Source organism: Pleurodeles waltl, chromosome 1_2, assembly GCF_031143425.1.
Source record: "Pleurodeles waltl isolate 20211129_DDA chromosome 1_2, aPleWal1.hap1.20221129, whole genome shotgun sequence".
Lineage (NCBI taxonomy): Eukaryota > Metazoa > Chordata > Amphibia > Caudata > Salamandridae > Pleurodeles > Pleurodeles waltl.
Genome location: NC_090437.1, coordinates 1331480432 through 1331624610, shown reverse-complemented (window position 1 = coordinate 1331624610; position 144179 = coordinate 1331480432). Strand labels below are relative to the sequence as shown.

At 48.5% G+C, this 144179-nt stretch overlaps 1 protein-coding gene across 1 annotated transcript; it reads right to left on the bottom strand.

Moving 5' to 3' along the window:
- Positions 1–52360: 52360 nt before the first annotated feature.
- Positions 52361–139523, bottom strand: LOC138251582 (myelin protein P0-like). Its single transcript, XM_069205660.1, has 5 exons — positions 139321–139523; positions 103990–104361; positions 80642–80779; positions 69645–69714; positions 52361–56038 (listed from the first exon to the last, which is right to left on the bottom strand). Exons 1-5 carry the CDS (start codon positions 139439–139441, stop codon positions 55966–55968), a joined length of 774 nt encoding a protein of 257 aa, XP_069061761.1. The 5' UTR covers positions 139442–139523; the 3' UTR covers positions 52361–55965.
- Between the last annotated feature and the right edge of the window lie 4656 nt (positions 139524–144179).

Here is a 144179-nt window from a genome sequence, read left to right as displayed (position 1 = left end):
GGCACCTCAGGGGGAAGGGAAGGGGAGGCACCTCAGCCGGATTACAGCACCATGCCAGATCCACGACGGGGCTCCATGCCCATTGATGTATCCTGGGGAGTGCAAAGCCACAGTCTCTCAAGTCTCTACAGTGGGTGGGTTGCCCACTGTACCATCCTGGGGAGTGCAAAGCCACAGTCTCTCAAGTCTCTACAGTGGGTGGGTTGCCCACTGCATGATCCTGGGGAGTGCAAAGCCACAGTCTCTCAAGTCTCTACAGTGGGTGGGTTGCCCACTGTACCATCCTGGGGAGTGCAAAGCCACAGTCTCTCAAGTGGATAACAGTCTCCACTGGTTCTGGAGGGGGACTGGTGCCCAGACTGCATCAGGCTCCCCGTGACGGTTCCTGTTCCGTCACTGTCCCAGCTGCACATGGGCTAATGATGCTTGATTTGGCGGTCTTTGCCCTGTTCAGCGGTGGTTGACTTTGCAGTTTCTGACCTGTTCAGCGGTGCTTTGCCCTGTTCAGCGGTCTTCACCATGGCGGTCTTTTACCTGTTCAGCGGTGTTTTGCCATGGCAGTCTGTGCCCTGTTCAGCGGTGCTTGACTTTGCAGTTTCTGACCTGTTCAGCGGTGCTTTGCCCTGTTCAGCGGTCTTCACCATGGCCGTCTTTTCCCTGTTCAGCGGTGCTTTGCCATGGCGGTATGTGCCCTGTTCAGCGGTGCTTGACTTTGCAGTTTCTGACCTGTTCAGTGGTGCTTTGCCCTGTTCAGCTGTCTTCAGCATGGCGGTCTCTGACCTGTTCAGCGGTGCTTGCCTTCGCTGTTTGACCTGTGTATTGGTGTGAGGCATGACGGTCCCTCATTGCCCAGCGGGGCTGTGGCTGCCAGGGCACTGACGCTGGCAGTGCTCTCCGGACCAGTGACTACAGTGCTGCCCTCCTGGGCACTGACTCTGGCGGTGGTCTCCTGACCAGTGACGATTGTGTTTCCCTCCTGGGCACTGACTCTGGCGGTGGTCTCCGGACCAGTGACGATTGTGCTGCCCTCCTGGGCACTGACTCTGGCGGTGGTCTCCTGACCAGTGACGATTGTGCTGCCCTCCTGGGCAGTGACTCTGGCGGTGGTCTCCTGACCAGTGATGTTTGTGCTGCCCTCCTGGGCACTGACTCTGACGGTGGTCTCCGGACCAGTGACGATTGTGCTGCCCTCCTGGGCACTGACTCTGGCGGTGGTCTCCGGACCAGTGACAACAGTGCTGGCGGTGGCGTCCCGGCCGCCGGGGAGGATGGTGCCCTTCTCTGCCGTGCTGCTCTTCCCAGACTGTGCAGACTTTTTCTGGCCCTTCACCACCTTTGGAGGAGTCACAGCTGACTCGGCACTCCCCCTGGGACCCTTGTGAGCAGTTTTGCCGCCAGGAGTCTTCAACCTGTCCCGTCGGCCACTTTCCAACTTAAGGTGCTTTACAGGGGGTGGACTGGCAGTGCTTTGGCTCCGTGTCACACTGGCTGCCCTGGTGGCCGGTGCACTCCACACACCTTTAACACGCACCACTGGTACTGGACTTTTTTTGGCTGATGTGCTACTACGGGACCTATGAATTGGAGGGGTGGGGGTGGTGGCAAAGAGGTCAACGTTGCTGAAGAAGAGTTGCTGACAAAGACTGGGATGGGTAGCTGGAGGGGGTCTGGGAGTGGAGGAAGAGGAGGTGATTGTAGGAGGTATCACTTTAGGTGATTTGGGTGCAGGTGCAGGTACTGGAGGCTGTCGTGAGGTGGATGGATGTTGGGTGTGTGGGTGCCCGCGTTTGTGTACTTTGGAGGGGGGCCTCACAGACACACTGGGAGTGGACACAGGGGACATGTAAATGGTAGTGGGGGTGGTGAGTGCAGGTGAGCGGGGTGTGGTGCTGGGTGTTCTGGTGCGAGTCCTAGTGCCTGTAGATGTAGTGCATGCAGGTGAGAGTGTAGACGACACTAGGAGGGAGGAGGGAGATGACGAGGAGGGGGACACAGTGGAGGCAGTGGATGCTGTTGTGTCTGTATGTGGGTGATGCTTGTTTGAGTGCCTATGGGTTGTGTGGTGCTTATGTTTGCCTGAGCTACTTTTGTGTGTTGAGGTGTATGCATGCTTGTCTGATGGTGTGCTTGGGATAGGCTGGGGTACAGGGGACTGGGTCTGGGTCTGGGTGGAGGGAGTTGGAGGGGGGAGGCTAGACACAGGGACAATGGCTGCCATCAGTGCTGAGGCCAGAGATTGCAGGGTTCGATGAAGGGCAGCCTGACCAGAATGAATGCCCTCCAGGAATGCATTACCGTATTGCAACTCCTTTTCTACACCCTGGATGGCATTCTCAATGGTAAACTGCCCAACAGTGAGTGACCTGAGGAGGTCAATGGCCTCCTCACTGAGGGCAGCAGGGGTGACTGGGGCAGGGGCTGAGGTGCCTGGGGCGAAGGTGAGCACAAAAAGGGGGGGGGGACGACAGAAGAAAGACAGGTTGAGTGCATGGCTTACCGCTACCGTTGGCGGACAATACAGACACAGCAGCCCCCTGCACTACGCCGTGCTCTTGGCCTCTAAAGATGCAATTCCTGGGATCTGCCCTACATGGCTATGGTGATCATCTGCACACATAGATGACACAGGGGTATGTATACCTGTACTTGGCAATCTACAGAGGTGGGGTGGAGTGCCACATGGCCTGCATTACGGAGGGCCCTAGCCTACGGAACTCGCCCTGGCCTAGGGAAACCCACAGCCCTCCTCCCCACCCAGACCCCTCCACTGCGCGCAAAGTCCGCAGAATGAGAGTGTACTCACCCCCTTGTGTCTGCTGTGATGCCCTCAAGCGCCCATCCAACTCAGGGTAGGCCACCGCCAGGATCCGGAACATCAGGGGGGTCATGGTTCGACGGGCACCCCTCCCACGTTGGGAGGCCATCCCCAGCTGAGCCTCCGCCGTCTTCTTGCTCCAGCGGCGAATGTCCTCCCATCTTTTCCGGCAGTGGGTGCCCCATCTCTGGTGGACCCCCAGGGTCCGGACGTCCTTGCGATGGCACGCCAAATGTCCTTCTTCTGGTGGGCGCTGACCTACATGACATGTACAGGGGAAGAAGAGAAGTCATTAACAACAGCACCGTCGAAGTGGGTGGCCCCCATCCCTACCCTTGCCATGTGGCACATGCATTCACAGTCCTTCATGTTCCCTGACCTCTGCCCCCTTCCTACTGACATCCAGCCCTCTCCACCCAGGCATAGCCCATACAACATGCTACCTGTGTACTTACCTGTTGGTCTGGAGGACCGTAGAGTAGCGTGTACTGGGGGAGGACCCCATCCACGAGCTTCTCCAACTCCTGAGCAGTGAAGGCAGGGGCCCTTTCCCCAGACGCAGCAGCCATTGTCTCTTCCAGACCGAGGTCACAGCAGCACTTGCAGTGTAGGTCCTCTCCTGTCGAAGATCAGGTATCGAGTGATTGAACAGATAGAAAATGGGGGTCGCGTCCGTGGCGGTGACGTCCGCGCCGGTGCGTCTCATCAACACCGGCGCACTTCATCATTGGCTCCTGGGACCCATAGGGTCCAATGTTAACCAATGCAGCATTGTGCCGCGGTCTACGACCGCCTACCGCGACGGTGTACAACGCCAGCGCAGATACCTCACATCCCATTGTCCCACTTTAGAGGTCAGGCAGCCGCCATTTCAGGGGCCCACATGGCTTCATTTAGTACTGCGTCACACATACCTAGGCCTACACTCAACACACATACAGGAAGAGTTTTGTATTTGGTGTCGTGTTCTGTGTAGCTGTGGGTACATACCTGGGAATTTGTTGACTCTGTGGTCGCTGTTGTCCTTCCTAGGCACCGTCAGCTGGGACATGTGAGGAGATGGCGGAATCCTCCGGTGTACCGACCGCTGGTGGACCTGTTGACAATGGAGGAGCGACATTTAATCATCACCTACAGGTTTGACCGTACCACAATCCAGGAACTGTGTGCCCAGTTGGAGCCAGACCTGATCTCACCAATCCGCCATCCCACAGGAATCCCCCCTCAAGTGCAGGTGCTATCAGTGCTCCATTTCCTTGCAAGTGAGTCTTTTCAGACAACAGTGGCTATGGCATCAGGGATGTCCCGGCCTATGTTTTCCAACGTGTTGTCCAGAGTGTTGTCTGCCCTGCTGAAACACGTAAGGAGCTACATTGTTTTCCCTCAGGTGGAGGATTTGGCTACTGTTAAAGGTGACTTCTATGCCCTGGGACATATCCCCAACATCATAGGTGCTATTGATGGGACCCATGTAGCTCTGGTCCCCCCCGCAGGAGTAAACAGGTGTACAGACACCGGAAGAGTTATCATTCGATGAATGTACAGATGGTATGTTTGGCAGACCAGTACATTTCCCAGGTAAATGCTATGTTCCCTGGCTCAGTGCATGACGCCTACATCCTGCGGAATAGCAATATCCTGTATGTGATGGGTCGACTCCAGAGGCACCGAGTGTGGCTATTAGGGGATTCTGGTTACCCCAACTTGTCATGGCTATTGACCCCAGTGAGGAATCCCAGGACCAGGGCAGAGGAACGCTACAATGAGGCCCATGGGCGGACTAGGAGGGTGATCGAACGCACCTTCGGCCTCCTGAAGGCCAGGTTCAGGTGCCTCCATATGACAGGTGGCTCCCTATTCTACTCACCAAAGAAAGTGTGCCAGATCATCATCGCCTACTCGATGCTTCACAATCTTGCTTTGCAACGCCAGGTGCCTTTTCTGCAGGAGGATGGTCCAGATGGCGGTGTTCTGGCAGCTGTGGAGCCTGTGGAGCCTGTGGACAGTGATGAGGAGGAATCTGAGGAAGAAGACATAGACAACAGGGAGTCAGTCATATAGCAATATTTCCAGTGACACACAGGTGAGAACATTTTTTTTTACTATTACATTCACTTTCACACTTCTACCTCTATCCTGTCTGTCATTTAGTAGCAGTATTTGGTAACTGAGTTGTACCTTTCCATTACGGTTTCACAGGTGTGGTTACCATCGTGTGTCATCTGCTTGCATCCTTCATGGACTTGTGATGTGTGACATAGGTATGTTGGCATTACAATAGAAAACGCATTGTGACACTGTCATTGATAATACAAATTTACCAAATCACAGACTGACTCCAGATTGTTTTGTGCTTCAAGGGTGTTTATTTAAGTGCTCAAAAATGGAGGGGGGTTGTCAAATGGTGATGGGGGATGGTGGAGGAATGTCCATGGCAGAGTCCATTCTATTTGTCTCACAGGTGCTTTGCCCATATGGGCATAGGAAGTGGAGCTGGGGCAGTTCCAATCTGGACAGGGTAACAAAGTGGGACAGTGGGAGGACAATCATGGTGGTCTCATTTCCTAGAGGGGGTCTTGCCATCTTGCTCTGTCCTGTTCATGGATCTCAGGGACCGCTTGCGGGGTGGTTCTCCGTCTGCAGGGGGTGGGGTGCTGGTGTGGTGGTCCTGTGGTGGGGCGTCCTGTCCACTAGTGCCGGCGGAGGTGGTGGGCAGTTCATCGTCCATGCTAGTGCCAGGGGCCCCTTGGAGTGCCACGGTGTCCCTCATGGTCTTTTGTATGTCCTTCAGCACCCCTACGATGGTGCCCAGGGCGGAGCTGATGGTTCTGAGCTCCTCCCTGAACCCCAAATACTGCTCCTCCTGCAGGTGCTGGGTCTCCTGAAACTTGGCCAGGACCGTCGCCATCGTCTCCTGGGAGTGGTGGTATGCTTCCATGATGGAGGAGAGGGCCTCGTGGAGAGTGGGTTCCCTTGGCCTGTCCGCCCCCTGTCGCACAGCAGCCCTCCCAGTTCCCCTGTGTTCCTGGGCCTCCGTCCCCTGGACCGTGTGCCCACTACCACTGCCCCCAGGTCCCTGTTGTGGTTGGGGTGGTGGGTTATCCTGGGTTCCCTGTAGTGGTGGACACACCGCTGATTGACGTGTCCTGGGGACGGAGGTATGGGCCCGCTGGGTGGGTGCTGTGGTGGTGTTACCAGAGGGTGGAAGGTCAGTGTTGGGCTGTGCCTGTTCGAGGGGAACCGACTGTCCCGAGGCCCACGATGGTCCGGAATGGTCATCTGGATCCAGTTGGCCAGAGCTGCTGTCGTCACTGTGGGCCTCTTCTGTGGGTGGAGTGGAGATATCTGGACCCTCCTGTGTGGTGACGTTCTGTAGTGGTCCTGCAGGGGTATAAGAGCATGATTATTGCATGTGTGTGTGTCATGGTGTGCAATGGGTGGGTGTGCGTGTACCCCAGTGCAAGCATTCCTGTGTGGGGGTTTGTGTGTTGATGGTTAGGGGGTTGTTATGGGTATGTGCAGTGAGCATGCTTTAGTGAGGGGTGACCATGCTTAGTTGTGTCATGCAGGGCTTGGTGTTGGGATGGGTGGTTTGTGTTATTAGTACATTAGGGAGGAGTTGGAGTGATAGGGGAGGGGGTGAGGGTGGGGGTGTGTGATAGCATGCAGGTAGGGTGGGGGATATGATAGTTAAGATTTGACTTACCAGTGTCCATTCCTCCACCGACTCCTCCGAGGCCCTCTGGATGCATGATGGTCAAGACTTGCTCCTCCCATGTTGTTAGTTGTGGGGGAGGAGATGGGGGTCCGCCGCCAGTCCGCTGTACCGCGATGTTGTGCCTGGAGACCACGGAACGCACCTTCCCCCGAAGGTCGTTCCACCTCTTCCTGATGTCCTCCCGATTTCTTGGATGCTGTCCCACAGCGTTGACCCTGCCCACGATTCTGCGCCATTGCTCCATCTTCCTGGCTATGGAGGTGTGCTGCACCTGTGAGCCAAATAGCTGTGGCTCTACCCGGAGGATTTCCTCCACCATGACCATGAGCTCCTCCTCGGAAAACCTGGGGTGTCTTTGGCGTGACATGGGGTGGTGTGGGTGATGTGTGGGGTGGTGTATGTGTTGATGTGTGTGGTGATGTGTAGTGGTGTGTGGTGTTTTGTGCGTGGAATGTTGTATGGGTGATGGTGTTGTGTGCCTCTGTGTGGTGGGGTTCTCAATTGCTGTGCTCTCTGTCTCTCGGCTTCCTCATGATTTCTGGTTGTAGGGGTTTGTGGGTGATGTGGGTGTGTGTTTTATATAGTGTTGGGTGTGTGGGAGTGGTGTTTGTATGTGTATCAGGTGTGTGTATTTTGAATTGTCCAATGTGGCGGTGTTTTGGAGATGTGTGTGTATTTTGAGCGTGCGGTGTGTACTGCCAATGGAATACCGCGGTTGAAAGACCACCGCGTGGATTCGTGGGTCTTGATAGCATGGGCGTGTTTCTGTTGGCGTGACGGTTGAGGAATTGTTTTCGCCAGTTTATCACTGACCATTGGTGTGGTGGACTTGTGTGGGTGTCTGAATTTCGGCGGATTCCGAGATGTGGGTCATAATAGCTGTGGCGGAATTCCGCGGCGGTGTATTGGCGGTCTTCTGCACGGCAGTAAGCGGCTTTTACAGCCAATGATGTAATGACCCCCATTGTTCTTACTGTATTCATAGGTCATTTGTATATTAAACATGTTGATATTAATATAATCATAAAATTCCACTAATAGTTGTTCTGATCCAGCCCAAATCATTAGTACATCATCAATGTATCTTCCCCAAAAGAAGATGTTTTCAGTCAGGACAGGAGGGCCCTCCTTCCAAAATGTATTGCCTCAAAAAAAAACATGTACAAATTTGCGTAGGATGGAGAGAACCGTGAACCCATGGCTACTCCTTGTGCTTGTTTAAACCATTGCCCTTCATGTACGAAGACATTGTTCTCCAATATGAATTCAATCATACACAAAAGCATCTCAGTGTGCTCCATATGGGATGCCGATCTCCCAGACAAAAAGTGACTCACTGCCTGTAAACCCTTATCTCTGGGGATAAATGTATATAGAGAGGATACGTCCAATGTGACCAAAGTCATGTCTGATGTCCAAATCACATCCTCTAACTTTAGGAGAACATCCTTCTTCTCTTGTAAATATGAAGGAATATTCTTCACAACAGGCTGCAAATAGCTGTCAATAAACTCAGATAGCCTTTCAGTGGGCGCTCCTATCCCCGATATTATGGGTCTGCCTGGCGGCGAGGTCGTGCTTTTATGCAATTTGGGTAAAGTGTATATACACAGTCACGTAGGATAAGGATTTAAAATATATCTGAACTCCAGATACGAAATTAGGCCCTTATTGCACCATAATGACAACATTTTCTCTAGCTTGTCAACGATCATTTTGATTGGATTACATTGTAAACTCAGATATGCAACACTGTCAGATAGTTGTCTATCAATTTCTTGAATGTAATCAGCTCTATCCAGGATTACAATATTTTCCCCTTTGTCTGCTTCCTTGATCACTATGTTGTAGTTATCACCTAGTTCCTTTAAGGCCAATCTCTGTTTCTTAGTTATATATTGTGATTTTTGAAAATGACCCAATTTGATCTGTTTCTGTAATTTTTGAAGATCTTCTTTGACCAATCTCCCAAAAACATCTATGGCATTGTTACTTGGTAATTTAGGAATGAAGATGGACTTAGGTTTAAGGCCACTGTCCAGAGTTAGATCTTGGACAATCTTGAAATCATCCAATAAATAAATGTAATCTGTCCATATTGTTATAATCCATATCCTCCAAAGTAAGCAGAAGTTCGATATCCATAATATCTCTTATTGTGTATGCACTTACTATAGCACTAGGTGTTGTTACAGTATGTGCATCAGTTTTTTCTGCAAAGTATTTTTTGAGTTACAATTGTCGAAGAAATTTGAATAAATCTATATGTACCTGTGTTATGTTACAAAGATTGGACACACAAAAACCCAATCCCTTACTTAACACCTTTATTTGTTCTTCAGTGAGTGCATATTTAGCCAGATTCACAATAGAGATACTGTTACTGCCTTGTGAGGTATCTGTTATGTTTTCATTTGGTGTAAATGTCAATTGCTCTTGGTTTTGTTCTTTGCTGCCCTGGTCTGTACCCCCATAGTTGACTGGTCTTTGACCTCCCCCTCTCCTTTTCCCTCTACATATCTTTGTCTTGTGTTTGGGAAAGCCTGATTGTACACATTTCTTTTGTTCCCTAGTCTGTATCTTTTTGCCTCTTGTAAAAAACTGGTGGAAGCCATTTGATCTTTGTTAGTGGCTGAGTTGGTATTATCACTAGATACACTAGCTAACGTAATCGATTAATCTGATTCGTTTGTCATGGTTTCCATAGCTCCTTTGACATTGGTGATCTGTCCCTTGTGGATTAGATTATCAAATCTCCTTGAAAAAGTGTATACCCGACCATTTTCATAGTCTCTATCATCTCTTTGTAGTTTCGACATTTTCTTGTTTTTCATATACAATTGATGTTTATCAAACGTTTCTTTTAAAACTTTGTCATTTTTTATTTTAACCTAGTGCAGATTCAGGGCTGCGATCTCATTTTCTAGTTCTTGCATTTCTTTTAATAATTTTTCCCTCTTTTCCTCTGCATGTTGTATTAAAATTGTCATCATGCCCTTAGAGGCTTCAAAAAGCAACTGTTCCCAGTCCAACATGTGCTTAGGTGACAAATCATCAAAACTAGGGAATACGACCACTCTGAGGCCCTGAGGGACCTTTTTCTCTGTAATGTATTTTTTTAGAACTGTTGCATCCCACCACCGGGACAGTTCCTGTTTCCTAAGTTTTTCTAGACGTGAATATTAAGATTTCATGCCCTCTGGTTGATTACCTATTCCTTGGGATTTACTTCTAGTGCTTGGAGTGTATGAACACATTTCATGAAAAAGTTTGTCTCTCTCATCTTTAAACATTGCCATTTTACTCTAAATATCTATTGAACAACAACTGAAATATTATAATTTGTTACACAGGAAGTGCAAATAATCAATACAATCATATACAACAAGAAAAATATTTGGCAACACAATTATTGAAATAAACGCACATTCAAATAGTATATTCAAAACCAACAGGGGTGCTCATACACTAAAACACATCGTTGCCATGATGTGTAATGCTGGATTGCCAAAAAGCAGACCAGTAGCATGAACTAAACAAACATAAGATTAGTGGAGCACACCAGAAAAATCAATATGTCCACGAGTTGAAGACAAATGTTGTCTGGTAAATCAAGTTTGAGAAGAAACCATAAATTACATCAATAGAATATTTCTTATAATGGTGTTGATATTACTATCATATAGAAAAGAAAACATAAACAAACATACAAAACAAAGTATGTGAAAGAGTTCTTGCCTCCTTTGGTGAAACATGTTAAGTTGAACATGGACTTTCCTGATGTTGATGTTCCTGACACTTCTGGCTCACTTTTGCGCCAATTACAGAGTTCTGTGCCTGTGGATGTCCCTATTCATCCTTGTATTCAGGAGGTGATTAAGTGGGAGTGGAAGGACCCTGGCAAGATTATTCTTCCCCGTTTTATGGCCAAGTTGTACCCTTTGCAAGATAAGGCCCAGGTGTTGCCAGACTCAGTCCCTATTGACTCTTTTGTCACTGGTTTGGTTGGCCGCACGTCCTTGGCTGTGGATGCTGGGATTCGGTAGACAAAAAGGTGGATGTGTCCCTGAAGAAACCTTATGCTGGGAGTCACTTGGCATTGCGAGCTGACATTTTTGGGACTTATGTTGCTCAATCTCTAATGTCAGGTCTCAAAGCTCGGAATAATGTGCTGGATGGGTCCTCGGACTGCTCTGGGCTTATGTCCATTATTGAACGTCAGGTGGAATTTCTGTCTGATATTTCCTTTGATGTGGTGCGGGCATCAGCCCTGGTGGAAGGGGCTTGTGTGTCGGCTCAACGGAATCTTGTTCTGCGGGATTGGAAGACAGATGCTGCACAGTGTGCCTCTGCTTCGTGGCTTCCTTTCCAAGGGAATGTGTTGTTTGGGGCAGAACTGGAGGAGAAATTGCATAAACTTTTTAAGGAGAAGCATTCTTCTTCTTTCCGGTCCACCTTGGGAGATCGTTGTTTGTTTCGTAGGATGTCTCCAGTTCCGGCTCCCTCCAGGTGTCAGTTTGTGAGGTCACAAGGCTGATTTCCACTGGGTAGGGGTAGGGACAAGAAGCACAAATACCCCCTCCTCCTCCTAAGTCTTGTTCCTGACTATATGACTGTTCTGGATCCCCGAGGTCGGGGACCGTTTGCAACATTTTCTTCCAGCATGGGCTCTCACCTCCTCGGATCTATGGGTTCTGGATGTTGTTCGCCATGGTTATCGGATCCGGTTTCTGACTGTTCCACTTCCATCGCGGGGTCGTCCTACTCCTTGGCCCACAGTCCCAGGCAAGGGGGAGGCCCTTCGACTGGGCATCAGTTTCTTGCAGCAGAAGAAGGCGGTAGTGCCAATCCCGACATCGGAGCAGGGTCATGGTTTTTATTCCATAATCTCCTTGGTTCCAAAACATACAGGGGGCTTCAGGCTGGGATTTGAAAGCCCTGAACCAGTTTCTCCGCCATGTCCCCTTCTCAATTGATTTGACCAACTTCATTTTAGGTTTTATACCTTCATGTGTCAGAGTGTGAGCTAAGTACTCTACTTCATCTGCTTCAAATTTGCACTTCTCCAATGCAATAGTTAGTGCTGCTTGTTCTAACCTATCTAACACATCCTTTAAGTGCATGTCATGCTGAGTCTTTATTGCAACCATTAAAGATGGCGCCTTGAGGGTTTTCATCCTCCATAGTGAGTTCTGGACATTCCGGCTATGATCCCCAACAGGCATCAGCAGACACTAACTCCACAAACCTCCTTGAAAGAATGGACAATGCCAGTCTCAAACAACTGGTCACAGACCACACGCACAAGGCAGGGCGCACACTGGACCCCATCTTCGCGTCCAGGAACAGAATCATCTACAGCCACACAACAGAGCTCAATGGTCCGACCTCTCCATCCTGCAATTCACCATCACTGTACCTCACCGCACAACCTCAACCAACTACAGTGCCCCATCTTGCGGCTAGACCAAGGTCACTCAACACCAATGGAAACACGCCCTCAACACCACCCAACCCAACGCACAAACCTGAAACAAGCAGAACAGAATTTTAACGCCTGGATCACTGGCGCCGCTGAACCTATTCACTCTCACTCAACCTGCCAGACCACTCAGATCCAAAAGACAAACCAGCTGGTACACCCCTGAACTCAACGCAGCAAAGCGCGAATGCAAGCAACTCGAAAGAAAGTGACAGACCAGCAGAAACAGCAGTGACAGCGCCACCTTCAAAACGGCCCTCAACAACTACCACCACTAGCTTAAAGCCTCAAAGAAGGATCCCCTGACACAAATTGACTACAGCGCTAACCAAACCAAGGAACTCTTTACCATCATCAATGAGTTCACCTGCCTGAGAGCCACTGAAAACTCAATCCCCTCCTCACAGGGACTCTGTGACCCCCTCGCTGACCACTGCCACAAGATAGAAACCATCGACTGAAACCTTGTCCCCCAATCAACAGACTGCCCCTTCAACCTGCCTACCTTGGCCACCAACCACCCTCTCGCCACATGGATACAGCTCACCACATCAAACATAAAGACGCCCATGAGCTCCATCCACTCGGAGCTCCCACCAACCCTTGCCCCCACAGACTCCTCAACCTAGCAAGAGACGAGATCAGCCTCCAGCTCCCACTATCCTCAACATGTCCATCACCTCAAACATTTTTCCAGATGCCTGTAAACACGCAGACATAAGACCCCCTCCTCAAGAAATCAACGGCCAGCTCCAGCGAACTCCAAGACTACCTTTTTATCACTCTACTCCCATTCCCCTCCAAAGTTCTGGAAAAGGGCATCAACCTTCAGCTCACAGAACACCTGGAAAGAAACAACCTTCTGGATCACTCACAATCAGGTTTCAGAGCCCACAACAGTGCCTAGACAGCACCCATCGCTGCATCTGAAGACTTTCACACCCTGCTTGACAGTGGAGAATCTGCCGCCCCGATCCTCCTTGATCTCTCTGTAGCCTTCGACACCATCTCCACCGCACACTCATCCACTGTCTGAGACAGATCAGAATCACAGACAATGCACCCCAATAGATAGTAGCCTTTGTCTCTGGACAGACCCAGAGAATCCGGCTCCCTCCATTCACTTTTCAACCCAAGAATACAATCTGTGGCATCCCTCAAAGTCCCTCAAGGTTCCTCCCTCAGTCCCACTCTCTTCAATATCTACATGACTACACTCACAGATATCATCAGAGCCCACAACATCAACATAGTCTCCTATGAACGGACATGAACCACTGCCTGAGATTCTCTCTGCCTCCGAGGAGCATTGGCTCCACCCACCTAGCCCTCGCTCAGCTACCACGCATCTGCACTGGAGGTTTCTCCTTCTCCTACCTCGCCACCAGGTCCTGGAACAACCTTCCCCGCCACCTTCGCACGCCACCATCGATGACTCACTTCAGGAAGGGGCTCAAAATCTGTCTCTTTGACTGATGCAGAACACAGTGCCTGAATACCCACTCGGGTGACAAGCAGCGCTTTAAAAAGGCACTTTGATTGAACCAAATGTTTGAAGTGAGAGCTACTGTCCCATGGTTCTGAAACTGCTTTGTCTTCTTGTCTTTTGCATCCTATTGGTGCCTTATTTTGGATGGCATAAGCTGGCTTTCTAGTGGAATTTGAATCTGCAGTGGGCCCATCCTCAGGATTTGTCTTCAGACAGGATCTATATTCTGGGCGAGGCAGGTCACAACCCTAGGTAGTAGATGACTAGTGTCAATACATTATGCGGATTACCATTTTCCTTTGCCCTTTCTGGGGTCACACTGGGAGCAGATGCATATTCTCACAGTAGGGATTGTCATTTGGAGTAAATGGAGAGCAGATGTCTCTGGTCTATGATGGAGCAGCACCATCAATCAATCAATCAATCAGGATTTATAAAGCGCAGCTAATCACTCAATAGGGCATCCAGGCACTTGCAAGTTCTGGAGACTTTTTCGAACATCCAGGTCTTGAGGGCCAGTTTGAATTCCAGAGGGGAGGTGATGGTCCAGAGGTGCATAGGGAGGCTGTTCTAGGTTTTTGCTCTGATGTGAGAAAAGGAGTGTCCTCCACATCTGCTTCGGTAGATGCAGGGAGTATGGGCAAGTGAAAGGGAGGCATAGCATAGTCTTCTCAATGGTTGGTTAATGTATACAGGTCCTTGGTTGTGTAGAGCCTTGTGTGCGTGGGTCAGCAGCTTGAGTTAGCATCTCTTCTGTATGGGGAGCCAGTGGAGTTGCCTGAGGTGGGGTGTGATGTGGGTTTGTTAGGGAAGGTCGAGGAAGAGACTGGCTGCGGGATTCTGCGTGGTCTGAAGTCTCTATCGGAGATGTGTGGTGATTCCTATGTAGAGGGTGTTGCTGTAGTCCAGTCGGGTGGGGATGGGGGCCTGCTCACGGTGTGCCTCGTGTAGGGGTAGCCAATTGAAGATCTTACGTAGCATGCACAAAGTGAGGAAGCAGGTGGAGGAGATGGCGTTAATCTGTGATTTCATGGTGAACTTATTGTCAATGATGATTCAGAGGTTTCTGGCATGGTCGGGGGGAGTGGGTGCGGTCCTAGGTCTGACGACCAGCAGGAGTCATTCCATGCGCTGCTGCTATTGCCAAAGATCAGTACTTCCATCTTGTCTTTGTTCAGATGCAGACAGCTGTTCTTCATCCAGTCAGCGATGCTTGTCATGCATCTGTGGAAGTTGGCTCTGGAGGTGGAGGGGTCGTCAGTGAGAGAGAGCATGAGTTGGGTGTCGTCTGCATAGGAAATTATGTTGCAACTGTGGGATCTGAAGATGTTAGGCAGCATATATGCATTGGAGAGCGTGGGGTTGAGGGATAAGCCCTGGGGGACAATGCAAGTGATCTCCTTTGGTTCAGTGGTGAAAGGTGGGAGATGGATCCTCTGGGTCCTTCCAGTGAGGAAGGAGGTGATCCATCTGAGCACATTTCCTTGGATGCCGATGTGGTGGAGTCTTTCGATCAGCATGTGGTGTCAAAGACTGCCGAGAGGTTGAAAAAAATCAAAGCTGCTGTTTGTCCTCAGTAATGGAGGGTTCCAATGTCATCAGTGGATATGATCATGGCAGTTCCGGTGCTGTGATTGCTGCAGAAGCTGGACTGGGAGGCGTTGAGTAGCTGGTTCTGATCCAGGTATATCATTAGTTCCTTGTTGATGACCTTTTCCAGTAGCTTCGCTGGGAATGAGAGAAGGGAGATTGGACAGTAGCTTTGGGGTTTGCAGAGGTCGGCGGAGGGTTTTTTGAGTAGTGGTCTGACTTTGGTGTGTTTCCAGGTGTCAGGAAATTAGAGGTTTTGAGTAGGGTGGTGCCTGGCTGATCCTTTGGTTTCTAAGGTAGAAGATATGGTGTGGGCATGAGTCTCTTGGAGCTCCTGAGTGTATGGATTTCATGGTGGAAGTGATGTCCTGGGGGGAGAGGATGTTCCAGGTGGTCAGTATGTGTTTTGTGTTAGTTATGGTGGTGGAGCATCTAGCAAGGAGGTCCGTAGGTGTGGGTTGGGGTTCACAGTTACTGTATATGGATGAGATCTTGTTGTGAAAGCAGTGGGCGAGGTTGTCGCGCACCTCCTGTGAGGGTATGATGTTGTTTTCGCTGGCAGCCGGTTCGGAGAATTCCTTAACAATGTTTAGAAGTTCCTTGGGGTTCTTGGTGCTGATTTCAATGATTGCGGCAAGGGAGGTCTTCTTTGTTGCCCTCAGCAGGCAGTGGTAGAGGCTGAGGGAGGTCTTTAAGGCTGCTCTATCAGAGACATCCTTGCTGGCACACCACCCCCTCTCTAGCTGTTTGCTGTCTCGTTTCTCTGTTCTGAGTTCTTGAGTGTACCAGCTGGCCTTTTTGGAGGATTTTCTCTGGTTGTTAGTCTTGATGGGGATGTTGCTGTTGGCACAATTGGTGATCCAGGCATTGACGCTTTTCACTCCCTGTTCGAGGTTTGTGGCGGTAGAAGGGTTAGAGGTGCTGAGGGCGTTTGCCCAGCTGGACTTTGAGATTTTGTTCCACCTCTAGTGGGGGGCTCTGGTCAATTTGGGGGTGGAGGTGCGGGACTGGAGATGCTGAAGTGGACAATGGAGTGATCAGTCCATGTGAGTTTTGTGACATTGCTGTATTTGATGCAGTTGCTGGAGGTAAAACAAAGGGTCCAGCATGTGTCCTGTGGTTTTTCTAGGGCCGAGGGCAATCTGGGTCAATCCAAGGCTGATTATACTGTTGAGAAGATGTGTAATGTTGTTGGGGTCATCTATGTGGAAATTTAGGATGCAGTCCAAGGAGTCTAAGGCTAGGGGTGCAATTAAGTCTGCGATGGTGTTGCGGAAGTTGAAGTGCAGGCTTGGAGTCAGTATGTAAAGGTGCCTCTAATGGTTATTTAGTCATCCGTGTGGAGCTTGAAGTTGAGATGTTCCATGGGGCTGGTGGTGTTGTCGGTGGTGGTGGTGCACTATATGGTCTCTTTTGGATGATGGCTGTTCCTCCTCCCGGCTTGTTAGTGCGGTCCTGGTGAATGAATTTATATCCTTCGGGGATCTCTGTGGCAATGTCAGGGGCAGATGTGGGATTGAGCCAGGTATCGGTGAGGAAGACAATGTCAAGTGAGATGGTGGCAATGAGATCCCATACTTCTGTGGAATGCTTGCATTGTGAGTGTGTGTTTAGAAGGGCAGATGGGAGTTGGTGTTTTTGTTCAGGTGGTGTCTGGGGCATGTTTGGGGTGGGGCTGGTTGGTGGACTGGGGTGTGTTTGTTGTGACAGATGAAGTGGCCGTGGCTGCTTGTGAAAGGTCCTACTGTGGAGGGTGGGTCACTGCGGTGGCACTGTTTGTTGCGGCATCTGTGGTTCAGGGTGCAGAACTTGGTAATGGTGTATATTTGGGGGAGGGAGGACCAGCGGTTAAAGCACTGGGCCCAGTCCATGCGTGGACGGGTGCTGATGGGCTTTTCTTTAGCTCACCTTTGGTGCACCAGGTGAGTGGGAAAACCCAGTCAGGAAAACCCCAGTGGGAAAACCCGGGCAGCTGCAGTGTCACTGGATCAGTGTGGAACAAGTAGGAAGTGGAAGCCACAGGCAAGTGGCGGGGTAGGTGTGAAGGTGCCTACTGATGTGGCCTGCATTAAGAAGGTCCTGGGATGGGCAATGCTTCTGTTGGCTGGAAGAGTGGTGTGTGGGACAACCCAGATGGGAAAAAAACAGTGGAAAAACCCAGGCAGCTGCGATGTCACTGGTACAGTCTAGAACAAGCAGGAACTGGAAGCCCCAGGCAAGTGGCAGGCTAGGTTTACAGGTGCCTTCTCTCATACTAGCCTACTATTATATAAATCTTCTGGCGTTATGTGCCATTCCACTGTCTCTCATGGCCTTTCCGGCTTCCATCGAGGGCAGGTCGATGCAGTTGCTAATGGACAACTTGCCCACCCTTTGGTACTGCAGCATGCAGAGTGACGTGGTGGCAATTCACCGGGTTTCCATGACAGCTAATTTGTGGAAATGCATATCCCTGTCTCCATAAACATACAGAAGATAGATTGATGAACAAAGTTGAGGTTATTAAAGACAGCTTACACTCTCCATGTTACAGAACCAAGGCCCATATTTATACTCTGTTTGCACTGAATTTGAGTAAAAAAATTTGATGCAAATTCGGCGCAAGGTAGGCGTTCCCGTCCCGAAAATGACTTTAAGGCATGTGCACCTTATTTATACTCCCGCGTCATTTTGACGCACAGGAGGGGGCGGGCCTTAAAAAATGGCGCACAGCCTGATGTGCGCTGTTTTTTAACGTCTGGGTAAGGCAGGTGTTAAGGGACCTGTGGGCTCATTTCCAGGGTCCCTGACCATTGAAGCAGTCCTTAGGTGCCCTTCCCTGCCCCCAGGGACACCCCGTGCCACCCTTGCCTACCCCTGGAGGACACCCATGGATGGGGGGACCCATCCCAGGTAAGTACAGGTAAGTAGAGGTAAGTATTTATTTTTTTAAGCGGCATAGGGGGGCCTAACTTGGCCCCCCCTACATGCCACTATGCCCAATGACCATGCCCAGGGGACTTGTGGCCAGTGGGCAGGGGGGCATGACTCCTGTCTTTCCTAAGACAGGAGTCATTTCAATGGGGGTTGTGCATCAAAAAATGGCGCAAGTCTGGTTAGAGCCATGAGTTTTTACTCTACCCTGACTTGCACCATTTTTTGACGCTCACACACATGAAAGTCAATACTTTGTGTTACAAAAATAAGGGTACTTTATTTTAGTCACACAATGCCAAAAATACTTTGTAGGCTACACTCCTGTAGGAAGTAAGTAAATCACACAATATATATACTAGTAACCAGAAACAGGTAAGTACACATTAGGAAAATAGTGCAAATAGTGAAAAAAAACATAGGTTGCAATGGGCCTAGGGGAAACACAAACCATATACTAAAATAGAGGAATGCAAAAGTTGGTTTCCCATCTAGGAAAGTGTAGTGTGTCGAGGGGCACTGGGAGTGTAAGAGAACACCAAAGGTAAGTAAACTACCACACCCCAGAGCCCAGGAAAGAAGGAGTAAAACACAGCAAGTTTCCCAAAACACACTGGAAGTCATGATAGAAGACAATGCAAGAACCAGAAGAGACTGCAAGACACCAACAACGGATTCTTGGACCTGTGGAAGAAGGGGACCAAGTCCAAGAAGCACTGAAGAGTCCAGGGAGAATAGGAGCCCCTGCTAACCTAGATCAAGATGCAAATAGTGAACCACCGGTGAAAAGACAAAGTCAGAATTGCACCAAAGAAGACAGATGCGGGTTCCTGGTTGGTGCAGAAGATGTTACACGCCGGAAGGATGAATGCAGTCTGGTTTGCGTCACTAGATTCCGCCAACAAGCCTTGGTACATGAAAAGCTCGCGGTTAGCAGAAAATGGCGCTGCCCGGGACCAGGAGGGACCTGGTGGCCTCTACCCAGGAGGGGCAGGTAGAGGGGGCTCTCAGCAACTGAGAGAGCCCTCAGAAGACCAGGCAGTGCCCACAGGAGTCCCACAGCGCAGGGACAAAAAAGGTGCAAACAGAGGCCAACGCAGTACGAAACAAAGGATTCCCACTCCGCTGGAGAACCACTCAGGAAGCTGTGCGTCACAGGATGGAGTGCTGGGGGCCTAAGCTGGGCTGTGCATGAAGAACTTCTGGGAAGATCGCACCCAAGCCTTTGCAACTGCAAGTCACGTGGTGCACGGGGGTACTGTCTTGCGTGGGGAGGCAAGCTCTTCCCTCCACCAAATTTGGACAGCTGAACGTTAGGACTGCTGGAGTGACTTTCGTCCACCACACATGTCACTGGATCCACGCCTGTCGTCTGGAGAGGGGACCCAAGCCACTCGTCGTTGCTGAAGAGAGGTGCCTGCTGAAGCAGGGAAGTGACTCAGTCGCTCCACAGGAGATTCCTTTGGTTCTTCTGGTGCAGGCTGAAGACAGGCAGTCCTCGGAGGAGTTGCTGGCAGGAGCTGAAGTTACAAGGTTGCAGAAGTTGTCTTAGCTTCTTTGTTGCAGTTTTGTAGAGTTCCTGGAGCAGTCAGCGATTGATCCATTGGTAGAAGATGAAGTAAAGGATGCAGAGGATTCCTGTTGGAGTCTTGCAATCCAAATCTCAAGAAAGACCCAGAGGAGAGATCCTAAATAGCCCTGAGAGGGGGATTGGTCACCTAACCAGGTAAGCACCTATCAGGAGGGGTCTCTGATGTCACCTGCTGGCAGTGGCCACTCAGATGCTCCCAGAGTTCCCTGACTATCCTGAAAACAAGATGGCAGAACCCAGGAACACTCTGGAGGAGCTCTGGGCACCACCCCTGGGATGGTGATGGACAGGGGAGTTGTCACTCCCCTTTCCTTTGTCCAGTTTCATGCCAGAGCAGGGACCCGTGGTCTCTGACCTGGTGTAGACTGGATTATGCAAGGAGGGAACCATCTGTGCCCTTCAAAGCATTTCCAGAGGCTCTGGGAGGATAACCCTCCCATGCCTGTAATACCTATTTCCAAAGGGAGAGGGTGTAATACCCCTCACCTAAAGGAAATGCATTGTAATCTCTTCCAGGGATTGAGCTGGTCAATCAATCAATCAATCAAAATTTTTTATAGAGAGCGCTACTCACCCGTGAGGATCTCAAGGTGCTGGGGGGGAGGAGTGGGGCTAGTGGGTTAAGGAGGGTCACTGTTCGAACAGCCATGTCTTGAGGTTCTTTCTGAAGAGCAGGAGGTCTTGGGTCTTGCGTGGTGGGGAGGGAGTTCCAGGCCTTGGCGGCGAGGTAGGAGAAGGTCTGCCTCCTGTGGTGGCGCGTTGGATGCGGGAGACTGTGGAGAGTGCGAGGTCGGCGGATCGGAGGTGGCGATTGGGAGTGTGGAAGTTCACTCTTTCGTTGAGGTAGTTTGGGCCAGTGTTGTGGAGGGATTTGTGTGCGTGGATGAGGATTTTGAAGGTGAGCCTCTTGTCGATGGGGAGCCAGTGAAGGGATTTGAGGTGTGATGAGATGTGTTCATGGTGAGGGAGGTCCAGGATGAGGCGGGCGGCTGTGTTCTGGATTCTCTGGAGTTTGCGTTTGAGTTTGAGTGTGGTGCCGGCGTAGAGGGCGTTTCCGTAGTCTAGCCTGCTGCTGATGACTGCGTGGGTGACGGTCTTTCTGGTCTCTATGGGAATCCATTTGAAGGTTTTTCGCAGCATGCGGAGTGTGTTGAAACAGGAGGAGATGACAGCGTTGATTTGCTGGGTCATGGAGAGGGAAGGGCCCAGGATGATGCCAAGGTTGCGTGCGTGGTTTGCGGGGGTAGGTGCGGGCCTAGGGCAGTGGGCCACCAGGAGTCGTCCCATATGGTTTTGTTGGGGCCGAAAATGATTATTTTGGTTTTGTTGGAGTTGAGCTTGAGGTGGTTAGCTGTCATCCATGCGGCGGTGTCAAGGAGTGCAGCGTGGAGGTTGGTTTTGGCGGTAGTAGGGTTGCTGGTGAGGGAGATGTTGAGTTGGGTGTCGTCTGAGTAGGATAAGATGGTGATTCCGTGTGGTCGGAAGATGTTGGCGAGCGGGGTCATGTAAATGTTGAAAAGGGTGGGGCTGAGGGAGGACCCTTGGGGGACTCCGCAGATGATTTTGGTGGCAGTTGAGTGGAAGGGCGGGAGGCAGACTTTTTGGGTTCTATCGGTGAGGAAGGAGGTGAGCCAGTATAGGGCTTTGTGTCGAATCCCTGTGTCGTGGAGGCGTGTGCAGAGTGTATGGTGGCAGAAAGTGTCAAAGGCACCGGAGAGGTCCAGGAGGATGAGTGCGACGGTCTCGCCCTTGTCGACTCTGGTCCTGATGTCGTCAGTACATGCGATGGGGGCGGTCTCCGTGCTGTGGTTCTTGCGGAACCCAGACTGGGAGGGGACGAGGGTGTTGTTTTCCTCAAGGAAGTGGGACAGGCGGGTGTTTACTAGTTTCTCAGCTACCTTGGCGGGGAAAGGGAGGAGAGAGATGGGGCGGTAGTTGGAGAGGTCGTCAGGGTCAGCTTTGGGCTTTTTTAGGAGTGTGGTGACTTATGCATGCTTCCAGGGGTCTGGGAAGGTGGCGGTGTCGAATGAGCTGCTGATTATGTCGCAAAGCTTGGGGGCGATGGCTGGGCTGGTGTGGAGTTGTCTTATGAAGCAGGCTGTGGGGTGGAATGTCCAGGGTCTATGATGTAATAGGTGGAATGTAGGGAGGTGAGCAGATGATGGGAAAAAGAAGAGGAAGGTAGCTTGAAGAAGGAGCTGGGCTGGAGGTGTCGTGTACAAGACTCATAAAAATAAAGATAAACCAGAAATCATCTTGGCTGGCGTACCATCTTTACACTGGCGACGAAGGACATTCTGCTCGGGGGCAGATTGAACATATGAGACACCTTCACCCCTGGAAATAGTGTCTTTCAGACAGCTGATCTAGAGGATCACAGGCAAGTTTTTTCTTCATTATTAGAACTATCAGCGTGCTATGGACAAACTAGTCTAACGGCTTATAAAACTTCGACTGTAATAGCTACAAGAATTTGTATGTGGAACCTAAAGCTCGTCCAGCTTCATTTTAACTGTAAATGCTGAACTTTGAGACATAATATATAAAGTGATTACTATACGCTTAAACACTTGTACACATATTACAAAGCGTTTAAATTAAAGTCAAACCTTCATTGAGAAACATTGAAGCCTTTTCTGCTAGAACGCGTTTTTTAAATTGAAGAGCTAACAGCTTTCTGCGTGCTGCTAGAAACACTACCAGCACGTACTGTTTTCATTTCGACAACATGCGGCTTTCCGCGCGGTGGCACGACCACGATAGCAGTAGCAGCGCACTGTTAATATTTATAAGGCACGCGCATAGACGCGCGGGACGGGGACAGGAATTGATATAAGGAGTAACGCTGACAGTATTGTTTGCAACAACACACTGTTGATCATTTCAAAAGCACGCGGCACGACCACGATAGCAGTAGCAGCGCACTGTTTATATCTCAAAGGCACGCGCATATACGTGCGGAGACACAAATTAACATAAGAAGAAACACAGATAATATTGTTTGCGGTAACACACCGTTCAGTTTTTAAAACCACGCGTTAATCATTCTAAGTTGAGCGACAGAAGGAGACATTAAAGGAATTTGTAATTACCTGAAATGAGAACAACTATTGAACTGCATCTGCCAGGAATTGTGATAAGAAAGTTAAAATAAAGGAAGGACTAACTAGAGAATAGACATGAACATAAAGAAAAGACTAATGGTAGTTTTCAAATAACAAGACATACACATACTAAGGAGTCTAAAAGGAGTTTATTGTGTTAGTTAATTTTTTTTAGTTTATTATAATAGTTTGTTATATTAATTCATTATTTTATTTAATTGTATTAGTTTGTTGCTCTTGAACTTTTACTACAGAAAACAGATTTAGAGTACATAGAAAACAATGGGAGATCAAAGCATGGCATCACCACCACCTTTCCTATCAACACCGGGGGAACCAACACTACCGTGGAACCAATGGAAAAATATGTTTTTGACTTACATTTTGGCAATTGGGGGTGATCGTTATAGCCCTGTGAGAAAACAAGCTATTCTCTTACACCATTTGGGAGTTGAAGGGAGGAGAATTTATGAAGACTTACCTGAGGTTTCTTTGGGGATGGGTGAGGGCCAACCAATGAATGTTTTTGACATGTCATTACAAATGCGAGATGTCCAATTTATCCCTAAAACAAATTTAGTTCTAGAGTGCCACAAATTCTTCACAAGGATACAGAAAGCGGATGAAGACATGGCATCGTTTGTGGCGACGTTAAGAGGACTAGCATTGTCATGCCGTTTTGAACAACTTACTGACTCCTTAATAAGAGACCAAATTGTGAGATGCTCGTATGATAGAAAGATAAGAGAAAAGTTGTTGATGAAAGATCCATCCCTGGAAGAAGCCATACAAATTGCAAAAAGGATGGAGCATACAGCCGTGTGGCTAAAGGAATTGGACAAGCCATCCCATGAAACGTATTGTACCGTAGATGAGATAAAATATAAGTCTGGGTTGAGTAGTGGTGCGAAGGACAAGAGAAATGAACTATGTGTAGAGGGTGGAAAAATGAAAAGTGAAGGATTTGAAAGTCAAAGGAAAACAGATTGGAGGGAGTGTAAATGTTACCGGTGCGGAGCTCCAGGGCATATCGCCTCTAGTAAAATGTGTGCAGCAAAAAATGCTTTGTACAGAAGCTGTGGAAAAAGGGGGCATTTTGCCAAGGTGTGTAGATTCAAATCGGAAGTGAGCAGCAGCAGGAAAATTCATGTAGTTGATCAGGAAATTAAAGACAGAGGGGAAAGAGTTGACGAGATAATTTTGACTGTTGACGAAGAAGATCAAGACGATTTGTCGAATGTGCAATACGTGGATAGTTCGATAAAGGAAATAAGGAAAGAGAGTGTTGATATCTTTAAAAAAAACATGCCCAAGTAAACTTTAATAATGTATCTATTAGTGTGTTAGTAGATTCAGGGAGCTTGTTCACACTTATCTCTAAAGCAACATGTCAATTAAAGTGGAAAAGTACTCAGGAACTTCAACTTGATGAATCAGATATAAAGGCAGTGGGATACGCTGGAAAACGTATAGCCATACTAGGGATGAAATAGATGACGATAGCTTTCAGGGGCAGGGATGTCTATGGAAGAGTGTATATTACTGATTATGGAACAGACTTGTTGGGGTGGCGGCACCAAAAGGACTTAGGGATAATTTTAATCCTGAATGGTCAGGAACCCGTGATGTTAACTGAAACGAACGAAGAGGTTAGTGTGATACTTCAAAGAGAGTTGTTCAAAAGATACCCGAGAGTATTTTCAGATAAATTAGGCTTACTGAAAGGGTTTTCACACATAATTATATTGAAGGACAGAGCTAAACGGGTGGTTCATAAAGTCTGCAATGTCCCCTACATGATGAGGGACCCGTTGAAACAGGAGTTAGATAAATTACTAGGTGAAGGCATCATTGAACCAATTGAAGCGTCAGAGTGGTTGGCGCCAATTGTGGTAGCGCCAAAGGATAGAGGAAAAATTTGCTTATGCATTGACCTTCGAGATCTGAATAAAAACAAATGGGTTGTCAGACAGCCACTGCCCAATATTTCAGAAATGTTAACAATGGAAGGTAAGGGTGAAGTATTTAGGGGGTCATTTTGACCTCGGCGGTCTTTTGTCAAGACCGCCGAGGGACCGCCGTGCTGAAGACCGCCAGTGGTGGCGGTTTTCGGCTCGGCGTATTATGACTGTTGGCAGCTCTCCGTCCTTTTTCGGACAGAGAGCCGCCAACAGCCATACTGGCGGTCGGCGGGGAAGTGGAGGTTACTCCACCTCCACCGCCACATCAACAGAACGCCGCCCACCGAATCACATCCTGTGATTCGGCGTGGCGGTGTTCTGTTGACGGTGTGGTGGCGGCGGAGCAGCCCCCATGGATCCCGTCCCCTCCCGGAGGATCTATGGACCAGGTAAGTCGATCGTCCGTTAGGGGAGGGGTGGGGGGGTGTTGTGTGTTGTGTGCGTGCATGGGGGTGTGCGTGTGTGTATATATAGGGGGTGTGTAAGTGTGTGTATGCTTGAGGGGGTGTTGTGTGTTTGGGAATGAGTGCGTGTATGTCTGTAGGTATGTCTGTATCGATGTGTGCGTGTATGTTTGAATATGGGTGTGCGTGCCTGACTGTGTGTGTGGATGTTGGCATGTATGTCGGTGGGTGTGCGTGTATGTGTGTCGTGTGTGAATGAGTGATGTGATGTTGGGTGTCGGGGTGGGGAGGGGGGTCCTGCCACCTTTGGGGGGTGGCAGAGGTGGTGGGGGGTGTAGGGGAGGGAGTCGGGGTGGGGGGTGCGGGAGACCCCTATCAGTGCCAGGGAAGGAATTCCCTGGCACTGATAGTGCTTACCGCCATGGATTTCATGGCGGTTCCAAACCGCATGAAATCCATGGCGGTCAGCCGGGTCCAAATACCGCCGGCGGTATAGTGACGACCGCCGGGCTGGAGTCCCAGGTCTCCAGCCCAGCAGTCGTCTCCACCCTGGCGGGCGGAACGGAGAAGCGGCGGATGACCATGGCGGTAACCGCCATGGTCATAATTGCACAAATTTGACCGCCAGCCTGTTGGCGGTCTTACCGCCGCTTCTCCGCCGTCCGCCAGGGTCGTAATGACCCCCTTAGTGTCCTAGATATGTCATCTGCTTATCATCAGGTGGAACTCCACGAGCAGTCCAGACACCTAACATCTTTTGTGACACCATTATGGGCATTCCGATATAGAAGGATGCCTTTCGGTTTAGCTTCGGCATCCTCTGTTTTCCAGAGAGTAATGACGAACATTTTCGGTGACATGAAATGCGTGTTGTGTTTTCAAGACAACATAATGATCGTGGGGAGGGATGAACAGGACCATGACTCATTATTTGAAGAGGTGATGAAGAGACTCTAAGAATATGGTTTAACCATAAAAAAAGAAAAGTGTCAAATTAAACAACGGGAAGTGACGTATTTGGGACATGTGGTAAGTGGGGAAGGAATCAAACCAAAAAAGAGTATTGTAGATGCAGTACCTAGTAATAAGGATGAACTAAAGTAATTTCTTGGTTTAGCGGAATATTGTTCAAAATTTGTGAAAAATTTCTCGGAGGTAGTGGAGCCTTTGAGAAAACTGATGAAAAGAAATGTAGAATATGTATGGAACGAGCAATGTGAGTGTACATTCGATGAAGTCAAGAGGTGCATTGCACATGCTCCAACATTGGGACACTTTGATATCACGGCAAAAACTTATATTACCACTGATGCGAGTGAAGGGGGCATAGGTGCAGTTCTAACCCAAGTCAAGGATGATGTGGAATATATAGTAGGCTTCGCTTCTAGGAGGTTGCAAGATTCCGAGTTGTCATATTAAGTTACTGAAAGAGAAGCACTAGCGTGTTGCTGGGGGATTAATCATTTTAAGTTCTATGTGTGGGGTATACCCTTTAAGCTAAGAACGGATCATAAGCCATTGACCTACATCTTCAAAGGTGGAAAGGGGTTAGAAGGAAATGTCACCTCACGAATCTCAAGATGGCTATTAACAATCATGGGCTACAATTTCCAAATTGAATTTTTGCGTGGAAACAAGAATGTAGTAGCTGATTGTTTGTCAAGATTGCCAGTGGATGTGGGAGAGAGAGAGGATGAAGGTGTGGTTGTGCAGGAAGTTGGTGAACTCTTGTGGAGCATGGCAGTTGGTAGAGAGGAATGGGAGCTTGCTAGAAAGGAAGATGTAATCATGGATGAGGTAGAAAAGAGAGTACTACATGGTTGGGAGGATGATGATGAGTTGAAGGGAGAATTATCTAGTTACTGTAAGGTAAAAGATCAATTGAGTGTACAGGAGGGTAGACTGATGAGAAGGGAACAGTTTGTTCCACCAATTGGAGTTCGTAAGCACATAATTAAGATCGTTCATGAAGGTCATTTAGGTAAAGGAATGATGAAGAGGAAAGTGAGGCAATTCTTTTGGTGGCCAGGAATGGATAGAGAGGTGGAGGAAATGGTAAGTAATTGTATGGCGTGTGCAAACAGTGACAAAACTAAGGTTGTGTGGCAGCCTAAACCTTGGGAAATGTTAGCTATAGATTTTATAGGTCCAATCGCTAAACTTGGAGAGAGGAGCAAGTACAATATAGTTTTGGTGGATTATCATTCAAAGTGGTTTGTAATCAAGGATGTTGTGCAAGTAACCACATCTGTGGATATACAGTTTTTTGAAGAGGTCTTTGTCGAAGAAGGTATACCTAAGACGATTGTATCGGACAATGGGGTACAATTTGTTTCTAAGGAGATGACTGATTACTTGACTAGGATGGGGATAATTCATGGAAAGGTTGCCTTGTTCCGTCCACAAGCTAACGGACTGGTGGAAAGAGTAAATCGCGTTATAATGGATAATATTAAATTGTTACTTGCCAATCATCTTCCATGGAGGCGTGAATTAAGGAAAATGATGTGGGCACATAGGACGACTCCTCACTCAACAACTGGTGTATCACCGTTTGTGTCCTTGAAGGGTAGAGAACCAGGAGTAAAAGAATGTCCTGTGTGGCTAAAGGAGAAAGGAAAGGTGAAGGTGGATTGTTTGCTTGTGAAAAAGAGAGTGGAAGATACACAAAGAAAAGCTTCTTTGTATTACAATAAAAGAGTGGGAGCCAAGCAGTGCCACGTATGCACGGGGGATTGGGTTGTTGTAAAGAAAGGGAAGATGGACAAAAAAGGGGAGAGTAATTATTCGACCCCGTATAGAGTAACAGGAGTCAGACGTAATGTTGTAATTCTTGACAATGGGTCGGTATGGAGTTTGGGGAATGTATGTAAAGTTCAGAACAAGTAAATTTCCATTGTGTGTGATTCATGTAATAGGTACAAATATAAGTAATTAGTTTTGCATTTCCAATTAATTTGTTTTTTATTTCCAATTATTGGCACTGTTATTATTTATTAATTTACTTTTATTCAACATTGTAAAGGGGAAGATGTGTGGAGTTGTCTTATGAAGCAGGCTGTGGGGTGGAATGTCCAGGGTCTATGATGTAATAGATGGAATGTAGGGAGGTGAGCAGATGATGGGAAAAAGAAGAGTAAGGTAGCTTGAAGAAGGAGCTGTGCTGGAGGTGGCGTGTACAAGACTCATAAAAATAAAGATAAACCAGAAATCATCTTGGTTGGTGTACCATCTTTACAGCTGGCTTTGTTGTAAATGCAATGGGGCAGGGGTCGGAGGGGGATCCAGAGTGGATGGAATTCATTGTTTTTTCAGTTTCTTTGCGGTGGTTGGGGCCCAGGTGATTAGTAGGTTGGGGGTGTGTGTGGGGGGTCTGTGTTGGACGAGTCGGAGGTGTGTGTGGTGGGTGTGTGTGGTTTGAAACTGTTGTGTATGTCTAGGATTTTGTGGTGGAAATGGTTTGAGAGGGAGTCGCAGAGGAGTTGTGAGTGCGTGGGGTCTATGTTGCTGGCTTTGGGTTTGGAGAACTCTTTGATGATGGTAAAGAGTTCTTTGCTGTTGTGGAAGTTACTGTCTATGCGTTCCTTGTAGTATGCCCTTTTGGTGGTACATATGAGTTGGTGGTGATTGCGAATGGAGGTTTTGAGGGTGGAGAAGTTGGTGGTTGAGGATTCCTGTCACCAGGCTTTCTCTGCTTTGCGGCATTTACGCTTGGAGTCTTGAAGTTCAGTGGTGTACCAAGAGGCGTTCTTGATGTTGCGGGTGATGATGTTTTTTCTGAGGGGGGGGCGAGTGAGTCTGAGCAGGTAGTGATCCATTTTGGGAGGTTGAGAGCGGCAGTGTTGGGGTCGTTGGTGTGGGGGAGGTTCTGTACAAGTTGGGAGTTCAGGTGTTCTGTGGGGATCTTGTGGGGGTGTGGTGTGTTGGTGGTGGTGTGTGGGGGCTTTAGAGAAGGAGAAGTGGACGCAGTGGTGGTCAGTCCAGTGGAGTTCGGTGGTGTGAGTGTAGGTTATGTGTTGGCTCGAAGTGAAAATTGTATCTAGTGTGTGTCCTGCTGAGTGGGTGGGTGCTGTGACCAGTTGTTTGAGTCCGAGGTGGAGAGGTTGTCTAGGAGGGATGAGGAGTTGTGGTCTTGTGGGTTCTCCAGGTGAAAGTTGAAATCACTGAGGAGGATGTAGTCTGTGGAAGTGAGGGCGTGAGGGCTGATGGTGTCGGCGATGGTGTCACAGAAGGGGGGGCATAGCCCTGGGGGTCTGTACATGAGTGTACCTCTGAGGGTGGTGTATTTATTTATGTGGATTAGGAAGTGCATGTGTTCTGTGCTGTCTAGGGTGTTGTGTGTGTTGGTGGTGACCTTAATGGTGTCTTTGTGCAGGATGGCGATGCCACCTCCTGGTTTGTTTAGGCAGTCTTTGCGTTGGAGTTTGTACCCGTCAGGGGTGGCTGTGGCTATGTCAGGCTCAGATGAGTGGTTCATCCAGGTTTCCGTGAGGAAGACGATGTCAGGTGAGTGTGATGTGATGAGATCCCAGAGTTCTATGGCATGCTTGTGTAAGGAGCGGGTGTTTAGGAGTAAGCAGTTGAGATGGTTTTGGGGGGTGTTGTTGCGGTGCGCGATGGTGTTGGTGTGGGGGGTTGTGGTGTTGCTGTGGGTTGTGGTGGTGTTGTCGTGGAGTGTGTTCGGGTTGCTGGTTTTTTTGTGGTGGGGTCTGTTGGGGTGGGCGGGGGCTGTGCAGGAGTCTGCTGCGTTGAGATTGTTGTGTTTGATGTGGGAAGCGCTGGTGTTGGTGTGGGGCGTGTAGGTGTCTGTGGTGTAAAAGTTGTAGCAGGAGAATCGGCCGGTGTAGCAGGTGAAAGATCTGTGTGTGTGTGTGGGGTTGGTTTGGGTGCAGGTGGGGTGTGGTCCTGGGTTGATGGAGTGGAGTGTGTTTGTAGAGTAGGGTTGTCTGGGGGGTCTGGGCTGGGGAGTCCAGGGGGACTGGTGCTGGGCGCAGTCCAGGCGCGGACGGGCTTGCTGTCCAGTGGCCGAAAAGGAGTTTGCGCCAGGTGCATTCTGGGAGTTGTAGTCCACCCCCAAGGATCATCTCAGAGCTTCTGGACCCTTGGGGTGAGATGTGGACCCCAAAAGAACCTTAAAAGCACATTTGGGAGAAGACCCAGAAGTCTGTAGAAGTTTGGAGAACTTTTGAAAAAAAGCTCCATAGAGGGACCGACCTGCCGCAGCAACTCTAGCCGGCTTGCCTCAACCGAGACCTGGCCTGATTTGCGGGTTCGTCCAGGTGAAGAAAATCTCCAAAAAAGAGACTAAGGTGGTCATTACGACCCTGGCGGACGGTGTTAAAGCGCCGGTAAAACCGCCAACAGGCCGGCGGTAACAAAAATTGGAATTATGACCGTGGCGGAAACCGCCAACAAAGACAGCCACTTTAAAACTCCAACCGCCACGGCGGTACAGACAAACAGCGCGGCGGTCACCACCAACAGACAGGCGGAGGACAATGTACCGCCCACAGTATCACAACCTACCAATCCGCCACCTTTTCCTGGGCGGATTCACCGCGGATAAAAACACGGCGGAAACAGCCATTTCAAAGGGAAAGCGCTCACCTCTACACACTCCACGAGGAACGATGACACCATGGAGCCAGAACTCCATATTCTGCCAGTGATAGTCTTCCTGCTCCTATACGAGGATCATCAACGCCGGCGGCGAAGACCACGGTGAGTACTGCACCTACGACATAGGGGAGGCAAAAACACAGGGACACACACAAACAACATCCCAACCCCCACCCCCACCCTCACCCACTACAACACACACACCAATGCATTTCTATACATTACAGTAACACCCCCCCAAACCCCCTGAAGAATGCAAAGACAAAAGGAAATGAGTTGAACCATTGTAATATATCAAAATACAGGAATTAAATATATACATATATATATACACATTAAACAAAATATACACCACGATTAGTAGTGCAGGTAATGCACCATTCATTGTCCGTGGACCACTGGGCCCAAAATGCATGGGCGAGGCCCACACAAGATACCTGATCAAAACGGAGAGAACACTGCAGGGGCATCAGATAGAAATACAACAAGCACCTCAGGGGCAAGGGAAGGGGGGGCACCTCAGCCGGATGAGTGCACCACGCCAGATCCACGAGGGGGCTCCATGCCCATTGATGTATCCTGGGGAGTGCAAAGCCACAGTCTCTCAAGTCTCTGCAGTGGGTGGGTTGCCCACTGTTCAATCCTGGGGAGTGCAAAGCCACAGTCTCTCAAGTCTCTGCAGTGGGTGGGTTGCCCACTGTTCAATCCTGGGGAGTGCAAAGCCACAGTCTCTCAAGTCTCTGCAGTGGGTGGGTTGCCCACTGTACCATCCTGGGGAGTGCAAAGCCACAGTCTCTCAAGTCTCTGCAGTGGGTGGGTTGCCCACTGTTCAATCCTGGGGAGTGAAAAGCCACAGTCTCTAAAGTCTCTGCAGTGGGTGGGTTGTCAACTGTTCAATCCTGGGGAGTGCAAAGCCACAGTCTCTCAAGTCTCTGCAGTGGTTGGGTTGCCCACTGTACCATCCTGGGTATTGCAAAGCCACAGTCTCTCAAGTCTCTGCAGTGGGTGGGTTGCCCACTGTTCAATCCTGGGGAGTGCAAAGCCACAGTCTCTCAAGTCTCTGCAGTGGGTGGGTTGCCCACTGTACCATCCTGGGGAGTGCAAAGCCACAGTCTCTCAAGTTGATAACAGTCTCCACTGGTTCTGGAGGGGGACTGGTGCCCAGAGTGCAGCACACACCCTGTGACGGTCCCAGTTGCATCACTGCCCCTGCCGCAAATGGGCTAGCGGTGCATTCCATGGCGGTCTTTGCCCTGTTCAGCAGTCCCTGGCCTGTTCAGCGGTGCTTGCGTTGCCAGTGTCAGACCTGTTCAGCAGTGCATTCCATGGCGTTCTTTGCCCTGTTCAGCGGTCCCTGGCCTGTTCAGCGGTGCTTGCGTTGCCAGTGTCAGACCTGTTCAGCGGTGCATTCCATGGCGGTCTTTGCCCTGTTCAGCGGTCCCTGGCCTGTTCAGCAGTGCTTGTCAAGGCGGTCCTTCATTGCCCAGCAGGGCTGTGGCTGGCGGTCCTTCATGGGTCAGCTGGGCTGTGGCTTGCGGGGCCCTCCTGGCCAGCTGGGCTGTGGCTGGCGGTGGCCTCCTGGCCAGTGACTCTGGGGCTGGCGGTAGCCTCCTGGGTAGTGACGATGGGGCTGGCCTCCTGGGCAGTGACTCTGGCGTTGGCCTCCTGGCCAGTGACGATGGGGCTGGCCTCCTGGCCAGTGACTCTGGCGGTGGCCTCCTGGCCAGTGACGATGGGGCTGGCCTCCTGGCCAGTGACTCTGGGGCTGGCGTTGGCCTCCTGGGCAGTGACGATGGGGCTGGACTCCTGGGCAGTGACTCTGGCGGTGGCCTCCTGGCCAGTGACAATGGGGCTGGCAGTGGCCTCCTGGGCAGCGGGGATGATGGCGGTCCTCTCCGCCGTGGTGCTCCTCCCAGACTTTGGAGATTTCTTCTGCCCCTTCCCCACCTTGGGAGGAGTCACAGCTGAGTCGACACTCCCCCCGTGCACTCCACATACCTGTAACAACAGGCACCACTGGTCCCGGAGATTTTTTGGCTGAGGTGCTAGTACAGGACCTATGAGTTGGACGGGGGGGGGGAATAGGTTAAGGGGGGCCAGGAAAAGTTTTTGGGAGACACTGGGACGGGTAGATGGAGGGGGTTTGGGAGTGGAGGAAGAGGTGGTGGTTGTAGGAAGTGTAAGTTTTGTGGATTTGGGTGCAGGTGCATGGGCTGGAGGCTGTCGTGAGGTGGATGGCTGTTGGGTGGGTGTGTGCCTGCGTTTGTGTATCTTCGGAGGGGGCGTCACAGACACACTGGGAGAGGACACAGGGGAAGTGTAAATGGGAGTGGGGGTGGTGAGTGCACGTGAGTGGGGTGTGGTGGTGGGTGTGCTGGTGCGGGACGTAGTGGCTGTAGGGGTAGTGCATGCAGGTGTGAGTGTAGACGAGACTGGGAGGGAGGAGGGAGACGACGAGGAGGGGGACACAGTGGAGGCAGTGGATGTTGGTGTGTCTGTATGTGTGTGATGCTTGCGTGAGTGCCTGTGGGATGTGTGGTGCTTATGTTTGCCTGAGCTTCCCCTGTGTGTTGACGTGTGTGCATGCTGGTCTGTAGGTGTGCTTGGGATAGGCTGAGGTACAGGGGATTGGGTCGGGGTGGAGGAAGTTGGAGGGGGAGGCTAGACACAGGGACAATGGCGCCATTAGTGCTGAGGCCAGAGTTTGCAGGGTTCGATGAAGGGCAGCCTGACCAGAATGAATGCCCTCCAGGAATGCATTTGTGTGTTGCAATTCCCTTTCTACACCCTGGATGGCATTCAAAATGGTAGACTGCCCAACAGTGAGGGACCTGAGGAGGTCAATGGCCTCCTCACTGAGGGCAGCAGAGGTGACAGGGGCAGGGGCTGAGGTGCCTGGGGCGAAGGTGATGCCCACCCTCCTGGGTGATCGGGCACGGGGCGAAGGCTGAGGGGCTGGTGGGAGGGCGGTGCTGGTAGGGGGGGTGGCGGCTGTACCTGTAGAAGTGGGGGGCACAGATTTTGCCGCCACCACAAGGGAGCTCCCATCGGCGCACACGTCTGTGTCGCTAGTTGCAGATCCTGTGACCGCCGTGGTGCTCCCCTCGCCCTCCGTCCCACTGGTGTATTCTGAGTCCGTGGTGTGGGCCTCCATGGCCATGTGGGATGCAGCTCCCTCGTGCTCCGGTGCCACTGAACCTCCGCCTGATGATGCTGATGCACACAAGAACAGGGAGACCACAAAAAGGGGGGGGGGCGACAGAAGAAAGACAGGTTGAGTGCATGGCTTACCGCTACCGTTGGCGGACAATACAGACACAGCAGACCCCTGCACTACGTCACGCTGTTGGGCTCTACAGATGCAATTCCTGGGTTATGGCCTACATGGCTATGGTCGACATCTGCACATATAGATGGCACAGGGGCATGAATACCTGTACTTGGCACTCTACAGAGGTGGGGTGGGGTGCCACATGGCCTGCATTACGGAGGGGCCTAGCCTACGGCACTCGCCCTGGCCTAGGGAAACCCACAGCCCTCCTCCCCCACCCAGACACCTTCACTGCACGCAAAGTCCGCTGAATGATGTTGTACTAACCCCCTTGTGTCTGCTGTGATGCTCTCAAGCGCCCATCCAACTCAGGGTAGGCCACTGCCAGGATCCGGAACATCAGGGGGGTCATAGTTCGACAGGCACCCCTCCCACATTGGGAGGCCATCCCCAGCTGAGCCTCCGCCGTCTTCTTGTTCCAGCGGCGAATGTCCTCCCATCTATTCCGGCAGTGGGTGCTCTGTCTGTGGTGGACCCCCAGGGTCCAGACGTCCTTGGCGATGGCACGCCAAATATCCTTCTTCTGGTGGGCGCTGACCTACATGACATGTACAGGGGAAGAAGAGAAGTCATTAACAACTGCACCGTCTAAGTGAGTGGCCCACATCCCTACCCTTGCCATGTGGCACATGCATTCACAGTCCTTCATGCACGCACAACTGTGCCCCCTTTATTCTTACAACCAGCCCTCTCCACACAGGCATAGCCCATACAACATGCTCCCTGTGTACTTACCTGTTGATCTGGAGGACCGTAGAGTAGCGTGTACTGGGGGAGGACCCCGTCCACAAGCTTCTCCAACTCCTCTGCAGTGAAGGCAGGGGCCCTTTCCCTAGACGCACGAGCCATTGTCTTTTCCGGACCGAGGTCACAGCAGCACTTGCAGTGTAGGTCCTCTCCTGTCGAAGATCAGGTATCGAGTGATTGAACAGATAGAAAATGGCGGTCACGTCCGCGGCGGTCACGTCCGCGGCGGTGCGTACCATCACTGCCGGCGTACATCGTCATTGGCTCCTGGGACCCATAGGGTCCAATGTTAACCAATGCAGCATTGCGCCGCAGTCTTCGACCGCCTACTGCGAGGGTGTACAGCGCCAGCGCAGTTACCTCACATCCCATTGTCCCACTTTAGAGGTCAGGCAGCCACCATTTCAGGGGCCCACATGCCCTAATTACCAACTGCGTCACACAGACCTAGGCCTTGTCGCACAACACAAATACAGGCCACATTTTGTGTATGAATGGTGTTCTGTGTAGACTGTGGGTACATACCTTTGAGTTGTTTGACTCTGTGGTCGCTGTTGTCATTCCTAGGCACCGTCTGCTGGGACATGTGAGGAGATGGCGGAATCCTCTGGTGTACCGACCGCTGGTGCATCTGTCGACAATGGAGAAAAGACATTTGATCATCACCTACAGGTTTGACCGTGCCACAATCCAGGAACTGTGTGCCCAGTTGGAGCCTGACCTGATGTCAGCAATCCGGCATCCCACAGGGATCCCCCTCAAGTGCAGGTGCTATCAGTGCTCCATTTCCTTGCAAGTGGGTCATTTAAAAAAACAATTGCCATGGCATCAGGGATGTCCCAGCCTATGTTTTCCAACGTGTTGTCCAGAGTGTTGTCTGCCCTGCTGAAACACATGCGGAGCTACATCGTTTTCCCTCAGGTGGAGGATTTGCCTACAGTTAAAGGTGACTTCTATGCCCTTGGACATATCCCCAACATCAAAGGTGCCATTGATGGGACCCATGTAGCTCTGGTCCCCCCCACAGGAGTGAACAGGTGTACAGGAACCGGAAGAGTTATAATTCGATGAGTGTATAGATGGTATGTTTGGCAGACCAGTACATCTCCCAGGTAAATGTTATGCTCACCTGGCTCTGTGCATGACGCCTACATCCTGCGGAATAGCAGCATCCCTTATGTGATGGGTCAACTCCAGAGGCACCGTGTGTGGCTATTAGGGGACTCTGGTTACCCCAACCTGTCATGGCTACTGACCCCAGTGAGGAATCCCAGGACCAGGGCAGAGGAACGCTACAATGAGGCCCATGGGCGGACTAGTAGGGTGATCGAACGCACCTTCGGCTTCCTGAAGGCCAGCTTCAGGTGCCTCCATATGACAGGTGGATCCCTATTCTACTCACCAAAGAAGGTGTGCCAGATCATCGTGGCCTGCTGTATGCTTCACAACTTGGCTTTGCGACGACAGGTGCCTTTTCTGCAGGAGGATGGTCCAGATGACGGTGTTGTGGCAGCTGTGGAGCCTGTGGACAGTGATGAGGAGGAAGCAGAGGAAGAAGACATTGACAACAGGGACTCAGTTATCCAGCAATATTTCCAGTGACACACAGGTGAGAACACATTCCTGCCTACTACAAGTACTTTCACACTTCTACCTCTATCCTGTCTGTCGATTTCAACCAGTATATGGTAACTGAGTTGTACATTTCCCTTACGGTTTCACAGGTGTGGTTTCCAACGTGTGTCATCTGCTTAGATTCCTCATGGACTTGAGATGTGTGACATAGGTATGTTGACATTACAGTTGAAAACGCATTTTGTCACTGTCATTGCTAATACACATTTTCGAAATCACAGACTGACTCCAGATTGTTTTGTGCTTCAAGGGTGTTTATTGAAGTGCTAAATATTGGAGGGGGGTTGTAACATGGTGAGGGGTGATGGTGGAGGAATGTCCATGGCAGAGTCCAGTCTATTAGTCTCACATGTGCATTGCCCATATGGGCATAGGAAGTGGAGCTGGGGCAGTTTAAATATGGACAGGGTGACAAAGTGGGACAGTGGGATGACAATCAGGGTGGTCTCATTTCTTGGCTGGGGTCTTGGCATTTTGCTCTGTCTTGTTCCTGGATCTCAGGGACCGCTTGCGTGGTGGTTCTCCGTCTGCAGGGGGTGAGGTGCTGGTGTGGTGGTCCTGTGGCGTGCCTCCTGTCCACTAGCGCCGGCGGAGGTGGTGGGCAGTTCATCGTCCAGGCTAGTGTCAGGGGCCCCTTGTAGTGCCACAGTGTCCCTCCTGGTGTTGAGTATTTCCTTCAGCACCCCTACGATGGTGCCCAGGTTGGAGCTGATGGTTCTGAGTTCCTCCCTGAACCCCAAATACTGTTACTCCTGCATGCGCTGGGTCTCCTGAAACTTGGCCAGTACCGTTGCCATCGTCTCCTGGGAGTGGTGGTATGCTCCCATGATGGAGGAAAGGGCCTCGTGGAGAGTGGGTTCCCTAGGCCTGTCCGCCCCCTGTTGCACAGCAGCCCTCCCAGTTCCCCTGTGTTCCTGTGCCTCCGTCGCCTGGACCGTGTGCCCACTACCACTGCCCCCAGGTCCCTGTTGTTGTTGGGGTGGTGGGTTATCCTGGGTTCCCTGTAGTGGTGGACACACAGCTGATTGACGTGTCCTGGGGACGGAGGTATGGGCCCGCTGGGTGGGTGCTGTGCTGGTGTTACCAGAGGGTGGAAGCTCTGTAGTGGCCTGTGACTGGGTGTGGGGAACCGACTGTCCCGTGGCCCACGATGGTCCGGGCTGGTCATCTGGATCCAGTTGGACAGAGCTGCTGTCATCACTGTGGGCCTCTTCTGTGGGTGGGGTGGAGATGTCTGGACCCTCCTGTCTGGTGACATTGGGTAGGGGTCCTGCAGGGGTGTAAAAGCATGATTATTGCATCTGTGTGTGTCATGGTGTGCAATGGGTGGGTGACCGTATACCCCAGTGCTAGAATTCCTGTGTGGGGGCTTGTGTGATGATGGTTGAGGGGGGTGTTATGGGTATGTGCAGTGGGCATGCTTTAGTGATGGGTGTCCATGCTTTGTTGTGTCATGCAGGTCTTGGTGTTGGGATGTGTGGTTTGTGTTATTAGTATATTTGTGAGGAGTTGGAGTGATAGGGGAGGGGGCGAGGGTGGGGGTCTGTGATGGCATGCAGGTAGGGTGGGGGATATGATAGTTAAGATTTGACTTACCAGAGTCCATTCCTCCACCTACTCCTGCAAGGCCCTCAGGATGCAGAATCGCCAAGACCTGCTCCTCCCATGTTGTTAGTTGTGGGTGAGGAGGTGGGGGTCCGCCGCCAGTCCGCTGCACCGCGATGTGGTGTCTGGAGACCACGGAACGCACCTTCCCCCGTAGGTCGTTCCAACTCTTCCTGATGTCGTCCCGATTTCTTGGGTGCTGTCCCACTGCGTTGACCCTGTCGACTATTCTTCGCCATAGCTCCATCTTCCTTGCAATTGAGGTGTGCTGCACCTGTGCTCCAAATAGCTGTGGCTCTACCCGGACGATTTCCTCCACCATGACCCTGAGCTCCTCCTCCGAGAACCTGGGGTGTCTTTGCCGTGCCATGGGGTGGTGTTGGTGATGTGTGGGGTGGTGTATGTGGTGATAAGTGTGGTGATATGTAGTGGTGTGTGGTGTTTTGTGCATGGAAGTAGTGTGGGTGATGGTCTGGTGTGCCTGTGGATGCTTGGTAGTAGTTTGTAGTGTCTCTCTATGGCCTTCTTTCTGTGTTTTTGTCGTAGGGGTTTGTGGTTGATGTGGGTGGGTGTTTTATATAGTATTGGGTGTGTGGGAGTGGTGTGTGTATATGTATCAGGTGTGTGGATTTCGAATTGTCCAATGTGGTTGTGTTTTGTAAATGTGTGTGTATTTTAAGAGCGGCGGTGTGTACCGCCAATGGAATACCGCGGTTGAAAGACCGCTGCGTGGATTCGTGGGTCGTGATAGTGTGGGCGTATTTCTGTTGGCGTGGCGGTGGAGGTTTTGTTTTCGCCAGTTTATCACTGACCTTTGGTGTGGCGGACTTGTGTGGGTGTCTGGATTGTGTCGGATTTCGAGATGTGGGTCGTAATAGCTGTGGCGGAATTCCGCAGCCGCGGCAGTGTGTTGGCGGTCTTCTGCTCTGCGGTAAGCGGCTTTTACCGCCAATGTTGTAATGAGGGCCTAAGTCTGAACGTACAAAGTTGACCGGGACCTCCCAGCCAGCGTATCCGAGGAGGGCTCCAAGGACGTCGGATCAAGATCCAGGTTTACCCCAGTCGAAGGATTTTCACCTCAAAAAACCGAATAACTGAAGGTAAAAATGTCCACTGAGGATTCCCGCGACGCGTATCCGGAGAAGGGTTCCAGAAGGTCGGATTGGACTGGGAGGTTCGTCCCGCTGAAGAAAATCTTCAGAAAAACGACCAAGTGCGAAGGTAAACTTTTGACCGAGGCCTCCCGCGGCCTGTAGCCGAGCCGGGCTCCATCGCGGTCGGCCTTAAACTTTGACTTTGCCCCGGTTGAGGTGCAACCAGATGACCCGATTGGCACTATGGGTTTTGGATTTTTAAACAGTTTCCTGTGTTTTATTTAATTACTGTTTTGTGATATTTGAATGCTTTACACTCTGTCTCTTAAGTTAAGCCTTGTCGCTCGTTGCCAAGCTACCAAGTGTTGAGCTGGGTTTAATTTACTGAGACCTGACTGGACCTAAGTGGAGGTTAGTGGCATATTGCTAAGTGTAGGTACCTACCTGCCCTTACCAATAACCCATTTTCCAACACAGACCCATTACTTGTGCAGGCCAAAGAACTAATAACCCACTTTCCAGCAAAGAGCCTGTATGAGATTAGCCTTCAAGGACCCCCTTTCTGCAGCATCTGCTCCTTTTTAATGGATATAACACAAGCTTTCAGCCTAGCAACTTACTCATTGAAAACCTGCAAACTCATCAGCTGAATGCCTCAAGGTTCATCGCTCAGCCCCACCCTCTTCAACACATACATGGTCTCTCTGGTCAACATCATACATGCAAACAACACCAGCATTTTCTCATATGATGACTTGCAACTCATTCTCTCCACCAACACAAGAAACAAGTTCACCGCCTGCATGACCGAAGTTATTAACTGGATGAGCACCAACTGTCTTAAGCTCAGCACTGACAAGACAGAAGCAGTGATCTTCAGCAAGAAAACTGCACCATGGGACTTCAACTGGTGGCCAGCCGAACTCAGACCCACAACCAGAACCCAGGCCACGATCCTCAAAACTGCAAACTGGACATGACTGCACAAATTGGTGCTGTCACTGCGTCCTGCTTCTGCGCCATGAAATGCTACGAAAGATCTACAAATGGCTTCTAAGCAACACTAGAAAACTGTCACTCATGTCTTAATCACCAGCAGATTTGAATATGGGAACACCCGCTACACCAGTAAAAGAAAGCAACTCACTAGAGGATTACAAATCATTCACAAATTGGTAGTCAGGCTTATCTGTAAACTCTCAAACATCAACTCACATCACAACATGCCTCTGGGAACTCCCTGGCCTCCTGATACACGGCACTACACCTCAGGCTCTACTTACCTAAACAGTCACATCTCCTTCTACCAACCACACTGACACCTCTGCTCTCTATGACTCCTCCTCGCCAACATCCCCTGCATGTACTGAACCAGATCAGGAGGATGGGTTCCCACTCCTAAAGGTTGGAACAACCTCCCACTCCACATGAGAGCCTCTTCCTCGCTTGTTGAATTCCGCAAGAAGCTGATGACCTGGCTTTTCAATCAACCAACCTACCGTAGGCAGTGCTAGGCACACACCTGCTCAGCATCAGGATACTCTAGCGGGTGACAGTGCACTTTACAAATACACTTAACCTAAGAGTAACAGCTGACACCACCTCCAACCAACCAGAATCCAATTGCCGCTGAACAGTGAAGGGATGAGGGTGAAACCTTCCATCCATCCCTAAAGACATTCTGGTCTCTGGCAGCTGGTGACTGTCAGGAGACGGGATAATAAAGGTGCAGTGTTCCCCTATTCTTTACTAGTAGTACAGAAGTATCACTTCCGCTATCAGTCAGGCCCCTTTAAAAAACAAGTACCCTGCTCCTGTGTATATAAACAAAGCCTTAAGCACACACACCTGCTATACCAATGCAAATCACCCTCTGTGATTCTGCAGCAAATGAAGGGTGAATGGAGGCAACGAGATGGCTTTACAGACACACAGGCAGGGTAGTTCTTTAATTCAGCCACTTGTACTGAACCCTGAGAGCAGGCGTTAAAGGGAGGCACACCATTGTTTACAATGGGCCTCAATGGTCTTTGCAGGGTTAACGTCAGAAATGTTTATGCTAATACTGCAAAGCTCCAAACTAGTGTCAACATTTTTGACACTAGTTCCCTAACTACCGCTGTGGTGCACCATATCTTTAATACCTCGCACACATGGTGGTGTTAGGGAGGTGCTAAGGGGCACAACAAAAGGGGCGCTGCACTAGGTGCAGTGCCACTTTTATGAAATCAGGCCCTATGTTTTCTCTCACTCACTGCCCCAGCCCCTCCGCATTCCTCTCCCTTTCCACTGCCCCTTAGGCCCTCTCATGCACTCTGCCTGTCCAGTAATTTGAAGTAAGGGGTGGGGGAGTAACAGCATCATCACAAACCAGGCCTCTGTCACCCCTAGGGCACCCCTTTTGTTTTATCATGCCACATACATCCATTTATAGCACAGGGAAGGAGGCGGATGCCATCCATTTACAACTCAGAGCTTATTAACTGGGCACGGAGGTGGCAGTAATAACAAAGGGTGCATAAACCACGCACATAAATGCAATTTCATATAGCGCAAAGATGCCCAATGTTATAAGAGCACCAGACTACATTATACAGGGTCTTTTTGCACAGTGAGGTCAAGTGATTTTCCCATATTTGTTCAGTTGGAATAAGGTGGGCTTTGAAGAAGACCGTTCTGGTTGAAACGCGTTGCCCGGAGCCTTTGGATTTGTTTCAGTTTCGTATTTTCGGTATGGAATAAATTAATCATTGTGCAGCAGTACAGGGTGCCGGCGCTCTCTTTCATGATTATGGACTGAAAGGAAATTCTTGTATATATATATCTATATATAGATATATATATACACCCACACACACACCAGAATTGAACATGGCTTTTGAACCCAGGTGATTTGTTGCATGAGGCTTGGACAAGCACATAGATCAGGGCATGCACCAGGAACCCAGAGGGCATTGATACCCCAAAATAGTGGGTTTGGGCGTATTGTTCGGGCATATACAACATAGCGAACATGGACCACACATATATGTCGCATTTATAATGCAGGGCATGAGGACCAGACCACCAAGAGGGCATTCATAGCAGAGAGCATGTGGACCAGAGCAAATAGAGACATGTATAACAGAGGGCATGTGGACCAGGCACACAGAGGGCATTTAAAACAGAGGACATGTGGACCGGGACATAGAGGGCATGTATAACAAAGGGCATGTGAATCAGCCACACAGCGGCATTTATATCAGAGGGCATGTGGGCCAGGGCACATAGAGGGCATTTATAACAGAGGGCATAAGGACAACAGCACACTGAGGGCATTTATATCAGAGGGCATGTTGTTCAGGGACATAAAGGGCATTTATATCAGAGGGAGTGTGGTTCAGGCACATAGAGGGCATTGATAACGGAGGACATGTGGACCAGAGCACATAGAGGGCATGTATAACAGAGGGTACATTGGCCAGAGCACACTGAGGGCATTTACAACAGAGGGCATGTGGACAAGAGCACATAGAGGGTATTTATATCAGAGGGCATGTGGTTCAGGCACATAGAGGACATTTGTGACAGAGGGATGTGGATCACCGCACATAGAGGGCATTTAGAACGGAGGACATGTGGTTCAGGCACATAGAGGACATTTATGACAGAGGTATGTGGAACACAGGACATTGAGGGCATTTATAACTGGGGGCATGTAGACTCAGCCATACAGAGAGCATTTGTACTACAAGGCATTTCGTTCAAACTTGTAGCAAATATGCATCATCCATCCCTCAACACCGTTAATGGATTAAAAAACCCTCTGTGCATCCTCCACACATCCCACCACGCCAATGTGCACCTTCACTCAGCCAAACAGCCTCACACACTGCAAGGGGAGCTTGCACTGATGCTGTCTGTGCTCTTCTCTGTGTGTAAAGTACAAGACTGTACAACAGTGCTCATTCTGGGTGTGAGGCGGCCTGCACCAGTACCTAATGTGCCAGAACTGTTCTCTGTCAGAGACACTTCTGCATGATTTGCAGCTGGGGAGAGCTGTGTGTGTTTGTGTGTGTGTGTGTGCGCGCACGTCTGTGTGTGCATGCATGTGTGTGTGTACCTACACTACCACTCGTGCATGAACACTCTTCCTTTATTAAGCTCTTGACGTCACTCACACCTGGCACTACAGGTGCATTGTTAACTTTGTTCATAGCAATCGGTCTGGGTTCTTAAAAGGGAAGCATTGCTGAGACAAATGTAAAAAGAATAGCCATTTGCTCCTCCCAGCTCCTCTTTGTGTTATGGAACCTTGTACTGAGGCTGTGGCAACAAACCGGAGGAGCAGGGTGAGGGGGGAGAGAGCAATGAGTGACAGCGACGTGGAGCAGGAGGGTGGGAAGCATACCGTAGGAGGAGAAATACATGAGGCCGAGTGCAACATTGGGGCCAGAGCAGCACAGGATGTTGGAGGGGGTGGAAGGAAGAGCAGTGCTTAATTTGAGCCTGTGGTTTCTGGTGCTTGGCACCGGCACGTAATTCTTAGCACCGGCGCTTGTGACAATCTGCCACATGGTGGTGCTGTCTGCCAAATTTGAGCACAACAGCTGTTTATTGGTTTAACATACATTACCAATCACTAATACTGGGCACCCAAGCCATTCTTATAGCTTTGGGAGCCTTGAATAGTATGAATTGTCACACTTGTAGCAGTGAGGTGGTCAGTAGTCACGTTTGTGTTGCTTCTGTAAGTGGCAGTGCTGGCAGGAGCAATGGATCGTGCAAGCTGCTCTGTCCACCTGACGAGGGCTCTGGCACTTATTGTTTTACAAATTAACCACTGGCGGGGAGAAGTACTGGAGGGAGACAGCTGGAAAACACATGCTCTCTTACCCAGTCCTTAATCCAAAAGAATAAAAGTAGTGTTTGAAAAGCAAGCAGTGGAGCCATATGTAGTTTTTCTTATAGGTTGGATGGGCTATTTCGTCATGTAAATCATAACCCATTCATCTATCCATGCATGCTCTTACTCAAACACATAGGCAGCCATTCACCAAGCATCTGTCCTTGCTCTCACTCACCCATTCAACCATCTGTAACCTCACTAACCTATAGTTCATTCATTCGCACACTCATCCATGCATTCCTTCATTGATTGCTGCATTTGGTTCCACCAGTCCACCATTCGCGTATTCAAATTCATTAAGCCACTGGCCCATTCTCCAATTCGCCCACTTGCCGATCTCCACGACTACATTCAAATTCACCATCATTGACGAAGCAGTTATAATTCTAAAAAAGACCTCTTGGCTTTGTAAATTCTTGTTAGAAGTAGGTGGAAGAGTTGTAATGTCCGAGTGACAGCTGTGATATGCACGAGAGTTATGGCCTCAGTTAACAGGAACCAGAAGAAAGGGAGCACATTGCACATTTTTGTTACCAACCTGTAAGTGCTTAGAAGCCCTTCTGGGAGCAGACGGGGCGAGCAGTGCATTCCTGATCACTAGGTGCACTGTGTCCTGCTCACAGAGAGCTCTTTAGTCACAGACAGCCAGACACAAAATAACATCTTCGCAAATGGACTCACCTCACCAGCTAATCTTTATTTTGATATAAAGTGGTTTGCATTAATCAACAAATAAGTGTATTCTGTCTGTATATGGTATTTCCACTAGGCTGACCACCTGGAATTGAGGCGAATTCTGGACAGGACTGTAAAAAATTTAGGACAAAGGGTCAAAATTCAGAACAAAAATTCAGGGTATGGGTCCAAATTCAGGACAAAAATTCAAGACAAAGGGTCAAAATTCAGGACACAAATTCAAGAACAAACGCCAGTTTTATAGACACACCCAAGAGAGGCCGTGCCTCTCTATGATGTCAGTGCATTTATTTACTTTTTTTAATCATAGCACTATTTATTCACTGTGGTCTTTTTGTGATTGCCTCCTGGTATGCTACATTCAGGTGTCACATTACGTCCTTTTTCAGTAGTAAATTAATACCCTTCAGCACTGTGTCAAGGCCATCACCCCAACCCAAATCTACCCAATCTTTCTTAAAGAGAAAGTAACAGCAAATTTTTTATTACGTTTCTGAACATTTTAAAACCCCTGGCAAACAAATGTCTATGTCAATGATGTCCACTCTTTGTGTCCTTAGAAGAATGCTCGTCATTGTGAGAGGGGGCCCAGCGCACCAGTCGTCGCCTTGGAAGGTGCCTGCTTGGAGCAGGGGAGTGACTCCATCACTCCATGGGAGCTTTATTCGGTTCTTCTGGTGCAGGATGAAGACAGGGAGTCCCCAGAGCGTGAAGACTGTGGAAACTGTTGCAGTTGCTGACTTGGAGCTGAGGTTGCTGAAGAAAAGTGTCTCTTGTACACAGTTTGTTGCAGTTACAGCATTTCTTGGAGCAGGCTGCGGTTGATCTGAGGTCAGAAGAGTCTGAAGATGTTGCAGAGGATTCCTGAAGGAAACTTGCAAGCAGAATCTGAAGAGAACCCACAGGAAAGACCCTAAATAGCCCTGAGAGGGGGATTGGCTCCTTATCAGGTATGGACCTATCAGGAGGGGTCTCTGACGTCACCTGCTGGCACTGGCCACTCACAGCCCTCCAGAGTGCCCCCACACCTTGCAAACAAGATGGCTGAAGTCTGGGGCACACTGGAGGAGCTCTAGGCACCACCTGGGTGGTGATGGACAGGGGAGTGGTCACTCCCCTTTCATTTGTCCAGTTTCCCACCAGAGCAGGGGAGAAGGGGTCCCTGAACCGGTATAGACTGGTTTATGCAAGGAGGGCACCATCTGTGCCCTTCAAAGCATTTCCAGAGGCTGGGGGAGGCTACCCCTCCCCAGCCTGTAATACCTATTCCCAATGGTAGAGGGTGTAACACCCTGCCCTCAGAGGAAATGCTTTGTTCTGCCACCCTGGGACTGGGCTGCCCAAACCCCAGGAGGGCAGAACCCTGTCTAAGGTGGCAGCAGCTGTAGCTGCAGTGCAAGCTTCAGAGAGCTGGTTTGGCAGTACTGGGGGTCCATACTGGAGCCCACAGGATGTCTGGAATTGGCTCCCCAATACCAGATTTGGAATCGGGGGACAATTCCATGATCTTAGGCATGTTACATGGCCATATTCGGAGTTACCATTGTGAAGCTACATATAGGTAGTGACGCATATGTAGTGCATGCGTGTAATGGAGTCCCCGCACCCACAAAGTCCGGGGAAATGGCCCTGAACTATGTGGGAGCAACTTTGCTAGTGCAAGGGTGCCCTCACACTTAGTACCTTTGCACCTAATCTTCAGCAAGTGAAAGTTAGACATGTAGGTGACTTATGTTACTTAAGTGAAGTCAAAATGGCTGTGAAATAACGTGTGCGTTATTTCACGTAGGCTGCAATGACGGGCCTGTGCAAGGGTTTGTCAGAGCTCCCTATGAGTGGCAAAAGAAATTCTGCAGCCCATAGGGATCTCCTGAAACCCCAACGCCCTGGGTACCTAGATACCATATACTAGGGACTTATAAGAGGGGTCGAGTGTGCCAGTTGAAATTGGTAAATTCAATCACTGACCTGCAGTGACAAATTTAAAAGCAGAGAGAGCATAAGCACTGAGGTTCTGATCAGCAGAGCCTCAGTGACACAGTTAGGCACTACACAGGCATACAAATTAGGCCACAAACTATGAGCACTGGGGTCCTGGCTAGCAGGATCCCAGTGACACATATCAAACACACTGATAACATAGGGTTTTCACTATGAGCACGGAGGTCCTGGCTAGCAGGATCCCAGTGACACAGTAAAAATACACTGACATATACTCACAAACAGGCCAAAAGTGGGGGTAACCATGCTAGAAAGAGGCTACCTTCCTACACATGGCACTGTACACCACTTTACTCTATGCCACTCTGCACCTCTCCACTCTAAGCCACTTCACTCTACTGTGAAACAATCTACTTTACGCCACTGCACTCTGTGCCACTGCATTCTATGCCACTGCACTCTACCCTGAACCTCTCCACTCTATGCAACTGCACTCTACTCTGAAACAATCTATTCTACGCCACTGCAATCTACGCCACTCTGACCACTGCACTCTAGTTCAATGCACTCTACACCACTGCATGCTGACACTCCACTCTGCAACACTGCACTGGCCGCCACTATGCTCTACATCACTCTACTCTGTACTACTACATTCTGCACCAATACAATCTATTCCACAGCACTCTATGCCACTTTACTCTGCCCCATGCCACTCTATGTCACTGCACTCTACGCCAATGCACTGTAAACTGCACTGTATGTCACTGCTATTTACTCTGCACCACTGTACGCTATGCCACTATTCTCTGTACCACTCTACACCACTGCACTGACACTCTACTATGTAACACTGCACTCTGTACTACTGCATTCTATGCTACTGCACTGTATGCCACTGCAGTTTACATCACTGCACTCTAGGCACTAAACTCTACTCTGCACTGCACCACTCTACAATACTCCACTGTGCACCACTCTACGCCACTGCTCTCCTTGCCACATGAGTCTACTCTGCACTCTGACACTGCACCACTCTGCCTTACTGCACGGTCTGCCACTCTATTGTATGCCACTCTACTCCACTGCACTCTATGCTACTCTATCCAATGCCACTCTATGCCACTGCACTATGCACCAATGCACTCTAAACAACTGCACTGTACGCCACTGTCCTCTACTCTGCACCACTGTACTCTACGCCACTGCTCTCTGTGCCACTCTACTCCGCTCTAGACCACTGCACTGTCACCCTACTCTGCAGCATTGCACTTTCCGCCACTGTACTGTACACCAATCTACTCTGTACTATTGCACTCTATGCCACTGCACTCTATGCCACTGTACTCTACAGCACTATACTCTAGTCTGCACTGCACCACTGTACACTACTGCACTCTATTGTATGCCACTCTACTCCACTGCACTGTATGCCATTGTACTCTGTCCCACGCTACTCCATGCCACTGCACTCTATGTCAATGCTCCCTAAACAATTGCACTGTACCCCACTGCACTGAACCTCTCTAAAAGAAAATATCTTTGCCATCAGAAAGCTTCAAGTGACTCCTTTGATTAAAGCCAATGCAGGTTTCCAAGCCCCTGTGCATTACAAGTTGCCCACATTTGCATTTCTTTAGGGAAGGAGACCCCCTGGCAAGAAGGCCTTTTCTTATCTCTCTGCCCCTCCCTCGGAGCACAGGAGACCCCCGCCCTTCAGTCTAGCAGCAGAAACTGATCTGTCCTAATTACTAGTCCTTTAGGTGAAAGGCTAGAATTAGGGCCCTCTGTTAAGCCTTGCATCAGGGACATGGAATGGCAGGCGAAATTAGGGGCAGTCCATGAAATTTACTGAAGGGGGGGTCACCCTAATTTCCACAGCTCGAGCCTAGCCAAGAGAGGGGCTGGGGGTGCATGTGGTGAAAGACGAGCAGAAGCTCAACCTGTGCGCTGCGGGTGCGCCGAGATCCGCCGGATATGGGGAGCTCTCTGCAAGATATGCACGGGTGCTGGTCGTGGCGTCTTTCTAAATCAAAGAAAAAGAACCGAAAGCATGAGACAAACCATAAAGCGTCAGTAAACGAGATTTTCAGTAAAACAGGTTTGTCTTTGCTCAGCACAAACACAAGGACGTTGCTTCAGGCCGGAGCCTGATGGGCCGGTGGGCGGGAATACGGAGATAAATCAGTGAAGCGGCGCCCTCCAGTGGTCGCAAGCGGCATAGGTGATAAGCCCATGACAATAAATAGGTCAGTGACTGAAGGCCTCGCTGCAGAAGCACATGAGCAACTTTAAGGTACAGAATTAAGCCAGCGTGGGTGACATCGCTTTAAGCGCCTCATGTGAATAAAATGAGCACCATTCAGTTGGCTAACAGTTTCAACCATTATTATTGGGCTTAGAAGCAGGAGCACTGAAAATAAAGCGCTACATGCCAAATGCTATTGTTTTCTAGTGTAGAGGCGCATGAAGGCAGCTCAAACAGTAGGAGGGAACTTTTTTTTAAATTAATGTGAGGTCACAAATTGTGTGGAGAGGTGACCTAATCTTGATTGACATATTACTGGGCGAATGAAGCATAAATGGATTAATGAAAGTTACCTGTATGTAATCAGTGCATATTGTGTGACAAAACACCAGTGGTTACATTACATGTGTGGTTCTCAACAATGTTACATACCATGGAGTATACAATCCAAACTTTGCACAGGCTGGCCGCCTGTCTGGGATTTTGTCCATTTTTTATGGGCGAGCGCAAAGCACTCCATCCCTGTTGTAATCTCTCTTTGGGCTTCAAACCACGTGCATGTCACGTCAGTTTCTTTCATTGGTTCGTGGGCTTGCCTGTTAAAATCTGCTTGCTTTCATTAGTGGAAGGCATGCATACGTCATGCCTTTTCCGGTGTTGAGCCCTCCTCGAGTGCATCGAACAAGTACTGAAAACATACGAGGCTCCATGTTTTCCGTCCGGTTTCTGGACTACTTTTTCTCTTTTTTTCGCAGCACAATCTCGCTGGGCAGAAGTCGAGCGCTTTGCATGACATCGACCCTGTTACATAGTTAATTGCACTTTTTCTGGTTACGTAGATAATTGCACTTTTGCCGGTTACATGGATAATTGCACCTTTGCCGATAGGTTTCATTACTTTTATTTCCCTATGTGTGTCTGCTTTGCACTGATGGCAGCCGTCCGCTCGCTTATGTGAAACTTTTACTTTTCAGTTTATATGGCAAGAAAAGTCCAGTTAGTTATGTGAACCTGTCTTATTTTCATTTTCAATGTATGTGGCAGGAAAAGTCCAGTTAGGAGTTTACAATGCTAATTGCTCGAGCTCAAGCAAACGCGAGACTGGTTGCATTGCAAATGCTTGCTTAGCCTGAAATCACGTGTCTGTTATCGTTTCATGTACGATGCCCTCTGTCGGTAACTGGAGTAATCACAGCCTGTGTTAGGGGCACAGAGCCAGGCCAGTGTGGAGGGGTGATGAGCACCCCCAAAAAAACACGACGTAGTTCAGACAGTAACTGAGCAATAAAGAGGATTTTAACTGTTGGTTTTATCTTGACACATCTGCTGTGAGTTCAAAGACAGAGGTCAAATGTCAGGTTACGTCATTTGACCAGTTGTCATTATTTCTTTACCATGGAATGGGATTTTCATTTTATGACTGCAAAGTCAAAGGATTCAACTTTAGAGGATTTGTAAGGTGAACTGACAATCATTGCTGAGGTACAGGGAGTGTGAAGGGAAAGGCTGTAAGTGTTTTCTGACACACAGCAACATTTAAATACACGTAAATGAACTGGATAAATATTTCGAAATACATCAGCAGTTAGGAAGGCACAAATGAAACACTTTGTAATTCTGAGATGTGATGGAAGCAAACATTTTATTAGGCTGAAAACAAATCAAGGCACTTTATTTGATGAGGGTCAAATGTATTCGCTGAACCCCAATTTCCACACATTATTTGCATTATCTGCATGTTTGAGCCAGTTTGTGCAGAATGTGGCTGCTTGCCTTTTGTTAAATACCCCCAAGAGGCTTTCAGTCAGAGATGGGATCTGCTCTGTTCACTGGGCTTCCGGTTAGGAAGCGAATTTACTTCAAGGCTCTGTGTACGGTCTTTTTGGCTTTGTACAAGAAGAGTCCTAGCCAATTGAATGCACTATTCCACTGGTACACACCTATTAGGTCTCTCAGATCGTCACACCACAAAAAAGATATGATTCCTAGATTCTGGAAGGATAGATGGGGAGGGCGTTCCTTTTCTGTTGCGGCTGTCACTCATATTTCTGAAGCAGACCCCGTTATGTCTTTTAAGAAACACCTGAAAACCTGCCTTATTTCACTATAATTTCCCTAGTTTCTTGGTTGTTCTGCTTTGTTGACTAGTCCGTCTTGCTTCAGCACTTTGTTACCTATGGGTTTTAGTGCGCCCCATACATTTTAAATATTCAATCATTCATTCATTCATGCATTCAATTTTGTATCCATTTCAAAGGAAAATTAGCTCTCTGTAAATGACCCCCTACCACGCTTATGATATATTTGCGTCAATATGCTCCAAAGTGTCCCGCTAGTTACATACCGTACCCTTGCCACCAGTGCTTAATTTGTGCTTGTTGTTTCCGGTGCTAAGCACCGGCACTTATTTTTGAGGGCCAGGGCTTATTCTTCTGCCTCAAGCAGTTGCTGCGAGCAAAAGACACATATGGGACAGACGCAGGAATGGAACAACGAAAAAGAGTCACAAAGGGAGAAAGTAGAAAGCTGCTAGAGTGAGCTGAAGGGGCAGGGAGTGGCTTTATATGCTTTGAAGAGGCCCGAGAATGCTTAAAGATTACGCTGGCCCAGTATTCTTTGTTCACACATTTAATTGCAGCAGCCGCATGTTTAAGAAGAGGGCTTTGGGCACCGACACCTTTTTATTTACAAATTAAGCACTGCTTGCCACTCTTTTGCCGAATGGGCGTGACTCGTTGGCGTCAGTTGTTCTTTGAGGGACGCTTGTTTTTTTCCACAATCCCTTTGACTTCAGTGATGTCTTGATGGCCCCTCTCTCTGCTCTCAATGGGTTCCCCGGGAGTAGGGAAAGGATCACACTTCTAGTGGGGACCAGAGGGAGATAATACCCCTGAATTCTTGCTATGCTTGCTTTAGCAGAGTTCACGAGAGCAGCTGTTTACACCAAAACATTAACACAGCAACAATTCTTCGGGTGTCTCCTGCGTGCACAGAAGCTCCCACTTGGTACGTCTATGGCCTGCTCTCCCCTTCTGTCTCTGTTTCCCACACGCTCTCTCTGCTCGTCGCTCACCACTTCGTGCACAAACTACCTGTCCCCATCTATCTTCCTTTCTATCTATTCTGTGCAGCTCCCACCCCTATCTATTCACCATGCCACATAATTCCACTACACATACACTCTACACACCACATAATTCCACCACACACAATTCCTCAACTAACAATTCCTGTTCAACTCACATAATTCGACTCCACACCACATACGTCCACTCCAAAAAAAAAACACATGGGTAAAAGACATTGGGGGTCATTCCGACCTTGGCGGGCGGCGGTAACCGCCATGCGGCCGCCAATGCGGCCGCACTCACGCGGCCCCCATTCCGACATTCCCGCTGGGCCGGCGGGCGCAAACCAAGTTTGCGCCCGCCGGCCCAGCGTGAATGAGGCCGCAACACAGGAGCCAGCTCCGAATGTAGCCGGCGGTGTTGCGGCCGTGCGACGGGAGCAGTTGCACCCGTCGCGCTTTTCACTGTCTGCTATGCAATGGCATGGGCAGTGCAGGGGCCCCCAGGGGCCCCAGGACACCCCTTACTGCCAGCCTCTTCCTGGCGGTGAAAACCGCCAGAAACAGGCTGGCGGTAAGGGGGTCATAATACCCAGGGCAGCGCTGCTTGCAGCGCTGCCCTGGCGGATTATCACCGCCGGGGCAGAAACGGCGGAAAACCGCCAGCCCCGGCGGTGCGACCGCGGATTTACCGCCGCGGTCAGAATAGGGAAGAAAGCACCGCCAGCCTGTTGGCGGTGCTTTCAGTCATTATGGCCCTGGCGGTCTCGGACCGCCAGGGTCAGAATGACCCCCATTGTCATTTACAGCGCCAACAGTTCAAACTCTCGCAAATGTGAGACCTATTGCATTGCAAATGCTTGTTAAATCTTTTACATTTACAGTTTGTATTAACAGCATGAATAGCTAATTGCACACAGCCAGGAAAAATAATAATAACAAAAGGTGAGCTTGTTAGCATGAGAGAGGCAATCAAGAACACGAGGCAAGAGAGAGTTGCCAGGAAAGGGGGGTGAATAAGAAGTGAGTAAACAACAGAAGAAACAGGACAATATGGAAGAAAACGTGGAAAGACAAATAGGCAAAGAGACAGACACTAGTAAGGAAAAAGCTGGAGAGAAAATGGCCAGAAGGTGGAAGGAAAAGTGATGATTACCAAAAAATCACATGAAATTAAGATATCTCGATGGAAAAAAAGAAAAAAAGGGGAAAGTAAAGGAGATAGCATAAGACAAAGTTAGGGTGGGGGGAAAGAAAATAAAGAAGACTACAGTAAGGAAAATGGAAGGTTAGGCAAGTAAAAAGAAAATATATTAGCTACTAGATGGGATAAAATAAACCACGAGGCATAACAGGGGAGACAAACAATTGAGAGAAAGAAAATAAAAGAAAAACTGATAGAGCAGAATGAATATGTGAAAGTACAAGAAGCTAAGGAGCATATTTACAAGCCCCTAGCGCCACGGAGCATCACTTTCTGTGATGCTGCAGCGGCGCTGTGCACTGCACCATATTTACAAGGCGGTGTTACGCCACTTTTTGTGGCTTAACGTCACCTTGTAAATACGGCCCTTCCCACGCAGCACCCATTGCATTTTGAAGCTGCCACAGATTTATCGAATTTGTGGTCGGCACGCGTCGTATCCCTCAATGTTGAGTTTCTAAACAATGAGCACATTGTTTAGAAACAGGGACATTGAGGGATAGGACGAGTGCAGATGCGTGCAGACCGCAAGACGCATTCTTTGTGGGCAATCTACCACTGATGTCTACTAAGTAAATGGGTGGAGACCCTTGAAGTATTCGGACAGGACACAAGCTAAGAAATGAAAACATCGAAGACAAACATTTGGGAGCCCTGAAGAAGTCCTTAAACAGGACGAAACGTCTTGGCTACTTGTTGAAGGCATCTTTGTGTAACAAATGTGAATGATGACTAAAGAATTTTCATGAAAAAGTGGAAACTCTTTTGAAGACTTTTCTTGAATATCCTAATGTTGCGGAATTTGTCTGAATGTATATGGGTGTTTGAAACTGGAGGATTTTCCCATGGATATTTCATGTGAATCTCTAAAAATAATCAGTTGCGTGTGAGATTGGTGCTTGGGTCTTTGTTAAGTTTTATATCGGGGCTGATGCCCGAACCAAGGGGTGAGAAGGACTGACCCCTTTTCCCAGTGCAGCCACAATGACTGTGGTTTCCTACAGTGACAGGTGCGGTTTGATTTATGCCTCAGTCCTTTGTAAATCATTTGTCATTTACCTTTGAATTTAGTGCTTGGATCCACGTTCAGTAGCTCCAGCACCTAGGGCACGTGGGCCACCAGGCTTCCACTCTGGTGACACAGGTGAAGGTCTGGTTAAACCAAGATTGCTAAAAACCACAGTATGATGCCACCACCATGCTGGACGCATGGACCTGTGACAGGGACTGTACCCCTTCACCACAATGGAGGGCACATTTGGTCAGCCCTCCAGGTCCTGGACAGGTCCACGTCCGGACAGTTTATCAAAGGGTAGGCCTAAACCTTGGCGCTCAGACAAGATTAGCGTGAGGCTGGGGCCAAAATCCAAAAATGGGACAGGATACTAGATACTCCCAAATGTGGATGAAGGGCACAGTATACAACTGTATGCCACGCAGGGCACCTTACCATCCCAACAGAGAGCCTTTTATACCAATACTAAACATTGTGATGTTCTTTACAGATGTTTATTTGGAGGGCAAATACAACTCCTTTGTAAGGAAACCATTAAGCCCTCCTTGGTAATGAATTTTGACTTTTGCTTGTTACTATTTACTTAATTGTATATGATTGTTTGACCTATAATGATATGTCCATAATATTGATCTGTTTTCCAGAATTTTGTCCTAAATTTTGACCATTTCTCCTGAATTGTTAAAGTCACTGTCCAGAATTCGCTCACATGCCTGGTGGGCACACAAGGTTTGCAGGCATTATTGCTTTGTTTCTCCTTATGGTCACTCTCACAAAATATTTTGTACAAACATGAAATAAACATCAATACCATTTTGCCCCATTTCTTGTATGGAATTTCACTACTTGTCCCTTTGGATTTGCAGTGGTTCGTCCTTGGGGAGAGGGCACTGTGGTGCAGGAGTGTATGTTTCTGTTATGAAGGTGCATGAGCTGTGTGCAAGCTCCTTTATAGCGCCTATAGCTGACAATCGCTGCCTGATGGGGTGGGGGTAATAGGTTCTCACGCAACAGGAGTGTCAGCCGATGGGCTTCGTGGGTGGGGCCTTGGCGCCAGTGAGCTCAGGGTATGCGTGATGGGCCCAGGGGACAGGTGGGCATGCTCCAGTGGTCTACAAGATGAGTGAGCTTCAACAGATGGAAGTCTTATCAGGTGCTGGTGTTTGTTTGGGAGCCCTTTTTCCCTTCCTTGGAAGGATCTCTCTGCAGCAAGGGCAGAAGTTGGTTGGCAGTTAAAGAGCTGGGCAAGTGGACCCTAAGTCTGCCCCGAGGTGCAAGTGGTGCTCCTGTGGCCCTCCTTTGTGTCGCAGCCCTGTGTGTTGGTGAAACCCTACATGAGATTCCAAGTTTCCAGACCCTCTCCCATCTCCCATCTTGAGATTGAAGCATGCTTGTGTGTTGTCCTCAGCAACCAGCTTTCTCACGCTTTGAGTGTCTGTGGACATTTAACGCAGTTCCTGGACTGCCAACGCCCATTGGTAGCACAGATGGCAAACAAAGTTATGGGACCTGAGAAGGACATGTCACATATCTATGGCTCAAGCACCACAAGGTGGCCTCATCTTGGACTCTGCTCATGTTTCCTGGTACCCAACCCTGTGGTCCTTCTAACTCTTTGGTGGGACAAGGAGGTACTCGGTGCCACATATCCAATATCATATGGTAGTTTTGTACATGATGCTGCAACATCATGATATATTCAGATAAAGTCCTCATCCACAGAACAGTTACAAAGGATGTTGGTATTCCTGGTTCCTCTGAGAGATTCCAAAATCAGGCCTGAGACTCACTCCTCAGCAGCTCTCAGGTTACACCGATGATTTCTTTGGGCGGGGGTTCGTTCCACGAGGGATATTTTCATAGATGGGAACTGCACTTGGCCTAAGAGGAAAACATGGATGTTAAAAATGTGTCAATGAATATCTAAAATATAACAATGTTCAAGTTTGTCTACAAGCATGATTGTGGGTAAAAGCAAATTATGTTTCCCACTCCAAGGCAATGTCAGTCCAGAAATCTGAAGAAACATCTGCAAGGATGGGGTAGACACAGGGCACAAGCCCTAAAAAAAAGAAGTGGGCAGACTAACCAAGTTAGGCAGTATGGAAGTGACATAATGGCGCGTGACCTCACAGTGCGTCACAACGCACGTGGCATCACACCCCATTACCTCACAGGAAGTGACATCACAAGAAGTGACATTAGATCACAAGACCTCACACATATGTTTAGCAGATCTATCATGAATTCATTTGAGCGCATTACAATATTTAACAAATGAGATTTTGCGTCTGAACCCCAATGCAAAATCTGGGCCTCAACTGATACATTTACTTTTTGAAACCCTGCCACAAAGAAATTGGCAACAAGGAGAAACATGGAGGTAAATCTAGTCTGATTATTTGGTTGCAATGTCTGTGTTTTAAAATAAATATCATAGGGGGTTAAGGCATCTGCTGCAGAGATATTAGTGTGCTAAATCTCAGGAAATAATTATAATGGTACGCAAACTCTGGAGTTTCACATATTTGCTGGAGAGATCGGTGCTTTGTCTTGTCCCAGTTTTGAATCAAAGTAGCATAAAGGGTTAATGTGTCCTGGTAAGCATATCCCCTAACATGCAGATGACACATATGTTTTTTATGTAAAGGGGTGAAGTGGGTTATTGCTTTCAACACAGCAATCCTTTTGTTACTTGCAGTTCACAAACTGTCACTGTCTCATGTAACACACCCTGAGCATTGATTTACTCAATTGTCAATGTATCATGTGTACCAATGATCGCCTGATGTAAAGCGCCCTGACACTGTATTGGGATGAGTGGCACTACAGCGCTATAAAATAAATAAAATAAAATAGTGGTATTTAAAGTGTTATTTTTGTAAAACACTGGGACAGACCAACACATCTGACATTCCCACAGAACATGCATATCTCTTATATAAAAGGACAGAACAAAGTCGAAAGCTGCCTCTCTGAAGCACCTGTGAAGAGATAAGCCATGTGCCTTAGTTTCGCCTCCGTTGCACCTAAGTCTGAGGATTCCAATAGCTCCTAGCCATGATACTCCAACAAAAGTGGGCCTGATGGCCCTTAACTTCAGCCTTTGTTATGGGCCCGGCTGGTGTTTGATAAGCCTCCTCCTGCCTGCACCTTGCTGCTCAGAGGGAACGAATACAACGTGCACGTGCTGCTGAATGTGTCCTGCTGTCTGAAAATTACACTGGGGCAAGTTTAGCAGAATTCTGTGGGGCCGAGCCTCTGGGCAGGGTAGATGCACTTTGTTAAAAGAGTGGGTAGACTCCGTCTACACGCGTGTACCCTCAACTTGTGCCCCAGGCAGCCATTCATTCTCCTCTCTGCAGACCTCACCTGTGCTAGTAATGAGTTATAAACACTTTGCCCCGATTTATAGTAAAGTGGGGCAGCTCGGCGCTGCCCCAGAAATAGCAGCGCCGCACCACTTTTGAAACGCAGGGGTGCTCCGTATTTAGAGAAATACGGCGCACCCCTGCTTTTCCCCCTGCGCTGGCACTGAATTAAGCTACCTAGCACCAACGCAGGCATCCTTGCACCATAGTTCAAGGGTGTCTGCATCAAGGGGATAGATTGTTTCTGTGCAGGAAGGTATACCTTCCTGCACATAAACAATCTATAATGGCGATTTGGCACTTGCATGTGTGCTGCAAAATGCAGCAGACATAGAAGTACCAAAGTGTCATTTTGAATGATTGTTTATGTGCAGGAAGGTGTTCCTAACTGCACGTAAACATCCTCCATGGCATTTCGCTTCTTCTATGTGTGCTTCAGAATGCAACACACTTAGAAAAATCCGAAAACGAGGAGGAATAACGACAACTCATAAATCTGGCGCAGCGTCAAAAGCAATAGGTGTTGCACTGGACCCACCCGCAGCAACACCCATTGCACGCCCCTCTGACGCAGAAAACTGTGTTGGATTGGCCCATATTTGCTAGGTGGCGAACACCACCAAAAAGTGGCGTTACATCTCCTTGTAAATATGGAGCAGTGCTTATCGCCAATAAAGAATCACAAAAAGTGATGCTCCAGTGGCCCTGGGGGCTCTTAAATATGCCCTTTTATTACATCTGTGAGAGGTAAGGTAGTTTCTACAACAGTGTTTTGTTGGCGGTATCTGAATACCTAGAATTGACTCCATCACGTTAATAGATTGGCGTCTGCAGAATTCAAATTGGTGGTAAAATCTGTCAGAAGAATTTGAATTGTTAGCAGGCCTGTGTTTGTTGCTATTACCTTTATTTTGCAACACATGATGTGTTTTTCCTGGTTCCAGTGGTATTTTAAGAAATATCAAGTTGCTGGACACATTTCAGTACTTCCTATAGATTTTCCCACTGACAATTCCAAATATACCCTCCATAAATAATGCTTCCAAATGCTGCCACCACAAACTGTCCGCACAACTGTCCCAGGCTGTGTGGCTGCAGAGACTGCCATGGTCCAGTCGGCTGCTGTGGCTTCAGTCATGTGATCTGCAGCTGCAGCGCTCCCGTGCCTCCGGCTGTGGCTCCCGTGCCTCCGGCTGTGGCTTCAGTCATGTGATCTGCAGCTGCAGCGCTCCCGTGCCTCCGGCTGTGGCTCCCGTGCCTCCGGCTGTGGCTTCAGTCATTTGATCTGCAGCTGCAGCGCTCCTGTGTCTCCGGCTGTGCCTCCGGCTGTGGCTTCAGTCATGTGATCTGCAGCTGCAGCGCTCCCATGCCTCCGGCTGTGGTACTCCTGTGCCTCCGGCTGTGGCTTCAGTCATGTGATATGAAGCTGCAGCGCTCCCGTGCCTCCGGCTGTGGCTTCAGTCATGTGATCTGCAGCGCTCCCGTGCCTCCGGCTGTGGCTCCCGTGCCTCCGGCTGTGGCTTCAGTCATGTGATCTGAAGCTGCAGCGCTCCCGTGCCTCCGGCTGTGGCTTCAGTCATGTGATCTGCAGCGCTCCGGTGCCTCCGGCTGTGGCTTCAGTCCTGTGATCTGCAGCTGCAGCGCTCCCGTGCCTCTGGCTGTGGTACTCCCGTGCCTCCGGCTGTGGCTTCAGTCATGTGATCTGCAGCTGCAGCGCTCCCGTGCCTCTGGCTGTGGTTCTCCTGTGCCTCCGGCTGTGGCTTCAGTCATGTGATATGAAGCTGCAGCGCTCCCGTGCCTCCGGCTGTTGCTTCAGTCATGTGATCTGCAGTGCTCCCGTGCCTCCGGCTGTGGCTTCAGTCATGTGATCTGAAGCTGCAGCGTTCCCGTGCCTCCGGCTGTGGCTTCAGTCATGTGATCTGAAGCTGCAGCGCTCCCGTGCCTCCGGCTGTGGCTCCCGTGCCTCCGGCTGTGGCTTCAGTCATGTGATCTGAAGCTGCAGCGCTCCCGTGCCTCCGGCTGTGGTACTCCTGTGCCTCCGGCTGTGGCTTCAGTCATGTGATCTGCAGCTGCAGCGCTCCTGTGTCTCCGGCTGTGCCTCCGGCTGTGGCTTCAGTCATGTGATCTGCAGCTGCAGCGCTCCCGTGCCTCCGGCTGTGGTACTCCTGTGCCTCCGGCTGTGGCTTCAGTCATGTGATATGAAGCTGCAGCGCTCCCGTGCCTCCGGCTGTTGCTTCAGTCATGTGATCTGCAGCGCTCCCGTGCCTCCGGCTGTGGCTTCAGTCATGTGATCTGAAGCTGCAGCACTCCCGTGCCTCCGGCTGTGGCTTCAGTCATGTGATCTGAAGCTGCAGCGCTCCCGTGCCTCCGGCTGTGGCTCCCGTGCCTCCAGCTGTGGCTTCAGTCATGTGATCTGAAGCTGCAGGGCTCCCGTGCCTCCGGCTGTGGTACTCCTGTGCCTCCGGCTGTGGCTTCAGTCATGTGATCTGCAGCTGCAGCGCTCCTGTGTCTCCGGCTGTGCCTCCGGCTGTGGCTTCAGTCATGTGATCTGCAGCTGCAGCGCTCCCGTGCCTCCGGCTGTGGCTTCAGTCATGTGATCTGAAGCTGCAGCGCTCCCGTGCCTCCGGCTGTGGCTTCAGTCATGTGATCTGAAGCTGCAGCGCTCCCGTGCCTCCGGCTGTGGCTTCAGTCACGTGATCTGAAGCTGCAGCGCTCCTGTGCCTCCGGCTGTGGCTTCAGTCATGTGATCTGCAGTACTCCTGTGCCTCCGGCTGTGGCTTCAGTCATGTGATCTGCAGTACTCCTGTGCCTCCGGCTGTGGCTTCAGTCATGTGATCTGAAGCTGCAGCGCTCCCGTGCCTCCGGCTGTGGCTTCAGTCATGTGATCTGCAGCGCTCCCGTGCCTCCGGCTGTGGCTTCAGTCATATGATCTGCAGCTGCATCGCTCCGGTGCCTCCGGCTGTGGCTTCAGTCATGTGATCTGCAGCTGCAGCGCTCCGGTGCCTCCGGCTGTGGCTTCAGTCATGTGATCTGCAGCTGCAGCGCTCCCATGCCTCCGGCTGTGGTACTCCTGTGCCTCCGGCTGTGGCTTCAGTCATGTGATATGAAGCTGCAGCGCTCCCGTGCCTCCGGCTGTGGCTTCAGTCATGTGATCTGCAGCGCTCCCGTGCCTCCGGCTGTGGCTCCCGTGCCTCCGGCTGTGGCTTCAGTCATGTGATCTGAAGCTGCAGCGCTCCCGTGCCTCCGGCTGTGGCTTCAGTCATGTGATCTGAAGCTGCAGCGCTCCCGTGCCTCCGGCTGTGGCTTCAGTCATGTGATCTGCAGCGCTCCGGTGCCTCCGGCTGTGGCTTCAGTCCTGTGATCTGCAGCTGCAGCGCTCCCGTGCCTCTGGCTGTGGTACTCCCGTGCCTCCGGCTGTGGCTTCAGTCATGTGATCTGCAGCTGCAGCGCTCCCGTGCCTCCGGCTGTGGTTCTCCTGTGCCTCCGGCTGTGGCTTCAGTCATGTGATATGAAGCTGCAGCGCTCCCGTGCCTCCGGCTGTTGCTTCAGTCATGTGATCTGCAGTGCTCCCGTGCCTCCGGCTGTGGCTTCAGTCATGTGATCTGAAGCTGCAGCGTTCCCGTGCCTCCGGCTGTGGCTTCAGTCATGTGATCTGAAGCTGCAGCGCTCCCGTGCCTCCGGCTGTGGCTCCCGTGCCTCCGGCTGTGGCTTCAGTCATGTGATCTGAAGCTGCAGCGCTCCCGTGCCTCCGGCTGTGGTACTCCTGTGCCTCCGGCTGTGGCTTCAGTCATGTGATCTGCAGCTGCAGCGCTCCTGTGTCTCCGGCTGTGCCTCCGGCTGTGGCTTCAGTCATGTGATCTGCAGCTGCAGCGCTCCCGTGCCTCCGGCTGTGGTACTCCTGTGCCTCCGGCTGTGGCTTCAGTCATGTGATATGAAGCTGCAGCGCTCCCGTGCCTCCGGCTGTTGCTTCAGTCATGTGATCTGCAGCGCTCCCGTGCCTCCGGCTGTGGCTTCAGTCATGTGATCTGAAGCTGCAGCACTCCCGTGCCTCCGGCTGTGGCTTCAGTCATGTGATCTGAAGCTGCAGCGCTCCCGTGCCTCCGGCTGTGGCTCCCGTGCCTCCAGCTGTGGCTTCAGTCATGTGATCTGAAGCTGCAGGGCTCCCGTGCCTCCGGCTGTGGTACTCCTGTGCCTCCGGCTGTGGCTTCAGTCATGTGATCTGCAGCTGCAGCGCTCCTGTGTCTCCGGCTGTGCCTCCGGCTGTGGCTTCAGTCATGTGATCTGCAGCTGCAGCGCTCCCGTGCCTCCGGCTGTGGCTTCAGTCATGTGATCTGAAGCTGCAGCGCTCCCGTGCCTCCGGCTGTGGCTTCAGTCATGTGATCTGAAGCTGCAGCGCTCCCGTGCCTCCGGCTGTGGCTTCAGTCACGTGATCTGAAGCTGCAGCGCTCCTGTGCCTCCGGCTGTGGCTTCAGTCATGTGATCTGCAGTACTCCTGTGCCTCCGGCTGTGGCTTCAGTCATGTGATCTGCAGTACTCCTGTGCCTCCGGCTGTGGCTTCAGTCATGTGATCTGAAGCTGCAGCGCTCCCGTGCCTCCGGCTGTGGCTTCAGTCATGTGATCTGCAGCGCTCCCGTGCCTCCGGCTGTGGCTTCAGTCATATGATCTGCAGCTGCATCGCTCCGGTGCCTCCGGCTGTGGCTTCAGTCATGTGATCTGCAGCTGCAGCGCTCCGGTGCCTCCGGCTGTGGCTTCAGTCATGTGATCTGCAGCTGCATCTCTCCCGTGCCTCCGGCTGTGGCTTCAGTCATATGATCTGCAGCTGCATCGCTCCCGTGCCTCCGGCTGTGGCTTCAGTCATGTGATCTGCAGCTGCAGCGCTCCCGTGCCTCCGGCTGTGGTTCTCCTGTGCCTCCGGCTGTGGCTTCAGTCATGTGATATGAAGCTGCAGCGCTCCCGTGCCTCCGGCTGTTGCTTCAGTCATGTGATCTGCAGTGCTCCCGTGCCTCCGGCTGTGGCTTCAGTCATGTGATCTGAAGCTGCAGCGTTCCCGTGCCTCCGGCTGTGGCTTCAGTCATGTGATCTGAAGCTGCAGCGCTCCCGTGCCTCCGGCTGTGGCTCCCGTGCCTCCGGCTGTGGCTTCAGTCATGTGATCTGAAGCTGCAGCGCTCCCGTGCCTCCGGCTGTGGTACTCCTGTGCCTCCGGCTGTGGCTTCAGTCATGTGATCTGCAGCTGCAGCGCTCCTGTGTCTCCGGCTGTGCCTCCGGCTGTGGCTTCAGTCATGTGATCTGCAGCGCTCCCGTGCCTCCGGCTGTGGTACTCCTGTGCCTCCGGCTGTGGCTTCAGTCATGTGATATGAAGCTGCAGCGCTCCCGTGCCTCCGGCTGTTGCTTCAGTCATGTGATCTGCAGCGCTCCCGTGCCTCCGGCTGTGGCTTCAGTCATGTGATCTGAAGCTGCAGCACTCCCGTGCCTCCGGCTGTGGCTTCAGTCATGTGATCTGAAGCTGCAGCACTCCCGTGCCTCCGGCTGTGGCTCCCGTGCCTCCAGCTGTGGCTTCAGTCATGTGATCTGAAGCTGCAGGGCTCCCGTGCCTCCGGCTGTGGTACTCCTGTGCCTCCGGCTGTGGCTTCAGTCATGTGATCTGCAGCTGCAGCGCTCCTGTGTCTCCGGCTGTGCCTCCGGCTGTGGCTTCAGTCATGTGATCTGCAGCTGCAGCGCTCCCGTGCCTCCGGCTGTGGCTTCAGTCATGTGATCTGAAGCTGCAGCGCTCCCGTGCCTCCGGCTGTGGCTTCAGTCATGTGATCTGAAGCTGCAGCGCTCCCGTGCCTCCGGCTGTGGCTTCAGTCACGTGATCTGAAGCTGCAGCGCTCCTGTGCCTCCGGGTGTGGCTTCAGTCATGTGATCTGCAGTACTCCTGTGCCTCCGGCTGTGGCTTCAGTCATGTGATCTGCAGTACTCCTGTGCCTCCGGCTGTGGCTTCAGTCATGTGATCTGAAGCTGCAGCGCTCCCGTGCCTCCGGCTGTGGCTTCAGTCATGTGATCTGCAGCGCTCCCGTGCCTCCGGCTGTGGCTTCAGTCATATGATCTGCAGCTGCATCGCTCCGGTGCCTCCGGCTGTGGCTTCAGTCATGTGATCTGCAGCTGCAGCGCTCCGGTGCCTCCGGCTGTGGCTTCAGTCATGTGATCTGCAGCTGCATCGCTCCCGTGCCTCCGGCTGTGGCTTCAGTCATATGATCTGCAGCTGCATCGCTCCCGTGCCTCCGGCTGTGGCTTCAGTCATGTGATCTGAAGCTGCAGCGCTCCGGTGCCTCCGGCTGTGGCTTCTGTCATGTGATCTGCAGCGCTCCGGTGCCTCCGGCTGGAGTTTCTGGAGACCGCAGGAGCAGTGGTTAATTTGTGCTGGTGCTTGCTAGTGGGACCACCACAAAAATAACAAGGTGATGGGAGGGATGCTTGAATTAATCTCAGCCACTGGCGATCACTCAGGGACGCATTCTGGACCTGGTCCTGCTCCTCAGATGGTAACAAAAGTAACTCCAGACCTATTTATACTGATAGACTCGTCAGTGAGGTACAGCTTGAGTCCAGTGGCCCAGTGAGCACCAGTCTCAGTTCAGATGGGATCTGTCCTGGCCCTTGTGCCTGAACACCTCCTATCGTGGCAGGACCAAGACTGAGTTGCACATGGCTGATTCATGTTTAGAGGAGGCAACAAAAACCAGAATGGATTGTGGGCCAGAGTAGTTCCCAGGCCAGACAATAGCATTGCCCGCAGGGGTCATTTTAACTTTCCCGCTGGGCCGGCGGGCGATCTCCAGAAGATCGCTCGCCGGCCCAGCGGGAAAGCCCCTGCAAAGAGGAATCCGGCTCTGAATGGAGCCGGCGGATTTGCAGGGGTGCGACGGGTGCAGTAGCACCCGTCGCGATTTTCACTGTCTGCTAAGCAGACAGTGAAAATCTTTGTGGGGCCCTGTTAGGGGGCCCCTGCACTGCCCATGCCAGTGGCATGGGCAGTGCAGGGGCCCCCAGGGGCCCCACGACACCCGTTCCCGCCCAGGAACAGGCTGGCGGGAAGGGGGTCGGAATCCCCATGGCGGCGCTGTGGAGGATTCCCTGGACCAGGGGAAACCCGGCGGGAAACCGCCGGTTCCCCTTTTACCGCCGCGGTCAGAATAGCCCAGGAAGCACCACCAGCCTGTTGGCGGTGCTTCCGTTGCCCTCCACCCTGGCGGTTTGAAACCGCCAGGGTCGGAATGAGGGCCTATGTGACGTCACTAGGGGTATGCAGGACTTCAGGCCCAATGCTGTTCAGGCTGACAGCAGTGACATGACAGCCGCAAGGTACATCATCGTCGGATGAAACTGATGATATATGCATCTGGTGGGCCACAGCATCGCCGCTGCTATGGAACATCTGTCTGGACTGCTCTGACTGACTGCTGGGCTCAGCCGGGGCGGGGTCAGTGATTGTATGACATTAGCACGCGTCCCTCCACAGTTTACAGTGCCTACCACTATCACACATTTACATTCACTCACACGTGAAATACGTTCACCACGAAGTCCACTACCACGCATACTTTCACCACGCTTAGTTACAGAAAAATCCAGTCACAGTCTAACACTGCCATCTGCTGTCAAAAATTGAACATATAAATATATTTTAAAAAAAACATTTATGTTCATTACAGGTTTGCTACTAACCTAACCCAGAACCTCCCTTTTTTAATTACCCTTTAAAATATATAATCTACTTACCACATACTCACAAATACAAACATATATGCGTTGTAAAGACTTGTGTGGGAAAGGCTTGCGTGGTAGGAGTAATTATGATGTTAATAATGTGTTGTAACTGCATTTCGTGGCAAAAACTTTGTGGTGAAGGCCGTTCCCCTGTGCCGGCGTGGCTCAGTCCTGGTGTGCACCACTCTAACCGTGTCTGCTGTGTCTGGCCTCGGCCCTGCAGTTCTTGGGCCCCTGTGGACTGTCCGGTGGGATGGTCCCTCCTTTGTCCCTCTCCGTGCCACCAAGTGCCCCGCCTGTACTATGTGAGTGTGATCCCACAGCAGTGACCCTACCTGTGCCAGCCTGCAGCCCAAATACCCGTCGTTGTGTACCTGTGTCGAGAGAGGAACAGTGGACCCATTCCATTTGCAACCTCGCAATGGTGGATTGTTCATGAAAGCCAAAAAACGATCACCAATTAAGTCGCTGTGACATAGCGGCCCATCTGGCGATCATGTGATGAAAGTAATGTTGGGGGCCCTGGGCCCGCATGCTGGCACGGACACTGGTATGTGGTATATACAACTGGCTTCTAGCACATTTGGGCTGGCTCTTTTATTGGCAGGGTCACCTGGCTGGTGACGCCGGTGATGGTTGTGGGGTGAGGGTGAAGGCCAGCCCTCAAAAGAGTGGCCGGTAAAACATAACTTTGTAAACTCTAGCATGAGTCCAGCAGGACTCTACAGGTGGTAGCCCTTCTGTCACAGATATACACACAGAGTTTAACAGGTAGGGATGCCAAATAGGTACTCGGTCTGCCCCAGGTGTATTCAGCATAATGTTCACCAGGGTCTAAATGCCCCTCCCCCTACTAGAAAGAGAAACACAGTCCTAGTGCAAGCACCGTCTCGGAAAGTGACCAAAGTTGCCACAACTCACGGCGTCCACTTTAGGATGGTGTACTAGGTGCAAACTACATTTCAACCGGTATAACAATGTGAAGGAAGGGGGTGGTGGGAAGAGAGAAGCACGTGACCCGGAAGCTCTTGAAAGAGGAGTGGAGGTGGGAGAGAACGGATATGTGAGCTGAGACTGGAGGAGACACAACTTCCCTCCACTGGACTGTCCTAATTAACACTCAAGTGAACCCCACAGCTGAAGGGCTTGAAGGGGAAGTTGTAGGGGTGTAAAGTGCTGGCATCGTAGGGTACATAAGGCCTCATTTACAAGAATCTGACGCATCGGCTGCAATGCCACCCCGGAACGATGTCATGGATGCGCTGTATTTACAATACAGAGATACATGGCACACGTTTTCACAGATGTGTCAGAAATCCTGACGCATCTGTGGTGCTAAACTCACGCATTGCTGCGAAAGTGTTAACAAAATGATGCCACAACAGCAAATCCAGGAGGCCCCAGTTGAGAAAAGCCCTGCTTTAGTTTTACGCTTGCTCCGAGCAGGCAGTAAAATTCTTACGCAGTGAAGTCTCAGAGTGACGCAGTGAAATGTTGTAAATTTAACTGCGTCAGTTCTGCGTTTATGTTCCCATGGGAACGCCAACCTTGCATACATTATACCTGCCACAGATATAATGTGGCGCAAGGCTTTACAAACTGATGCATTGGGCCCAAAGCGTCAGTTTGGAAATGTGGAGCAGTGTAGTGCACTGCTTGCTCCACCGTTGTGTCCAAAAAATGATGCAACGATGGCGCAAAAGGCCTATAGTGTGCGAGCAGGTCCCACCGCAGATACAAACTGAGCGCTGCAGGTAAGCCATGAGTCTGAGGGTTGTGCTTCTGTGTGGATTGTCAATGGATGCCAGTTTTCAGGACCTGTTAGGGTCTTTCTTCAGAGCTGGATACTGGGCGCCTCCTAGTTTTACGATAAGAGGTATCAAAAACTCCCTCCACCGAGGGGTGGTGCCAACAGATATAGTTGCAGCAGGTGCACACACAGGTGCTTCACCATACATGCAAACATTTTAGAACAGAAAAGTGGAAGATTTTAGGAAAATAATCTGGAGGATGCTTTTCTCCTCTTGCTTTCTATAGAGGTCTCAATTGGGTTTGTTGTCATGTAGGGACTTGTAAGTCTGCTGCTGCAGGATTGGATATCAGAAATGCAAGTATGTGTTTTTTGTGTGCCTGTGAGGAGCACGGATAAAGAGCTGTGGCAGGCAGAGACAGCGTGACAAAGGTGCTGTGCAACGGCCTGCAGGAGCAGGTTCCTGGCCGTGCGTACTCCGAGTCACACAAGACCAGTATTAAATAAACAGAATGCAGCAAGCCCACAAATAACGCACCAATCCCTATTAGTGTCCAATAAATCACAATACGTACAATGATAGCTTGTAAAGACTGATGCGGTGTGCAACTCCACCGAGGCCCCTGCTGCACATAAGAGCCTAAGGGGTAAAGAAAACCCCAATAATCAAACACAATACGAGGGTGCACCACTCCAATTAATCAAATCAAATAGATCAAGTGGAAGCAGTCCAATATAATCGAACAAGTAATGATGTGAGGTATCCCTTGGTTTCTTCCACAAGACTGTAATTGGTACAAAAAGGTTGTCACACCAAATAATTCATGCGAACAAGCAGCCAACGTGTTTCGCCCTATAACCTTGGGCTTCTTCAGGGCAGAGGTAGTATTTCAATCAAGCAAATGTTACTGTTCACAGTGTGCATACGTGCACAAATGTAAAAAGGTTCTTCCAAACCAAAATATACAAATATCTCAGGTGAAATCAATCAATTCTCATAGGTGGTGTGTCCAAATTCCACAGCTTGTTAGGATTACCACTACTTGTAGTGCTCAGTCATCTCAAAGTTTCCTCAAAAGTTATTACAGCAAAATCCCAGAATGGCACACATCCAATTTTATTGTTTCCATAGCGGAGTCTCCAAGGTTGGAAGCAATGTACAGTGAACAGTAACATTTGCTCGATTGAAATACTACCTCTGCCCTGAAGAAGCCCAAGGTTATAGGGCGAAATGCGTTGGCTGCTTGTTCGCATGAATTATTTGGTGTGACAACCTTTTTGTACCAATTACAGTCTTGTGGAAGAAACCAAGGGATACCTCACATCATTACTTGTTCGATTATATTGGACTGCTTCCACTTGATCTATTTGATTTGATTAATCGGAGTGGTGCACCCTCGTATTGTGTTTCACACAAGACCAGTCCCTGTCGCAGAATCAAGCTTTTGCACGCTGGAATCAGGAGGCGGAAGACTGGCCATGAAATCGCTAGTTTCCCGCCTGAATCGGGAGGGTTGGCATATATGCGCGTACATGGCAACATCTCGGACCAGGAAAGTGGGAGAATTAGAAAAAATAATTCAGGGGAATGCATTTTCCCCATTGACATCTATTGTAGCAGAGGACATTCCAGGGGGAGACTCTAAAACAAGGGCCGTTTTTGGCTTAAAAAATCATGAGTCTCCCACCTGAATGGGACTGTGGGCCTGTATGGATGTGGTAAGAGTGCAGTGCCACCACACTGCGGCAAGAGCAAAGCATCACAGGTGCAGGGGGTCATGTGATGTGAGTGCAAGATAGGAGCACATGTAGGGGCATATTTACAAGCCCTTAGTGCCACGGAGTGCCACTTTTTGTGACGATCCATTGGTGCTGTGCACTGCGCAATTCTTACAGGGCCGCACTAAGCTACTTTTGTGGCTTAACGCTGCCTTGCACATATGGGTCCCTCCGTGCAGTGTTCTGTGGCAGAGGTGGGGTGCAGTGGGTGCTGCTGTGGGCATTCCACATAAACAATCAATCAATAATGACGATTTGTTACTTCTGCATTCTGCAAACACACATAGAAGTAACAAATTGCCATTGTAGATTGTTTATGTGCAGGAAAGGACACGTACCTGCACATAAACAATCATTCCCTTCCACACAGACGCCCTTCCACAGGCAGCACTACCCTAAAGCCAGCCCTGTGTGTTACCACTCAACTCTAAATCAGACCCTCACTCATGCATACGTGATGCTTGTTGCCAATTGTACAATAATATTACACGTACAATAACATTACACCTGTGATAACAAACACCTGTAATAATATGATACCAGCAATAATATTCCATCTACAAGAATAAAAATGATAATGATAAAAAAAGATAATATTACACTTATGATAAATACGATATAATACACACACACACACACACACATATATATATATATATATATATATATATATATATATATATCTATATATATATATATATATAGATATATATATATATATATATATATATATATATATATATTCCGATATAATACCGTACCTACGATATTACATCTACAATAACAGACACTATAATATTACACCTTTGATAATACACAAACACAATAATGTTCCACTTACGTCTCAAGCGGGATTGAGGGGGGTCCCTGAGGGACCTTCTTGTTTCCTGAGGGTTTCGGGGACTTTTTACCTAAAAAGAGAAGGAAAGGAGAGGAGTGAGTACTGACTGAAGTCCATAGAAGTCAGTGAAGACATCACAAGGGCAGCGAGAGAGGAGGTGGAGTGTCTGTGAGAGACTGTGGTGTCTGGTGTGATGTTCCAACCTTCAGGGATGGGTTAGTGAGGGCTTTACAGGTGCAACCTAAGGAAGGGATGGAAGGAGGGAGTGTTACAGGCTGGGATCTCCACCTCCACAGACTGTGCCACTGAATACTTACAGGTGCAACCTAAGGGAGGGATGGAAGGAAGGAGTGTTACAGGCTGTGATCTTCACAGGCTGCGTCGGTGAATACAGGTGCAATCTAAGGGAAGGATGGAAGAAGGGAGTGATACAGGCTGGGATCTCCACCTCCACAGGCTGTGCCACTGAATACAGGTGCATCCAAAGGGAAGTGTGGAAGGAGGGAGTGTTACAGGCTGGGATCTCCACCTCCACAGGCTGTGCCACTGAACACAGATGCAACCTAAGGGAAGGATGGAAGGAGGGAGTGTTACAGGCTGGGATCTCCACCTCCACAGGCTGTGCCACTGAATACTTACAGGTGAAACCTAAGGGAAGGATTGAAGGAGGGAGTGTTACAGGCTGGGATCTCCACCTCCACAGGCTGTGCCACTGAATACTTGCAGGTGCAACCTAAGGGATAGATGGAAGGAGGGAGTGTTACAGGCTGGGATGTCCCACCCTTCAGGGTTGGGCTAGTGAGGGCTTTACATGTGCAACCTAAGGGATGGATGGAAGGAGGGAGTGTTACAGGCTGTAATGTCCACCTTCACAGGCTGTGCCTCTGCTGGTGCAACCACAGGGAGGGATGGAATGAGGAAGTGTTACAGGCTGGGATGTCCACATTCACAGGCTGAGCCTCTGCTGGTGCAACCACTGGGAAGGATGGAAGGAGGGAGTGTTACAGGCTGGGATCTCCACCTCCACAGGCTGTGCCACTGAATACAGGTGCAACCTAAGGGAAGGATGGAAGGAGGGAGTGTTACAAGCTGGGATGTCCACCTCCACAGGCTGTGTCACTGAATACAGGTGCAACCTAAGGGAAAGATGGAAGGAGGGACTGTTAGAGGCTGGGATCTCCACCTCCACAGGCTGTGCCACTGAATACTTACAGGTGCAACCTAAGGGATGGATGGAAGGAGGGAGTGTTACAGGCTGGGATGTCCCACCCTTCAGGGTTGGGCTAGTGAGGGCTTTACAAGTGCAACCTAAGGGATGGATGGAAGCAGGGAGTGTTACAGGCTGTAATGTCCACCTTCACAGGCTGTGCCTTTGCTGGTGCAACCACAGGGAGGGATGGAAGGAGGGAGTGTTACAGGCTGGGATGTCCACCTTCACAGGCTGAGCCTCTGCTGGTGCAACCACAGGGAAGGGTGGAAGGAGGGAGTGTTACAGGCTGGGATTTCCACCTCCACAGGCTGTGCCGCTGAACACAGTTGCATCCAAAGGGAAGGATGGAAGGAGGGAGTGTTACAGGCTGGGATGTCCACCTCCACAGGCTGTGGCACTGGATACTTTACAGGTGCAACCACAGGGAAGGATAGAAGGAGGGAGTGTTACAGACTGTGATCTCCACCTCCACAGACAGTGTCACTGAATACAGGTGCATCCAAAGGGAAGGGTGGAAGGAGGGAATGTTACAGGCTGGGATTTCCACCTCCACAGGCTGTGACGCTGAATACAGGTGCATCCAAAGGGAAGGGTGGAAGGAGGGAATGTTACAGGCTGGGATCTCCACCTCCACAGGCTGTGCCGCTGAATACAGCTGCATCCAAAGGGAATGGTGGAAGGAGGGAGTGTTACAGGCTGGGATCTCCACCTCCACAGGCTGTGCCGCTGAATACAGGTGCATCCAAAGGGAAGGGTGGAAGGAGGGAGTGTTACAGGCTGGGATCTCCACCTCCACAGGCTGTGCCACTGGACACTTTACAGGTGCAACCACAGGGAAGGATGGAAGGAGGGAATGTTACAGGCTGGGATCTCCACCTCCACAGGCTGTGCTGCTGAATACAGGTGCATCCAAAGGGAAGGATGGAAGGAGTTAGTGTTACAGGCTGTGACGTCCGACCTCCACAGGCTGTCAGTAAATACCTCACAAGTGCCACCAAAGGGATGGGGAGGGAGTGACTGTGAGAAGTGGGTCACACGTGCTGGAAAAAGCAGCACTTGTCTTACAATGATCATAGTGCAATAGGGAGGCCCAGGGGAGTTGCCGAAGTATCACCTGGATTACGTCTATCTCTGAGTGGTTCCTCTAGTGTAGAGTTCCAGATGCCGTACCTGGAGTATTGTGTTCAGTTACGGTACATGCACAGGGGACTGTATCACTACCTGCAGCATCACCTGTATTGGTATGTCTATCTCTGGCTGGTTCTTGTAGGGTACTGTGTCTAGTTCTAGATGCCGTACCTGGAGTATTGTGTTCAGTTACGGTACACGCACAGGGGATTGTATCACTACCTGCAGCATCACCTGGATTGGTATGTCTTTCTCTGGCTGGTTCTTGTAGGTTACTGTGTCCAGTTCTAAATGCCGTACCTAGAGTATTGTGTTCAGTTATGGTACACGCACAGGGGATTGTGTGTCTGCTGGAAGCATCCCCTGGATTGTTGTGTCTATCTCTGGCTGGTTCTTATAGGTTACTGTGTCTAGTTCTAGATGCCTTGTCTGGAATACTGTGACCAGTTCTAGATGAGATTCCTTACATGGAGTATTGTGTTCAGTTCTAGAAGAGATGCCTTACATGGAGTATTGTGCTCAGTTGTAGATAAGGTGCCTTACATGGAGTACTGTGTTTAGTTCTAGATGAGATGCCTTACATGGAGTATTGTGTTTAGTTCTAGATGAGATGCCTTACATGGAGTATTGTGCTTAGTTCTAGATGCGATGTCTTGCGTCTAGTATTGTGTTCAGTTGTAGATGAGGTGCCTTACATGGAGTATTGTGTTCATTTTGTCGATGAGATGCCTTACATGAAGTATTGTGTTCACTTGTAGACGAGGTGCCTTACATGGAGTATTGTGTTCAGTTCTAGATGAGATGCTTTACATGGAGTATTGTGTTCACTTGTAGATGAGATGCCTTACATGGAGTATTGTGTTCACTTGTAGATGAGATGCCTTAAATTGAGTATTGTGTTTAGTTCTAGATGAGGAGCCTCACATGGAGTATTGTGTTCAGTTGTAGAAGACACAGAAGGTCTTCTACAACTGAACTGTGTTGCTGCTAGAAGCATCACCTGTATTGTTCTGTCTATCTCTAGGTGGCTCGTCTAGACTAGTGCAAGCCTTGGTCCAGTTCCCTCTCTTCTTGTGATGCGCTGATGATAGTGGCACTCCCCCTCCAAGCTGTTTTGCTTGGAGTGAGACGAGAAGGGTGAGTGGAGCTTATTTGCCAGCCAGTGATTGGTCAGAGGAGTGTGCACATTTTAACCAGTCCCAGGAGTGTTGATACTAGAGCACCTGGAGATCGTGCTCAGCTTTCCCTGTGCTATAGAGGAATTAATGTCATGTTTAAACTAACCTATATGGCTCAGACTATGAATAAAAGTTAAAAGGTGAAGACCTAGGGAGAAACTCTACCGTGCCAGGGGAGGTTGGTTTCTCAGTAATGGCTTATTTCCGAAACACAAGGCACCTGAAATATTCCTGAAACACAAAGGGGCAGATTTACTCCTAGCACCATCCTAACGACACATTAACTTCACTTTTGTGACACTAATGTGGTGTTAGATGACCAAGAACGCTGCGCCATATTTACAAATTGGCGCAATGCATGCACTGCTCCACACTGTAACCCTTTGGGCTACTCCTGCAGAGCACATCAATGGCGTAAGGAATTCTGACACTATTGCCACCCTCCCTGCGCCATGGTGCACCACATTTTAAACACGGCAACACATGGTGGAGGTAGAGGGGCGCCTAGGGGGCCAAGGAAGGTGGCGCTGCACTGGCTGCATTGCCACTTTCCTTAAATCAGGCCCAAAGGTCCAGATTTTGCAAATGTTTTGAGCTGGGGTTTGTTGGACCCGACCCTTTTTGCAGGGCCATTCCCAAACTTTTTGCATCCTTCCTCCTATTTATTTCTGACCTCTTTTTGTTGGCTTTAGGACTCTGGTCACTTTACCACTGTTAACCAGTGCTAAAGTGCATGTGCTCTTTGTGTAAATTGTATTGGTGATTGGTTTATCCATGATTGACATATTTGATTTACTACTAAGTCCCTAGTAAAGTGCACTAGAGGTGCCCAGGGCCTATAAATCAAATGCTACTAGTGGGCTTGCAGCACTGATTGTGCCACCCACATGAGTAGCCCTATAAACATATCTCAGACCTGGCACTGCAGTGTCGGTATGTGCAGTTTGGTGCTGCCAATTCAAACTAGCAAGTGTACACACTTGTCCAGGCCCCAACCTTCCCTTTACCACATGTACATCACCCCTAGGGTAGGCCCTAGGTGGCCCCTTGGGTGGGGTGCAGTGTATGTAAAAGGTAGGACATGTACTAGTGTGTTTATACATGTCCTGGTAGTGAAATACTCCTAAATTTGTTTTTCACTATTGTAAGGCACTATTGCAAGGCCTATCTCTCCCATAGGTTGACACAGGAGTGCCTTTAAATTTCTTTTAAGTGCAGGTTCCCATTGGAGCAGATAGAGATGTGGGGTTTGGGATCCCTGAACTCACAATTTAAGAATACATCTTTTGCTAAAGTTGGTTTTTAAATTGTCTGTTTGAAAATGTCACTTTTATGAAGCGGGCAATTTCTTACTGAACCATTCTGGACCTCTGCTTGGCTGCTGAAAACACATCTGGGTAAGACTGACAATTGGGCTGTTTGTGAATTCACTCTAGACAGTGACACAAAGGGAGCTGAGGTGTGTCCTGCAATTCCTGATGGGTCATCCTGGGCTGGAGTGGAAGGAGGAACTGACACACCTGAATAGGTCTATGCCTGTCCTTATACAATGCGGTCTCCAACCCCCTGGAGTTTGTCTTGGGCCGGGCAAGGAAGAGGAAAGGTCTTGTTCTCTACACAGACTTTCCTTGAACCTCTGCCAAGGAGAAGAGCTGAAGAGCTGGAGGAGGAGTGTTGCCCCTTTGCTGTGTGTGGTTTACTGGGTTGGCCTGCAGTTGCTGCTTCTGCCTTAAAGAAGACATAGACTGGTCTTTGCTGCTTGTGAAGTTTCTCCAATGACTTGGACTGAGCTTGCCTCCTGTCAAGAAGTCTCAGAGACATCAAAGACTTCACCTAGCAGCCTCTGGGTTCGCTTGCTGTGGACCCAACCCACCAGGCGGTGCTTATTCCAATTTCTGGGCCCTGGAGAGGGAAAGATGGCCTAAAAACAAGAACCAGGTACACCAACTATAGACAACTCCAGGATCAACGCCGCTGCCTGACTCTGTGACGCCACCTGCGCCCGAAGCCATGGTCCCTGTTGGAGTGTGACAAGCCGGCTCAGTGCCGTCCCACGACTTTGGGAGTACCGAGTGCTGTGTCACCGATGTTCTTGACACCCTACTCCGCCGCTCCAGTGATCCAGCAGCACCTCACCCCCCTGACTCCGAGCCCTGGCTTGTTTCCTCAGTTAGCAAAGTTACTGTACCAGGGGATCTGTGCAACTCAGTGACCAGTGCCAGCAGCGTCAGGTTGTTGGGAATGAGTCCGGCACGACTCTGTGATAACATCAAAATGAAACTTTTGTGATTCTAAGCGCTATATTGAAGTTTCATCTTTGAAAATGTGTATCTTTTCTTGTGTATGTTGGATTTTTGTTGTTCTGATCTTGTTTTAACCAGATAAATACTGGCTATTTTTCTAAACTGGCATTGAGTGCTTTTGTGGTGTTTTTTTCTATGTTACCGTGTGTGTTTGTACAAATATTTTATACGTTACTTCTGAGATAAGCCTGATTGCTTGGGCCAAGATACCAAGGGGGTGAAAAGGGGTTATCCTGGGTGTGTAACTCCTTTACCCTGACAAGAGTAAAGGTCCCTGCTTGAAAAGTGTGCAAACTGACTGCCAACCAGAGACTCCATTTCTAACAGGGTTATGTCACCTTTTTGATGCAGGCCTAACACAAATGTGCTTTTGGTCTTTACAAAGCCAGGCAAATTTTGATTAGCGTGACTTTGCAAGAACAAATGAACACAACACAGCACATTGTGTTGCCGTGCGCTACTTTGCTAAAGGTAGCTATTCAGTGGGTGGGAAGCGGGCAGACTCATGCATCCACCCATGGATGTTGTCACAAACTCATATTTACAAAGCGACGTAGGCAAGGGTTTGCACCCAAAGGGTGCACCTGCCTGAGGCTGCCGTAGTGAGAAGAAATATCTTCATTCCCCCTCTTATTTCCTCTTTGCATGTGTGTTGCTTCCTGTGGATGTATGAAGCGGACATAGCCTGATAGGATACTTCTTGTGCAGGAAGGTACCCCTGACCACAAAGCACACAGCCTTGCACTATGGCACAAGGGTGCCTGCTTTGGCAGTAGGCAGCCCAGAGACTGCCAGTGCATGGAGAGCAGAACTGTGCCCTATCTTTAAAGACATAGAGCAGTTGCCGTGCTGCAACTTCGCATCCTGTGCTGCAACTTCACATCCTGTGCTGCATTCTGCAACTCCTTTGTAAATGTGCCCTAAATTATTGATGATGGATCAGTGGCTGTAAAATGTTTTACAAATGGACTAGTGCATTCTTTGGACAAGTGCATTCTCTCTCTTGATCTACAAAGGTGTTGCTTTTCATCAGAGAGCTGGAAAGCTGCTGAGATATGGCACTAGTTTGCTCTCTCTCAAACGCTGGCACACAGTAAGTCTATGTAGCGCCACACACACATCTTTGCACTGTAATGCAACGGTGTCTGTGCCATGGGCAGCACAGGTTTTGTCCTGGAAGGTTACTCTTCTGGTACAAAATACTATGCTTACTCTAGCTTTAAAACATTTTCCGCTTTGGAAGTGTGCTGTACACTGCAGCACACATGCAAAGTGGGAAATGTTGGGAGAAAAAATGCATTTCCCTTTTTATGTATGCTTCAAAGTGGAGTGATTTTTGGAGTGGAAACCCTGGCAGAGATGCTGCGCTTTGTGGCGTGACAGGGAGAGAGCAGGGAAGAGCCATATCTACTAAGACATGGCACAATTCTGCCCTCTGCTTAGCGCTGGCGCACAATCAGGTGGCCTAGCGACACACAAACACCTTTGAACCACAGTGCAAGAGTGTCCGTGTGAGTCTAGCATAGGTTTGGTACTCGAAGGGTACTATGCTTAGACTGACTTTAAAAGGTTTCCTGCATTGGGTGATGTAGGAAAGTACCATCTTGCCTGGCATGTTACCCCCAGATTTCACTGTATATATGTTGTTTTAGTCTATGTGTCACTGGGACCCTGCAAGGCAGGGCCCCAGTGCTCATAAGTATGTGCCCTGTATGTGTCCCCTGTGTGATGCCTAACTGTCTCACTGAGGCTCTGCTAACCATAACCTCAGTGGTTATGCTCTCTCTGCTTTCCACATTTGTCACTAACAGGCTAGTGACTAAATTTACCAATTCATATTGGCATACTGGTACACCCATATACTCCCCTAGTATATGGTACTGAGGTCCCCAGGGTATTGGGTTTCCAGGAGATGCCGATGGGCTGCAGCATTTCTTTTCCCACCCATAGGGAGCTCTGACAATTCTTACACAGGCCTGCCACTGCAGCCTGAGTGAAATAACGTCCACGTTATTTCACAGCCATTTATCACTGCACTTAAGTAACTTATAAGTCACCTATATGTCTAACCTTCACCTGGTGAAGGTTGGGTGCAAAGTTACTTAGCGTGTGGGCACCCTGGCACTAGCCAAGGTGCCCCCACATCGTTCAGGGCAAATTCCCCAGACTTTGTGAGTGCGGGGACACCATTACACGCGTGCACTGTACATAGGTCACTACCTATGTACAGCGTCACAATGGTAGCTCCGAACATGGCCATGTAACATTTCTAAGATCATGGAGTTGTCACCCCAATGCCATTCTGGCATTGGGGGGAGAATTCCATGATCCCCCGGGTCTCTAGCATAGTACCCGGGTACTGCCAAACTGCCTTTACGGGGTCTCCACTGCAGCTGCTGCCAACCCCTCAGACAGGTTTCTGCCCTCCTGGGGTCCAGGCAGCCCTGGCCCAGGAAGGCAGAACAAAGGATTTCCTCTGAGAGAGGGTGTCACACCCTCTCCGTTTGGAAATAGGTGTGAAGGCTGGGGAGGAGTAGCCTCCCCCAGCCTCTGGAAATGCTTTGAAGGGCACAGATGGTGCCCATCTCTGCATAAGCCAGTCTACACCGGTTTAGGGATCCCCCAGCCCTGCTCTGGCGCGAAACTGGACAAAGGAAAGGGGCATGACCACTCCACTGACCTGCACCCAGAGCTCCTCCAGTGTGTCCCAGACCTCTGCCATCTTTTGTGGCACACGGGACTGCTCTGAGTGGCCAGTGCCAGCAGGTGACGTCAAAGGCTCCTTCTGATAGTCTCTTACCTCTCTTGGTAGCCAATCCTCCTTCCTTGGTGGCCAAACCTCCTTTTCTGGCTATTTAGGGTCTCTGCTTTGGGGAATTCTTCAGATAACGAATGCAGGAGCTCACCAGCGTTCCTCTGTATCTCCCTCTTCACCTTCTGCCAAAGGATCGACCGCTGACTACTCAGGATGCCTGCAAAAGCGCAACAAAGTAGCAAGATGACTACTAGCAACCTTGTATCGCTTCATCCTGCCAGCTTTCTCGACTGTTTCCAGGTGGTGCATGCTCTGGGGGTAGCCTGCCTCCTCTCTGCAGCAGGAGCTCTGAAGAAATCTCCCGTGGGTCGACGGAATCTTCCCCCTGCAACCGCAGGCACCAAAAAACTGCATCACTGGTCCTCTGGGTCCCCTCTCAGCACAACGATCGTGGTCCCTGGAACTCAGCAACTCTGTCTAAGTGACTCCCACAGTCCAGTGACTCTTCAGTCCAAGTTTGGTGGAGGTAAGTCCTTGCCTCTCCACGCTAGACTGCATTGCTGGGTACCGCATGATTTGCAGGTGCTCCGGCTCCTGTGCACTCTTCCAGGATTTCCTTTGTGCACAGCCAAGCCTGGGTCCCTGACACTCCTTCCTACAGTGCACAACCTTCTGAGTTGTCCTCCGGCACCGTGGGACTCCCTTTTGTGACTTCGGGTGGGCTCCGGTTCACTTTTCTTTCAAGTGCCTGTTCAGGTACTTCTGCGGGTGCTGCCTGCTTTTGTGAGGGATCCCTGAGTTGCTGGGCACCCCCTCTGTCTCTTCCTCCAAGTTGCGACATCCTGGTCCCTCCTGGACCACAGCAGCACCCAAAAACCTCTACCGCGACCCTTGCAGCTAGCAAGGCTTGTTGTGGTCTTTCTGCATGGGAATACCTCTGCAAGCTTCATCGCGACGTGGGACATCCATCCTCCAAAGGAGAAGTTCCTAGCTCTCTTGTTTCTTGCAGAACTCCAAGCTTCTTCCAACCGGTGGCAGCTTCCTTGCACCCTCAGCTGGCATTTCCTGGGCTCCTGCCCAGTCTCAACACTGTTGCAACTATTGGACTTGGTCCCCTTGTCTTACAGGTACTCAGGTCACCAATCCACTGTTGTTACATTTCTGGTGTTTGTTCTTCCTGCAGAATCCCCCTATCACGACTTCTGTGCTCTCTGGGGGTAGTAGATGCACTTTACACCTACCTTTCAGGGTCTTGGGGTGGGCTATTTTTCTAACCCTCACTGTTTTCTTACAGTCCTAGCGACCCTCTAGAAGCTCACATAGGTTTGGGGTCCATTTGTGGTTTGCATTCCACTTTTGGAGTATATGGTTTGTGTTGCCCCTATACCTATGTGCTCCTATTGCAATCTACTGTAACTTTTCACTGCTTGCATTACTTTTCTTGCTATTACCTGCATAATTTTGGTTTGTGTAGATATATCTTGTGTATATATCTTATCCTCATACTGAGGGTACTCACTGAGATACTTTTGGCATATTGTCATAAAAATAAAGTACTTTTATTTTTAGTACTTCTGTGTATTGTGTTTTCTTATGATATTGTGCATATGACACCAGTGGTATAGTAGGAGCTTTGCATGTCTCCTAGTTCAGCCTAAGCTGCTTTGTCATAGCTACCTTCTATCAGCTTAAGCTGCTAGAAACACCTCTTCTACACTAATCAGGGATAACTGGACCTGGCACAAGGTGTAAGTACCTCTGGTACCCACTACAATAAAGGCCAGCCTTTTACAGGTGAGTGCTGTACAGTGAAGCACACATGGAAAGTTTGGAGTGATTTTTTGGGTGCAAAGCCCTGTCTAGTATTGTTAGTAGATAGGGTTTTGCACCAAAAACTGTTAGCGGTTGCATGGGAACGCCCATGTGCCACCTAGGGACTGCCCTTTGAAGCAGATTGAGGCAAAGCTGTACTTTATACTGGTTTGTGTTACTTTGAGGTAACTTCCCAGCATAAAACAAGTTTTGTATTGGGAAGTAAATCCAAACAAAACATTCTGCACAGATTTGTGTAATTTTTGTGATGCAAACCCAGTGCAAATTGTTGGTAAATCTGGGCCTCAGTTCCTTAATAAAACACACAGAATATAAGCGAGCCTATCAAGCGTGGCAGGCAAAATCGATAAGAAAAGGAAACAGACCATAGATGGAGGCCAGAAATAAAATAAGTAAAGTATGTACTAGTACCTAGACATTAAAGGCTGGGCCTATAGAGAGTCAGAAGTCCCTTTCTGTGACAGCACCATGCACTCCATAGGGGGTGTACCTAGGAGCCATCATGGCTCACCGGTCACATGGCCAAGGTTGGTTGAAGTTCACCGGGCCAGGATCAGCCTTACCCTGGGCTACTGATGGCAGCCACCTACCTCTGCGACTCCAGAGCACGTAGCCCACCACGCCGAGTAGGGCGACCAACAGGAGACCGCTCAGCACGCCCAAGCCAATGGGGAGGTCCAGGGATGAGGTGAAGGATGGGCATTGACATGGCTCCTCCTCCTCCTCTTCTGTGGAGATGAGATGGACAGAGACTCAGCACACTCAAAGTCAAAGTCAAAAAAGTCAACAGTTTTATTATAGTAAAGAGCTCCAAAGGAGGTCCACATAACAAATAACACAGTTTAAAAAGGAGAAAAAAATACGTATACATTATAGCTCAACATTAAAAAATAAAGGGCCTCCAACATTTACATACATTACAATTCAAGTAGACAAAAAATGAAGAGGTAATTAGAAGACTGATAAATCTTACTACAAAACACTTCATTCAGTGGAGACATTGCAGACTTACAAATGAAATGAACAAATAAAACATATTTTAAATCCAGAACTAACGGGGAAAGCAAGCCCCAACATGGATCAAGGGTTAGGGGTACGTGCATTGTTCAATATATAATGCTGACCCTAGGGATGGATGTCAACAGGGTAAGACAAGGATGTGCAAATGTGCAGTTCACAGTCTGGTTGATACATTATTAAATCATCACCGCACTTAACTAACACCCACCAGCCAGACCTGAAGGCCATGGGTTTGAACAACTCAAACCAGTAAAGATAAGCCCAGTGTCACTAATAAACAAGCATTTACAATGAAATAGGTCTCGCATTTGGGAGAGTTACACGTATCGTTATTGTAAATGACAATGGGGGTCATTCCGACCCCGGCAGGCGGCGGGCGCCGCCCGCCGGGCAGAAACCGCCCAAACACCGCACCGCGGTCAAATGACCGCGGCGGTGATTCCAACTTTCCCGCTGGGCCGGCGGACGATCTCAAGAAGATCGCCCGCCGGCCCAGTGGGAAAGCCCCTGTGAAGAGGAAGCCGGCTCCGAATGGAGCCGGCGGATTTGCAGGAGTGTGACGGGTGCAGTTGCACCCGTCGCGATTTTCAGTGTCTGCAAAACAGACACTGAAAATCATTATGGGGCCCTGTTAGGGGGCCCCTGCACTGCCCATTCCAGTGGCATGGGCAGTGCAGGGGCCCCCAGGGGCCCCACGACACCCGTTCCCGCCAGCCTCTTCCTGGCGGTGTAAACCGCCAGGAACAGGCTGGCGGGAAGGGGGTCGGAATCCTCATGGCGGCGCTCCTTGGGCAGGGGGGTTGCCCTTTTCTGACCGCGGCGATAATTGCCCATGAAGCACCACCAGCCTGTTGGCGGTGCTTTCGCGGCCCTCTGACCCGGCGGTTTCAAACCGCCAGGGTCAGAATGAGGGCCAATGTCTTTTATTTATGTGTTTTGATATGAAGTGTAGTGGATGTATGTGTTGTGGAGTGAAAATATGTGATTTGTATTTTAATTGTTACTTGTGGAATTGTGCAGTGCGAAATTGTGTGGTACCGAGTGTATTTGTGTTGTGGAATTATGTGGCATGGAGAATATATATGCGTGAGAGCTGCATAGAATAGATGGAAAGGATGATAGAGAGGGATAGGTAGTTTATTTAGGCAGTGGCGTAGCGTGGGGGGTGCCGGGGGGGCCGGCCGCACCGGGCGTAACATCTTGGAAGAGACTCGAGTGCTAAAATCCACGGGTTAGGGGGCGCAAATTACTTGTCTTGCCCCGGGTGCTGACAACCCACGCTACGCCACTGTATTTAGGAACTGGTGCAAGCTTCCCTCTCACAGAAGGTACAATGCAAGCTTCCCTCACATAGGAGGTAAAATGCAAGGTTCGCTCACAGGGAAGGCACAATGCAAACTTCCCTCACAGAGAAGGTACAATGCAAGCTTCCCTAACAGAGAAGGTACAATGCAAGCTTCCCTCACAGAGAAGGTACAATACAAGGTTCCCTCACAGAGAAGGTACAATGCAAGGTTCCCTCACAGAGAAGGTACAATGCAAGGTTCCCTCACAGAGAAGGCACAATGCAAGCTTCTCTCACACGAAAGGTACAATGCAAGCTTCCATCACTGAGAAGGAACAATGAAGTTTCCCTGGCACAAAAGGTACAATGGAAGCTTCCCTCACAGAGAATATACAATGCAAGCTTCCCTCACATGTATAAGCTATTAAAAAAAAAGAAATTGTGAAGGACTCAACACTGTGTGTGTACTGCGGGGCTGGGGCTGAGAGTGAGCAGATGCTTTACCCACACTGCCATGAGGCTGCAGCATTATGACACTGTGGCTCTCTCGGTCAACCCCACTCCTGCAGAGAATCCACTATAGCTTTATTATTCTCATTGGTAATATGCTTGTGCAGCATATTAATGACAACGTGCTTGTGACTTTGTTGCTTTGTATTTATAGTGCAAATGTTTCATTCTGTTGAGATGGTTAGATATATGTCCAAAAGTTGCCTATGTGTGATTGTGTATGCAATTTGTTTCTATTATAAATCCTTTTTTGAAGTTGGAAAGTGATTGTCCAGGCACATTGGTCGGGAGGAGAGAAGGCTGACAGCATGCCTGGCTGTTTGGTAAGCGCTGACACATTAGTGTATTGGTAGTGAAAGGATGCGACAAGGAGGGAGGGCTGGTGGAGGAGAGCTGAATGGTTTCTGATTCAGTCGTGAAAGCAGACACATAGCTATAAAGGTGACTATCGCTCTCTGCAGACAGGTTTTATTTGGGAATGTAAACCTTTACTGGATTGTCTGTAATTACAGGATGCGAAACTTCCCACTGAGCTAAGTTTGGTGAAGCTAATAAACCACATCTGGTGTGTTTTAAGTATATTTTAGTCTTTGTAAAGTAAACAGTTAAGTGTTTCTTGGAGGGAAACCTCCTTTAAGAGTATGTATAAAACTGCTTCTGTTTTCGTTATTTTATTTTTTTTGCAAATTTGAAGGAAAAAATAGGCTATCTTTTAGAAGCCCCTAAAGCATTTTACCTTACAAACATTTGGAAAAGAGACACACAACCTTTTAAATCGCATAAATGCACTCACAATTGTGTTAAAATTAATAAATATGCACAAACTTTGTACTAAAGCATAAACACAATGTTGAATGAAAATACTGCAGCAGTTTAGCAAACGAGGCAAAGAGACGCTTCCTTTCTATTTGGACACACTTTGTGAATTAAAAGTCAGGGTGTCTCTCGTGTTTGCTAAACTGCAACCATATTTTAATATTATGTAGTGTTTGCATTTAATAAAACACTTTTTTTGGTGCATTTGTGCAAATTGAAATGAAGGCAGAAGCAGTGCAGGGATGTTTAAAAACACAACTGAATGTCAGAGCTAGAATACTTTATCCAAAACTGAGCCAATGAAGAAAGAAAATGAGGGATAAGCAGATAGAGTTAATGTGCATTAGGAGCATGTGAGAGGCAATGTGTCTTTCTGTTTTTATCTATGCTTTTAATTTGCAAGTGTTACATACATAGGCAAGCACATCATTTAAAGAGTATGCCTACATATGCAATGTTTCAATATAAAAACATCACTTTGAAGGAAAACACGTTTCTCAAATATTGGAGTGAAAATGCTTTTGCTGATTAAAAAAAAGTAAAAAAAGCAGGAAAGTAATTAAACAGAAAATTAGCTCTGTCAGGGAAAGAAAACAGTCAGCTTGGAAGCGGCGTGCTGAAAATGAAAATTCAAGTAAAAGCGACACACTGCCATTTTGAAAACAGACACAAAGCCATTTATCATTACCTTTGAGAGATTGGAAAGGGGAAGGAAGCCAGATACAGTTCAGGCCTGTTTCAAAATCCAGTGTAAATGTCAGAGCGAGAATGCTCAGTAAAAGAAAAGTGACACGCTGAAAGAGTCCCAATTACTCCGAATTGTGTTTATCAGTCAATGGGACTTTTATCCCTTCAGCCACCCAATCATCAAAACAATAGTTTAGGAGAGAAAGGATAAGGTAAGTTCTCATTCGTAAAAGAGTGAAGGAGTCTCTCTCAGCTGTTAGGATGTCTTGATCCTCTGAACTGTATAACCATTGGTACACATCTGCAAATGCTTTCACTATTTCCTCTTGGTGTGTGACCGGTGTCTGTCAGTCATGTAGTGCTTTCTGATTATGTGATCAGTGTCTGTGAGTCATGAAGTATCTCCTTAGTGTGTGACCAGTGTCTGTGAGTCTTGAAGTATCTCCTTAGTGTGTGACCGGTGTATGTGAGTCATGTAGCATGTTCTTGGTGTGTGATCAGTGTATGTAAGTGATGTATCTCTTTAGTGTGTAACCAGTGTCTGTGAGTCTTGTAGTATCTCCTTAGTGTGTGACCGGTGTATGTGAGTCATGTAGTGCTTTCTGGTTATGTGACCAGTGCATGTGAGTCATGTAGTATCTTCTTCACGTGTGACCAGTGTGTGTGAGTCATGTAGTATGTTCTTGGTTTGTAATCAGTGTATGTAAGTCGTGTATCTCCTTGGTCTGTGACCCCTGTATGTGAGTCATGTAGTATCTTCTTGGTGTGTGATCAGTGTATGTGAGTCATGTAGTATCTTCTTGGTGTGTGATCAGTGTATGTGAGTCATGTAGTATCTTCTTGGTGTGTGATCAGTGCATGTGAATCATATAGTATCTTCTTCATGTGAGACCAGTGTATTAGAGTCATGTAGTATCGTCTTGGCATTTGACCACTGTATATGAGTCATGTAGTATCTCCTTAGCATGTGACTAGTGTTTGTGAGTCATGCAGTATCTTCTTGACATGTGACCAGTGTATGTGAGTCATGTAGTATGTTCTTGGTGTGTGATCAGTGTATGTAAGTCATGTATCTCCTTAGTGTTTGACCAGTGTCTGTGAGTCAAGTAGTATCTCCTTAATGTGTGACCGGTGTATGTGAGTTATGTAGTTTCTTCTTGGTGTGTGATCAGTAAATGTGAATCATATAGTATCTTCGTGACGAAGGCCAGTGTATGTTACTAATGTAGTATATTCTTTGCATGTGACCAGTGTACATGAGTCATGTAGTACATCCTTAGTGTGTGACCAGTGTATGTGAGTCATGTAGTGCTTTCTGGTTGTGTGACCAGTGCATGTGAGTCATGTAGTATCTTCCTAATGTGTGACCAGTGTATGTGAGTCATGTAGTATGTTTTTAGTGTGTGATCAGTGTATGAACGTCATGTATCGTCTTGATGTGTGACCAGTGTCTGTGAGTCTTGTAGTATCTCCTTGGTGTGTGATCGTTGTATGTGAGTCAGGTAGTGTCTTCTTGGCATGTGACCAGTGTATGTGAGTCATGTAGTGTCTTCTTGGCATGTGATCAGTGTATGTGAGTCATGTAGTATGTTCTTGGTGTGTAATCAGTGTATGTGACTCATGAAGTATCTTCTTGGTGTGTGACCAGTGTCTGTGAGTCATGTAGTATCTTCTTGGTGTGTGATCAGTGTATGTGGGTCATGTAGTATCTTGTTAGTGTGTGACCAGTGTCTGTGAGTCTTGTAGTATCTCCCTAGTGTGTAATCGGTGTATGTGAGTCATGTAGCATCTTCTTGGCATGTGACCAGTGTATGTGAGTTGTTAGAAATGGGGTCTTTGGTTGGCAGTCAGGTTACCCTCTGTCCAAGCAAGGACCCTCACTCTAGTCAGGGTAAGTCACACACAATCCAAATTATCCTGTGCCCACCCTCTGGTAGCTTGGCACTGAGCAGTCAGGCTTAACTTAGAAGGCAGCTCTCATCGCTAAGGCGGAAGTATCTGGAGAGACCATCAGCATTGGCGTGGTCAACCCTTGGGCGATGCTCCACCGTAAAGTCCATCCCCTGTAGGGAAATGGACCACCTCAAGAGTTTTGGATTCTCACCCCTCATCTGCATGAGCCATCTGAGGGGCCTGTGGTCTGTCTGAACTCGGAAGTGAGTCCCAAACAGGTAGGGTCTTAGCTTCTTCAGTGCCCAGACTAAAGCAAATGCTTCTCTCTCAATAGCACTCCACCTCTGTTCCCGTGGTAATAGTCTTCTGCTAATAAAGACTACTGGTTGGTCTGAGCCGTCCTCATTTAGCTGTGCTAGAACAGCCCCTATGCCATGCTCTGAAGCGTCTGTCTGTACAATAAATTCGGGGAGTAGTAAGAGGCCTTGAGAACGGGGGCCGTGCACATGGCTTCCTTCAGAGAATCAAAGGCTTTCTCACAAGCCTCTGTCCAATTCACCAACCTAGGTTGTTTCTTGGAAGTGAGTTCTGTCAAGGGTGACACAATGGTACCATAGCCGTTGACGAATCTGTGGTAGTATCCTTTGAGGCCTAAAAAGGCTCTCACCTCAGTCTGTGTTCTAGGTGTTTGCCAGGTCTTGATAGTTTCAATCTTGGCCTGGAGTGGCTGCACCTTGCCACCACCTACTAGGTGTCCCAAGTACACCACGGAACCCTGCCCAATCTGGCGCTTACTAGCCTTGATAGTCAGGCCTGCCTGTTGAAGAGCCTGAAGCACCTCCTTGAGGTGGAGCAGGTGTTCCTCCCAGCTGGAACTGTAGACAGCTATGTCGTCCAGGTAAGATGCACAATAGGCATCTTTACCAACTAGGACCCCGTTAACCAACCGTTGGAAGGTAGTAGGGGCATTTTTCAATCCAAATGGCATCACCCGGAATTGGTAATGGCCATCAGGGGTGGAAAATGCTGATCTTTCTTTAGCCCCCTCAGTCAGGGTGATCTGCCAGTACCCTGAAGTAAGATCAAACGTACTCAGGAACTTGGCAGCGCCTAGTCTGTCAACGAGCTCATCAGCTCGGGGGATGGGGTGAGCATCAGTTCAGGTGACTGAGTTGAGACCCCGGTAGTCCACACTGAACCTGAGTTCTGGCTTCGCACCTGGGGCAGTAGCCTTAGGAACCAATACCACAGGGCTGGCCCAGGGACTACTGGATTTCTCAATAACCCCTAAAGTCAACATCTTGGAGACCTCCTCTTTGATGCTGGCCTTCACCTTATCCGATAACCTGTAAATTTTGTTCTTCACAGGGGGACTGTCACCTGTGTCAATGTCATGAACACAGAGGTGGGTCAGTCCAGGAGTAAGGGAGAAGAGGGGGGAGAACTGTTCTAACAGCTCATAGCAGTCTCCTCTCTGGGTTAGAGTCAGGGAGTCAGAGAGAATGATGCCCTCCACTGACCCATCCCCTTCTTTGGCAGAGAGGAGGTCGGGGAGAGGTTCACTCTCCTCTTCCATGCCCTCATCTGTGACCAGGAGCATACTGACCTCAGACCTCTCAAAGTGAGGTTTGAGCCGGTTGTGATGGAGGACCCTTAGGGGGTGCCTAGGGGTCTTGAGGTCCACTAGATAAGTGGGCTCCCCTTTATGCTCCTTGATCTCAAAAGGGCCAGTCCAGCAGTCCTGGAGAGCCCTGGGCTCTACTGGCTCCATCACCCAAACTTTGTCTCCAGGTGAGAACTCAAAAAAGAGTGGTCTTCCGGTCATACCACTCCTTCATCACCTCTTGACTGGCCTCGAGGTTACTCTTGGCCCGCTTCCAGAAGCGTTGGGTTTGGTTGCGGAGGGCCAGCATGTAGCTGACCACATCCTGAGGAGCTGACTTGGAAGCTTTCTCCCAGCCGTCCTTAACAATGCTTAGGGGTCCCCTGACAGGGTGACCATAGAGAAGTTCAAAGGGGCTGAACCCCACCCCTTTCTGGGGCACCTCTCTGTAAGCAAACAACAGGCATGGTAAGAGGACGTCCCACTTATGCCTCATGGCATCAGTCAGGCCACTAATCATGCCCTTCAGGGTCTTGTTGAATCTCTCAACAAGCCCATTGGATTGAGGATGATAAGGGGTGGTAAACCGATAGGTCACCCCACACTCATCCCACATGGACTTCATGTATGCAGACATGAAGTTTGTGCCCCTGTCAGACACAACCTCCTTAGGGAATCCCACACGGGTAAATATTCCCAACAGGGCTCTGGTCACCACCGGTGCAGTCACCGTTCTCAGAGAGATTGCCTCTGGATAGCGGGTGGCATGGTCCACCAAAACCAGAAGAAACCTGTTGCCCAAGGCAGTTTTGGGGTCCAAGGGACCAACAATGTCAATGCCCACCCTTTCAAAGGGGGTGCCAACGACTGGGAGTGGGAGCAGGGGAGCCTAAAGCTATTTCCCTATTTTCCCACTAGCCTGGCAGGTGGGGCAAGCTCTGCAGAAGTTATCTGAGGCTGTCCTCATTCTGGGCCAATGGAAGTGGGTGACAAGCCTGTTAAAGGTCTTGTCTTGGCCCAGGTGTCCTGCCAGGGGGATTTCGTGAGCCAGACCCAGTAGGAAGGTCCGGTAACACTGGGGGACCACCAGCACATGGGCTGCCCCAGGACCTGGAACCTTAGGCTCACTGTAAAGGAGATCATTCTCCCAGTAAATATGGTGATTGCCAGAGGCGTCACCTGCTGCTTGGGCTGTGGCCTGTTGCCTCAGACCCTTAAGGGCGGGGCATTCCTTCTGCGCCTTGCAGAATTCTGCCCTGGTTGGGCCCCCCTCTACTTGCCAGCCAGCAAGTTCAGGTAGGTTACCCAGGTCAGCTATGTCCTCCCCAGCTGGCTCAGGGGCCTCCTCCTCCTCAGGGGCCCCATCCTCCACCGTGGGAACATTTGAGGCGGGTTTCCCACGCCTCTTGCCCGTCCTCTTTGCAGCTGTCTGGGCCATTTTTCCAGGCTCCAGACGCCCTTAACTCCCTTCCCGGGCAGCCATGGACCGTGTGGTCATGCAGACCCACTCAGGCAACCCTAACATCTCCAGGTGGGATCTGAGCTCTACGTCTTTCCAAGCAGTATGCTCAAGATCATTGCCTAACAGACAATCTACAGGCATGGCAGGACTCACAGCTACTTTCAGAGTACCAGAGACCCCCCCCCCACTCAAAGGGAACCAGAGCCACCGGTAGGTGACTCTCACGATTGTCAGCGATTATGACCTGATGGAATGTATTAGGGACTATCTGCTCTGTTGACACCAGCTGACTCTTGACAGTAGTCATACTGGCTCCTGTTTCACGCAGAGCCTCCACCTTTTGCCCATCAATGGTGACCCACTGCCTATACTTGGAAGTATTTTGGGGCATGTGGGCTTTGGGCACCATTTCTCTTTCTCCCAGGGACACTAGGGAAACCTCTGCCTGCTCCCCAAAGCTATCTGGGTCTGTCTCCCCCCCGAGCTCTACACTAGTCAACCCAGGTGTCTGTCCGGTGGTGGACGGTGCTCTCTTGGAACACTGGGAGTTGCCCTTATAGTGACCATACTGGTAGCACTCTAAGCATTTGGGAGTGAATTTCCCTGATTTATCATAAGTCCCTGGCTTTTTCCCAAATCTGGAAGAGGAATGGTTGCCACCCCCTCCCTGGGACTTCTTTTGGGGGGCTTTTGAGAGTTCCATATCTGTAAGTTTATCTTCCTCCTCTTTCTTCTGTTGGGAACCCTGACCACCTTTGTGGGTGTCCCCCCCAGATACCTTTTTGGACACTCTGGTGCTAACCCAGAGGTCCGCCTCCTCAGCAAGCTTCCTGGGATCAGTCAGCTTACTATCTACCAAGTGCTGGCGCAACTCTGTAAAAGTAGTATTGAGCATATGCTCTCTCAGAATCAAGTCATAAAACCCTTTATAATCACCTACTTTGTTGCCCCACACCCATCCATTCAGTGCCTTACTGGAAAAGCCAAAGAAATCTACCCATGTTTGTGTGGTTTGTTTGGTGCTGTCCCTGAACCTCTGACGGTATCCCTCAGGGGTCAGCCCAAACTTGGCAAGTAAAATGGCTTTCTGAAGTGGGTATGTGTTTCTATCCTTAGGATCCAGTGTGAGAAGTGTGTCCCTCCCCAGTACTGGTACATAACTCCACATAGCTGTACCCCATTGCCCTTCAGGAACCTTATAGCCCTCTAGTGTAACTTCAAAAGCAGCTAGCCACTTATCTATGTCATCTCCCACCACAAAACTGGGCATTACATTTTTGGGTATACAAGCCTTCTTCTCTCCAACAGGTCCTGCATGTGTGCTGCCACCATTACTGCTGGATTCAGACTGTCTTGCCTTGATCTCCAGCTCCTTGAGACTCAGTTCATGAGCCAACAATAGTTTCTTTTCAGCCAAAGCTCTCTCAGCTGCAGCTTCAGCTCTTTCAGCTTCCATCTGTTTGGCTGCTCTTTCAGCCTCCTTGGCCTCTCTCTCTGCCCTTCTTTCCTCCTGTTGAGCCTCAATTTTCTGTTTTGCCATTTGCAATTGGAACTCTCTTTCTTCTCTCCTTTCCTCTGCGGTCAGGCTTTGCTCAGAGACACTGCTCCCTGGTCTGGAAGGGGGCACAATCGCAGTGGTAACATCACCCACTGATGGCAACAAATCCTCTGAGGGGCCATTTTCTGGCTCCTATTCCTCATCATCCTCCTCTAAATGGGCTTTTGCCCAGGCCCTCAGCACCACTTGAAAGTCCTCCTTTCTGGAGGCCCCTTGGGCGGGTACTCTCATCACCCTGCAGAACCCTTTTAGCTGCTTGACAGTATATGTCTCCAACAGGGCTAGGTCCAAATCTCCTGCTTGAGAACCAGCCAGAGACATGTTGCGCGAGGATTTAGTTTTTGAAAATTGTAAAGAAGAACGAATTTGCAAAAAGAGATAAAAATCAAGTAGACCTTCAACTGTGGGTAGGTCGTGAAATACTTAGCTACTGTATGTCACTGCACAAATACAAGTCCTATCCTCACCGCTGATCACCAATGTTAGAAATGGGGTCTTTGGTTGGCAGTCAGGTTACCCCCTGTCCAAGCAAGAACCCTCACTCTAGTCAGGGTAAGTCACACACAATCCAAATTATCCTGTGCCCACCCTCTGGTAGCTTGGCACTGAGCAGTCAGGCTTAACTTAGAAGGCAATGTGTAACGTATTTGTGCAATAAATCATACAATAACACAATATAGCACCACAAAAATACATCACACAGTGTTTAGAAAAATATATAATATTTATCTGGGTATTTGTAGGTCAAAACGATAAAAAAAATGCAATAAGAAATTGTAGGGATATCACTGAAAAGTGATATAAAGTGTCTTAAGTCTTTAAAAAGCAAACAAAGTCTCTTTCAAGCACAAAGTACCGGGATTGGAGTGGAAAATCTCCGCAAAGGGCCGCAGAGGAGGAGATGCATGAAAAATGGTGTGTGGGTTGGTTTCGCCACTTCACACACGGACTTGCGTCGTTATTTTTCACGCGGAGAAGACGTGTGTTGTTTTCCGGCGTGGACAGTCTCCTTCTGTGGGTCGCGGGATTACCAGATGTCCCGGGGTCTGTGCGTGGAATCCTGGGCTTGTTATCCGGCTGCGCGTTGTTCCGGTGGGCTGTGCGTGGAATTTCCTCCCTCACTGCAGGCGTTGCGTCGATTTCCTCTCTGGAAGTCAGGCAGCATTGTCCAGGCAGGCCGTGCGTCGATGTTCCGGTCGCACCGCAGGCGTCGCGTCAATCTTTTCCTTGCGGGGTCGAGCGGTGTCTTTCCGGATCGGCGTGCAGTGAATTTTTCACCGCGGAGCAAGCTGTGCGTCTAATTTTTCGGCGCACAAGGCGTCCAGTTGAAAGAAAGATGTTTTTTTGGTCCTGAGACTTCAGGAAAAAGAAGGCAAGCTCTATCCAAGCCCTTGGAGAGCACTTCTGCAGCAAGACAAGAGTTCAGCAAAGCAGCAGGGCAATCCTTTGTAGAAAGCAGTCAGGTGAGTCCTTTGAGCAGCCAGGCAGTTCTTCTTGGCAAGATGCAGGTTCTGGTTCAGGTTTCTTCTCCAGCAAGTGTCTGAGGTGGTAGGGCAGAGGCCCTGTTTTATACCCAAATATGCCTTTGAAGTGGGGGAGACTTCAAAGAGGGGCTTAGAAGTGCATCAGGTCCCTTTCAGTTCAATCCTGTCTGCCAGGGTCCCAGTAGGGGGTGTGGCAGTCCTTTGTGTCAGAGCAGGCCCTCCACCCTCCCAGCCCAGGAAGACCCATTCAAAATGCAGATGAATGCAAGGGAGGCTGAGTACCCTGTGTTTGGGGTGTGTCTGAGACAATGCACAAGGAGCTGTCAACTAAACCCAGCCAGACATGGATTGTAAGGCACAGAAAGATTTAAGTGCAGAGAAATGCTCACTTTCTAAAAGTGGCATTTCTACAATAGTAATATTAAATCCAACTTCACCAGTCAGCAGGATTTTGTATTACCATTCTGGCCATACTAAATATGACCTTCCTGCTCCTTTCAGATCAGCAGCTACCACTTCAATAATGTATGAGGGCAGCCCCAATGTTAGCCTATGAAGGGAGCAGACCTCACAGTAGTGTAAAAACGAATTCAGGAGTTTTACACTACCAGGACATGTAAACTACACAGGTGCATGTCCTGCCTTTTACCCACACAGCACCCTGCTCTAGGGGTTACCTAGGGCACACATTAGAGGTGACTTATGTGTAGAAAAAGGGTAGTTTTAGGCTTGGCAAGTACTTTTAAAAGCCAAGTCGAATTGGCAGTGAAACTGCACACACAGGCCTTGCAATGGCAGGCCTGTGACAAGGTAAAGGGGCTACTTAAGTGGGTGGCACAACCAGTGCTGCAGGACCACTAGTAGCATTTAATCTACAGGCCCTAGGCACATACAGTGCACATTACTAGGGACTTATAAGTAGATTAAATAGTCCAATCAGGTATGATCCAAAGTTACCATGTTTAAAGGGAGAGTGCATATGCACTTTAGCACTGGTTAGCAGTGGTAAAGTGCGCAGAGTCTAAAAGCCAGCAAAAACTGAGTCCAAAAGTGGACCCTAAGGCATGTCAGGTCTAACATGAGTCATGTAGTAAGTTCTTGGTGTGTGATCATTGTATGTGAGTGATGTATCTCCTTAGTGTGTGACCAGTGTCTGAGTCTTGTAGTATCTCCTTAGTGTGTGATTGGTGTATGTGAGTCATGTAGCATCTTCTTGGCATATGACCAGTGTATGTGGGTCATGTAGTATGTTCTTGGTGTGTGATCAGTGTACGTAAGTGATGTATCTCCTTAGTGTGTGATCGGTGAATGTGAGTCATGTAATATCTTCTTGGCATGTGACCACTGTATGTGAGTCATGTAGTATGTTCGTGGTGTGTGATCAGTGTATGTAAGTCATGTATCTCCTAAGTGTGTGACCAGTGTATGTGAGCCATGTAGTAGCTTCTTGGCATGTGACCAGTGTATGTGAGTCATGTAGTATCTTCTTGTCATAAGACCAGTGCATCTGAGTCATGTAGTATCTCCATAGTGTGTGACCAGTGTATGTGATTCATGTAGTATCTTCTTGATATGTGACGAGTTATGTGAGTCATGTAGGATGTTCTTGGTGTGTGATCAGTGTATGTACGTCATGTACCTCCTTAGTGTGTGACCAGTGTCTGTGAGTTAAGCAGTATCTCCTTAGTGTGTGACCGGTGTATGTAAGTCATGTAGTACCTTTTTGGCATATGACCAGTGTATGTGAGTCATGTAGTATGTCCTTGGTGTGTGATCAGTGTATGTGAGTCATGTATCTTCTTAGTGTGTGACCAGTGTCTGTGAGTCTTGTAGTATCTCCTTAGTGTGTGATCAGTGTATGTGAGTCATGTAGTGCTTTCTGCTTACGTGACCAGTGCATATGAGTCATGTAGTATCTTCTTGGCATGTGACCAGTGTATGTGAGTCATGTAGTATGTTCTTGGTGTGTGATCAGTGTATGTAAGTCATGTATCTCCTTAGTGTGTGACCAGTGTATGTGAGTCATGTAGTATCTTATTGGCATGTGACCAGTGAATGTGAGTCATGTAGTATCTTCTTGGTGTGTGACTGGTGTATGTGAGTCATGTAGTATCTTCTTGGTGTAAGACCAGTGTATGTGACTCATGCAGTATCTTCTTGATATGTAACCAGTATCTTCTTGGCATTTGACCAGTGTATGTGAATCATGTAGTATGTTCTTGGTGTGTGATCAGTGTATGTAAGTCATGTATCTCCTTAGTGTGTGACCAGTGTATGTGAGTCATGTAGTATCTTCTTGGCATGTGACCAGTGAATGTGAGTCATGTAAAATGTTCTTGGCATGTGACCAGTGTATGTGAGTCATGTCGTATCTTCTTGGCATAAGACCAGTGCATGTGTGTCATGTAGTATCTCCTTAGTGTGTGACCTGTGTATGTGACTCATGTAGTATCTTCTTGATAAGTGACGAGTTATGTGAGTCATGTAGTATGCTCTTGGTGTGTGATCAGTGTATGTACGTCATGTACCTCCTTAGTGTGTGACCAGTGTCTGTGAGTTAAGCAGTATCACCTCCTGTGTGTGTACGGTGTATGTGAGTCATGTAGTACCTTCTTGGCACATGACCAGTGTATGTGAGTCATGTAGTATGTCCTTGGTGTGTGATCAGTGTATGTGAGTCATGTATCTCCTTAGTGTGTGACCAGTGTCTGTGAGTCAAGTAGTATCTCCTTAGTGTGTGATCAGTGTAAGTAAGTCATGTATCTCCTTAGTGTGTGACCAGTGTCTGTGAGTCAAGTAGTATCTCCTTAGTGTGTGATCAGTGTAAGTAAGTCATGTATCTCCTAAGTGTGTGACCAGTGTATGTGAGTCATGTAGAATCTTCTTGACATGTGACTAGTGTATGTGAGTCATGTAGTATCTTCTTGGTGTGTGATCAGTGTATGTGAGTCATGTAGTATCTTCTTGGTGTGTGATCAGTGTATGTGAGTCATGTAGTATCTTCTTGGTGTGTGGTCAGTGTATGTGAGTCATGAGTCATGTAGTATCTTCTTGGTGTATGATGAGTGTATGTGAGTCATGTAGTATCGTCTTGGTGTGTGATCAGTGTATGTAAGTCATGTATCTCCTTAGTGTGTGACCTGTGTCTGTGAGTCAAGTTTCATCTCCTTAGTGTGTGACAAGTGTATGTGAGTCATGTAGAATCTTCTTGACATGTGACTACTGTATGTGAGTCTTGCAGTATCTGCTTGACATGTGACCAGTGTATGTGAGTCATGTAGTATGTTCTTGGTGTGTGATCAGTGTATGTGAGTCATGAGTCATGTAGTATCTTCTTGGTGTGTGATCAGTGTATATGAGTCATGTAGTATCTTCGTGGTGTGTGATCAGTGTATGTAAGTCCTGTATCTCCTTAGTGTGTGACCAGTGTCTGTGAGTCAAGTTGTATCTCCTTAGTATGTGACCAGTGTCTGTGAGTCAAGTTGTATCTCCTAAGTGTGTGACCAGTGTATGTGAGTCATGTGGAATCTTCTTGACATGTGACTAGTGTATGTGAGTCATGCAGTATCTTCTTGACATGTGACCAGTGTATGTGAGTCATGTAGTATGTTCTTGGTGTGTGATCAGTGTATGTAAGTCATGGATTTCCATAGTGTGTGACCAGTGTATGTGAGTCAAGTTGTATCTCCTTAGTGTGTGACCAGTGTATATGAGTCATGTAAAGTCTTCTTGACATGTGACAAGGATAGTGGGTCATGTAGTATCTTCTTGGTGTGTGATCAGTGTATGTGAGTCATGTAGTATCTTCTTGGTGTGTGATCAGTGTATGTGAGTCATGTAGTATCTTCTTGGTGTGTGATCAGTGTATGTGAGTCATGTAGTATCTTCTTGATGTGTGATCAGTGTATGTGGGTCATGTAGTATCTTCTTGGTGTGTGATCAGTGTATGTGAGTCATGTAGTATCTTCTTGGCGTGTGATCAGTGTATGTGGGTCATGTAGTATCTTCTTGGTGTGTGATCAGTGTATGTGAGTCATGTAGTATCTTCTTGGTGTGTGACCAGTGTATGTGAGTCATGTAGTATGTTCTTGGTGTGTGATCAGTGTATGTGAGTCATGTAGTATCTTCTTGGTGTGTGATCAATGTATGTTGGTCATGTAGTATCTTCTTGGTGTGTGATCAGTGTATGTGAGTCATGTAGTATTGCTGGTATTGCCAGCTGGACTTCCCCTTGCTTAAGTACTGCTGCTGGGAGGCGCCTGCCTTCTCCCCTGTTCATAATGACACCATTATAGTTTGCCTACCACGTGCTCTGCTTCAGTTTTAAGAATTCTGTTGTGATCATATGTTTTCACACTGTACTCTACGTATCTTCTCTAGCTCCTGTAGTATGTTGTATTACACAGTAAGATCCCTAATTTCTGTCTCCAATGAAACTTGGAGTTCCCTTGTTTTGGTTCATGTGAGGTCAAGTCCCTCTTCATACAGTCTTGTAGAACTGTTTTCTAGCTGCCCATAATATCTGTGCTGGTGGTACTGGAAGTCTCTTGGTAGATAAATATGTATTTAAGTGCTCTCATTGGCTTGAATTTTCAGTGGACAGGTTGTATCTGGATACACTTCTCCTTGAATGTTTGAACGTTGGTGCATATAGATTTGTACCGAAGAATGATCAGCCATTTCCCCTTTAATTCCCCTTTAAGTATTGGGCAGATAGACATCCACCTAATGGATGCATTAGATATAAGAACAAGAGCATGTCCCATTGATACATGACATAAAGGTGTATTCCTTTCCATCAGGTTGTGTCAGTCGCCATGGTTCTACTAGGCCATGACCATCTATAATGTCATTCAGAACTGCTCTGACCTTGCCTTTGTGCCTATCTGTGGGGCCAGTGCTGTCAATCATATGGTCTTGTGCTAGGTTTCCTTCTCCCAGTGCTTAATTTGAGCCAGTGGTTTCCAGTGCTGGTCACCAGCACTTAATTGTCAACACTGGCACTTATAACATAGTGGCGCCTTTGTTTAATTTAGTGTTGAACACAAGAGAAGTTAATAAATCAACCTACATTTAAAATGAGTGATACGTGTTACCCAAGCCATTCTTATAGCCTTGGTGGCATGGAATAGTCACACTTGTAGGAGTGTGTTGGTTAGTAGTTGTGTTGGTAATATCATTGTCAACACTTGCAGGGGTTTAGCGTGGTGCAAGCTGCACTGCCCTCCTGACGCGGGCCATGGCACTTATTTTGTTTTCCAAGTTAACCACTTCATCCTCCGCATGATCAATTGTGTGCATCCTCTCTCAGTGAGGACACTACAAAACCTAGAAGGGAAGATTGTTTTGTCAGTGTTTGGGACTTACATGATTAAAAATCAAATCTTAGCAAAAAAATACTTCCCTTGTGGGTCGACCCATGTTTACAAAATTGTGTTTCGTCGTGATGTTGCACAAACACTCACCATCTCTGGTGTTTCTTGACACACTCGCAGCCAAGACATCATCAGACTGCAGACTAAGAAGTGCATGCACCACATTTCCATGTCCATCAAGACCACCCCATCCCTGCTCCAATTTAGTTGAATTCTCACCTCTTTAAAGAACACTACATCATAATGTATTAACAGTTCACAGTCGAACTACCTCTGCCATCACTCTTTGACTTTATGCTTGTCTTAAACCCTGCACAGCGCTCTGCTGCCTCTTGGCTAGGTTTGCACTATAGAAGTACCATATACTTACATTTGGATGACCACCATGCATCATTAGGAGGGCATCTCTTCAGATGTGTCACCTAGGGGCTCATTATGGAGGTTCATTCTATTACTGCTTATCACTTGTCTTTCCCATTCCCTTTTAAGTTTCCCATAATTCCGCGGGGGTGGATATGTGTCTCTCGTATAAGTACGATATTGTATTTTTTGATAGCCAACTCTCATAGGACTTTTTTTACTGTTGATGTAATTCATCATCCCATTCACTTTAACATATTATTTTGAAGGGCTTTTCTCTGTCCATCTTGCAAAAATGATGTGTGCTATTGTCAGTTCACATGTTTAAGAATAACTTCTTGGGCTTGCATTTGGTTAAAACAAATATGGCAGATAAATGGCGTTTGTGGTGGAGGAATTAAATGGAAGGAGAAATAATAATGAGAAGGAGAGGTCAAAGACATATTATGAGACTAGAAAAGACAGTGAATAAAGGATCTGGTGCCCACTGGTAATGTGCTGTGAATAGAATGAATTCTAGTGACTAATTTTTCAAACTCTGAAGACTAAAAAAACTTCAGACATATAAGCCAAGCCCAACAAGCCTCTCCTGTCCACATGGCCTTTCTAAATATAGGTTTAAAGCCTTAGCTAGAGAGAGGAGATCCTCCCCTGCGATCCAGATTACCAGCATCTTCAGAATCAGCATTCACAGAAGGAGGAATGGATGGTCTGTCTGCTTAAGGGAAGGTGATGTTATGTTGTCAGAGAAAACTGCAGGCAGTTACACCGAGCCTTATCCTTAATCAAGTGTTCTCACCACTTCTTTTTTCATTTTTTTCCCTTTATAATTTATCCTTTGTGAAATGTTCAGGCTTTTAATGTAGATTTTCACGTGTCTGTTTACCTGGAAGCAGCTCCTGTTGGTTTCTTGTCCATGAAAGCCCGTTGTTTTGCAATATCTCCTATGCAGTGTCACTCTGATTTTTGAGAATGTTGTGCTGAGTTCTCCTCAGTGTCCGGATTTATGTTTGTCAGTAGTTCAATATTGTGTGAGTTTGTGGGGATTAACTTCCATGGTTCCAATTCCTTGTGCTTGCATTTATACTCAGTAACATCCTTGCAGGTTCTAAAAGTCTGTACTGAATGTCCCATTTGTGAAGAAATGTTTTCACGTTTCTTGTTGTTTCATGTGAAAAGTCTGCTGCCACAAATATCAAGTGTTCTTTTTCCTTGCAGCCTCTATTACTAGTCGGGCCTGATGGTGCTGTAAGAAGGATGCTATTATTGGCATCTGGCGAGTGTTTATGTCATGCTGTCTCCTCTGATTGATCTGTGTACCCTTTGGAGTTGTGGTGGAAGGTAAAATGGCTGCTTGATCATGGTTGGTATGAAGAAGGTATGAATGGTATGCCTGTCATTTGGTCCTATGCCTTCTGGGATACCTGAAGAATCGGTGTTATTTCTTCAACTCCTGTCTTCTAGGTCAATGTTTTTTGTCCCAAATACCATACTTCCTGGGTGATAACAGGGCTGTTGTCTACAGGGTTGATGTAGATTGCAGTATCTAATAGTTAACCTGCTGGGAGATCCATGATGGCCTGGAAGGAAGCCAAGTCTGCTCTTAGTTACTCCGCATGGAGTCCACAGAGACTTTGATTGTGTTTAGTTCATTTAGTAGGATTCCCATGTTAATGTCTGACATTTTTTCAACAATCAATCATTCAGGTGCTTGTTGAGCGCAACTACTCACCCGCAAGGACCGGCTCCCTTTTCGGAGTATAACTCGCTGACATTGATTTACTGGTGGTCCTTGTAACTGATATAATTATTGCAGGTGTAAGACACATTGCCCGTTGGAGGTAATAATTAATGGGGTTTAGTGTGGCAGGTAGTTATTTTTGGTCTCTACACATAGCTTGGAAGTAAACTGGTCATTTATTACACATACTAACACAAATATGTTTTTACTACTTTGATATTGGTTATTATATCTTTGGCACTATTGGTGACATATGATTTTGGCTGGATAGGACTCACAATGGGTGTCTCTTTATACTAATAGTTTATCACCTCAAGTTATGATCAGCTTTAAGGGTAATGGCTCATGAAGTGGGGTCCTTTCTTCCAATCCTCTTGTCTCAGACTGAATGGACTTTAATAGGATTTATTAATCTATGTTGATGACTTTATTTTTTCCATGACTTTTGACATCCAGGAAGGTTTATATGCTATAAAGCAACTAAATCTCAGCCCTGAAGAAGTCAAGTGACGAAACACGTGTTGGCTGTGAGGTCGTTATAAGAATGATGGACGTCTCAATAAGGAGTAATCTATAAAAAGGATGGATGTTTAATCAATAATTAATAATAATGAAATAGGAAAGTAACATGGAACTATTCTTCGGTTTATTTGGTATAAGAAATGGATTTATAATCTGAATACTGAGGAATGTGGAAATTAAAGTATTGGAATTTCATATTTATTTTGATCCTAAAGATTTTTGTTGTGAGAGGGCACGTAAAAATAACTCGGACAGAAACAAAATCACATATGAGCATTCTGAGGTTTGGAATGTTTTTGCTATTGCCTCTCTTTGATTCTACTAATGTTGAACTATTGTACAGAATTTAATATTGCAGGAACTGTTGTAAATATTGTTGTTAATTGATACTAGATCAACGAGTGCCTCAGTATTGTTGTACTCACCCGCAAGGGTCTCAAGGCGCTGAGTGGGGGCAAGTAGCGTCTATCAGTGAGGTGGTTCTTTGAAAAGCCTTCAAGCTCCTTCGTGAAGTTAAGGAGGGGGTAGCTCGTCTGAGGTGGAGTGGAAGGGCGTTCCAAGCTGTGGCTGCGAGGTGGGAGAATGAGTGACCCCCTGTTCTTGTTTTCCTGATGCGGGGTACTTCTGCGAGAGAGAGCTGGGCTGAGAAAAGGGTCCTGTGGGGTACGTGGAAGCTGAGTTGCCTGTTCAGGTAGGCTGGTCCGGTGTCGTGGAGAGCTTTGTGTGCGTGGGTAAGGATCTTGAAGGTAATTATTTTCTCTATGGGAAGCCAGTGTAGTGTGTGCAGGTGTTGAGAGATGTGGCCGTGCCGGGGCAGGTCGAGTATCAGTCTGTCGGTGGTGTTCTGTATGGTCTGTAGTTTGCAGATGAGTTTAATGTTGATCCTGGTGTAGAGCACATTGCTGTAGTCCAGTCTGCTGGAAATGAGGGCGTGAGTGACGGTCTTTCTGTGTTCCACTTGAAGGTCTTGCGTAGGAGGCGGAGGGTGTGGAAGCAGGTGGATGTGACTGAGTTGATTTGGCCGTTCATGTTAAGTTTGGAGTCCAGGATGATCCCGAGTTTGCGGGCGTGGTTCGTGAGATGGGCGGGCGGGCTTCCAAGGGTGGGTGGCCCCCAGGAGTCGTTCCACGCATCGGGTTGAGGGCCTATGATGAGTACTTCCGTCTTGTTTGCGTTGAGTTGAAGGCAGCTGTTTTTCGTCCAGTTGGACTTTGCCTTTCCTGCAAGTGCCTCTGAAAAGAGCAGTAGTCATGATGATTTGTGTTCTGACATGCTGTGACCCTGGGCTTATAGTCTGGGCTATTTTGCCTTGCATTCGTCATCTCCTCACCTCTTGTGTCGCGTCAGTCCATTGGAAGTTTTTTGATTTATTCCCTGATCAGATTGGCAAATTTCTTACAGTTTTTAGGCACATATGAGCTGCCTGCGCTGCCACGCCCTGAATGCAGATCTCATGCACATGCTGTGGTCTTGCCTGGCCCTGCAGAGTTACTGGCAGTTAGTACTCATCACCCGGTGGACAATGACTGAATTGCCAGATATCCACACATAGGAGGCGTGCTCCTTGGTTATTTTCAAGTGGAGGAAGCAACTAAAGGTACACAATCCTTTTGCAGCCTTGGCGTTACTCTTCAATGGTGATCCTCCACGGCTCCGCCAGTAGTGGCATAGCATGGAGCAGTACGCAAATGGAGCAAAGCTGAGGAGGATGCTCTTTGTTACAAGGAGATTCATCATTTACACATGTCGGATACCCTCACCTCCTCACACACTGTGGGAAATGATGACCTTCCCCCGTTGATCTGTGCGAACCCTACATGTGCTCCACCTACTCCCCCCATACTGGGGGTCCCCACACTTGTGTCTACCCACTTCTCACTCACCCCAAATTAGTTTACACGATTCCATACAGCTGCCTCTCTGTGCACACTCATCTCTTCTTGGACCACAGTGGCCTGCCACCACCACCTCGATACAGTGCTAGATATGGGTAGAATGAGAACTTGGAAGAGGATTGAATGCTGGGTAAGTATGGACATAGAGTATACTGAGAGGGGGAATGCTGGTTAAGTATGGACATGGATTATACTGACAGATGGAATGTTGGGTAAGTATGGACATAGAGTATACTGAGGGATAGAATGTTGGGTAAGTATGGACATAGAGTATGCTGAGAGATGGACTGTTGGGTAAGTATGGACATAGAGTATACTGAGAGATGAAATGTTGGGTAAGTATGGACATAGAACATACTGAGAGATGGAATGTTGGGTAAGTATTGACATAGAACATACTGAGAGATGGAATGTTGGGTAAGTATGGACATAGAATATGCTGAGAGATGGAATGTTGGGTAAGTATGGACATAGAGTATACTGAGAGAGGGAATGCAGGGTAAGTATGGACATAGAGTATACTGAGAGAGGGAATGCTGGGTAAGTATGGACATAGAGTATACTGAGAGATAGAATGTTCGGTAAGTATGGACATAGAGTATACTGAGAGAAGGAATGCTGGGTAAGTATGGACATAGAGTATACTGTGAGATGGCATTTTGGGTAAGTATGGACATAGAGTATACTGAGAGATGGAATGTTGGGTAAGTATGGACATAGAGTATACTGAGAGAGGGAATGCTGGGTAAGTATGGACATAGAATATGCTGAGAGATGGAATGCTGGGTAAGTATGGACATAGAGTATACCGAGAGAGGGAATGCAGGGTAAGTATGGACATAGAGTAAACTGAGAGAGGGAATGCTGGGTTAGTATGGACATAGAGTATACTGAGAGACAGAATGTTCGGTAAGTATGGACATAGAGTATATTGAGAGAGGGAATGCTGGGTAAGCATGGACATAGAGTATACTAAGAGATGGAATGTTGGGTTAGTATGGACATAGAGTATACTGAGAGAGGGAATGCTGGGTAAGTATGTACATAGAATATGCTAAGAGATGGAATGTTGGGTAAGTATGGACATAGAGTATACCGAGAGAGGGAATGCTGGGTAAGTATGGACATAGAGTATACTGAGAGAGGGAATGCTGGGTAAGTATGGACATACAGTATACTGAGAGATGGAATGTTGGGTAAGTATGGACATAGAGTATACTGAGAGATTGAATGTTAGGTAAGTATGGAGTTAGAGTATACTGAGAGATAGAATGTTCAGTAAGTATGGACATAGAGTATACTGAGAAAGGGAATGAGAGTTTATGCAGAGTGAGAAGGTGGTAGTAGATGGAATGAGTGGGTGAAGGAGTTAGCAGATACTGAAGAGTGAATGAGTAGAAGAAATTTGGGAAGAGTGAGAGCATGAGTAGGAGTGGAAGAAAGTATGACATTTGGAGGGTGAGAGTAAGCATCTAATAAAGGTGAGATATGGAGTGAAGGCCTCAGAGTTGAGCTGCAAGAAGCTCAACCGTGCTACAGACTCATATGGATTATGCAATGGGTGAAAGTGAGAATCTGGGAAACAGTGTGGTTGCAATGATCGCGATCATGTATTCATTATTGGATAGACTGATGGAGAGGAAAGAGTATTATACATAGAAGGGATCTATGAGAAGAAAACAGTAAAGAATGAAGCGAGACAACTGCCGGAGAGTTATGACACCTACCTGAGACCAGAAGGAGCGTCCTAATTCTGTTCTCATAGGCGTCGTCCTTCTTTTCAAGCTCTATGCGGCACTGATAAGCCCAGGAGTCTTCAACAGTCACGTTTGTTATCTTCAGGGAGAGGTCACCTGCTCGTGGGTCTCCGATCAACTCGTAGCGACTGCCTCCTCCCTTTGGACAGGTGGTTTTAGTTTGTGAATGGTAGCAGGTAAAAAAGCTAGCACCATCCCTCTTCCACATGGTGGTGATATTTCCTTGGTAGTTTGCCAGAGGATGGGTAATGTTGCACGGTAAAGTCACGTTGCTTCCTGGAGTCGCTTTCAGAAATCGACTCACGTTGATGGCCCACCCGGGCTTTGAGGATTGCGCAGAAGCTGTAGACACAGGTCACAGTCAGTGAAATTAGAATATCATGATTCAGGCCATGCATCAGCATTCCAAGCACAACCAGAGCAAGCAAGATGTGAGGACAACTGTTGGTCAAGCATAACATTCCTTACTCCCAACATGAAGGGAAAGAAAGTGGGGTATGGCTGCTTGCAATACAAAAAAAAAGAGAAACATTCTTTCTCACAGGCAGACAGCAATGGGAAATTCATTAAAGTTCAGACAGTCATTATTCTTTTGTGTAAAATTCCTGCTTAACGCGCTGAATCATTATGGACATGAGGTGGTCACTTGAGAACAACTGATACACCATGAACAGGACAGTGAGATACGCTATGCACTCTTGGTCCCTTTGACAGCAGAAGGCCCAAGCTAGGGAGGAGCGAGGCATGCTAGGGATAACTTGTGGAAATGGCTACTAGATGGTCAGTCCCTGTTACAGAAACTAGTGCGTAACAATTGCATAGTCGACGCTGTTATATCTTCGTAAAAAAGAATAGGACTTTTACTCACCACTAGGCTCCACAGTATATCAATATGCAATAGCTTAGCCAGTAAATGCATGTTTACTCAAAAGTGCAGATAGTCTCATCAACTATGCCTCTGTCTCAGTATCCATGGCAAAGAGAGACGGGAGAGGAGCACTGGTGTCCAGCTTAGTCACAGTGGGGCATATATACAAGAATGGTGGCACAGGGCAGCACAGCAAGTCACCTTGCGGTGCCCCCCTGCCCCACAGGGATAGGGCAGGAATGGAATGTATTTATGAAAAACAGTGCATTCCTGTACTTTCTTCCTGTGCTGGTGCCATTTAGGATGCCTAGTGCCACCGCAGACACCCCCTGCACCATTGTGCAAGGGTGTCCGCATGCAGAACTGTTTTTGTGCAGGAAGGAACACCATCCGCCACAAAACCAATCCATGGAGGGTTTTTCCTCTATCTATGTGTGCTGCAGAGAACCTGAAGGGTGCACTCTGGTTTTGTGTGCTGAAGTGCCCTCTTCTACAAGGTCTGTGGGATGGACAGCAAATGTACTCTGGAAGAGCTGAGGTGTCTGGAAGTTTCGAGAAAGCAGATACAACTGTTGAGGTATGCTTGGCCAGTGTTATGTAATGCCTTGAAAGTGTGGGTGAGAAGTCTGAATTGTGTTTGTTTGTGTATAGGCAGCCAGTGGAGCTCCGTCAGGTGTGATGTGACTGCGGCGTGGCAGGTTGCGAGTGATACTGGCCACCGGGTTCTGAAAGGTCTGCATTGTGCATTGTGATGCAGTGTTCTTTAAATAGGTGTTTCAACTCTTTCCTAAATTGTCTCACCATTGAAGCAGATCTGATGAATACAGTGATGTAATGATTTGTCTGAAAGCCATGCAGGCCTCAAGGCAGGACAGGACTCACAGCATGTAATGCTAAGGGCAATCCTGAGATGCATGCAGGAAAAAAGAGCAAGAGAGAGCGAGGCAGCAGGACTCTAACCAAAGAAAGTTAGGGGAATTACAGAACTGAGAAAAGATAAAGGCAAGGCTGGGAGGATTGCAGATTTAAGTCTTCAAGGAAAGAAAATGTGTAAGGTATAACAAGTGTGAGAAAAAAACAAATTGACTAAATGAAGGTTATGAAGTAAAGATGTCGGCCCAAATTTAAAGATGGCCTTGCAACATCTAACGCAACATTAACGCCATTTCACTGATGCTAATGTGGCGTTAGATTGCCAAAAAGCTGCGCCACATCTACAAAGCATGCATTGCGCCACTTTGCGGCCCTCAGCGCCACATATGTTTGCGCCATGCACAAGGAGGCATGCAAAAATGGTGCAATGAAATCTACAAGAAAGTAGGTGTTAAAATAACGCACCCATTGCAATCAATGGGTCTCCTTGCACTTTGCTCAACTAGCGTCACTAGCGTCGTAATTTTTTATGCTACCGGGGCAAAGCGCCACTATAGCATCTAAAATTTTGATGCAATTGTTCCTAATACCACTATGGGGCGCTGTATCTTAAATACGGCGCACACATGGTGGCATTAGGGGGGCACAGAGGGGGGGGGGCACGAAAAGTATCACTTCACAATGTGAAGTTCCACTTTTCTTACCTCAGGGCCACAGAGTGGAGATGGGACAAAAGAAGAAAGCTGAATATCACAATTAAAGTAGGTTAAGGGAGGAGAAGAAGTGAGTGTGGAATGCTTTGGAAGGAAAGCTAAGCATTTGTAGAAGGAGCAATGGTACAGAGACTGAGGGGCATATTTACAAGGATGTGGCACAGGGCAACAAGTGTCTTGCTGCACCACCCTGCGCCACAGGGAAAGGGCCGAAATGTACCAAGATACAGTGCATTTCTGTCCTCTCCCCCTATCCTGGCACACAAATTGCTGTCATGAGCCAAAGCAGGCACACTTGCACCATGCTACTTGGGTGCCTGGGTTACATATAGGGGCACCTTCCAGCACAAAAACAATCCACAGATGCGTTTTCCTCTTTCTATGTGTGCTACAGAGAGAGGAAACAGCAAGCAGAAATAAACATATTTTCCCTTGTTGCGCCTATCCTGGAGAGGCATAAGGTTTTGACACATTCCCAGGTTTACAGATTCTTGTAAATCTGGGAATATGTCAAAACACACGGGAGTTGCATGGGAACACCCACCGCAATGCCCTTGGTTCGACTCCCTGCCGCAGTGTAAGTAAAGGCAACAGCTTACACTGCGTTGCCTTACACCATATCTAAAAGGCCGTGTAAAGCTGCGCAAAGTGGCCTTGCGTGGCCTCGTACATTTGGGTCTGCATTATGCACTGGCAGCCCATTTGGCTTGTAAATATTCCCCCTGAGTCTGAACAAAGACAGAGGGGACTGGTTTGGACAGACTTCAGTTCATGGCTGAATTCAGTAGTGTCCAGGAAGAATAAGGGATTAGAAAAAGAAGAGAGGTTGCCTAGTTACAGATACAGAGGGGGGATATGAAGAGGTCTTGAAAGTGACTACACATCAATGATAAAAGAGCTCATAATTTACTGCTCTGACCTCTGGTTTCAAAGATTCACTATGGGGGTTATTACAACTTTGGAGGAGGTGTTAATCCGTCCCAAAAGTGACGGTAAAGTGACAGATATACCACCAGCCGTATTACGAGTCCATTATATCCTGTGAAACTCGTAATACGGCTGGTGGTATATCCGTCACTTTTTCGTCACTTTTGGGATGGATTAACACCTCCTCCAAAGTTGTAATAACCCCCTATGTGCTGAGTCAAAGTATTGATATATTGCACATGGCGACGACATCCATCAACAAAATGTGAATATAGAAATTCAAGTCTTGTTTGGTTAATCCCCAAACGATGACCATGAAAGCCTTTGTTTCACCAGTAAAGTTCTCCCTAAAAGTAATGGTGAAGCCAATGAGATGAGAACAGACTCTGGACGACTGAGGGTGCTGCCCACAATCAAGACAACGTTGATGGTCTCCAACCGCAAGCAGGGCCGGCTTTGGCGCTGGTGGCGCTCAGTGTGACTATCTTTCTTGGTGCCTCCATGACCTCCTCCTCAGATTCCCTCACTATCACCCAGCAAAAGTGCCCCTCATCTTTTCATAGCCCCTTTCTCACACACTGTAGGAAAGTACCATCTTCCTTGGCATGATACCCCCATTTTTACCTGTATGTCAGTATGTTTTTGCCTGTCTCACTGGGATCCTGCTGGTCAGGACCCCAGTGCTCATAGTTTATGCCCTAATGTGTGTGTTTGTATAGTGCCTGACTGTGTCACTGAGGCTCTGCTAACCAGAACCTCAGTGCGTATGCTGTCTGCTTTTAAATCTGTCACTGTAGGCTAGTGACTTCAGTTACCAATTTCAATTGGCACCCTGGACCCCCCTTATAAGTCCCTAGTATATGGTACATAGGTACCCAGGGCATTGTGGTTCCTGGGGATCCATATGGGCTGCAGAATTTATTTTGCCACCCATAGGGAGCTCAGACAAACCCTTGCACAGGCCTGCCATTGCAGCCTGCATGAAATAACGCACACATCATTTCACAGCCATTTTCACAGCACTTAAGTAACTTATAAGTCACCTATATGTCTAACCTTCACTTACTGAAGGTTAGGTGCAAAGTTACTAAGTGTGAGGGCACCCTTGCACTAGTAAAGGTGCCCCTACCTAGTTCAGGGCCAATCCCCAGGACTTTGTGAGTGCGGGGATATCATTCCACGCGTGCACTACATATAGGTCAATACCTATATCTAGCTTCACACTTCGAATATGGCCATGTAACATGTCTAAGATCATAGAATAGTCCCCCCATTCCAAATCTGGTTTTGGGGAGCCAATTCCATGCATCCTGGGGGTTCCACTATGGACCCCCAGTACTGCCAAACCAGCTCTCCGAGGCTTGCACTGCAGCTACAGCTGCTGCCACCTCACAGACAGGGTTCTGCCCCCCTGGGGTCTGAGCAGCTCAGTCCCAGGAAGGCAGAACAAAGCATTTCCTCTGAGAGCAGGGTGTTACACCCTCTCCCTTTGGAAATAGGTGTTATAGGCTGGGGAGGGGTAGCCTCCCCCAGCCTCTGGAAATGCTTTGAAGGGCACAGATGGTGCCCTCCTTGCATAAGTCAGTCTACACCAGTTCAGGGACTCCTTGTCCCGTGCTCTGGTGCGAAACTGGACAAAGGAAAGGGGAGTAACCACTCACCTGTCCATCACCACCCTAGGGGTGGTGCCCATAGCTCCTCCGGTGTGTCCCACACATCAGCGATCTTGCTTTGCAAGGTGTGAGGGCACTCTGGAGGGCTCTGAGTGCCCAGTGCCAGCAAGTGACGTCAGAGACCCCTCTTGATAGGTCCTTACCTGATAAGGTAGACAATCCCCCTCTCAGGGCTACTTAGGGTCTCTCTTGTGGGTTCTCTTCAGATTCTACTTGCAAGTTTCCGGCAGGAATCCTCTGCAACTACTACTTCATCCTCTGACCTTGGATCAACCGCAGCCTGCTCCAGGAACCACTGTAACAGCAACAAAGTATCCACAAGTGATACTTTTCCTCTGCAACTTCAGCTCTAGCCAGCAACTGCAACAGTTTCCACGGTGTGCACGCTCTGGGGACACCCTGTCTTCATCCTGCACCAGAAGGACCGAAGAAATCTCCTGTGGGGTGACGGAGTCACTCCCCTGCTCAAGCAGGCACCTTCCAAGACTATGACTGGTACCCTTGGACTCCTCTCACAGCGACGAGCGTGCTCCTAAGGATAGAGGGTGGACCCCCATCAACATAGACTGTCCTAAGGTCCTGCTGACACAATTTGGAGGAGGTAAGACCTTGCCTTCCCTGAGAGCCATGGTACCCCTGTGTACTGCGTCTTCTTCACCCCCTGAGGCCTCTGTGCACTATTTGCAAAATTCCTTAGTGCACAGCATGGCCCAGGTCCCCAGCACTCTATACTGTGACGCTCAAGTTGCTGAGTTGTTCTCCGGCGGCGTAGGACCTTCCTTTGTTGCGCTGCACAACCGTGTTTTGCACCTCCTTTGTCCCCACGTCCTGGGCCTCCAGTGGGTGCTGGCTGGCATCCTGAGGGCTCTCTAAAGTGCTGAGAGCCCCCTCTTCCTCTTCACACAGAGTTGAGGCCCCCAGGTCCCTCATGGCTCCAGGCAGCACCATTTTGACACAAAATGCATATTTGTCGTAACCAAGGCTTGTTGGAGACTTCCAACATGAAATCATATCTGCATCCATCTCCACGTCGTGGGACATCTTTTGTATCATGCAGGAACCCGCTGGCATCTTCCTGGGGTACATTCCTGCAGTCTTCTTTTGCACCCTCTTCTGGGTTGGCAGGGGCTCCTGCCCTTCCTGGAACTTCTTTCGACTTCTGGACTTGGTCTCCTTCTTTTACAGGTCTTCAGGTCCAGGAATCCAGCAGTTGTTGTTAACAGACTTGGTTGGTTACTGCAATATCCCAATCACGAGGTGTAGTGTGTCATAAGGAAACTTGCAGTACTTTATTCCTGCTTTTCTGGCCTCTGGGGTGGGGTAATTTACTTACCTTTACTTTATTCTTACTCTCCCAGAGATTCTGCACACACTACACTTGTCTAGGGGGGAATTTGTGATTCGCATTCCACTTTCTTAGTATATTGTTTGTGTTGCCCCTAGACCTATTTTCTCCCATTGCATTCTGTAGCATTTCCTATTGTTTGCACTATCCTATGTCTGATTACTTACCTTATTTTGGTGTCTTGTGTATATATTGTGTATAATACTTACCTCCAGAAGGAGAATTACCTCTAAGATATTTTTGGTACTGTGTCACCCAAATAAACTACCTTTATTTTTGGTAACACTGAGCATTGTCTTTACTTGCGTATAAGTACTGTGTAACTATAAGTGGTATTGCACGAGCTTTGCATGTCTCCTAGTTCAGCTTAAGCTGCTCTGCTATAGCTACCTCTATCAACCTAAGCTGCTAGAACACCACTACTTCACTAATAAGGGATAACTGGACCTGGTATAAGGTGTAAGTACCCAAGGTACCCACTACGAACCAGGCCAGCCTCCAACATTGGTGGCAGTGGTGGGATAAGTACTTTCAATTGCTTTACCACTTTGTTACCTGTGCTTTTCACAAGAAAAACTTGCTCCAATATTTATAGCATATATAATATATACCTAGAAGTAATTATCTAACTTTCTAAAAGTTCTGTTTAACTTTGCAAAAGTTTTTACAAAGTTCTGAAACGTTTTCTTCTTTTTTCTAAAAAGTTGGCTCGGTTATTCTACTAACTTTTTAGTCACTTTCCCAAACTTTTTTTTGCTCTTTCAATATGTCTTCTGTAGAAGCTACCTCTAGAGTTTTGAAAACAACATATGAAAATCTTAACTTTAAAAGTTTGAGGGGTCTCTGTATTGAAAGACGTTTGGAGATTGGGAAGAACCCCAATAAAGAGTTCCTCTTAAATCTTCTCCTCCAAGATGACCAGGGACTCAGCACTGGTCCAGATCAGACAGGGGAAGAGGTAGAGGATGATTCCAACCAGGAAGGCTCAGAGGGGCAAACTGGCAATCCTGGGGAGGGTCCTTCCACAGATATATCTGTCAATAAGCCACCTAGTATCACTGGTAGTGGGAAGGGTTCACACACAAGTAGGGCTCCCTTCACCCCTAGAGGCCAGGTCACTAGAGTGGCCCCTGTTAGAGATAGATCTACCTCTGCACACTCTCATGTCACCTCTGTTTCAGAGGCATCCCACAATTCTAACCCTGAGGACCAGTCCCTAAATAGGGAACTCAGAAAGCTGAGGTTAGAGGAGGCCAGACTGAGGCTAATGCAGCAACAGTTGGCCTTAGACAGGGAATCCCTGGCTGTGGAGAAAGAGAGGCAGGGTTTGGGATTGGTTCCCCATGGTGGAAGCAGCAGTTTTAGAAATTCAAATATTAGGGAACCTTCATTTGATTTTAGAACTCTACACAAAGTTGTCCCTTCTTACAAGGATGGTGATGACATCTACAAGTGGTTTGCTGCACTTGAGAGGGCCTGTAAAGTTCAGAGGGTCCCTCATGTACAGTTAGCTGCTATCCTTTGGTTATGATTCTCTGGTAAGAGGAGAGACAGGCTTCTTATTGTCAGAGAGAATGATGCAGATAACTATCAAATTCTTAAAGGTGCACTCTTGGATGGTCTGGGCTTACCCACTGAACAGTACAGACTTAAGTTCGGAGAAACCAGAAAGGAGTCATCACAGGACTGGACATACTTTGTAGACTGTTCTGTGAAGGCCCTAGAAGGTTGGTTAAATGGCATTAAGGTGACTGACTATGAAAGCCTATATAACTTGATTCTGAGATAGCATATCTTGAATAATTGTGTGTCTGACTTGTTACATCATTATCTTGTGGACTCAGATCTGACCTCTCCCCAAGAATTGGGAAAGAAGGCAGACAAATGGGTCAGAACAAGGGTGATCAGAAAAGTTCATACGGGGTGACAAGGATGGCAAAAAGAAGGATGGTAAGTCACATGACAAGGGTGGGGACAAAGATAAAAAATCATCAGAGTCTTCATCAGGTGGATTCAAATCCTCTTCTCACAAAGATAAGACACCTTGGTGTTATTTGTGTAGAGCCAAAGGCCATTGGGCAACTGACAGTCATTGTCCAAAATAAACCATCAAACCTCCCACCACCACAAAACCAACTGCAACCACTAGTGCCCCTAGTAATAGCAGTGGTGGTGGGAAAAGCACTACTAATAGCCAATCAAAGGGTGTAGCTGGGCTCACCATTGGTAATGTTGTTGGGATTGGTCTAGTTAGGGAGATCACAGAGGCTGTTTTAGTCTCTGATGGTGGCATTGACCTAGCCACTTTAGTTGCTTGTCCTCTTGATATGGATCAGTACAAGCAGCTACCCCTGATTAATGGTGTTCAGGTTGAGGGACACAGGTGCCAGTGTCACCATGGTGATGGAAAAACTGGTTGCCCCTGAGCAGCACCTACTCGGTCACCAGTACCAAGTGACATAAGCCCATAGCAACACTGTAAGCCACCCCATGGCTGTTGTGAATCTCAACTGGGGGGTGGGGGGGGGGGTGTTACTGGTCCAAAGAAAGTTGTGGTAGATTTACCTGTAGAATGTCTGCTAGGCAATGATTTGGAGACTTCAGCTTGGGCTGAATTTCAGTTGAAGACCCATGCAGCAATGCTGGGCATTCCTGGGCATATCTTTCCTCTTACCAGGGCTCAGGCCAAGAAGCAAAGAGGACAAGGAAACTTGGATCTTGGAATAATGGACCAAGTGCTCTCAAAAACTAGGGGTAAGAAGAGTAAACCCTTGTCCACTATCCCTTCTTCCACAGATGATTCTCCTTTTCAGGAAGAGGAATTATCTCCCTGTGCAGAACCTACACCAGAGGAGCTGGAAGCTGATACAGCTGAGCTTTTGGGTGCAGGGGGGCCTGCCAGGGAAGAGCTGAGTGTGCCACAGCAAACCTGTCCCACATTGGAGGGCCTCAGACAGCCAGCTGTCAAGCAGCAAAATGGTGATGTCACTGACACACACAGAGTTTATTGGGAGAATAACCTCCTTTATACTGAAGCAAGGGACCCTAAACCTGGTGCCACCAGGAGACTGGTCATCCCCCTTCAGTACAAGGAACTCCTCCCAACTCTGGCTCATGCATCCCTTTAGCTGGGCATTTAGGCCAGAGTAAAACATGGGACAGGTTTGTTCTACATTTTCACTGGCCCCATATGTCAGAAGACACAAAGAGGTTTTGTCGCTCCTGTGTCACCTGCCAAGCCACTGGCAAGACTGGTGGCACCCCAAAGGCCCCCTTGATCCCACTGCCGGAGGGGGGGGGTGCCCTTTGAAAGGGTAGGGGTTGATACTGTTGCCCCCCTTGACCCTCCAACAGCTTCTGGCAATAGATATACCCTTGTGGTGGTGGACCATGCCACAAGGTACCCAGAAGCTATCCCCTTAAGGAACACTACAGCTTCTGCAGTGGCAAAATCCCTCCTGTGAATCTTTTCAAGGGTGGGCTTACCTAAGGAAATGGCGTCAGACAGAGGTAGTAACTTCATGTTAGCATTCCTGAAAGCAATGGAGAAGGAGTGTGGTGTTACCTACAAGTTCACCACCCCTTATCATCCACAAACTAATGGACTGGTTGAGAGGTTTAATAAAACTCTCAAAGGTCTGATTATGGGACTCTCTGAAAAACTCAGAAGGAGATGGGATATCCTATTACCATTCCACCTTTTTGCCTACAGGGAGGTACCCCAAAAAGGAATGGGCTACAGCCCCTTTGAACTCCTATTTGGTCACCCTGTTAGGTGTCCCCTTGCTCTTGTTAAGGAGGGTTGGGAACAACCTTTAAAAGCTCCAAAACAAGACATTGTGGACTATGTACTTGGCCTGAGAAGTAGAATGGCTGAGTACATGAAAAAGGCCAACAAAAACCTTCAGGCCAGCCAAGAGCTCCAAAAGCAATGGTTTGACCAGAAGGCTGTCCTGACAGAGTACCACCCAGGACAGAAGGTGTGGGTATTGGAGCATGTGGCCCCAAGGCACTCCAGGACAAAAGGAGTGGACCCCATCTAATTGTAGAAAAGAAAGAAGAGGTCACCTACCTGGTGGACCTAGGCGCTGCCAGATACCCCCTTAGGGTGCTTCATGTCAAACGCCTAAAGCCTTACTATAACACGGCTGACTTTACCCTGTTTATGGCTATAGATGATGGACGGGAAGAAGAGAGTGACCCTCTCCCTGATCTCTTCTCCAACACTGAAGCTGATGGCTTAGTAGAAGGAATGGTTCTGGCAGACTGCCTTACTGCTGAGCAGAAGGAAAAATGAAAAAATCTGCTTGATCAGTTTTCTGAACTCTTCTCACTCACACCTGTTACAACTACTTGGTGTGAACATACAATTGACACTAGAGACAGTTTACCTGTCAAAAGTAAAATTTACAGGCAACCTAACCATGTCAGAGATTGCATAAAAGCTGAAGTTCAGAAAATGTTAAACCATGGAGTTATTGAGCCTTCTGATAGCCCCTTAGCCAGCCCAGTGGTGCTTTTACCCAAACCGCATAGCAAAGAAGGAAAGAGAGAAATGCAGTTTTGTGTGGACTATAGGGGTCTCAATGCAGTAACCAAAACAGATGCTCACCCTATACCCAGGGCAGGTGAGCTAATAGATACACTGGCATCTGCCAAGTATCTAGGCACTTTTGACTTGACTGCAGGGTATTGGCAGATCAAAATGTCAGAAGATGCTAAAGTAAAAACTGAATTTTCTACCATAGATGGGCATTATCAATTCACAGTTATGCCCTTTGGTTTGAAAAATGCACCTGCCACTTTTCAGAGGCTGGTGAATACAGTCCTCCAAGGTTTGGAAGCTTTTTTAGTGCAGCATATTTGGACAATATTGCTGTCTTTAGCTCCACCTGGGAGGATCACCTGGTCCACCTCTGGAAAGTTTTGGAGGCCCTGCAAAAGGCAGGCCTAACTATCAAACCTTCAAAGTGCCAGATAGGTCAGGGGAAAATGGTTTATCTGGGCCAACTGGTAGGTGGAGAACAGATTGCACCACTGCTGGGGAAGCCAGGGGTGCAGCTTCAGGGGGCTGTTTGGGTTGTGACACCCCTTGAAATGAATGCATTCTTGGCTTGAGAGTTGGGTTTCTGGGCCGTGAGTTGTGTCTCCTATGCCTTTTTTGTTTTTTTCTGATCATCCTTGTTTGACTAAAAGGTTTTAACTTTTTATTTTTTTTAAAGGGATTTAGACATAGGCCCAGCTAATGCACATTTGTATTGAACCTGTTCCTCATGGGAACAGTGTATCCCAAACTGAGTTCATCCCTCCCTTTTGCATGCTGTTTTTTAGTTGGGAAATCTGTGATTCACACCCCCTGAATCTCACTGACTAAGCTACGCCACTGACTCCACCAACTCCCTGCTGATCTTAGACCACCAGAACTGCAACGCAATGTCACCCGAAGTCCCCATTGTGACTCAGCAAAGAAACAACACATTGAACACTTGCTTAACAGGGGTCTCCCAGCACCTAAAATATGTTTGTAATCCAAACTGAATAACCAAGTTAGATGACCTTCGTACACTTGAATCAACAAGCGGCATGATGGAAACCTGTCCAGGCGTTGTTTACTTTTACTTTGTCTAGTGTTTATCACATATGAAACACACTGAAAGTCTCTCTGAAGAGCTTTGGCACTGACCCGGACTACTGGGAAATCCTAGCGCAAGACTGCCCCGCCTGGCGAAGCTGTATCAGCAAAAGTGCTACCTCCTACAAGCAGAGTAGGACTGCAGAGGTGCAGAAGAAGCGTGAGCTGCTCAAATTCATAGCCAACTCTTTGCCAACCAACCCATCAGATCACTTGTGCCTGACGTGCAGCAGAGCTTTTCGAGCGAGCATCGGACCGATCAGCCACAGCAAGACACACTGTACACAGTCAACCTCCTCAACATGATGTCCTTGGTCATCGTCGACAAAGACGTCCGAACACCACCACCACCACTTTTACTTTGCCTAGTGTTTATCACTTGTGGCGTAGCAAACTGGTGCTATGTGTCTATTTCCCATAATATTTGGCTGTGAATTTCTCAACCATGACATTCTATTTCACGTGCATTAGGCCCTTCCCTTAGTTACACAGACCTCACTCCGCTTACAATGGGTCCTTAGATATTGAGAGCCCCCCATTATTTTCATCGTACTTAAAGCACTTCTCTGAGGCCTAGGAACAGACCCGCTGGGTTGTCACAAAATACTTGGGGGTGAGCATGGAGTTGCTTTAGGAAGTGGAACCCCTGAGAACTCCTGCAAAATTTTGGGATGTGGTCTTGGGCTTGAAGAGGGCTCTGGCCTAATGCTCATTACTGATGAGCAAGGCCGGAATGGGAACTCAAAGCAGGCAGCCCTAGCACATGTTGTCAGACTAGCCCCAATGATTCCCTCACCATCACCCTCTAACAGCGCCCCTCATCTCTCCGTAGCCTCTCTCTCTCTCACATGTATCTCTCCATAGCCTCTCTCTCTCACCTCTAACAGCGCATCTCTTCTCTCCATAGCCTCTCACACATGTACCTCTCCATAGCCTCTCTCTCCCGCTCTAACAGCGCCTCTCATCTCTCCATAGCCTCTCTCTCACATGTATCTCTCCATAGCCTCTCTCTCTTACCCTCTAACAGGGCCTCTCATCTCTCCATAGCTCCTCTCTCACATGTATCTCTCCATAGCCTCTCTCTCTCACCCTCTAACAGCGCCTCTCATCTTTCCATAGCCCCTCTCTCACATGTATTTCTCCATAGCCTCTCTCTTCCCCTCTAACAGCGCCTCTCATCTCTCCATAGCCTCTCTCTCACATGTATCTCTCCATAGCCCCTCCCTCACCCTCTAACAGCACCTCTCATCTCTCCATAGCCTCTCTCTCTTACCCTCTAACAGCGCCCCTCATCTCTCCATAGCCTCTCTCTCACACCCTAACAGCGCCCCTCATCCCTCCATAGCTCCTCTCTCACATGTATCTCTCCATAGCCTCTCTCTCTCTCACCCTCTAACAGCGCCTCTCATCTCTCCATAGCCTCTCTCTCTCTCCCCCTCTAACAGCGCCTCTCATCTCTCCATAGCCCCTATCTCACATGTATCTCTCCATAGCCTCTCTCTCTCTTACCCTCTAACAGGGCCTCTCATCTCTCCATAGCCCCTCTCTCTCACCCTCTAACAGCGCCCCTCATCTCTCCACAGCCCCTCTCTCACCCTCTAACAGCGCCTCTCATCTCTCCATAGCCCCTCTCTCTCACCCTCTAACAGCGCCCCTCATCTCTCCACAGCCCCTCTCTCACCCTCTAACAGCGCCTCTCATCTCTCCATAGCCTCTCTCACATGTATCTCTCCATAGCCTCTCTCTCTCACCCTCTAACAGCATCTCTCATCTCTCCATAGCCTCTCTCTCACCCTCTAACAGCACCTCTCATCTCTCCATAGCCTCTCTCTCTCACCCTCTAACAGCGCCCCTCATCTCTCCATAGCCTCTCTCTCTCACCCTCTAACAGCGCCCCTCATCTCTCCATAGCCTCTCTCTCTCACCCTCTAACAGCGTCCCTCATCTCTCCACAGCCCCTCTCTCACCCTCTAACAGCGCCTCTCATCTCTCCACAGCCCCTCTCTCACATGTATCACTCCATGGCTCCTCTCTTCATGTATCTCTCCATAGCCTCTCTCTCTCACCCTCTCACCCTCTAACAGCGCCCCTCATCTCTCCATAGCCTCTCTCTCTCACCCTCTAACAGCGCCCCTCATCTCTCCATAGCCTCTCTCTTCATGTATCTCTCTAAAGCCTCTCTCTCTCTCTCACCCTCTAACAGCGCCCCTCATCTCTCCATAGCCTCTCTCTTCATGTATCTCTCTAAAGCCTCTCTCTCTCTCACCCTCTAACAGCACCCCTCATCTCTCCATAGCCTCTCTCTCACCCTCTAACGGCGCCCCTCATCTCTCCATAGCTCCTCTCTCACATGTATCTCTCCATAGCCCCCCTCTCTCTCTCACCTTCTAACAGTGCCTTGCATCTCTCCATAGCTCCTCTCTCACATGTATCTCTCCATAGCCTCTCTCTCTCACCCTCTAACAGCGCCTCTCATCTCTCCATAGCCTCTCTCTCACACCCTAACAGCGCCCCTCATCCCTCCATAGCTCCTCTCTCACATGTATCTCTCCATAGCCTCTCTCTCTCTCACCCTCTAACAGCGCCTCTCATCTCTCCATAGCCCCTCTCTCACATGTATTTCATTTGTTTGACACTGCCTCTCATACCAGCCATGAATCATACTTGTAAATCAGTATATAGAAAATGTTACCTAAGGCAAAGGGGACGACAAGGTGTAGGATTCACATCATCCATACTGGTGGCATTTTTAAAGAGGTCTTGGTAGGAGGAAGCACTTACTCAGGATTCAGAACATAACACTGTGCTTAGGGTTGACTTTACTAATAATTTATTTCTACCAAAACAAACCCTTTTTAGCAAAATTGGGATAATCAAGGACTGGGAAATACATAACTTTCTAACCAGCTTGCATGCAGCTCTTTGATGACAGTTCATAGCTCACTGTACTAGATTATGATTTTAACTTATGAACTGCACAGTAACAAAAAGAGCTCTGTGACTAAAGCAGTATCCCACTGAGCATTGCACATAAGATACTGTTCTGTGATCTGCACAGTGAACGTTCTTTGCAGCAGGCATAGTAACAATCTGCGCTACCTTAGATGAGTCAAAATTGCCAGTAGACAAAACTCCGATCTCTCTCCAGCAGTTATATTAATCACTAGAGTTGTCTTGGCACTTTTATTGTTGCCTAAAAACTATTGGATATACAAGGAACTCTGCAGTGCTTTTAAAACTGCTGTCCTGCTAAAAACTGTCCGGACACTAACAAGATCGGCACCACAGTAATTGGAGACGTGCAAAGAATCTGTTTTACTCACAGTATCAATAAATCACGGCACACACTCAAAAGAATAACTTGAGACCAATTTATAAAAATACTTCAGCTTTTTATGAAAATTTTAAGACCATGATCATCAAGATACTTTTAGAGATATGCATTTTTTAAGTTTAATAAAAATAGTCTTTTTGGGTCTAATTACGCACCATAGAAATCAATGGTGGATCACCTTTAAAAATATATATAAAAACAGGCAGTGCAATTACCAAGTTCTCTCTTTGCAGGTAAGTTGAGGTCGTCGATGGCCACTATCGGTCAGCTGCAGATGTTCAGGCGGCTCCCGGTTCTGGCAGGAGCAGCGGGAAATGGTCTTTGGAGCTGATGCAGGGCCACTGCGGGGGGCCACTTGGAAACACGCTGCTCAGGTGGACTTAATGGTAAGTCCAGCGGGTCCCCTTGGGGTGTCGAGGTTGCAAGGGGTGAAGGACTCTTAGCACACAGCTGGTTCTTCAATGCAAGTCACAGGGCGGCGGGGTGTAGAGCGAATTTGTGAGCCAGGAGCCGTGTGTAAAGATGCCCTTGGAAGCAGGAGGCAGTTCGGTTAGAGCATGGGTACTCGCAAACATTTTCACGGGGGCCGCAGAGTTTGGTCTTTGATGTGACCGAGGGCCGCACTGATGGCAGCAGGGTGGCAGTCGGGGGTTGGTAGTAAAGTGGGCTCAAGGGACGCAAAGCTATACTTCTAGTGTCTGAATAGCACAACGTGAAACCATAAACTTGGGAATAATCACGGCTTCTCCCCTTAACCAAACTGTGTGATCCTATGCAAATGTTTTATTTCACTTTCCCTCCTTTTTGCTCATTATCACATATGAGGACCTCGCATGACTTTAGGATGTGTGCTGCACAAAACCTTTTTGTGTTTGATTTAATAAACTGTAATTTTTTTGTATACTTGAAACCTAGGCCACCGAAAGAGTGCACATAGCTGACTTGCCTCTTAGCTCACCAAAGGCATTGTTGTCGGGGTGGGAGATGGGGGAGTGAATGTTTCTAAATTCTGGTTGGAAAATTATCACTTTGAAAAAATATATTTCTTCAATGCACTGATATAATCTGGTGAACTAAGGTGAAGGTTCTGCGTGTTAATGAAATACACTTTTTGAATTTTGAGCAGACTTGATCCTGCTTTTACATTTTTGTTTCAAATGTGTCTTTAAAAATTAAGGTGTTTCTGATGTTACATTGTACAGAACCCCTCTCTTATCTCAACCTTCAACTCACCTTAAATAAATACTTGACTGTTTATTTACATTTTTTAAATGTTGGTGCTGAGTCTAGCTAAGAGCAGCCCAGTGCTGCTGGGCCGCATTTAAAGGTCAGGAGGGCCGCATGCGGCCCCCGGGCCGTACTATGAGTATCACTGGGTTAGAGGGTCACCTGCAGGCCAGCAGAGGCACTCTGGTGGGACGTCCTGGTGGCTTCTGAAGTCCCTCTACGAGGGCTTCTTCCTGGTCCTTTTACAGTCTGGAGTGGGCTGTTTTTCTTGGTGTACGATGTGTAGTGACCACTACCCAGGACAATGGTATGGTTTGGCCGCGAAAGGTCGCAGTGCCACCAAACTTGGCTTACCTGCTGAGTTTGTCCTTGTGATGTGTAGTGTGAAGATTGGTCCAGTTGTGGCATCTGGTTTGGGAGTTAGCAGCCAGTCAGTGAAGTGGACCTCAAGGGCTTGTTGGTTCTTTGGGGTTACAGAGTGGAGGTCCCCTGGGGATTCTTAGAGTCCTTCCAGTGTTCAAGCAACCCCTCAGTGGTAAATGTGGAGTCCTGGTTGCAGCAGGCAGGGTTTGGCGCCTTTTCTTTGTGCAGCAGGTCCTCAGTTCTCATGCCTTGGGCCTTCTTTGTTGCTGGTATTTTTGGATCCTTGGAATCTGATTTCTTGTTCTAGGGATGCCCACTAAATCCTATATTTAGTGGATGTTTTAGTGGGAACCGGGTAGTGGCCAATAGGCCACCTGCCTTAGCGTGGCTACCCTCACTAAGTGACCACTTCTGGTAGGCAGAGGTCACTTCCCTACACCTGATTGGCTATTTTCCTTTCATCCAGGATGAAGAAAAAGGAAATGGAGAGGCCACCATGCATGCAACACCTTGGGGGTGGTGCAAGCTAGGTAGGGCCACTCCTCCTATTCTTTGTTCAGTTTTCCTGACATTGCTCCTGCTAAAAGTGGGTTTTTCAACAAGGGCAGCCAACTTCTACTAGCAGAAGGTATGGGGGTCAAGTTTCAAGGGCAGTAAGCGTTTTGAAGCTCACCAGCAGGACAGTGCACATTCCTGAGGGAGGGGTTGTTAGGACCATCACCCAGGAAGAGCTTTGTTCTGAATACCAGGGATGCAGATTTGTGTTTGGTGGTGGCAGATTGGTTAGGACCGGCCAGCAACCATGCCAGGGTAGTTTGCTTTTGCAGGGGACACCTCTAAGGTGACCTCTGCATACATTTGGTAATAAATCCAATACTGGTACCAGTTTGGATTTATCATCTGAGTTGTTTGATACCAAACAACCCAGAGTTCAGAGTGGCCATCATGTAGCTGTGAAACTCGTACTGACCCGTGTCCAGCACATGCATTTAAAATGGCTGCTCTGTTTACTCACTATGTCCCAGGTTTGGCAAGGACACAGTAGGTGCATATTGCTCATGCAGCTATGCCCTCACATATACTATAGTTCACCCTGCCTTAGGACTGGAAGGCCTGCCAGATGGGTGCCTTATCTATATTCCATGCAGTGTATCGAGAACAGGGCACACAGGCTGTGTGCCATGTCGTGTTTGTGTTTTAGGTTTGCACCAGAGCACTCAGCTTGCAATGGCAGTGCTGGGTGCATCTGGATGCATGGCCCTAGAGGGTGGCACAATCAGTGCTGCTGTCCTCACAGGCCTACCCTTAGTGCCCTATGCCCTGGGTACCTATGTGCCATTTACAAGGGACTTATAGCAGCAGCTAAAGGTGTTGCCAATTGTGCCAATGCATCACAACAGTCTTGGGAAAGAGAGCTGGCCCAGGGAACCCGGTTAGCTGGGGCCCTGGGCACTAACAACTTTGAAGCTACATCACATACCAAGCAAAAAGTGGTGGCGGAGGGGTAACCATGCAAAAAAGAGGTTTTTTTTCACAATGGCTAGAAACAATGGCTTGAAATCTGGTTGTATTGAGGATAGGGTTGCAGAGTTCTCAAACTACACCTGAAACTGATAGCTTGCCACTTTCTGCAACCTTTGCCAAGACAGACAGGCATGAGATCATACTAAAGCTGGATAAAATGGCTCAATCTAAATTGGATTTCTTTAGGAGAGGCTTCTTGGATGGACAGGTTGATTCATTTTCAAACGAAGGGGCGAACATTGTTGGGAATTGTTTTAACAGCTGTGCAAAAACAGGGTCATTGGAGCACTTTGTAGGCTTATAGACGCTCAAGGCATTGAGATACCAGGAGTCACTTTTACAGATAGCCATGAAAGAGAGTGCATGTGTATTTTTGGAAGAGGAAACGTGGATACAGGATACAGGGGAGGTGTCAGCAGTCACATTCACCCATGTCCCTGTGCTCTCAATGTTATTGGTTAAGTATTTGTTCATTTGATTACATAACATTTGAATAGAGAGGAAGGTGGTACAATCACTGGTGGGATTTGAAGCTGATGAGACCTGTGTCATAGCTGTTTTGTAGTTTTTCCAAAGGGGCAACGCAGGTTTTCTTGTCCTGCTTTTTAAGGTGTTTCTTTCATTTGGATTCAACCCCTGTTGACCTGTTTCTTGCACTTGAGCTCCATGGTAAAGATCTGCCACTGAAGATGCCAGGTGTAGGCAGCTTCTGGCAGCCAGCAGATGCTAAGGCTTGAAGTTGTTACCTTCTGTACTTTGCAGGTAGCACTGAATGCCTGGGAAATGGTGTAATATCCATAGCTAATGGGACGGATGGCTGCGCCCCCCAGGGATGGCATCCTGACCGTGTTCCAGTGGTGTGGAGATGCATGTCTTACCCACCAGGAAATATGTGATGGTGTGGGCTTACATGGCCACATGTGGTGCTCCTGTTGTTGGTCAGGTGACAAGATGTCAGTCACACAGATGATCAACAGGTATACCTGTGAAATTGTTGTGATGGAAAGAGGCCGTCAGCCTGGCAAGGACTGATATAAAGTGGAGCACCATAGATGGCGGCTGCTGACCGAAGCAATGCTGAGCATGCACCATGGTCTGGGAGAGCCATCTCATCTCTCCAGGTGATGGAGCTCACCGGGGCCACTTAGCCAGATGGTGTATCTACTCTCAGTCCTAAACATCATACAGGGTGTTAGGAACAGCAGCCTTCCTTTCAACTGTCCATGACAAAACCATTTATAAAATGCCACTTGGTGGTCTGGTTGTGGGACGCAAACTAGAAAACAGGAAGGTGATCATTGCAATTGACAGAGAGGTAGCGGTGCACATGGTCAATAGAATGACAATATGCAATGTGTGGGGAATGCAGCTTTTAAAAGAACTAGTGTTGCTTTGCTTACAGAGGAGCATATTGTTTTGGTTAGACATATTGCAATATTAGACAGTGAGGCTGCAGGCCTTGTCTTGTTCACAGTGGTCCAGATTCCATAGGTTGGTACCAAAGGCAGAACGACGTGGGACCCCAAATTCCAGACTCATGTGGAAGCTATGCTCATGAGAATTTTGGAGCTGGATGAACGCTTCATGAAAACTGTTCAGCCACCATTCAGGAGGGTAAGCATCACCCTCCTGAATTGAAGGGTGGGGCGATCCCTTGAAAACAGGGTGAGGGGATAAGTCCTCCGTACATTATACAGTTACCAACAGCAGAGCATCCCCTAGATGTGAGGTACTCACAGGGATAAAAGGGGAGGTAGCTTGCTACACCTGTACTCCACGCCTTTAGGTGTAGGAAAGGAAGACATCCTCTTTTATATATAGCCCTCACCGACTCTAATAGTGGAATGCGTCATCATCGGGTTCACCCTAAATTATAAAGGTTAGAGTGGCCATCTTCCAGGGAGCTCTTACCAGATATTCAGATAGGGGGTGCAACTTTAAGATACAAATTCCTCTCCCAAACCGCAGGTATCCCTTTATTAATAGGGTGGATGGGAACAGCTAAAAATACACTATGAATGGGTTTTAAGGATATAGGGGGTCATTACAAGCTTGGCGGGCGGCTACCGCTGCCCGCCAAGCGGTAACCGCCGTGCGGCCGCCAATGCGGCTGCACTCCCGCGGACCCCATTACGACATCCCCGCTGGGCCGGCAGGCGCAAACTAAGTTTACGCCCGCCGGCCCAGCGGGGATGAGGCCGCAACATAGGAGCCGGCTCCTAATGGAGCCGGCGGTGTTGCGGCCGTGCGACGGGTGCAGTAGCACCCGTCGCGCTTTTCACTGTCTGCTATGCAGACAGTGAAAAGCTGCCCGGGGCCCTGTTAGGGGGCCCCTGCACTGCCCATGCCAATGGCATGGGCAGTGCAGGGGCCCCAGGACACCCCTTACCGCCAGCCTCTTCCTGGTGGTGCAAACCGCCAGAAACAGGCTGGCGGTAGGGGGGTCATAATCCCCAGGGCAGCGCTGCTTGCAGCGCTGCCCTGGCGGATTATCACCGCCGGGGCTAAAACGGCGGGAAACCGCCGTCCCCGGCGGTGCGACCGCGGCGGTAGATACGGGTCTCCGTACCGCCAGCCTGTTGGCAGTACGGACGCCACATTACCCCTGGCGGTCTCTGACCGCCAGGGTCGTAATGACCCCCATAATGGTGAATTTAGGTTCATAGAACAATAATATTCTTAAAAACCATTCATGGTGTACTGAAATGAGGGTGAGGAATGCGAGGAGAGTTAAGCAAAAATGCAGACAGAGCATGAACACTCCTTTTGCTGCTGATCCATTATAAGTTGTGCCGTGTAAAGGACAGAAGGTGATGACACATCATTCTGGACAATCCATCACTCAGGACACATCGCATTTTCAGCACCTACCGCAACACTTTTCGAGTCCTGAAACCGCACAGATGGTGACCGCGCCAGCAGGTCCCGCTCAAGCACCTATTTCACCGTTGCCCCATCAGGGTGAACCTTGATCATCTGGGATCACCCGAGCCATCAGACAAGTGAGAGCACCTCACTGACGGGAAATGTGATTTTGGTGATGTCTGCCACCTTTTTTATTTAACAAAGGGGGAGATGTAGCATTTTGATGCTATGTGCACTAGGATCCCTGTGGTTCTGGGTGGATTCTGAACAGGAAGTATGTCATACACCCTTCGAATGCTCCCTTCGAATGCACCCTTCGAATGCTCCGCAGAATCTTCAAGTGGATTCCAACAGAAACCAGAAAGACGGTGACCCAGGCCCTCGTCAGCAGCAGACTTGACTACGGCAACGCACTCTACACAGGCATCCCAACCAAAGACATCAAACGACTCCAACGTATCCAAAATGCCTCCGCCCGACTGATTCTCGACATACCCCGCCGATGTCACATCTCCCCTCACCTGAAGGAACTCCACTGGCTCCCGGTAGACAAGAGGATCACCTTCAAACTCCTCACCCACGCTCACAAGGCGCTTCACAACACCGGACCCTCCTACCTCAACACCAGACTTAACTTCTACACTCCAACACGTCAACTCCGATCCGCCAACCTCGCCCTCGCCATTGTACCCCGAATCCAGCGCAAGACCTCCGGCGGCAGATCCTTCTCCTTCCTCGCCGCCAAGACCTGGAACTCTCTCCCCACATCTCTTCGCCAGACCCAGGACCTCCTCGCATTCAGAAGGCTCCTCAAAACCTGGCTCTTCGACCGCTAAACAGCAGCGCTCCCCCCCCCCCCCTCAACACCTCGAAACCCTGACGGGTACATAGCGCGCTTTATAAATATTGTGATTGATTGATTGATTGATGTGCAGTGAGGTGTCAGGGTGTGGTTAATGGAAAGTATGATGTAATGCACAGTTTTGTGAGAGTATCCTGAAGAATAAAGTAACGTTTGACTGCAGATCCCATGTGGCGTAAATCATTGCATGCTCCTGGGCTGGGAAGACGGTACAGAGGTCGGGCATGAAGGAGATATGTCCTGTTTGAACATTTGCAGCAATATTTAGTGGAAAAATATAAGTTTTTCAACTCAATGATGGGAAGGGGCTTACAGATAGGCAGGTTTTGGAAGTTATGGAGAAATGTTTGAAGATGGTATGGAGGAAAATGGAGAGCTAGGGCCCCCATCTCGTCACTGTGGTCCCTGCCACTTTAGTATTTTTTGTGGGGCTGAACGTAGATTGGATAGCACTGGTGGGTGGAAATCAAGGAGTATTGTGGGATATACTCATCCTCAAGTGAGGGAATAGAGATTAATGGCCAACAGGTTCTTCTTGTTGGCAGAGTGAGAAACACGAGGTGTCGGTTTGCTGTCATTCGATAATGAAGTGGGCCAGTGAAAATGTTAAGTAGTAGAGTTAATGTCAGCAACTGTGTTTGGAGAATGAGTAAGTCAGAGGGCACTGGGTGGGAATGAGGTGGGAGCAGCTGTTGTCTGCAGTGTACAAACTGGGAGACGTGAGACCAAGTCCTGATGAAAAAGTGAGTCACATGTGGAGAATGACCTGGTCCAAAACTCTGATCTGAAGTTGGAAAAAGTTATGAAAAGTAATCTGAAGGTATTACAAGCCAAGTGGGCCAGGGTAAGATTTTCTGGGTGTGACTCCTTCCCTGGAGAGGTTGGCCAGGGGCTAGGAAGTCATAAACCATCAACAAGGCAAGGGGGTAGTTAAACAAGAGATATCTGCAAATCAGGAACACAGTGGTGGTCAAGTAGGTGGAGGTTGTCTTGGTACCTTTGGTGCTGTTGAATAAGACGGGACATTTATCGCTACTAGGTAGCAGGCTGTGCTTGGTGAAACTGAGGGAGCTGTGAAGTGCTGGAGGGCAAGAGAATAGAAGGGGGCAGAAAGAACACCTTGGATGAGGGTTTCCCTGGTGGCAGATAAAGAGAGCTCAGAGAAGGCAGGTGGGTAACAGAGAAGAGTTTTGGATGCGAGTAAACAAAGTTTTGAAAGCAGGGGTGAGCGGCAGTCCTGGTCCTAGCGTGGGCAGCTGGAATCAAACATGGAGAGTGTTTGATGTAGTTGAACTTTAACAGTAGAAAATGGGAAGGGCAAGAGATGTGATGACTGGATAAGAGAAGCAGGGTAAGGATGAGGAGTTCTGAAGGTAGAGGGGTAGAATGTGTTAGGTGAGGGAAAATGGTCAGCTGATTATGTTAGAACTTTAGTGGGAACATTTTGGACTGTGCAGCTTAGAACCAAAAGACCCTTTTACATTGTGAGCTCTGCTTGCTTCCAGTAAACAGAGCCTTTTTCACAAGAGGAGGCAGTGGTTGTGTTTCACACTCTCCCAACAGCTGATACCAGGGTAACCCAGTGGGTCAGGAAATGTTTACAATAAATCTTCAAGCCAAAGTCTTCATTGCTAAATAACAGTTGCAGATGTAGAGGGAATCCAGAGGTTGCGGTGGAACTTAATTCTCTCCTTGCAGGACTACCCAAGACCCTCCTATCTCCTTTAAAATCCATTGTCCACTCACCTGCGTGTTTTGTCTAGAGTGCCAGTAGACACACCCACATCCCACCTATGCTGCTAACTCTTCGCTGCCTTCCTGTTGAAGCCAGGACTATATTCAAGACTGCTTGTATCAACCATAGAGCAATTCACACTACCACCCCTCGCTACCTAGCAAACACCCTCAAGGTATCAGGTGGCTCTAGACCATTACAAAATGCTGAAAATCTGCTGCTCGAACATCCACCCTTCAAAAGGCAAAAACTCATGGCACAATCTCTCTTAGGTAACTTAAAAAACGTACACATCACACTTATATAGCACACTACTCACCCGTTAGGGTCTCAAGGCACTGTACGCATACCGCTGTGGAACCCCTCCTGGCTTTTCCCTGTGAGGCACCCACTCCTGGGGAACCCCCAGGGTGAAGCCAAGCGCTGTCAGGGCCATTGTGGAGATTAAGCAAGCTATTGCCCAGAGTTACAGAGTGGGACCAATTAATTAGATTAGGCACTGAGGTGAGAATTATCTGGTCCAAGGGAATTGAGCCCAAGATCCATAGAGGTGGAAATTGAACCCTGGTCCCAGGCCACATCTTTGCATCAGGGTCTGCTGCTCTAACCATTGTGCCCCACTTCTCACCACTACAATTGGGAATCCGCTACCTCCAAACCTTTGCACCACCACCTCTTTTTGGATCTTCAAAACAGACCTTAAAACTCTTCTCTTCCAAAGACATTTTTCTCAATAGCACTCCTCCCCAATGCCCCCCGCCAGGCGTATGCACTCACATTTTATAATATGACCATGACTGTTACATGACACCCTCAAGAGCTATAATGACCTTTCACTCCATCTCTGTAAATATGCAATATATATTTTGTGCCCCTAATCACTTTAACTTTTCCAATATTTAATTTGTTATGACTATGTAAATACATAACTCTCACCATGAATAATTATAGTAGCTATACGGATTGTAACCTACTAACATGCTTTATTTTTAAACCTTATTTTATTCAGTTTCTTAAAAGCATACCAAACTTTGAGCAGTGAGAGTTCCCAAGAACAATGTAGGAAGAGTGCTGGGATCACATGTTGTGGCATTGCAACCAGTTGGGTGCCATCCAGAAATGAGTAAAAGTACCAGGAACGCACGCTAAGTTTATAGAAGAGCCTAGGATAGAAAATAGTTCCCGGGCATCAGTAGTGAAAATATACAAATGATCCCATTCGAACGTTGTGAGACCAAAATGCTTTTTGGGATAAACAGAAAAATGGTGAGGAAACAAAAGAATCAAACCTGAGATAGACAACAAAGCCATCCAATCAATAGCAAGGTGCTGACCCAGAGCCCACTCTAAGTCCCTCCTTGCATGCTGGGGTATTTCACCCCGTGTTATAACTCAGGATGAACTATAGGAACTCACATCTGCAAGTGTCTATGGTCCTGGGTTTATAGTGTATGCAAACTCTGGACCTGATAATTACAGGCCCAGAAACACCTGACCTGACTGTGTACCTGCAGGGGTGGGGCCTGGAGGAACCATACCCCACCTTTCCAGGTAGGGACATCTTAAGGATTTGAGGAACCCTGGGCAAACCGTATTTTGGGGGGCCTTCTTTGGCCCAGCTTTCAATTTATAATCCAATTTCAGCTCTTTCATGCCCTCTTTGTACAGGTCACTGACAGTGTAGACACTGCTCCACATTCTAAATGTGTTAACATCTAATATTCAAGGACGGTGACGAGTTTTTTCAGTATTAAGATACTGGAGCAGCTAATATTATTGCAAATAATACCTGCGACCCCTCCCATTTCTCATACGAGAAGTACTGTTACGATCTAAAATACTTTTTATGGATGTAGCACGGTGTTGAAAAACAGAAGCATTACTCTGCAAAATGTCAGTAACCGACTCCCATAAATCAACCGCATTAGAAATAAATTAAAGGGAAACTGTATTTAAGGGCAAGACTCTATGCAGAACAGAGCTGACCCACTTTGTCCGTGACTTAAGACGTTTCTGCCCCCTGCCAGAGAGAAACATGCCTAAACTCTACAGCCTCCCTGTCCTGTCCAGTTGCAGCCTTCCTGCTGGCATCTTCAGCCTCCTCAGAGCAGTAGGAAAACAACTGTCTTTTGTTATTTTTCCTCGATTGTAGGAAAAGGTCCAATAAACGATCTTGTATCTCTAAGGGGCGGATTGCGAGATTGGCGGTCTGACTGCTCGAACTCCAGTATGGCAGTGGTGAGGTGGCCGTCAAGCTGGCAGCTTCACCACTGTCATCTTACGATGTTTCGACTGGGAAGACCAGCGGAGATGTTGGATTACAGCGTTCCCGCCGGTCAACCCACTTCAAACAGTGTGACGCCATTGGCCTCGGCTCCCTCAGGGACCAACAACCTCATAATAAGGCTCTACGTCTGAGGAATTATTTCCCATTTCAGGAAAACAAATATTAGCAGCTAGAATTTAGTGGGAGATACCAGTAAAAATTGAAGGTTCTAAGCTGCACACCCCTCCCCCTTAACCCTGCACCAAATACCATTCAACTCACCATGAAGGCGTTATGATAGTCTGTATTGTAACATAAGGTCTGCACAAAGACAGTTGAAGCTGTCTGTAGCCGACATCTAAAAATGCAAACTGGTCTCTGGAGAGTATACATTGGTGGGATTAGTATAAAACATTTGTAATACTTTTAGATGCTGGGAAGAGAAATGCTTTGCAAGTTTGCGAAATGAATTCTACCTTGTCAGCTTTCCAAATTCTGGTTTAGACAAATTTGCTTTTTGTCAACTGTGTGGCTGCAATTCCGGAGGCGGGCTCTGCGGCTAGAAGAACAGCAGAGGGGGTGAAGGACTCTTCTGTTACTGTGAAAGAGTGAGTGTGAGAGATAAAGGAGGAGAGTGACAGTGAGAGAGTGTGAGAGATAAAGAAGCAGAGTCACAATGAGAGAGTGCGAGAGATAAAGGAGCAGAGTTACAGTGAGAGAGTGTGAGAGATAAAGGAGGAGAGTGACAGTGAGAGAGTGTGAGAGATAAAGGAGCAGAGTTACAGTGAGAGAGTGTGAGAGATAAAGGAGCAGAGTTACAGTGGGAGAGGGTGAGAGATAAAGGAGCAGAGTTACAATGGGAGAGTGTGAGAGATAAAGGAGCAGAGTTACAATCAGAGAGTGTGAGAGCTAAAGGAGCAGACTTACAATAAGAGAGTGTGAGAGATAACGGATCAGAGTTACAATGAGAGAGTGTGAGAGATAAAGGAGCAGAGTTACAATAAGAGAGTGTGAGAGATAAAGGAGCATAGTTACAGTGAGAGAGTGTGAGAGATAAAGGAGCAGAGTTACAATGGGAAAGTGTGAGAGATAAAGGAGCAGAGTTACAATGAGAGAGTGTGAGAGATAAAGGAGCAGAGGTACAATGAGAGAGTGTGCGAGATAAAGGAGCAGAGTTACAATGAGAGAGTGTGAGAGATAAAGGATCAGAGTTTCAATGGGAGAGTGTGAGAGAGCTAAAGGAGCAGAGTTACAATGAGAGAGTGTGAGCGGTAAAGGATCAGAGTCACAATGAGAGAGTGTGAGAGATAAAAGAGCATAGCTACAATGGGAGAGTGAGAAAGATAAAGGAGCAGAGTTACAAAAAGAGAGCATGAGAGATAAAGGAGCAGAGTTACAATGAGAGAGTGTGAGCGGTAAAGGATCAGAGTCACAATGAGAGAGTGTGAGAGATAAAAGAGCATAGTTACAATGGGAGAGTGTGCGCGATAAAGGAGCAGAGTTAACAATGAGAGAGTGTGAGAGATAAAGGAGCAGAGTTACAATAAGAGAGCATGAGAGATAAAGGAGCAGAGTTACAATGAGAGAGTGTGAGAGATAAAGGAGCACAGTTACAATAAGAGAGTGAGAGATAAAGGAGCAGAGTTACAATGGGAGAGTGTGAGAGATAAAGGAGCAGAGTTACAATGAGAGAGTGTGAGAGATAAAGGAGCAGAATTACAATGGGAGAGTGCGAGAGATAAAGGAGCAGAGCTACAATGAGAGAGTGGGAGAGATAAAGGAGCAGAGTAACAATGAGAGAGTGTGAGGGATAAAGGAGCTGAGTTCCAATTAGAGGGTGTGAAAGATAAATGAGCTGAGTTACAATGAGAGTGTGGGAGAGATAAAGGAGCAGAGTTACAATGAGCGACTGTGAGAGATAAAAGAGCATAGTTACAATGGGAGAGTGAGAGAGATAAAGGAGCAGAGTTACAATGGGAGAGTGTGAGAGATAAAAGAGCAGAGTTACAATGGGAGAGTGTGAGCGATAAAGGAGCAGAGTTACAGTGAGAGAGTGTGAGAGATAAAGCAGCGGAGTTACAACGAGAGAGTGTGAGAGATAAAGGAGCAGAGTTACAATGAGAAAGTGTGAGAGATAAAGGAGCAGAGTTACAATGAGAGAGTGTGAGAGAGAAAGGAGCAGTGTTACAATGGGAGAGTGTGAGAGATAAAGGAGCAGAGTTACAGTGAGAGAGTGTGAGAGATGAAGGAGCAGAGTTACAACGGGAGAGTGTGAGAGATAAAGGATCAGAGTTACAATGGGAGAGTGTGAGTGATACAGGAGCAGAGCTACAATGAGAGAGTGTGAGACATAAAGGAGCAGAGTTACAATGAGAAAGTGTGAGAGATAAAGGAGCAGAGTTACAATGAGAGAGTGTGCGAGACACAGAAGCAGAGTTACAATGAGAGAGTGTGAGAGATAAAGGAACAGGGTTACAATGAGAGAGTGTGAGAGATAAAGGAGCACAGTTAAAATGGGAGAGTGTGAGGGATAAAGGAGCAGCGTTACAATGAGAGAGTGTGAGAGATAAAGGAGCAGAGTTACAATGAGAGAGTGTGAGAGTGATAAAGAAGCAGAGTTACATTGGGAGAGTGTGAGAGATACAAGACCAGAGTTAACAATGAGAGAGTGTGAGAGATAAAGGAGCAGAGGTAGAATGAGAGAGTGTGAGAGATGAATGAGCACAGTTACAATGAGAGTGTGGGAGAGATAAAGGAGCAGAGTTACAATGAGCGAGTGTGAGAGTTAAAGGAGCAGAGTTACAATGAGAAAGTGTGAGAGATAAAGGAGCAGAGTTACAGTGAGAGAGTGTGAGAGATAAAGGAGCAGAGTTACAATGAGAGAGTGTGAGAGATAAAGGAGCAGAGTTACAATGACAGAGTGTGAGAGATAAAAGTGCAGAGTTACAATGAGAGAGTGTGAGAGATAAAGGAGCAGAGTTACAGTGAGAGAGTGTGAGAGATAAAGCAGCAGAGTTACAACGAGAGAGTGTGAGAAATAAAGGAGCAGAGTTACAATGAGAAAGTGTGAGAGATAAAGGAGCAGAGTTACAATGAGAGAGTGTGAGAGAGAAAGGAGCAGTGTTACAATGGGAGAGTGTGAGAGATAAAGGAGCAGAGTTACAGTGAGAGGGTGTGAGAGATGAAGGAGCAGAGTTACAACAGGAGAGTGTGAGAGATAAAGGATCAGAGTTACAATGGAAGAGTGTGAGTGATAAAGGAGCAGAGCTACAATGAGAGAGTGTGAGACATAAAGGAGCAGAGTTACAGTGAGAGAGTGTGAGAGATAAAGGAGCAGAGTTACAATGAGAGAGTGTGAGAGATAAAAGAGCAGAGTTACAATAAGAGAGTGTGAGAGATAAAGGAGCAGAGTTACAATGAGAGAGTGTGAGAGATAAAGGAGCAGAGTTACAGTGAGAGAGTGTGAGAGATAAAGGAGCAGAGTTACAGTGAGAGAGTGTGTGAGATAAAGGAGCAGAGTTACAGTGAGAGTGTGAGAGATAAAGGAGCAGAGTTACAATGAGAGAGTGTGAGAGATAAAGGAGCAGAGTTGCAGTGAGAGAGTGTGAGAGATAAAGGAGCAGAGTTACAATTGGAGAGTGTGAGAGATTAAAGAGCAGAGTTACAATGAAAGAGTGTGAGAGATAAAGGAGCAGAGTTACAGTGAGAGAGTGTAAGAGAGAAAGGAGCAGAGTTACAATGAGAGAGTGTGAGAGATAAAGGAGCAGAGTTACAATGAGAGAGTGTGAGAGGTAAAGGAGCAGAGTTACAGTGAGAGAGTGTGAGGGATAAAGGAGCAGAGTTACAATGAGAGAGTGTGAGAGCTAAAAGAGCAGAGTTACAATGGGAGAGTGTGAGAGATAAAGGATCAGAGTTACAATGGGAGAGTGTGAGAGATAAAAGAGCAGAGTTACAATGGGAGAGTGTGAGAGATAAAGGAGCAGAGTTACAATAGGAGAGTGTGAGAGATAAAGGATCAGAGTTACAATGAGAGAGTGAGAGAGATAAAAGAGCAGAGTTACAGTGAGAGTGTGTGAGAGATAAAGGAGCAGAGTTACAATGAGAGAGTGTGAAAGATAAAGGAGCAGAGTTGCAGTGAGAGAGTGTGAGAGATAAAGGAGCAGAATTACAATGGGAGAGTGTGAGAGATAAAAGAGCAGAGTTACAATGGGAGAGTGTGAGAGACAAAAGAGTAGAGTTACAATGACAGAGTGTGAGAGATTAAAGAGCAGAGTTACAGTGAGAGAGTGTGAGAGATAAAGGAGCAGAGTTACAATGGGAGAGGGTGAGAGATAAAAGAGCAGAGTTACAATGGGAGAGTGTGAGAGACAAAAGAGCAGAGTTACAATGAGAGAGTGTGAGAGACAAAAGAGCAGAGTTACAATGAGAGAGTGTGAGAGAGATAAAGGAGCAGTGTTACAATGGGAGAGTGTGGGAGATAAAAGAGCAGAGTTACAATGGAAGAGTGTAAGAGACAAAAGAGTAGAGTTACAATGACAGAGTGTGAGAGATTAAAGAGCAGAGTTACAATGAGAGAGTGTGAGAGATAAAGGAGCAGAGTTACAATGGGAGAGGGTGAGAGATAAAAGAGCAGAGTTACAATGGGAGAGTGTGAGAGACAAAAGAGCAGAGTTACAATGAGAGAGTGTGAGAGACAAAAGAGCAGAGTTACAATGAGAGAGTGTGAGAGAGATAAAGGAGCAGCGTTACAATGGGAGAGTGTGAGAGATAAAGGAGCAGCGTTACAATGGGAGAATGTGAGAGAGAAAGGAGCAGAGTTACAATGGGAGAGTGTGAGGGATAAAGGAGCAGAGTTACAATGAGAGAGTGTGAGAGACAAAAGAGTAGAGTTACTATAAGAGAGTGTGAGAGACAAAAGAGCAGAGTTACAATGACAGAGTGTGAGAGATTAAAGAGCAGAGTTACAATGAGAGAGTGTGATAGATAAAGGAGCAGAGTGACAAAGGGAGAGTGTGAGAGAGAAAGGATCAGAGTTACAATGGGAGAGTGTGAGAGATAAAGGAGCAGAGTTACAGTGAGAGAGTGTGAGAGCTAAAGGAGCAGAGTTACAATGGGAGAGTGTGAGAGATAAAGGAGCAGAGTTACAATGAGAGAGTGTGAGAGCTAAAGGAGCAGAGTTACAGTGAGAGAGTGTGAGAGATAAAGGAGCAGAGTCATAATGAGACAGTGTGAGAGAAAAAGGAGCAGAGTTACAATGAGAGAGTGTGAGAGAGAAGGGAGCAGAGTTACAGTTAGAGAGTGTGTGAGATAAAGGAGCAGAGTTACAGTGAGAGAGTGTGAGAGATAAAGGAGCAGAGTTTAATGGGAGAGTGTGAGGGATAAAGGAGCAGAGTTACAATGGGAGAGTGTGAGAGAAAAAGGAGCAGAGTTACAATGAGAGAGTGTGAGAGAGAAAGGAGCAGAGTTACAGTTATAGAGTGTGAGCGATAAAGGAGCAGAGTTACAGTGAGAGAGTGTGAGAGATAAAGGAGCAGAGTTACAATGAGAGAGTGTGAGAGATAAAAGAGCAGAGTTACAATAAGAGAGTGTGAGAGATAAAGGAGCAGAGTTACAATGAGTGAGTGTGAGACATTAAGGAGCAGAGTTACAGTGACAGAGTGTGAGAGATAAAGGAGCAGAGTTACAATGGGAGAGTGTGAGAGATAAAAGAGCAGAGTTACAATGAGAGAGTGTGAGAGATAAAAGAGCAGAGTTACAATAAGCGAGTGTGAGAGATAAAGGAGCAGAATTACAATGAGAGAGTGTGAGAGATAAAAGAGCAGAGTTACAATGAGAGAGTGTGAGAGATAAAGGAGCAGAGTTACAATGAGAGAGTGTGAGAGATAAAAGAGCAGAGTTACAATAAGAGAGTGTGAGAGATAAAGGAGCAGAGTTACAATGAGAGAGTGTGAGAGATAAAGGAGCAGAGTTACAGTGAGAGAGAGTGAGAGATAAAGGAGCAGAGTTACAGTGAGAGAGTGTGTGATATAAAGGAGCAGAGTTACAGTGAGAGTGTGAGAGATAAAGGAGCAGAGTTACAATGAGAGAGTGTGAGAGATAAAGGAGCAGAGTTACAGTGAGAGAGTGTGAGAGATAAAGGAGCAGAGTTACAATGGGAGAGTGTGAGAGATTAAAGAGCAGAGTTACAATGAAAGAGTGTGAGAGATAAAGGAGCAGAGTTACAGTGAGAGAGTGTAAGAGAGAAAGGAGCAGAGTTACAATGAGAGAGTGTGAGAGATAAAGGAGCAGAGTTACAATGAGAGAGTGTGAGAGGTAAAGGAGCAGAGTTACAGTGAGAGAGTGTGAGGGATAAAGGAGCAGAGTTACAATGAGAGAGTGTGAGAGCTAAAAGAGCTGTGTTACAATGGGAGAGTGTGAGAGATAAAGGATCAGAGTTACAATGGGAGAGTGTGAGAGATAAAAGAGCAGAGTTACAATGGGAGAGTGTGAGAGATAAAGGAGCAGAGTTACAATAGGAGAGTGTGAGAGATAAAGGATCAGAGTTACAATGAGAGAGTGAGAGAGATAAAAGAGCAGAGTTACAGTGAGAGTGTGTGAGAGATAAAGGAGCAGAGTTACAGTGAGAGAGTGTGAAAGATAAAGGAGCAGAGTTGCAGTGAGAGAGTGTGAGAGATAAAGGAGCAGAATTACAATAGGAGGGTGTGAGAGATAAAAGAGCAGAGTTACAATGGGAGAGTGTGAGAGACAAAAGAGTAGAGTTACAATGACAGAGTGTGAGAGATTAAAGAGCAGAGTTACAGTGAGAGAGTGTGAGAGATAAAGGAGCAGAGTTACAATGGGAGAGGGTGAGAGATAAAAGAGCAGAGTTACAATGGGAGAGTGTGAGAGACAAAAGAGCAGAGTTACAATGAGAGAGTGTGAGAGACAAAAGAGCAGAGTTACAATGAGAGAGTGTGAGAGAGATAAAGGAGCAGCGTTACAATGGGAGAGTGTGGGAGATAAAAGACCAGAGTTACAATGGGAGAGTGTAAGAGACAAAAGAGTAGAGTTACAATGACAGAGTGTGAGAGATTAAAGAGCAGAGTTACAATGAGAGAGTGTGAGAGATAAAGGAGCAGAGTTACAATGGGAGAGGGTGAGAGATAAAAGAGCAGAGTTACAATGGGAGAGTGTGAGAGACAAAAGAGCAGAGTTACAATGAGAGAGTGTGAGAGACAAAAGAGCAGAGTTACAATGAGAGAGTGTGAGAGAGATATAGGAGCAGCATTACAATGGGAGAGTGTGAGAGATAAAGGAGCAGAGTTACAATGGGAGAGTGTGAGAGATAAAGGGGCAGAGTTACAATGGGAGAGTGTGAGAGATAAAGGAGCAGAGTTTAATGGGAGAATGTGAGAGAGAAAGGAGCAGAGTTACAATGGGAGAGTGTGATGGATAAAGGAGCAGAGTTACAATGAGAGGGTGTGAGAGACAAAAAAGTAGAGTTACAATAAGAGAGTGTGAGAGACAAAAGAGCAGAGTTACAATGACAGAGTGTGAGAGATTAAAGAGCAGAGTTACAATGAGAGAGTGTGATAGATAAAGGAGCAGAGTGACAAAGGGAGAGTGTGAGAGAGAAAGGAGCAGAGTTACAATGACAGAGTGTGAGAGAGAAAGGAGCAGAGTTACAATGGGAGAGTGTGAGAGAGAAATTAGCAGAGTTACAATGGGAGAGTGTGAGAGATAAAGGATCAGAGTTACAATGAGAGAGTGAGAGAGATAAAAGAGCAGAGTTACAGTGAGAGTGTGTGAGAGATAAAGGAGCAGAGTTACAATGAGAGAGTGTGAAAGATAAAGGAGCAGAGTTGCAGTGAGAGAGTGTAAGAGATAAAGGAGCAGAGTTACAATGGGAGAGTGTGAGAGATAAAAGAGCAGAGTTACAATGGGAGAGTGTGAGAGACAAAAGAGTAGAGTTACAATGACGGAGTGTGAGAGATTAAAGAGCAGAGTTACAGTGAGAGAGTGTGAGAGATAAAGGAGCAGAGTTACAATGGGAGAGGGTGAGAGATAAAAGAGCAGAGTTACAATGGGAGAGTGTGAGAGACAAAAGAGCAGAGTTACAATTTGAGGGTGTGAGAGACAAAAGAGCAGAGTTACAATGAGAGAGTGTGAGAGAGATAAAGAAGCAGCGTTACAATGGGAGAGTGTGAGAGATAAAAGAGCAGAGTTACAATGGGAGAATGTAAGAGACAATAGAGTAGAGTTACAATGACAGAGTGTGAGAGATTAAAGAGCAGAGTTACAATGAGAGAGTGTGAGAGATAAAGGAGCAGAGTTACAATGGGAGAGGGTGAGAGATAAAAGAGCAGAGTTACAATGGGAGAGTGTGAGAGACAAAAGAGCAGTTACAATGAGAGAGTGTGAGAGACAAAAGAGCAGAGTTACAATGAGAGAGTGTGAGAGAGATAAAGGAGCAGCGTTACAATGGGAGAGTGTGAGAGATAAAGGAGCAGAGTTACAATGGGAGAGTGTGAGAGATAAAGGAGCAGAGTTTAATGGGAGAATGTGAGAGAGAAAGGAGCAGAGTTACAGTGGGAGAGTGTGAGGTATAAAGGAGCAGAGTTACAATGAGAGAGTGTGAGAGACAAAAGAGTAGAGTTACAATAAGAGAGTGTGAGAGACAAAAGAGCAGAGTTACAATGACAGAGTGTGAGAGACTAAAGAGCAGAGTTACAGTGAGAGAGTGTGAGAGAGAAAGGAGCAGAGTTACAATGGGAGAGTGTGAGAGATAAAGGAGACAGTTTCAAAGACGTAGAATAAAATAAAGTGCCGGAGAGAGTGCCCCAACTGGAGCCGAGCTGTCATGTGTGGGAGAGACAGGCCCCCTTCAGGGGAGGGCGAGCTGTGACCGGGAGGGGTATAGACCGGAGGGAGGACTCCTCAGGGAGTAAATGTCCCTTAAAATAAAGTGAACCAGCTGTCAGTGCAGAGCGGCCCGGCTGCGCGCCAGGTACCCTGGCCAGGACCACGAGAGCAGAGTGGGGGGTCTTGCACAGAGGCTTAAGGGAGGGGGTCCAGGAGGTCACGGCCGCGCCCCACCCTCGGGTGCAGTACTCACTTGTGCCAATGCTGACCAGCACCAGATACACCAGTGCTTGGCTGCCCATGGCGCTCGCTGCAGCCCCAGGTCCTGCCCTCCGCGCCAGGCCCTCCAGCCTTCTCCAGAGCCAGGCCACCATGTCTGCTCTCCGCCCTGTCCTTGCAAGAGCCCTCCGAGGCGGTATGAAGCAAGCCCTCTGCAGCCTGTGCTTCCTTCCTCACTGGAAGAAGAGCTGCAGTGTGTTGCAAAGAGAGAAGTGGCGGGTGCTGGACCAGAGGCCGCCCCGGGGGAGGCTGGCTCCAGAGAAAGGGTCCAGGTGGGGCCCCTGCACCTGGGAACTCCCTGCACAGTGTTCACTACTTACCAGGGCCACCGCACCCCTCAAAGTGGCAACGAGTGAGGCTCGGCCACAGCTACTGCTGTAGAAGGTGGGCCTCCCCTAAACCTCTATTCCTCTCTGGGGGAACAGGGCCGGCAGCCAAAGCTTCAATGGTGGGGGAGGTGGTGTGGGATTACTCTCTGGGGAGGAGGTGGTGTGGGATTACTCTCTGGGTACACAGGACAGGCAGCCAAGCCTTCACTCAAGGAGGAGGTGGTGGTGGATTACTCTCTGGGTACACATGACCAGCAGCCAAGCCTTCACTCAAGGAGGAGGTGGTGTGGGATTACTCACTGGGTACACAGGACAAGCAGTCAAGCCTTCACTCAAGGAGGAGGTGATGTGGGATTACTCTCTGGGGAGGAGGTGGCGTGGGATTACTCACTGGGTACACAGGACAAGCAGCCAAGCCTTCACTGAAGGAGGAGGTGGTGTGGGATTACTCTCTGGGTGCACACAACCAGCAGCCAAGCCTTCACTCAAGGAGGAGGTGGTGTGGGATTACTCTCTGGGTACACATAACCAGCAGCCAAGCCTTCACTCAAGGAGGAGGTGGTGTGGGATTACTCTCTGGGTACACATAACCAGCAGCCAAGCCTTCACTCAAGGAGGAGGTGGTGTGGGATTACTCTCTGGGTACACATAACCAGCAGCCAAGCCTTCACTCAAGGAGGAGGTGGTGTGGGATTAGTCTCTGGGTACACATAACCAGCAGCCAAGCCTTCACTCAAGGAGGAGGTGGTGTGGGATTACTCTCTGGGTACACATAACAGGCAGCCAAGCCTTCACTCAAGGAGGAGGTGGTGTGGGATTACTCCCCGGGCAAAGATGGCAAGTAGCCACGGCTTCACTCCATGGAGGTGGTGTGGGATTACTCTCTGGGTACACATTACAAGCAGCCAAGCCTTCACTCAAGGAGGAGGTGGTGTGGGATTACTCACTGGGTACATAGGACAAGCAGTCAAGCCTTCACTGAAGGAGGAGTTGGTGTATGATTACTCTCTGGGTACACATGACCAGCAGCCAAGGTTTAAATCAAGGAGGATGTGGTGTGGGATTAGTCTCTGGGTACACAAGACCTGCAGCCAAGCCTTCACTCAAGTAGGAGGTGGTGGGGGATTACTCTCTGGGTAAACATGGCAAGCAGTGAAAGCTTCACTCTATGGATGAGCTGTGAAGTTACTCTCTGGTTAAACATGGCCAGCACTCAAGGTTTCATTAATGGAGAAGATGGTGTGGGATTAGTGTCTGGCTAAATTTGGGAAACATCCAATGTTTCACTCCATGGAGGTGGTGTAGGATTACTGTATGGGTAAACATGGCCAGCAACCAAGGCTTCACTCATGGAGATGGTGGTGTGGGATTACAGTCTAAGTGAACATGGCAAGCAGTCATGGCTGTCCACCATGGACGTGGACGTTTGGGCTTACTCTCTGGATGAACATGGATAGCAGCCACTCCTTCACTCAAGGGGGAGGTGGTGTGGGATTACCAACTGGGTAAACGTGGCCAGCAGCCAAGCCTTCACTCAAGGAGGAGGTGTGGAGTTATTCTCTGAGTGAACATGGCCAGCAGCCAAGGCTTCACTCAAGGAGGAGGTGTGGAGTTATTCTCTGAGTGAACATGGCCAGCAGCCAAGGCTTCACTCAAGGAGGAGGTGTGGAGTTATTCTCTGAGTGAACATGGCCAGCAGCCAAGCCTTCACTCAAGGAGGAGGTGTGGAGTTATTCTCTGAGTGAACATGACCAGCAGCCAAGCCTTCACTCAAGGAGGAGGTGTGGAGTTATTCTCTGAGTGAACATGACCAGCAGCCAAGGCTTCACTCAAGGAGGAGGTGTGGAGTTATTCTCTGAGTGAACATGACCAGCAGCCAAGGCTTCACTCAAGGAGGAGGTGTGGAGTTATTCTCTGAGTGAACATGACCAGCAGCCAAGGCTTCACTCAAGGAGGAGGTGTGGAGTTATTCTCTGAGTGAACATGACCAGCAGCCAAGGCTTCACTCCATTGAGCTGATGTGGGCGAGGTGAGGTGCACTGCAAGACACTAATCCAGCTGCAATAAAATGTGCATGTAGAGCGAAGATGGTGTATATTTCACAACACTTTTAATCATATTCCACTTACAACATATTTACACTATAACCAGTAATCAGTACACAACACAGTAATCAGACAATGGAAGCAGTGATCTCACAGCGAGAACAGTGATCTCAGGTAGTATCCAGGTAAAGGAGGTGGTAACAGCACAGTACACCGCAGGAACCAGGGCCCCTGGCTAGAGTGAAACTAGGGCCCGGCTAGAGTGAAAACTGGGCACCTGGCTAGAGTGAGACTAGGGCCCCTGGCTAGAGTTAAAACCGGGCCCCTGGCTAGAGTGAAGCCAGGGCCCCAGGCTAGTGTGAAATCAGGGCCCCTAACAAGACTGACACCAGGGTCCCTGGCTAGAGTGAAAACAGGGCCCCAGGCTTGAGTGAAACCAGGGCCCCTGTCTAGAGTGAAATTAGGGCCCCTGGCTAGCATGAAACCAGGCCCCTAGCAAGAGTGACACCGGGGCCCTGGGCTAGAGTGAAACCAGGGCTTCAGCCTAGAGTGACACCAGGGCCCCTGTCTAGAGTCAAACCAGGGCCCCAGGCTAGCATGAAAACAGGGGGCCCTAGGAAGAGTGACACAAGGGCCGCTGCCTAGAATGAAAACAGGGCCTCAGGCTTGAGTGAAACCAGGGCCGGAGGCTAGAGTGAAACAAGGGCCGGAGGCTAGAGTGAAACCAGGACCCCTAGCTAGAGTGAAATCAGGGCCCCTAACAAGAGTGACACCAGAGCCCCTGGCCAGAGTGATACCAGGGCCCCTGTCTAGAGTGAATCTGGGGCCCCGGTTAGAGTGAAACAAGGGCCCCAGGATAGAGTGAAATCAGGGCTCCAGGCTAGAGTAACACCAGGGCCACTGGCTAGAGTGAAACCAGGGCCAAAGGCTAGAGTTAAACCAGGACCACTGGCTAGAGGGAAACCAGGGCCCGAGGCTTGAGTGAAACCAGGACCCCAGGCTAGAGTGAAACCAGGGCCTGAGGCTAGAGTAAAACCAGGACCCCAGGCTAGAGGGAAACCAGGGCACAGGGCTTGAGTGAAACCAGGACCCAGGCTAGAGTGAAATCAGGGCCTGCGGCTTGAGTGAAACTAGGGCCCCAGGCTAGAATGAAACCAGGGCCCCAAGCCAGCAGAAAACCAGGGCCCCAGGATAAAGTGACGCCAGGGCTCCAGCCTAGAGTGAAACCAGGGCCCCTGGCTAGAGTGAAACCAGGACCCCAGGCTAGAGGGAAACCAAGTCCCCAGGCTAGAGTAAAACCAGGGCCCCAGGCTAGAGTACCACCAGGGCTCGAGGCTTGAGTGAAACCAAGTCCCCAGGCTACAGTGAAACCAGGGCCCCTGGCTAGAGTCAAACCAGGACCCGAGGGTAGAGTGGAACCAGGGCGGCAGGCTAGAGTGACACCAGGGCCCATGGCTAGAGTGAAACCAGGGCCCCAGGCTAGAGTGAAACCAGGCCCCACTGGCTCGAGTGGAACCAGGGCCCCTGGCTAGAGTGAAACCAGGACCCCAGGCTAGAGGGAAACCAGGGCCCCAGGCTAAAGTGACACCACAGCCCCTAGCAAGAGTGAAACCAGGGCCCCTGGCTAGAGTGAAACCAGGACCCCAGGCTAGAGAGAAACCAAGTCCCCAGGCTAGAGTGAAACCAGAGCCCCTGGCTAGAGTAACACCAGGGCCCGAGGCTTGAGTGAAACCAAGTCCCCAGGCTAGAGTGAAACCAGGGCCCCTGGCTAGAGTGAAACCTGGACCCCAGGCTAGAGGGAAACCAAGTCCCCAGGCTAGAGTGAAACCAGGGCCCCAGGCTAGAGTGATACCAGGGCCCGAGGCTTGAGTGAAACTAGGGCCCCAGGCTAGCATGAAATCAGGACCCAAGGCTAAAGTGACACCAGGGCCCTAGGCTAGAGTGAAACCAGGGCCCCAGAGTAGCATGAAAACAGGGTCCCAGGCTATAGTGACACAAGGGCCGCTGGCTAGAGTGAAATCAGGGACCCAGGCTAGCGTGAAAACAGGGCCCCAGGCTAGAGTGACATCAGGGCCCCAGGCTAGAGTGAAACCAGGGCCCCTGGCTAGAGTGAAACCAGGGCCCTAGGCTAGAGTGACACCAGGGCCCCTGGCTAGAATGAAAACAGGGCCCCGGGCTTGAGTGAATCTAGGGCCCCAGGCTTGAGTTAAAACAGGCTCCCACGCTACAGTGAAACCAGGGCCCCTGGCTAGAGTGAAACCAGGGCGCCTGGCTAGAGTGAAACCAGGGCCCCAGGCTAGTGTGAAATCAGCGCCACTAACAAGACTGACACCAGCGTCCCTGGCTAGAGTGAAAACAGGGCCCCAGGCTTGAGTGAAATCAGGGCCCCAGGCCAGAGTGATACAACGGCCTCTGTCTAGAGTGAAACTAGGGCCCCTGGCTAGAGTGAAACCAGGGCC

What these genes read in the sequence shown, in the direction of transcription:
- LOC138251582 (XM_069205660.1), bottom strand. Translation starts at nt 139,441, where the DNA reads ATGGTGGCCTGGCTCTGGAGAAGGCTGGAGGGCCTGGCGCGGAGGGCA. An exon ending in CGTGCTCTGGAGTCGCAGAG is followed by an intron (nt 69,715 to 80,641) that starts GTAGGTGGCTGC and finishes TTCTCTTTTTAG; the next exon opens with GTAAAAAGTCCCCGAAACCC. An exon ending in CCCTCAATCCCGCTTGAGAC is followed by an intron (nt 56,039 to 69,644) that starts GTAAGTGGAACA and finishes TTTTCCTCTTAG; the next exon opens with GCCAAGTGCAGTTCCCATCT.